This window comes from Hyla sarda, chromosome 5 (genome assembly GCF_029499605.1).
Source record: "Hyla sarda isolate aHylSar1 chromosome 5, aHylSar1.hap1, whole genome shotgun sequence".
Classification (NCBI taxonomy): Eukaryota; Metazoa; Chordata; class Amphibia; order Anura; family Hylidae; genus Hyla; species Hyla sarda.
Genome location: NC_079193.1, coordinates 98,900,437 through 99,041,096, shown reverse-complemented (window position 1 = coordinate 99,041,096; position 140,660 = coordinate 98,900,437). Strand labels below are relative to the sequence as shown.

General features: G+C 43.5%; 3 protein-coding genes across 3 annotated transcripts; 1 reads left to right on the top strand and 2 right to left on the bottom strand.

The window, feature by feature from the left end:
- Positions 1-46,960: 46,960 nt before the first annotated feature.
- On the bottom strand, positions 46,961-49,919 carry RPL15 (ribosomal protein L15). The gene is made up of 3 exons (XM_056522970.1): positions 49,907-49,919; positions 49,448-49,584; positions 46,961-47,316 (listed from the first exon to the last, which is right to left on the bottom strand). Exons 1-3 carry the CDS (start codon positions 49,917-49,919, stop codon positions 47,011-47,013), a joined length of 456 nt encoding a protein of 151 aa, XP_056378945.1. The 3' UTR covers positions 46,961-47,010.
- An 18,676-nt stretch (positions 49,920-68,595) lies between these two features.
- NKIRAS1 (NFKB inhibitor interacting Ras like 1) lies at positions 68,596-74,446 on the top strand. The gene is made up of 4 exons (XM_056518421.1): positions 68,596-68,689; positions 69,400-69,641; positions 71,813-72,026; positions 74,301-74,446. The coding sequence occupies exons 1-4, from the start codon at positions 68,596-68,598 to the stop codon at positions 74,363-74,365; spliced, it is 615 nt and encodes a 204-aa protein (XP_056374396.1). The 3' UTR covers positions 74,366-74,446.
- Positions 74,447-82,198: 7,752 nt separating this feature from the next.
- UBE2E1 (ubiquitin conjugating enzyme E2 E1) lies at positions 82,199-126,886 on the bottom strand. The gene is made up of 5 exons (XM_056519976.1): positions 126,496-126,886; positions 110,961-111,011; positions 94,683-94,815; positions 84,561-84,708; positions 82,199-83,203 (listed from the first exon to the last, which is right to left on the bottom strand). The coding sequence occupies exons 1-5, from the start codon at positions 126,675-126,677 to the stop codon at positions 83,106-83,108; spliced, it is 612 nt and encodes a 203-aa protein (XP_056375951.1). The 5' UTR covers positions 126,678-126,886; the 3' UTR covers positions 82,199-83,105.
- Positions 126,887-140,660: the final 13,774 nt, after the last annotated feature.

Below are 140,660 nucleotides of genomic sequence, written 5' to 3'. Positions count from 1 at the left end.
AGCACTTTACATCCACATATGGGGTATGTTCCTACTCAGAATAAATGGGGTTACAAATTTTGGAGGGCTTTTTTTATTTTCCCTTGTGAAAATGAAAAATTTAGGGTGACACCAGCATTTAAGTGAAAAATTTTTTTTTTTTCATTTTCCCATCCAACTTTAATGAAAATTTGTCAAACACCTGTGGGGTGTTCAGGCTCACTATACCCCTTGTTACGTTCCGTGAGGGGTGTCGTTTCCAAAATGGGGTCACATGTGGGTATTTATTGTTTTGTGTTTATGTCAGAACCACTGTAAAATCAGCCACCCCTGTGCAAATCACCAATTTAGGCCTCAAACGTACATGGTGCGCTCTAACTCCTGAGCCTTGTTGTGCATCCGCAGAGCATTTTACGTCCATATCTGGGGTATCTCCGTACTCAGGAGAAATTGTGTTACAAATTATGGGGGTCTTTTTTTCCTTTTACCTCCCGTGAAAATAAAAAGTAAAGGACAACACCAGCATGTTAGTGTAAAAAAATATATATTTTTTTAACACTAACAGGCTGGTGTAGACCCCAACTTTTCTTTTTCATAAGGGGTAAAAGGAAAAAAAGCCCCCAAAATTAGTAGTGCAATTTCTCCTGAGTATGGAGATACCCCATATGTGGCCCTAAACTGTTTCCTTGAAATACGACAGGGCTCTGAAGTGAGAGAGCGCCATGCGCATTTGAGGACTAAATTAGGGATTGCACAGGGGTGGACATAGGGGTATTCTACACCAGTGATTCCCAAACAGGGTGCCTCCAGCTGTTGCTAAACTCCCAGCATGCCTGGACAGTCAGTGGCTGTCCGGAAATGCTGGGAGTTGTTGTTTTGCAACAGCTGGAGGCTCTGTTTTGGAAACACTGCCGTACAATACGTTTTTTATTTTTTATTAGGGGGACAGTGTAAGGGGGTGTATATGTAGTGTTTTACTCTTTATTATGTGTAAGTGTAGTGTTTTTAGGGTACATTCACACTGGCGGGTTTACAGTGAATTTACCGCTAGGAGTTTGCGCTGCGATGAAAAATTTGCCACAGTCCAACTTGAAGCAGAAAACTTACTGTAAACCCGCCAGTGTGAATGTACCCTGTACGTTCACATGGGGGGGGCAAACCTCCAGCTGTTTCAAAACTACAACTCCCAGCATGTACTGACAGACCGTGCATGCTGGGAGTTGTACTTTTGCAACAGCTGGAGGCACACTGGTTGGAAAACCTTCAGTTAGGTTCTGTTATCTAACTCAGTATTTTCCAACCAGTGTGCCTCCAGCTGTTGCAAAACTTCAACTCCCAGCATGTACTGATCACCGAAAGGCATGCTGGGAGATCTAGTTATGCAACAGCTGGAGGAATCGCAACTACAACTCCCAGCATGCAGAGACAGCTGTTTGCTGTTTAGGCTTGCTGGGAGTTGCAGTTTTGCAACATCTGGAGAGCTATAGTTTAGAGACCACTGCACAGCGGTCTCCAAACTGTGGACCTCCAGATGTTGCAAAACTACAACTCCCAGCATGCCCAGACAGCAAACTGCTGTCTGGGCATGCTGGGAGTTATAGTTTTGCAAGATCTGGAGGTGCACAGTATAGAGATCACTTTGCAGTGGTCTCAAACTGTAGACCTCCAGCTGTTGCAAAACTGCAACTCCCAGCAAGCCTAAACAGCTCTCTGGGCATGCTGGGAGTTGTAGTTTTGCAACATCTGGAGGGTTACAGTTTAGAGACCACTATAGTGGTCTCTGACTGTAGCCCTCCAGATGTTGCTAAGTAACTCACTGGCTTCCGTTGGATCCAGGAAGCTGCGTCGCGGTCCTCTTCTTCCGCCGATCGTCGCCCGCTGCCGCTGCTGATCGTCACCCGCTGCCGTCGCCGATGGGTAAGTGGATCTTCGGCGCCGGTCCCTGTCGGTTTCCCCGTCCTGCCCCGCCTATTGTGGTAGGGCAGGACGGGGAAACAGAAAGTAAACCCCTCCGCCCCCGATCTGCTATTGGTGGTCGCGTCTAGACCACCAATAGCAGAGATAGGAGGGGTGGCAACCCTGCCACCTCACTCCTATCGCTACAGGGGGATCGTGGGTGTCTAGGACACCCGCGATCCCCCTTCTATTCCGGGTCACCATAGACCCGTATGACCCGGAATCGGCGCAAATCGCAAGTGTGAATTCACTTGCGATTTGCGCCGATCGCCGACATGGGGGGGTCTAATGACCCCCCTGGGCATTTGCGCGGGGTGCCTGCTGATAGATATCAGCAGTCACCCCGGCGCGATCCCCGCCCGGCGCGCGGCGGGGACCGAAATTCCCACGGGCGTACAGGTACGCCCTTGGTCCTGAAGTACCAGGGAGCAAAGGCGTACCTGTACGCCCTTGGTCCTTAAGGGGTTAAAATGGTCCAGTGGGTCCTCCTGAGATACTTGCTTCTGAATTTCCATTGCTGCATCCAGAGAATTGCGTGCTGGAGGCGGGGCCCTGCCGGCTGGCCACCTCTGCTTCCCTCTGTCAGGTCCTAATACCGCCCTTCCATTTAAATATTCATATTATTTAACTTCACATGTCACATATGCACAGCACCGGAAGATTTCACCCTGCTCTCACATCCTGATGACGTGAGACCTCTGGGTGTAGCGAGGGATCGGCATATGCGCAGTGACACTGCGCAAAGCGCTTGTGTTACACAGAGCTCTCAGGTCATCAGGACATGAAAGCTGGGTGAAATCTTCCGGCGCATGCGCTCTGCCAACAGAGCGCTGCGCTCACGTGACTCCACGTCACTAGGACGTGGAGTTGAAGAATATGAATATTCAACTTGCGGGAGCGGTATTAGGACCTGACATTGGGAGGCAGAGGTGGCCAGCCGGCGCCTCTGCCTCCCTCTGTCAAGTCCTAATACCGCCCCCGCAATGGCCCATATGCCATAGCAATAGAGTAGATCCTGCGGATAGGGGATACATTTTTAAGCATGATGCTTCTCCTTTAAAGGACATCTATACTGCATGCATTTTACAAGTTCCTGTGCCTGGGCTGCAAAAATAAACAAAATAAACTTTAACTCACCTTCCTACGTTCCCCCATTGCTCCGGTACCGGCCTCACGGTTCTCCGCTGCGGTACTCTCGCTGCTTCCTGGGGACGGTAACGTCACAGAGCCGTTAGCATATCATCGGCCGCAGCGATGTCCCACCTCGGCCGGTGATAGGCTGGGGGCTGACGGCTCTGTGACGTTACCGTCCCCAGGAAGCAGAAAGAGTACCGCAGCGGAGAACCGTGAGACCGGTGCCAGGAAAAACTGCCACAGCTTTTTCCTGCGTTTTTCTGGTGTTTTTCCTGGTGTGTGGAAACAGCCAAATTTGTCCCCTATGGCAGTTTTTTCACTGTCTTCAGGGTACCACTCTGTGGGTCGGATGCTGATTGCCCGGTCCACAGAGTGTAAGGAGATGAGGAGTGATGTATAGTGTGATGTCCCAGTATGGGATATGCATCTCACAGTCCTATCAGCTTGAGTTCCTGCATGTCCCCAGGGCTCACCTGCATTGTACCCCCATAAAGTAATTAGTTGTATATTATGTGTAAAGGACCTTTGATATGGTCACATGATAATGGTTGTCATATGTTAAAGTCACATGTTTTGTTACCCAGAGAGCACCAGGTGACCAGAAGACCCACAGCTAGCCTATGGGCTCCTTGCATAGACCCCCTGTATAAGGAAGGAAGGAGCTGATATCTGCCTCTTTTGCTCTTTCACCACACTTTCTGCTGAGGTCAAGTCCAGTCCAGACATCTCAGAGCCAGTGTCCAGCACATCTGGAGGCCTCAAGTCTAAATTACAACCACAAGTCAGTAAGTCAAGTCATTTCTGTCTGCTGTCACTATCTTCAGTCAAGTCTATTATAGTCAGCGTGGCTGTGCTAAAGTCTGTCAAAGTCACTGCAAGTCCCAGCAAGCTGCGAGGTTCCCTGTGTTACTGGTCTCCTCTCTGGGATCCTGGCCTAGCTGTAAAGACTGTACCATCTGTCTACCTCAGTAAAGCTACCGTTAACCCTAACCTGGCCTTGGACTCTTATTTGCCCTGCCTAACTAGGACTAGCGGTGCTACAGTTCGGGTGGTTTTCGGTAAAACCACGCCCTGGTGTCCCAAACATTTAGGGGTTAACACCATCTGCCCCTGGACTACAACATCTGCCACATACACCTCTCCTCGCACCCCTGTGGCCCACCACAATAGAATCACTGCTCACCTCCCCAGCCGTATAGTATACAGGGGTGAATAGTGTACCCGTGTATACTATACAGGAGCCAAGAATCCAGTCACTATACTGACCAAACTCCCTGCTCCTATAGCACCTTTGGGGTATACAGTATATACTGTATACAGAACACGAAATCCACTTACCTCTCTCGCTCCCTGTAACTCCGCCCCCTAGTGATGAAGTCATTAGGGGCGGAGCTACAGACGGTAGCCAGGCTGGCTAAGGGTGTGAGGCTCTGTTCACATTGTCCGTTTTGAATAATGTGAACAAATCCTTCTGGCAGTGTCCTCCCAGACAGGGAGACTCTAGCTGTTGCTAAACTACAACTCCCAGCATGCCAGTCAGCCAAAGGCTGTCTAGGCACGCTACGAGTTGTAGTTTTAATTTAGCCAAACAACAACACGGCAAACGTTAAGCGCCGTATGTAGGTCTCGGGGGTACCAATATATAACCAAAAACAAAGAGACCCACGATACTAATATTATTTCAAAAAGTATGACAATCTTTATTAGACAATGTAAAACAAACAATTAAAAATAATTAAAAGGCAGAGGATAACCTTGGGCAGGAGACAACAAGTGCCAGTGAATCTGGTATGGGTAATGTAGGTATTCAGTCGAGAGCATATACAATATAAAACTGACACGGCTGCAAACTCATAATATAGTACAATATAGATATAACATCTAACATACATCAGTATAAGGGTGGGTTCACACTACGTTTTCTCCCATACGGGAGCGCATACGGCAGGGGGGAGCTAAAACCTCGCGCTCCCGTATGCCTTCGTATGTGCTCCCGTATGTAATTCATTTCAATGAGCCGGCCAGAGTGAAACGTTCGGTCCGGTCGGCTCATTTTTGCACCGTATGCGCTTTTACGACCGGACCTCAAACCGTGGTTGACCACAGTTTGAGGTCCGGTTGTAAAAGCGCATACGGCGCAAAAATGAGCCGACCGGACCGAACGTTTCACTCCGGCCGGCTCATTGAAATGAATTACATACGGGAGCGCACACGAAGGCATACGGGAGCGTGAGGTTTTAGCTCTCCCCTGCCGTATGCGCTCCCGTATGGGAGAAAACGTAGTGTGAACCCACCCTAACATAGGGAGCAGCAATGCAGTATAACAGACAGAAATAGGGACCCAAAATAAGTAATGCCTAAAGAGACTACCTGTCATATACCCACAAACCAGGAACACCAAGCACCAACACCCCAACGCACGTTTCGCGTATGGGCTTCATCAGGGGGCGTGTCCTAATCCCCAAAAGAGGCAGGTATATAAGGGCTAACATGCCCAATCAGAACCCGAAGATCATGATGATGGACAGTCATCAAAGCCAATGAGACCCCACCGTTCTTCATCTTTAAAGAAGTTTACTACCTACAAATCCGTGGCACCGCTATGGGCTCGGCATGTGCGCCCGCTTATGCAAATTTATTCCTGGGCGCCTGGGAACGTACGATCTTCCTGACTGATCCATTGCCCTTCATCGACAAGGTACAGACCTGGGCAAGATATATCGATGATATCATCTTTATATGGAAAGGTAGTGATGTGGAACTTAAACAATTTATTGATCAGCTAAATCATAATGACCTGAATATAAAGTTGACTTATAAATCAGGCCGGGAGAAAATGGATTTTCCGGACGTGTCTTTTGGGGTTGATGAACATGGCTATATCCAATCTGATCTATTCAGGAAGCCTACTTCTACCAATTCACTACTCCATGCTCAATCGTTCCATCCACCAAGTTTACTCAAGGGTATCCCCATGGGACAGTTTTTACATTTGCGTTGTATATGCTCAACACCCTCACAATTTGAATTACAGGCCATTGATCTTTCTGAGAGATTTCGTGAGAGAGGATATAAAGAACAATGGATCAGAAGAGCCTATTTAAGTGCTAAGCATGCAAAAAGGGAAGATCTATTACGGCCCATGACGAGAAAATCCACCACAGACAATCAGGTGCGGCTTATTTCGGCATACCACACACAGGTTCCACAGTTTCGTGACATCTTGAGTAAATTTTGGGATATACTATTACTGGACCCCACCTTGAAACTCTATTTACCTCCCCAACCATCCATCACGTTTAGGAGATCTCCTAACCTCAGTGATATGCTAGTGAGGAGTTATCATAGAGTTCCCAAGAAACCATGTCCCTTTGGTTCAAAACCCCCCAAATGGGGATGTGCCCCATGTGGCAAATGTGTCACATGTCCCAATATTTGTACGGATCATGAATTTTTTTACTCGAATGGGACACGTTGTTTCTCTATCACCCATAAGATTAATTGTCAAACTACAGGTGTCATTTACCACGCCACTTGCCCATGTGGCTTGATTTATGTGGGTATGACCTCTCGCGAATTCCGTCGTAGGATCCGGGAACATATCCTTGGGATCGTGGCTGCAAAGGATGAAATGGACCCACATAAGCTTACTACTATTCCACGTCACTTCAAGCAATTCCATGCATGCGATCCAAGTGGACTTATGGTAAGAGGGATTGACATGGTATATGTGGGCTCCAGGGGAGGTAATTGGAAATTACGCTTGGCACAGTTAGAGACCCGCTGGATCTATCGTCTAAAAACATTGGCACCTTTGGGACTTAATGACCATGTTAGCTTTGTACCTTTTATTTAATTTCGATTCTCCTTAATCTATTTATTATATTATTACATGTATTAGACTCTAGATCGTGATCCTATCCCTCTTTTGAGGTATTGCGTTATGTTTTTATTTTGGTTTTAATTGGTTTTATATTTTCTGTTCTTTTCTTCTTCTCTCCGTTAGGTCATGATGATGTACTCGCTCTTCTAGTCATATACCCACAGGCCGACACCACCAAGCACTGCTATCTTTATATTTATTTTTGTTTAGTTTATTTTTGACTAATATTGGGTCATAATTTGATTGTCATTGGTTTTAGATATGAATTTATATATACATCGTAGGGGATGTTGTTCATAGGTATTATTCTTATTAGTATTATTATCATTAATATCTATCAATTTATTATTCATTATATTACTTATTATTATCTGATAGGGATATTATCCTTATTTATTTTGCATATTTGCACTTGGTATCTTTTTGCTGCACATGTCAGTTTTTATCTTAACCTTGGCTATTATTGCCCATATATGCACATCTCTTACACTTATGTTTTCTTATATAGTAGTGTTTCACCAAGATTGCTATATGGGGCTATTATCCCCATTAGTCTGGCTCACATTTGTCATATTTTTGCTTTTTGCACATGTCATTTCTATTATGTCCATATATATACGTATAAAAAAATATTTTTATGCACTTTTAATCATTATATATGTATAATTTTATATTTAGTTCATTTTGTTTTTATATATTTTATATTTCATTCACTTTTTCTGTGTTTGTATTAATTATACCATCTAACTTGAGTATCATCTCTTTTAATTAATTGTTCATATTAACACTTAATTTTTGTACATGTTCACTTTACTTATGCTTTATTTATTTTTGTGTCTATTATAGGTGTTCATTTTTGTTTTCATCATTCCCTGGTGGTAGGTGTTTTTATTTTTTCCTTTTTATTTTTTCTTGTTTTCACACTCTTTTCACGTGCGGTGGTTTCCCTTCAATTCCTTTTCCATTAATTTTTTAATTTAAATTTTTTATTTATGTGCAAAACCCCTTCCATTTCCTCTCCTATATGATGGTGTATACTGTTATTCTTTATAGTGATTTGGCCTTCAGAGTGTTCCCTCCCATCGTCGCCATCTATTGCATTGTTGTCTCCATCCACTGTTCCGGCGCCATCTTTGTGGAGTCCATTCCTATCGCGCGTGCGCCAATTTCCGACGCGTGCGCGATGGTGTGGGCTCCCTTACGCTGTGCGCGTGCGCCCTTCCGGACGCATGCGTACGGCCAACAGAACGGCCATTTTTGCGGAGCTATGCATATACACTGATGGGTGCCATATTTGTGTTGCCCGATCTTATGGGATGATGCTTTGTGCGTCATCTTGAGACGCCGGAAGTGCAAGTGCCGTCATTTTCTAGCACCGGACCTCCGGCTCACGATGAGGGAGGCTCTTTTTCCGGCTTACAGGTAGTCTAGCATGTTTTACTTGCCCTATCCGGTTTGATCTTTGTAGAACGGTGGGGTCTCATTGGCTTTGATGACTGTCCATCATCATGATCTGCGGGTTCTGATTGGGCATGTTAGCCCTTATATACCTGCCTCTTTTGGGGATTAGGACACGCCCCCTGACGAAGCCCATACGCGAAACGTGCGTTGAGGTGTTGGTGCTTGGTGTTCCTGGTTTGTGGGTATATGACAGGTAGTCTCTTTAGGTATTACTTATTTTGGGTCCCTATTTCTGTCTGTTATACTGCATTGCTGCTCCCTATGTTATACTGATGTATGTTAGATGTTATATCCATATTGTACTATATTATGAGTTTGCAGCCGTGTCAGTTTTATATTGTATATGCTCTCGACTGAATACCTACATTACCCATACCAGATTCACTGGCACTTGTTGTCTCCTGCCTAAGGTTATCCTCTGCCTTTTAATTATTTTTAATTGTTCATTTTATATTTTCTAATAAAGATTGTCATACTTTTTGAAATAATATTAGTATCGTGGGTCTCTTTGTTTTTGGCTATATAGAGTTGTAGTTTTGCAACAATTGGAGGCTCTCTGTTTGAGAAGACATTGCATTATGAGCGCTCTCCCCAGCGGAGAGCACCAAAAAATGTCCTAACCTATTTTTTTTCCCCCCCCATTTCAGATCAATGTATGCAGAGGATTATGGCGGATTCGGAGGAATACTGCGGATGAACTGGATTTTTTTCTTTTAATAAAATGGCTTTCGAGGGCTGTGGGTGAGTGTTTTTTTAAAATAAAATAATTTTTTTAAATTTTTTTTTAATTGAATTTTCAAGCTTAGTAGTGGAAGCCTTCTTATTGACAGAATCCATTACTAAGTGTTGTCCCCAAAAACAGCTAGCGCTAACCCCCAATTATTATCCCGTTACCCACCGCCACAGGGGTACCGGGAAGAGCCGGTACCAACAGGCCCAGAGCATTAAAAATGGTGCTCCTGGGCCTAGGTGGTAACAGGCTGGCATTATTAACCTGTTGGGGAGGAAGGGCGTATGCATACGCCCTTGCGTCCTGGTACTTAAGGACGAAGGGTGTATCCATACGCCCGTGGGAATTTCGGTCCCCGCCGGGGACCGGGGTGACTGCTGATATCTATCAGCAGGCACCCCGTGCAAATGCCCAGGGGGGCCATTAGACCACCCCATGTCGGCGATCGGCGCAAATCACTAGTGAATTTGCGCCGATTACGGGTCTATGGTGACAATTTTGGTATTTTTTTAATGTGTATGCCAACGACTATGCAGTTTAACTAACCTTGTATTTTAATAGTTCAGACATTTATGCACTCGGCGGTACCACATATGATTATGTTTATTTTTCATTACATAATTATAAAAAAAAACTTTTATTAGGGAAGGGGTTCATTCACTTTTTTTAGTTTTTTACACATTTTACTTTTTTTTTCTTTTTTTTTAAATCCCCATAGGGTTTATACCATGCAATCTTGTGATTGCATACACTATTCGATGCTGAGCTTTGGCTCAGCATTGATCATTGTTATCAGTGCTCCGCTGTTTCAGCCAGAGCTTCAGAGCACCGATTGAATGGCAAGGAGGTAGATAAGAGCCCTCCCGTATTCGACTCAGCTGATCGGGACATCAAGATTTCTCTGCAGATGTCCCTATCAGCTCATGAGCACGCTTGAAATCCCATTAATGGGTCCAGGGCGTACAGGTACTCCCTTGATCCTTAAGCACCAGTGACCAAGAGCGTACCTGTATGCCCTTAGTCCTAGATGGGATACAGCATCATCTCATCATCCTGTGTATATACAGCACCATGTCATCATCCTATCATATACAGCATCATCTCATCATCCTATCATAGACATCATCATTTCATTATCTGTGCATATACATCATTATCTCATCATCATGTCTATACTGTATATCTTCTCACAGAGTGGCATTTAAACAGTACTTTACATGAAGGCAAACCCCTCCCTCTTTCTGTTTTTTTTTAACATAGTTTCTGCATAGACTATAACCCTGTAAGTTAACCGCCCAGTAATAGCTATCTTCCAGCCATGTTGCCGTTATTTCCACTATTCTCCCCAAGCACTGCTGCTCTATTCCCTTTTCAAATGTTATTTTTTTTTTTTTTTAATAAAATTTGGTATAAAGACCAAATGATCAAATGATGCAAACTGTCAGTTTAGATTTACTGGCAATCCTAAATTCTGCTGCACCATTCCCATTTAAATGTAGCCCACCTACCATAGAGACTATAATTGACAGAAACCTTCGCCCAGTTTTTCTAGAACCCCCCCCCCTACCTACACTAATGGTATCCACTTTAAGAGCTGGGGCTGCGGCTTTAAGAGCAGCCATGCCAATGAAAAGCTGTTGGCTCTAGCAGTGTGCAATGAGCTACTCAGGCACATCTCCTTGAAGGAGTTGTTCCACATAGCAAAGTTGGTAAAATCAGGTATGCCACATACATTTATGTATAGGAGGACACATGTGCTGTTTTTAAGTAAAGCATATGTGAATTGTGTGTGTGTGTAAAGTGCTCTGAAATGGTTTTTGGGGGGTATGTTGCATTTAGGAAGCCCCCATGGTGCCAGAACAGCAAAAAATATATAAACACAAGGCATACTATTTTGGAAACTACACCCCTCAAGGAACGTAACAAGGGGTACAGTGAGCCCTAACACCCCACAGGTGTTCGACGACTTTTCGTTAAAGTGTGAGGTGTAAATGAAAAAAAAATTCCATTAAAATGCAGTTTTTTTCCCCAAATGTAAAATTTTTACAAGGGGTAGTAGGAGAAAATGCCCCCCAAAATATGTAACCCCATTTCTTCTGAGTATGAGCATACCCCTTGTGTGGACGTAAAGCACTCTGCAGGCGCACTACAATGCTCAGAAGAGAATGAGCCACATTTGGCTTTTGAAAAGCAAATTTTGATGAAATAGCTTTTGGGGGGCATGTTGCATTTAGGAAGCCCCTATGGTGCCAGAACAGCAAATAAATAAAAACAACATGGCATACTATTTTGGAAACTACACCCCTCAAGGCACGTAACAAGGGGTACAGTGAGCCTTAACCCCTTAAGGACCGGGGTTTTTTCCGTTTTTGCATTTTCGTTTTTTGCTCCTTGCCTTTAAAAAATCATAACTCTTTCAATTTTGCACCTAAAAATCCATATGATGGCTTATTTTTTGCACCACCAATTCTACTTTGTAATGACGTCAGTCATTGTGCCCAAAAATCTACTGTGAAACGGGAAAAAAATCATTGTGAGACAAAATTGAAAAAAAAAACGCCATTTTGTAACTTTTGGGGGCTTCCGTTTCTACGTAGTACATTTTTCGGTAAAAATGACACCTTACCTTTATTCTGTAGGTCCATATGATTAAAATGATACCCTACTTATACAGGTTTGAATTTGTCGCACTTCTGGAAAAAATCATAACTTCATGCAGAAAAATTTATACGTTTAAAATTGTCATCTTCTGACCCCTATAACTTTTTTATTTTTCCGTGTATGGGGCGGTATGAGGGCTCATTTTTTGCGCCGTGATCTGAAGTTTTTAACGGTACCATTTTTGCATTCATAGGACTTATTGATCGCTTTTTATTCATTTTTTCATGATATAAAAAGTGACCAAAAATGCACTATTTTGGACTTTGGAATTTTTTTGCGCGCACGCCATTGACCGTGCGGTTTAATTAAGGATATATTTTTATAATTCGGACATTTCCGCACGCGGCGATACCATTTATGTTTATTTTTATTTTTATTTACACTGTGTTTTTTCTTTTATGGGAAAAGGGGGGTGATTCAAACTTTTACTAGGGAAGGGGTTAAATGATGTTTATTCACTTTTTTTTTGCACTTTTTTTTTGCAGTGTTATAGGTCCCATAGGGACCTATAACACTGCACACACTGATCTTTTACATTGATCACTGGTTTCTCATAAGAAACCAGTGATCGATGATTCTGCCGCATGACTGCTCAGGCCTGGATCTCAGGCACTGAGCTGTCATTCGGCGATCGGACAGCGAGGAGGCAGGTAGGGGCCCTCCCGCTGTCCTGTCAGCTGTTCGGGATGCCGCAATTTCACCGCGGCTATCCCGAACAGCCCACTGAGCTAGCCGACATGCTTTCGGTTTCACTTTAGACGCGGCGTTCAACTTTGAACGCCGCGTCTAAAGGGTTAATAGCGCGCGGCACAGCGATCAATGCCGCGCGCTATTAGCCACGGGTCCCGGCCGTTGTTAGAGGCCGGGCCCGAACCGCTATGACGCGGGGCCACGCCGTGGCCCCGCGTTATAGATCGGGAGTGGACACATGACGTTCCAGTACTTCATGTGTCCTTAAGGGGTTAATACCGCACAGATGTTTGACAAATTTTCACTAAATTTGGACGTGAAAAGGAAAATGTAGATTTTTTTTCACTAAAATGCTGGTGTTACCCCAAAGTTTTCATTTTTATAAGGGGTAATAGGAGAAAAAGCCCCCACAAATTTGTAACACTATTTCTTCTGAGTATGGAAATACCCCATATATGAATGTGCTCTACGGGCACACTGCAATGCTCAAAAGAGAATGAGAGCCATGCAGAGAGAATTTGGTTGGAATAGAAGTCGGGAGCCATGTGCGTTTACTAAGCACCCATGGTGCCATAACAGTGGACCCCCCCCCCCACATGTGACCCCATTTTGGAAACTACATCTTTCACAGAATGTAATAAGGGGTGCAGTGAGCATTTACACTCCACTGGTGTTTGACAGATCTTTGGAACAGTGGGCTGTGCAAATTAAAATTTAAATTCCAGACACATTTTCTCTCCAAAAGCCCAATGGCGCTCCTTCTCTTCTGAGCATTGTAGTTTGCCCTTAGAACACTTTACATACACATTTGGGGTATTTCCTAACTCAGAAGAAATGGGGTTACAAATTCTGGGTGGCTTTTTTTTTTTTACTATTACCCCTTGTGAAAATAAAAACTTTAGGGTAACACTAGCATTTTAGTGAAAAAAATGTAATTTTTCATGTCCAACTTTAACGAAAATTTGTCAAACACCTGTGGGGGGTTAAGGCTCACTATACCCCTTGTGCTTGAGGACCATGCTTGGGAAACACTGCTTTAGGTTAAAACAAAATCCACACAGGACAGACAGTCATGGATCTGACTTGTATTGGTCGCCATTGACCTTAATTATGGAAATGTGCCTTCAAACCTGTCTGGCTTGCCTCTGCAATACATGGCGTATGGGGGCGTGTTCTGCAAGAAGAAGGCTGAGACTTTGCCACTCCATCAGCCCTATAATTGCCTGATTGAACTTCTATTCGGGACTTCTCCTCGCGGAATGGTTTATCCATTATCCTTGTCCGAAACTCAGGTGATGGCCAAGTACTTAAAGGAAAACCTTAAGAGCTTTTTTAGAAAGTCCAGCATCATGCGGGTGTGAGGTGCAGAACTGTATCCTATGCAGTTTTGCGTTAGTCCCGCCCCTCAGCTGTCCGGAAATTTCCGAACATACAGTGAGGGGAGGGGAAGGCAGAGCTGTGCAGGACACATCTCTGCACCTCCCACATTCCTGTACACAGCTCCCTCTTCGCCCCTCCCTCAGGAGGAGAGGAGGGATGTAGATTTTTACAGCCCTGCTCCTGGACGTAGATTTTGACAGCTGTGATAATCTAACGTCCAGGAGCGGGGCTGTGGGATTCCTTCTCCTCTTGGGAGAGATGCGCGGCCCTGCTCGCATAGCCCTTGGATGTAGATTTTCACAATGGCTCTGTTGTCCCAACCCTGTGATGACATCCCAGGATCACACAAGTCACACAACCACATGTAGATTTTCACAGCCCACTGGACGTAGATTTTCACAGTTGTCAAAATCTACATCCAGGAGCAAGGCTGTGCGAGGGGGGCTGTGAAAATCTAAGTCCCTCCTCTCCTCCTGAGAGAGGGGCGAGGAGGGAGCTGTGTACCCGGCTGAGGAAGGTGCTGAGCTGCATCCTGCACAGCTCTGCCTTCCCTTCCCCTCGCTGTATGTTTGGAAATCACTAGACAGAAATGCACGGGACAGATTCTGTACCTCATACCAGCTTCTTCTTTGTGGTGAAGAAATAGATCATCACGGGTTAAACAAAATCACAGTTAAAAATAAGTTTTCACTGCCTTTGATCTCCAAACTATTTGACCGTATCCAAGGTGCACAGATATTCACCAAGTTGCACTTCCGAAGAGCATACAACTTGATTCTTATCTGTGAAGGTGATGAGAAAAAGACAGCATTCAACACTCCCAATGGCCACTATGAATATCTGGTCATGCCATGCTCCTGCAGTGTTTCAAGAATTTGTGAACGACATCTTCCATTATTTGCTGTACAACTACATGGTGAGTCCACCCTACCTTTCCTGGGATCTCCTGCAGCGGTCTGCAAATGGATCCTGATCCTGAAGTGTCAGCAGATGTGAACTGGCCATGCCCACAGGGACTTCGTGCCATCCAAAGATTCCTGGGGTTTGCCAATTTCTGTTGTCAGTTTATTCCTAATTTCTCCTCCCTGACTGCTTCAATTTCTTCATTAACTAAGAAAGGAGTGGATGTGAGGCGGAGTCCAGTTTTCTGCAATTGAAAGATTGATTTTCTGATGCACCAGTCCTCCCTCGTCATGTTACATTAAGACAATTCTTCCTCAAGATAAATGCTTCTTCTATTGGAGCTGGAGCAGTCCTCCCACAGAAGAACTCCAAAAAGGTAATTTACCCCCTGTAGATTCTTTTCCAAGCTCTTCTCTTTTGCGGAAAAGTATTATACAATCAGCGATATGTAGGGGGTCAGCCCCTAGAATGACTAAACTCCAGTACACTGTACTTATAGTGAGAAAGTCCCACAGACTGTCTTGCATCTTTCATCCACAAGATGTCACAGTTGTTGTTGTTGCTTTAAGAGAAGAGATCTTTCTGGAGAGGAGGAGCAGCAGGAAGTTCCTGGGACTGTGTGGTGTTCGGCTCTCTATGGCTGTGCTGAGCTTAGGAAAGGGACTTTACAAAGTGGCCTTGAGAGGGGATATAGACTGTGTAATCCAGGGACAGAGCAACAGTATCCTGCCAGAGGAGACAGAGCTGAACTGTGATGCTACAGACTGCAGCTGAGAACCAGAGAAAGAGAGGAGAACATTCCAGAACAAGCAAGTTACAGAGCAAGAGACCAGACTACAGTGACCTCCAAGTGACAGAACAAGATAAGCAACCTGCAAAGAAACCCAGACCAGTGCATTATAGACTGCAACTACAGACATCAAGGGAGAGACCCAGAGACCTGACTGCATCCACCATCACAGAGACTGAGACAAAGCAGCTGTACCTACAGAACTGTGAGTGTGCACCGGTGCTGACCTGTGGTAGGGCATAGAGCAGGTTTCTGTAGACAGAGCGTTGCATGTTGCAAAGTGTGTGCGTTGGCGGGAGCGCCATTTTATGTATCACGTTAAAGTTAACTTTGCTGTAGGCCTATGTAATCTGTTATTTCTGTTAACATCATTCTCTGGTCATTATACTCTGTTGGTTAATAAAGCCAGTTTCTGCTTCAGCCTCATTGTCTGCTGTACCGTACTTGAATCCTGCACTGTGGTCCCTACTCCTCTGACCGCTTCAGATAGAGAGCTGCTTGCTTACAAAATGGCATTGGAAGAATATAGATACCTTCTAGAGGGGACACTGCATCTAGTGATAATACACAGGAATCTCGTCTATCTGTAGTCTGCACAGCGTCCAAACCCTCGTCAGGCTCGATGGGCGCTCTTCTTTGCCAGGTTCAACCTCCTCTTGTATTTTAGTCCAGTTAATAAAAACGTGAAGGCAGACACCCTCTCCTGTTTCTTTGACCCTGCGGACCAGAACGAAGAGCCTAAACGTTTTGTGGACCCCTCCCGTCTGGTTTCTGTGGCTCCATGCCATGAAAAGGATATTCCTCAAGGGAAAACGGATGTCCCTCCTGCTTATAGAAAAATAAAATCCACCTGGACACATTGCTGGAATGTGTAAGACTGTTGATTTACTGTCTTGCTATAACTGGTGGCCTACTCTGCCTAACGTTAATGTCTGCCGTTATTATCTGTGCTAGGAATAAACGGGGAGATTTATCAAAACCTGTCTAGAGGAAAAGTCATTTTTCACAGGCCTTTTCAGAAATGAAAGAAGCTATAACACCATTTCAGTTCTATTTCTCTGTATCCTGCTGTGCTACACAAATACCACCTGCAGCATCAGCTAGCTCATCCTGCCTGTATCCCTGGTGCCTGATACCAGGGAATTCTGGCCTGCTTGGCCAGCTGCCACCTAACTGGGACCACCCTTGCTGTAGCCACATGGTATCGCAGCAGAAGTCCAGCTTCCACATCCAGGGGCAGGATAAAACATTAAAACCAGGGAAGTCCTTAGATTCCGCTCCCAAGTTTGGCCCAAAGCCACAGCGGGTCCATACCCATTGGGGCGTTTTATAGCTTCTCTGCTCCCTGTAGTAATGATGAGTAGAATATCTTTACGATCATTTAGGTCAGTCTGTCATGATGTAGTTTCACATGGTAAAACCTTCTATAGCCCATTAACCTGACTTTAACGAGCTATAGAAGATTAGTGTATTTCATTAGTGGAGTAGAACTAATTTTCTACAGAACGCTACACTGTGGGCATTTGTTAACACCATGTAAGTAACTGGTCATTAAAAATCTTGCTCCTGTATGCAAGTTTACTCTTACTAGCCAATTCTGTATCACTTTTCTGACAATCTTGCATTGAGTAACAGTATGTAAAAGTATGAAAGAAGTGAAATAAAACTCTAGTCACACTAGGGGTGGGCATCTTGACTTAAAATAAACTTAAAATGTGCTCCTATGTCTAGACATTGTTGTAATACACTTGTTCTAAACCATTGTTTGTTTAAAGGGGTACTCCAGGAGGCAACTTTTTTTTTTACCGGCCCAGAATGTATAAAAAAAAATGTAAAAAAAAGACTTACCTCCCTTCACTGCCTCTGGTATCCCACTCCTGGCCACGCTGCGGTCTTTTTCCTGCTTCTTTTAGTTGACTTGTCACACTGCAGCTCAGCCAACGGTGATAAGCTGAGGAGTAGTGTGACTTATTGAGCCCCGGAACTAAGATGAAGACTGGGGTCAAGACTCATTACGTCACGCTGCAGCTCCACCTATCTTTGGCCGAAGTGGAACATTGTTGCGGCCAGCAATTAGCTAAGCCGTTGACCACAAGAAGCAGGAAGCGGAATAATGGAGGTATAAGAGGGGGTAAGTCCAGATTTTGAATGCAGGTGATTTAAAGATTTCTACAAGATAGAAGAAAATTGTGATATGGCTGTTGATTCACTGACCAGCAGCACACTTTTCTCCTTTTTGCATCTTCTATCTCGCAGAAAACTTATCTTTAGAGCACACATAGCAGGGAGAAGGAGGGCAATGACTACCAACAGTGTTTTCTACAAATATGGCAAAAACTTTGGAGCACTGGAGTTTAGGGATTTTTTCTCTCTCTTATTTGTCTTTTTTTTTTTTTTTGGCTCAGTGGCAGTTTTCAAGAATCACAGCATGCTGAATCTTTTTCAGGAAATCGGAATCTGAAAATGTATTTTTTTTTCTTAAGTGGACACATTCTTCTCTTACCTGTTCAGTCATATGTGATGGATTGGATTGAGTCATGCAGTGACATATCTTTCTGTTGCTTGTTATGTAACTACTGCACTTTTGGCTTCAGTGCAGCTTTCATTGTTTACCTGCTCTCCTCCTGAGGCAAATAAGGTCACAACCAACATAATTGTGTGGTATTAATCACCAGGAAACTATGACAGAGACATATACTTGGAATGTAAAATAAGGCCCTCAGACCTGACTGATTAGATATTACGCTAATCTGGAGCAGATAAGGGAGCTCATGTTTCTGCGTGTGAATAGTATATCTCTGGAAAATACACTGCTCAAAAAATAAATAAAGGGAACACTTAAACAACACAATGTAACTCCAAGTCAATCACACTTCTGTGAAATCCCACTGTCCACTCAGGAAGCAACACTGATTGACAATCAATTTCATATGCTGTGCAAATGGAACAGACAACAGGTGGAAATTATAGGCAATTAGCAAGACACTTCCAATAAGGGAGTGGTCCTACAGGTGGTGACCACAGGCCACTACTCAGTTCCTATGCTTCCTGGCTGATGTTTTGGTCACTTTTGAATGCTTGCAGTGCTTTCACTCTAGTGGTAGCATGAGACTGAGTCTACAACCCACACACGTGGCTCAGGTAGTGCAGCTCATCCAGGATGGCACATCAATGTGAGCTGTGGCAAGAAAGTTTGTGGTGTCTGTCAGTGTAGTGTTCAGAGCATAGAGGGGCTACCAGGAGACAGGCCAGTATATCAGGAGATGTGGAGGAGGCCGTAGGAGGGCAACAACCCAACAGCAGGACCGCTACCTCTGCCTTTGTGCAAGGAGGAGCAGGAGGAGCACTGCCAGAGCCCTGCAAAATTACCTCCAGCAGGCCACAAATGTGCATGTGTCCACTTAAACGGTCAGAAGCAGACTCCATGAGGGTGTTATGAGGGCCTGACATCCACAGGTGGGGTTGTGCTTACAGCCCAACACCGTGCAGGACGTTTGGCATTTGCCAGATAACACCAAGATTGGCAAAGTTGCCGCTGGTGCCCTGTGCTCTTCACAGATGAAAGCAGGTTCACACTGAGCACATGTGACAGACGTGACAGAGTCTGGAGATGCCGTGGGGAACGTACTGCTGCCTGCAACAATGGTAATGGTGTGGAGTGGCATTTCTTTGGGGGGGGGGGGGACACACAGCCCTCCATGTGCTTGCCAGAAGTAGCCTGACTGCCATTAGGTACCGAGGAATGCACTGATGAAATGGACTGGCCTGCCCATTCCTCAGACCTGAATCCGATTGAGCACATCTGGGACATCATGTCTTGCTCCATCCACCAATGCCATGTTGCACCACAGACTGTCCAGGATTTGGCGGATGCTTTAGTCCAGGTCTGGGAGGACATCCCTCAGGAGACCATCCGCCACCTCATCAGGAGCATGCCCAGGTGTTGTACGGAGGTCATACGGGCACATGGAGGCCACACACATTACTGAGCCTCATTTTGACTTGTTTTAAGGACATTACATCAACGTTGGTTCAGCCTGTAGTGTGGTTTTCCACTTTGATTTTGAGTGTGGGTTGATAAATTTGATTTCCATTGATAATTTTTGTGTGATTTTGTTGTCAGCACATTCAACTATCTAAAGACAAAAGTATTTCAGCAGTCAGCAGTGTAGATGCTGACTTTGGCTTGTCTGACTGAAGGAACACAGTTACATAACTAGGAATGTTTATCTTTAAATAAAGCACCAGGATGTGTGTTGCATCCGTTTTTTTCTATTCTTATATAAGTAGACAGAAGACACCAAATCTTTTTTTACTCATGCATGGTCTAAACTGTATTACTTAAATGCATTTAGTGTTTAAGATCAGATCATTTCAATGTGCTAATTCAATGAGGTATTCTGTTTTCAGAAAATAAAGGTTCCTTGTTTGTAGATTGAAAAGATGCATGCAGATCGGTTATCATGCCATCCTTGGGCCTAACAAAGTTTCCCATGTTTGCCACTTGCATTTGCATGGGCCGACTGGAATCAGACAATGAGAGCCGATCTGGTGATTGATGTTCGTGTGAGCCCTTTACCGGGCTTAATCAGGCAGCCCATTAACCCCTTAAGGACTGAGCCCTTTTTCGCAATTCTGACCACCGTCGCTTTACGAATTAATAACTTGAAAATGCTTTTACCGAATATTCTGATTCTGAGATTGTTTTTTCGTGACATATTCTACTTTATTTTGGTGGTAAATTTTTGTTGTTACTTGCATCTTTTTTTTGGTGAAAAATACCCAAATTTCATGAAAATTTGGGTATTGAGATAAGTACTGATTCTAAATGAGAGATGTTTACAAATATCTTAAATTCTCACTGTGAGAGGTATGTACCTTAAGGAAATAAAGGGGACATGAACAGAAAAAAAACAATGGTGATGAATAAAAAATACAAAGGGGCAATACATGACAAAAAATTATAGCATTTAAGCTACTAAGGGTAGATTCACATTTGCATACTTTTGCTGCAGATTTGTTGCAGATTTTACTGCCCATTGACTTCAAAGGGCAGCAAAATCTGTGAAGGCAAATCTGCAGCAGATCTGCAGCAGAAAATCCGCTCGTGTGAACAAGCCTTAAAACAGGTAGGCAGTGAAAGACCATTATAAAGCTATAGAGAAAAAAGTAAAATATGTAAAAAAAAAGGGAAAAAAAAAAACAGATAAAGGCAGAAAAAGTCAGAGACAGAAAGACTCATTGCCAAAGAGAGTAAAACTAACCTGAAAATGTCCTTTAACTGTATAAATAGTAAAAAGGTTAACCATGAAAGCTTTGTCTCTTCAGATAGTAATGAGGAAGAAATGATAGACGTGGATCAGAAAAAAGGGAATACATTAAACACATTCTTCTCCATTGTACTTACAGAGGAAAATTAAGTGCCAGGTAAAATACAACAGGATAAGGTTCCAGTACAGGTCACCTGTCTAACCGAGGACTGGCTCATAGCAAATGTGGTTCTTTACTGTAAGAGCAGTGAGACTATGAAACTCTCTGCCATAGGAAGTGGTCATGGTGAACTCAAGTTCAAAAAAGGGCCTGGATGCATTTCTGGAGAGTAATAATATGACAGGTTATAGATACTAGGTTTATAGGGACAGAATGTTGATCCAGGAATTTATTCTGACTGCCATATTGGAGTCGGGAAGGAATTTTTTTCTCTGTCATGGGGCAATTGGCATCAGCCTTTTAGGGCTTTTTTGCCTTTCTCTGGATCAACACAGTAGGGTAATAGGTTGAACTTGATTGACTCTTGTCTTTTTTCAACCGTATGAACTATGTAATGAAAATGGGAAAAGTAGGCCATCATGTACATCATAATGCCAGGAAGGGAATATGGAGCAGGCCCACCACATGAGCCTGTACCCTGCAGGGTGAATGTTGGCTGTGTATTACAGTTAACACATGCTGGCAGCATCTAAGATCAGATATAAGATTGATCATGACTGCTGTTTAACCCCATAGATGCCATAGGCAATTGGAAAATAAATTATAACTCCCAAAATTGCAGAATAGTCTACCAAAATAATAAACAGCTCTGTCAATTGAAAAAAACATGAACTCCTTTGCCAAAAAAGTGTTGCATTGGGGAGGGGTTAAAATTGGGGTAGAATTGGTATTGCAGTATTCTTAATGACACATATAATAATGTTAACATTTTACTTATATTGCATGTTAAGTGCTGTAAAGAAATGTAAACAATCAAGTAACATTTCTCATTTTTCTATTAACAATGAAAAATGAGAAATACTAATCCATGATGTGCAAACCAATCTATTGGCATTCAAAGTCACATTAAATCATAATATAATATCATATACATATTCTTATTTATTTATTTAAAATATCAGACAAAACACTACCAAATGGGCCACAAAACCCTTTTAACCCACTTCAGACAAGGGCCCTGGGGCTCACTTAGTAGTTTCTTGTGTAATATTTTAAAGAGGTACTCTGGTGAAAACCTTTTTTATTTTAAATCAACTGGTGGCAGACAGTTAAACATATTTGTAAATTACTTCTATTAAAACATCTTAATCCTTCCATTACTTATTAGCTGCTGAATGCTACAGAGGAAATTCCTTTCTTTTTGGAACACTGATGACATCACGAGCACAGTGCTCTCTGTTGACATCTCTGTCCATTTTAGCAACCATGCATAGCAGATGTATGTTAAGGGCAGCATGGTGGCTCAGTGGTTAACACTGCTACCTTGCAGTGCTGGGGACCTGGGTTCAAATCCCACTAAGGACAACAATAAATAAAGTGTTATTATTATAATAACGTCAGCAGAAAGAACTGTGCTCGTGATGTCATCATTCCAAAAAGAAAAGAATTTCCTCTGTAGTATTCAGCAGCTAATAAGTACAGGAAGGATTAAGATTTTTTAATAGAAGTAATTTACAAATATGTTTAACTTTCTGCCACCAGTTGATTTAAAAGAAAAAAGGTTTTCACTGGAGCACCCCTTTAAGTAAATAAGAATATGTATATGATATATCAGAGTCCCGATTCCATGTGACTTTGAGCGCCAATAGATTGGTTTTCAGATTGTGATTTTTTAATACAGGTGTAGGTGTCTTTTTGGCTAGCTCGGCTTTAGGTGTCCAGTAGTAAGCGAGCTTTGCCTACATATTTTTACTTTGTCACGTTCACCCCAAAATGGTTCCACTTTAGAATATAATTAATTTGGTAACCAAAAAAAAGTTTAACTTGGTAAGGTAAAAAATTGTCCTTTTCTATGAAAAATGCTTCTATTTTTGCAAAAGTAGTAAACTCTAACAATTTTTTTTTGTATATGTGGTATTGGCAGTAATGTACGAACACATAGAATAAAAGTAATTGCAAGGTATAAATAACATTTTAACCCTTAGAGGGCATGCAATGTACATGTGCTGCCTGCTCATTAGCGCACAACTACATACATGTACAACTCATTGTATAGTGCAGTGATTCCCAACCAGGGTTCCGCAACGCTCTGGCAATTTTTATATTTTTTTAAAATCTCCCGCCTGGCCTGCGCGCCTGTGAATCACGGCGGCGCAGGGGAGAAGGGAAGTCTGCGTGTCCCCCTGTGGCGCCGTGAGTGAGTCACAGGCGCGCAGGCGGATCAGCTTCTTGCCCTCCCGGACCAGCTTCTTGGACGAGCTTCCCAGCCCCTGCAGAAGGAAAAACAGCTAAGCTTAATTAAGGTACTGCACCCTCTCCCCTCTGTCACCCCTGTCCACCCACCTTTGTCACCCCTCTGTTACCCCCTTTCACCCTTGTCCACTTGCCTGTCATCCATGTCCACCTTGTCCACCCCTGTCACCCCTTTTGTTCACCACCCCACAGTCTACCCCCATCACTAATGTCCAACCCCCACTATTCACCCCTCTGTCCCTTTGTCACCCCTCTCCACCCCGCTGTTACCACCTTGTTAATCCTGTCCACCCCTCTTTCCCCCATCACTCATGTACACTCTTCTTCAACCATCTGTCATACATGTACACCCCTCTATCACCCCCTATGCCCCCTGTAACCCATGTACACTCCTCTACACCCCCCAACACTCCTCTGTTACCCATGTACACCCCTCTGTCATCCCCTATGCCCCCTGTCACCCATGTACACTCTTCTACAACCATCTGTCTACAACCATCTGTCCCCTCTGTCATCCCCTACTCCCCCCTGTCACCCATGTACAGTCTTCTACAACCATCTGTCTCCTCTATCACACCCTACACCCCTCTGTACACTCCTATACACCCTGTACACCCCTCTGTCACCCATGTACACCCCTTTGTTACCCATGTACACTCCTCTACAACCCTCTGTCACCCATGAACACCCCTTTCTTTTTCTTTTTCTTTTTTTTGTACACCTTTCTACACTTCTCTGTCACCCATGTACACTCCTCTACACACCTGTCACCCATGTACACCTTTCTACACCCCTCTGTCACCCATATGCACACCTCTGCACACCTGTCACCAATGTCCACCTTTCTACACCCCTCTGTTACCCTTTTACACCTATAGTGGGGATCAAAAGTTTGGGCACCCAGGTAAAAATTTGTACTAATGTGCATAAAGAAGCCAAGGAAAGATGGAAAAAGGCATCAAATTACAGATTAGACATTCTTATAATATGTCAACAAAGGTTAGATTTTATTTCCATCATTTACACTTTCAAAGTAACAGAAAAAAAATGGCATCTGCAAGAGTTTGGGCACCCTGCAGAGTTAATATCTTGTACTGTCCCCTTTGGCAAGTATCACAGCTTGTAAACGCTTTTTGTAGCCAGCCAAGAGTCTTTCAATTCTTGTTTGAGGTATCTTTGCCCATTCTTCCTTACAAAAGTCTTCCAGTTCTTTGAGATTTCTGGGTTGTCTGTCACGCACTGCTCTTTTACGGTCTGTCCATATATTTTCAATTATGTTGAGGTCAGGAGATTGTGAAGGCCATGGCAAAACCTTCAGTTTACGCCTCTTGATGTAATCCCCCGTGGATTTCGAGGTGTGTTTAGGATCATTATCCATTTGTAGAAGCCATCCTCTCTTTAACTTCAGCTTTTTCACAGATGGCATCAAGTTAGCATCCAAAATTTGCTGAAATTTTATTGAATCCATTTTTCCTTCTACTTGTGGGATGTTCCCTGTGCCACTGGCTGCAATACAACCCCAAATCATGATTGATCCACCGCCATGCTTAACAGTTGGACAGAGGTTCTTTTCATTAAATTATGTTCCCCTTTTTCTCTAAACGTACCTTTGCTCATTCCGGCCAAAAAGTTCAATTTTAACCTCATCGGTCCACAGAACTTGTTTCCAAAATGCATCAGGCTTGTCTATATGTTCATTTGCAAATTTTTGTGGTGAGGACGTAGAAGAGGTTTTCTTCTGATGACTCTTTCATGAAGACCATATTTGTACAAGTATCTCTTTAAAGTAGAATAGTGTACTACAACTCCAGTTTCTGCCAGATCTTTCTGGAGGGATTGTGCAGTCAAACGTGGGTTTTGAATTGCTTTTCTCACAATCCTGCGAGCTGTTCTGTCTGATATTTTTCTTGGTCTACCAGATCTTGCTTTAACTTCCACTGTTCCTGATGACTGCAATTTCTTAATTAGATTCCGAACAGAGGATATTGACATCTGAAAACGTTTTGCTATCTTCTTATAGCCTTCTCCAGCTTTGTGAGCTATTTTCAGTTTCAGATTTCTAGACAACTGAAGAACCCATGGTGCTGATTGTTGGGGCAAGGTCAGATGAGTCTGGGCATTTAAAACCTTTGAGATTGACATCACCTGGTCTTCCCAGATGATGATTGAGAACAATCCATGACACTGGCAGGTCTCAGCTTTGCAAAGGGGGCAGTGCATGCTATAAATTCTGCAGGGTGCCCAAACTTTTGCAGACACCATTTTTTTTCCTGTTATTTTTAAAGTGTAAATGATGGAAATAAAATCTAACTTTTGTTGACATATTATAAGAATGTCTAATCTGTAATTTGATGCCTTTTGGAGATTTTTCCATCTTTCCTTGGCTTCTTTATGCACATGAATACAAATTTTTACCTGGGGTGCCCAAACTTTTGATCCCCACTGTATATGCCCCTGTATTCCTCTTCACTTGTAAAAGGGGAATCTGGAGGCTGATGCTAGAAAAGTGCGGAGTCTAATAGGTTAGTATTGCAGGTTTAACCGTGAAGAATTGTGGCTGGAAGAAATCATCATCATGGCGCGGACAAGATGGAGAAGAGAAGGGAACAATGCTGATTTTAGAAGACATCATTTGTGAGTTGCTGTATAAAGCAGCACTGTAATCTACATAGCCAACAGATAAAAAGATATATTGTGCATTGATGCTGTGTTTTTTTTTTTGCTCGTCAAGTTCGGTAGGGGTTCCACGTGAAAAAGTTTGGGAAACACTGGTATAGTGATTAGCATATCAATGCTCAATGCTTGCATATAATAGCCCCCTATGGAGAAAATAAAATAATAAAAATATAAAAAAAAATATTTAGAACTAAACAAGAAACTAAAATTGCTGATTTTTGGTCACCTCACTTCCTAGAAAATTTGAATAAAAAGTGAGCAAAAGGTCACAAAAAAGAATAGTAACGATAAAAAACTACAGATGACAGTGCAAAAACTTTCCTCATAAAGCCCCATATACGTAAAAATACAAGATGTCTAAGGCCACAATACCCCTTTAAATACCCATTTATTATACTATAGATGCCATGAACAGCATTGGTCATGGCATTTGAAGGGTTAATGGTGGGCATCAGCATGTTTACAGATGTCCGCCATTAGCTGTGGCTTCTGCGCTCATTTCATAGTCCGGTAGAGACTATGGGGGAGATTTATCATTGCTTTTAGAGCATTTTTTTTTGTCTGTTCAGGCGCAGTTCAGGCGCAAGCAGCATATTTTGAGACTTTTATGCACCTTTTGATATAGACAGTTTTACTCTTTTGCCTACCCGTAGGACTTTTTCTTTTTGACCATGCAGTGGTCACGTATTTATCATTTGCGACTTTTGTCAAAAGTCGCTATTTTGTGCACAAAGGTACTTTTTTAGGTGCAAAGCTACACCACCTACCAGTAGGCGTGAGAATCACTTCTACCTTCCGCAATTCAACCTTTAACCTCTTGTGGATGACAGCGTCCCACTCCCCTTCTATCATTAACTTATAGGTTACCAACAGGTAACCCAAAAATCCCCTTTTCTTCCCATATACCAGAAATAATTGTAGCTAAAAGTGCAATCTTTAATGAATTTGAATCTGCACATTAAATTTGTTAAAAATATCCAAGTACCATATTGTCCTATCTATAGAATAAGGTGTCCTGACCAACCGGTCTATGAATTATGCTCAATTTGTACCAGAAGCAGGATGTCTGCAGAAACACCTGTGCTGGATATGTAGGACAATGGCACCCGATGTTAAAAATTATTTCACACGGCTCCCCTCGACATGTTTCACTACCGAAGTAGCTTTATCAAAAGGCAAATGGGCTATCTGCCTCCAGGACCCATCTCTAATGCCAGACATCACCAATCATGGTGATCCCGGCTTTAACCCCTTATACACTGTAATCAAATTTGATTTAAAATGCAAGTAAAAATGTACCGGCACCTCTGGGAAATTAAGTAAAAACACCTAACCTGCCAAATTCAGGACCTGGGAAAGTGTCTACTTCCCTCCCTCACAAGCATCTAGAAAAAGTGTATGTGGTAGAGCTTTTCCCACCACAGCAGAGCTGCGCAAATTCTTCATCCTGCTGCACCTTCTTAATAAATAAGATACACGCTAGTCAAACCCACCACCCAAATAAACGTAGGAAAATAGCTCTACCATAGACATTCTTTGATAAATCTGGGCCTAAATGTCCGTGTGCGCCAAGTACCAGGCAACCAGGGCATCCAGAAACATCCTGCATCCTTGAGAAAGGCAGCCAAAACACAGTTTATTTTTATGTACATGGGTTCACTGGGACATTTTATAGAAAAGTTATGAAATAAAAGTTGGATTTTGTTATATTTTCAATTCCACTGAGTGCCAGATATCTTTCCCTGCAGGGATCATTTCCATTTGGGTTTTCTGGCCAGCAACTGTGCGCTTCATGTATCAAACCTACTTACTTTTTCTGTTAATATTTATTACTTATTTCTTTTCATCCTATAGTACAATAGCACATCCTCTCATCTCAAGAAACAGGGACAGCTCTCTTCTCTAGTGTCAAGAATGGCGTTTAGATCCTATTAAAATGTGCAATTATTTAAAGCATTCATTCTTTGTCATTTAAAGGGATTCTATTTATGTAATAGTTTTACATAATTCTCTAGGCTGCCTGGTGATGATAGCTTCAATTGCAGAGCAGGAAAATCATTGTTCCCTCCTGCAGTGACATCAATAATTCAAGCAACGTATGGTGTTTTGACATTATTTCTTGTATGGCCTGTGTTCTATACAATGTGACAGTAATTGTTCAACATTTAACAACATTGTGCGACTTCAGAGACCACAAACACGTGTGTGAGTTTGTAAAGGACAGAACTGACTGCCTCAACCAACAAGAATGGACTGACTTATTTATAGGAGAATGGAAACGTTTTATTCAATACCCACCACACCATAAAAGAAAATCACATTTATTTCACACATTAATTGTCACGTGTGGCAATACTAGAATTTTTTTCCCGTAGTTTAGATTTTTCTATTTTAAAACAGGCATGTTTTAGATTTTTATAGTATGTTTTATATTTGTAAAACCATTAACTTTTTTGTTACATTTTTAGTTCCCCTAAAAAGAGGACTTGAACAATACACTGCGATACTAAAGTAGTGCACTGTCATGTTTATAATGTTCTCTTACGGGACACCCTTCCCATTTTAATTATGTAATAGGAGTATTATACACCAAGGGAAAAGAGAAGTGTGAAACAGAAATGCAATGTAAAACAAAATGTAACAATTTTTCATTCTAATAAACTGTATCAGGACAACCTGTTTAGAATCTGAAAAATAAAAAAAATGTCACTCATATTCCCATGTCTGTGTGTTTTTATATTTTAAAAATGGTAGATATGTTAGTGTAGGTAATGCTGAAGGCAGATTTAATGTTATTCCATTTAAGGTTATTCATTCATATTTTATTCAACTGTGCTTACCGTATATACTCGAGTATAAGCCGACCCGAATATAAGCCAAGGCCCCTAATTTCACCCCAAAAAAACAGGAAAAGTTATTGACTCGACTATAAGCCTAGGGTGGGAAATGCATCATCCCCATGTAATCATCCAGACCCCCATCATTAACACCCCCGTCATCATCACCCTGTCATCATCCAGATCCACATCATCATCACCCTGTCATCACCCCCCCCCCCCCGTTCATCATCACCGCCTGTCAATCATCAGTGGTCTTCAACCTGCGGACCTCCAGATGTTGCAAAACTACAACTCCCAGCATGCCCGGACAGCCATCGGCTGTCCGGGCATGCTGAGAGTTGTAGTTTTGAAACATCTGGAGGTTGGCAGGTTGAAGACCACTGCCGGGCCTTCGTCATCATCCAGACCCCCCCCCCTTTAGTTTTCTACTCACCTCCCCTCATTGGGAAGGAAGGGTGAGCTGGTCCGGGCCATCTATGCTGCAGGGACCGTTCGGTGGGGAGGGTTAGTCGTTCCGGGCTATCCATCATCAGCAGGAGGCCCTCTTCTCCGCTCCGGGCTGGCCGGGGCTGGGCCCGGAGCGGAGAAGAGGGCCTCCCGGTGAAGATGGACAGCCCGGAACGACTAACCCTCCCCACCGGACGGTCCCTGCAGCATAGATGGCCCGAACCAGCTCACCCTTCCTTCTCACCGAGGGGAGGTGAGTAGAAAACTAAAGGGGGGGTCTGGATGTTGACTAAGGTCCGGCAGTGGTCTTCAACCTGCCAACCTCCAGATGTTTCAAAACTACAACTCCCGGCAACATCTGGAAGTCCGCAGGTTGAAGACCACTGAGAAGGGATTGACAGGCGGAGAGTTCACTCGAGTATAAGTCGAGGGGGGCATTTTCAGCACGAAAGATGGTGCAGAAAAACTCGGTTTATAGCCGAGTAGATACAGTATTTTATTTTATTTTTTGTGTACAGCAGTTGCCCATGAGACTAATGGACCTCCAAAAACAACTATAACCCAAAAGTGGGCATATAGTTTACAGACTGCCCCTTTCTATGTGTAAACAGTTTACAGGCATATAGCTTATCAAGTGCTCCCTCCTATGTATTTAAGGATAGTGGGTTGGTCTATGCTCAGTATGTGGGTACGAATAATGTGAGGTCTTTTTTTGGCGGTTAATTCATATTTTGGGGGCATTTGTGTGTTTGCATATAACAGGAGTACAATGGATGGCTGGGAGGCCTTTGGAATGACCCCAGCTGCTATGACTACTAAATAACACACCCCAAACTGCTTAATTGGAGAGTTGATTGGAGTCTGGAAAGGAGCCATGCCAGGCATCTAACTGCATAGATATCACAGTTGCTATTGACTACCTAGGGCTGAAATTGATGAGATTGGAGTTCTCTCTCATTTTAGCCTCTGATAACAGGTACAGTGGGGCAAAAAAGTTTTTTCTCAGCCACCAATTGTGCAAGTTCTTGCACTTAAAAGGATGAGAGAGGCCTGTAATTTTCATCATAGGTATACCTCAACTATGAGAGACAGAATGAGAAAAGAAATCCATAAAATCTCATTGTCTGATTTTTTTTTATTTTTTATTTATTTGCAAATTATGGTGGAAAATAAGTATTTGGTCACCTACAAACAAGCATGATTTCTGGCTCTCACAGACCTGTAACTTCTCCTTTAAGAGTCTCCTCTGTCCTCCACTCATTACCTGTATTAATAGCACCTGTTTGAACTTTTATACTGTTATCAGTATAAAAGTCACCTTTGCACAACCTCAAACAGTAACACTCCAAACTCCACTATGGCCAAGACCAAAGGGCTGTTAAAGGACACTAGAAACAAAATTGTAGACTTGCACCAGGCTGGGAAGACTGAATCTGCAATAGGCAAGCAGCTTGGTGTGAAGAAATCAACTGTGGGAACAATTATTAGAAAATTGAAGACATACAAGACCACTGATAATCTCCCTCGATCTGGGGCTCCATGCAAGATCTCACCCCGTGGTGTCAAAATGATCACGAGAACGGTGATCAAAAATCACAGAACCACACGGGGGGGACCTAGTAAATGACCTGCAGAGAGCTGGGACCAAAGTAACAAAGGCTACAATCAGTAACACACTACACCGCCAGGGGCTCAAATCATGCAGTGCCAGACGTGTCCTCCTGCTTACGCCAGTACATGTCCGGGGGGAAAACATCATGCTTTGGGGCTGTTTTTCTGCTAAGGGACAAGGACTGATGCGTGTAAACAGAAGAATGAATGGGGCTATCTATTGTGAGATTTTGAGTGAAAACCTCCTTCCATCAGCAAAAGCATTGTAGATTAAATGTGGCTGGGTCTTTCAGCATGACAATGATCCCAAACACACCGCCCAGGCAATGAAGGAGTGGCTTCATAAGAAGCATTTCAAGGTCCTGGTGTGGCCCAGCCAGTCTCCAGATCTCAACTCCCTAGAAAACATTTGGAGGGAGTTGAAAGTCTGTGTTGCCCAGCAACAGCCCCAAAACATCACTGCTCTAGAGGAGATGTGCATGGAGGAATGGTCCAAAATACCAGAAACAGTGTGTGAAAACCTTGTGAAGACTTATAGAAAACTTTGACCTCTGTCACTGCCAACAAAGGGTATATAACAAAGTATTGAGATGAACTTTTGTTAATGACCAAATGCTTATTTTCCACCATAATTTGCGTATAAATTCTTTAAAAATCAGACATTGTGATTTTATGGATTATTTTTTCTCATTATGTCTCTCATAATTGAGGTATACCTATGATGAAAATTACAGGCCTCTTACGTCTTTTTAAGTGGGAGAACTTGCTCAATTGGTGGCTGACTAAAGACTTTTTTGCCCCAAAGTACCAGCTGTAGATAGCACCCAGCATCTGCCCTGCAGCCATGTATGAACAAAATCAGTTCCTCTGCCTGTTCTGTACACTTGCACCTGACATGTATGTAAGATGTCGGGAAGGAGTCAGTCATTTATATTAAAATAATTTTGTAGTATGGAACTTCCCTTTTCTCATCCACTTTCCACAGTCAATAGACATTTCAGGCTGTACAGCCTCTTAACTTACCAGACATGACTCAATGCTTTTAGATTAGTATCATAATCATTTGTTGGGAAATAACAGAAGTTTAAAGCTCCGTCACTCTACCAGCACTATTTATATTCATGAGTTATGACATTCAGGGATAGAGGTGGCATCAGGTAGGCATATTTTTCACAGCGACCCAAAAATGGACAGAGGCAAAAGTCTATGCAATAAACAAAGAGAAAAGGCAGAGAGCTACATGGGATAATCCCTTCAATACAGAATTCAGGTGATGGTACAAGAAATGTGCTCATCTATAGAAGTTACAACTACTAATATCAATTGTATCCCAAAGTAGTCTAGGGGTTCCCGGAAGGGAAGCAATCTAACTTGATGGAAATATGTCTTGTATTAACCGTACTATTTAACTCTTGACACAAAGGCAAAGCTGTAAAGGGACATGTGCAAAATAAATAAATAAATGAATTAATTATTAAATTAATTAAAACCTTGTATACCAGCTCACATACAGGAAACCCTGGAAAACTGAGTTAAAACAATAATCAGGGCATTTATTTATCCAATCCCCTTCATCAGATTTCAGGACTTGCATCTATGCAGGCAAATGCATTGACTATCAAAAAAAAATATATATTTCATAATAGACTAAATCTGTCGTAGATCTGACCATAGTATTGGAATCTGCAGATGACTGTTGAGACAACAGCCTTCTGGTATATACCGGCAAATGTAAACAAAAGGTTAACACTTTTGGTATACATTGTGCTAACATGATGTGAACCCCCAAGAACATGATGTGAAAATCACCTGATTTAGTCAAGGTCCCCACTGCTGAAGGTCTAGGCATAACAGTTGATATTTTAACCCCTTAAGGACTCAGGTTTTTTTCATTTTTGCACTTTCGTTTTTTTCCTCCTTCTAAAAATCGTAATGCTTTCCGTTTTCCACCAACAGACCTATATGAGGGCTTGTTTTTTTTTGCGCTACCAATTTTACTTTGTAATGTCATCAAAAAAACATTATTTGAAGGAGAAATTGAAAAAAAAAAAAGCCATTATGTAATTTTGGGGGCTTCCGTTTCTAAGCTGTTCACTTTTCAGTAAAAATGACACCTTCTCTTTATTCTGTAGGTCCATACAATTAAAATGATATCCAATTTTGTCTTATAATATCAATTTTGTTTTACTTCTGTTAAAAAATTATGGCTTTTTGCACGAAAATTTGTATGTTTAACCCCTTAAGGACCAAGCCCATTTTCACCTTAAGGACCAGAGCATTTTTTGCACATCTGACCACTGTCACTTTTAAGCATTAATAACTCTGGGACGCTTTTACTTTTCATTCTGATTCCGAAACTGTTTTTTCGTTACATATTCTACTTTATGTTGATTCACATATACAATATGTAAGCACAACCCCAACCTGTGAACATTGGGCATTCATAACACCCTCATGGAGTCTGTTTCTGACCGTTTTAGTGGACACATGCACATTTGTGGACTGCTTGAGGTCATTTTGCAGGGCTCTGGCAGTGCTCCTCCTTCTCCTTCTTGCACAAAGGCAGAGGTAGCGGTCCTGCTGCTGGGTTGTTGCCCTCCTACAGCTTCTCCTGATATACTGGCCTGTCTCCTAGTAGCACCTCCATGCCCCTGACACTACACTGACAGACACAGCAAACCTTCTTGCCACAGCTCGCATTGATGTGCCATCCTAGATGAGCTGCAATACCTGAGCCACTTGTGTGGGTTGTAGACTCAGTCTCATGCTACCACTAGAGTGAAAGCACCGCCAGCATTCAAAAGTGACCAAAACATCAGCCACGAAGCATAGGAACTGAGAAGTGGTCTGTGGTCACCACCTGCAGAACCACTCCTTTATTGGGGTTGTCTTGCTAATGACCTACAATTTCCATCTGTTGTCTGTTCCATTTGCACAACAGCATGTGAAATTGATTGTCAATCAGTGTTGCTTCCTGAGTGGACAGTGGGATTTCACAGAAGTGTGATTGACTTGGAGTTACATTGTGTTGTTTAAGTGTTCCCTTTATTTTTGAGCAGTGTAGAAACTGATGTTGGAACAGTGGTGGTCACCACCCCATGCCATCTTACGTTAGGGACCCACTTGAATCAGGAGGCCACAAAGTGACATGTGGGCTAGTGCAGTTTGATCAGAATGTATATTAACCATCTTATGTGTGTGTGAGTCCCAGCTACAAGGTAGCAATGAGCAATCCGCCAAGGACAAATAATACTCTGGCGCCCTCCTGTGGCACTTATCTGGCAATGCATGTATCGAGGTGGAATAACAGCACACAGTACACAAATAGTAGAAAAAGATTTTAGAAGCTATATAGGGACTTTCAATGCAAGTAGAGCACAGGTAGAGCCAAAGCTCTGCCTGCAGTCATATGACAGGGGGCTCAATGGGTGGTCTACACGCCACAGCAGAGTTCAGCCCCCAACACTTTTCTTTTATGAATTTGACGTCAGCTACATGCATTTATCTTGGACATGGGACATGTGCCTACACTGCTTACCCACTGGTGAGGAAGCTCAGGAAGGTGCTGGAGATGAAGGGCCCATGAGGAAGACAGCTGTCTGAAGATGCAGGTAGAAAGAGGGGATTTACATTGCAGGTTGGTGGAACTGGCGTGGCGCCCCCGAGCCAGCAAGAAAGCATTGAAAAGAGCTCAAGAGAAGGCAGAACATATTAGTAGACCACCAAGTAGCCAGCTGCCATGTAAACTTATTGGCACCCTGCAGTCACATTGGTTTCAGGGTGGGGGGACCTTGTCTTAAAAAAAGTGGAATAAAAACAATGAAAAGGTAGGATGTGTCGCAAAACTGGTACCAATGAAACGTACAGTTCGTTTATTGAAAAAATAAAAAAGTTATGGCTGTCAGAATATGGCAACATAAAAAGTGAATTGTTTTAATTACCTAAATTTACGTCATGGGCAGGATCAGGTTTACACAATCCAAAGTACATTTAAGTCATGCATTGCACGGCACCTCGTGGTGACACTTTTACAATCTGTAGCAGCTGATCACAAAAACATGGAGGGGGACCACTCTGAGCGGTGCCACCTCAGCAATTGCTGTTATTGGTCAGTAAGTGCTGACTGACCAATTGCAGCATTTGTGAAGTTGCCCGGCTCCAACTTTTGCAGCATGCTGCTTGCTGATCAGCAGTTTTAACTTTAGATTAGCCAGTCACTGAAGGGTGTGAAAAAAGTCATTTCCCAGCCTATACCCTGTCAGACAGAAATCCTAATAGCGCACCCTTATATCACCCTTCCTGTAGGATCACTAACCCCTGTGGCCCACCCCTGTCATCAACCACCCAGTGTGTCGAGTCCATCTCATAGAGTTGGAGAGAGCGGGTGTGCTTATAGCCAGTTTTTACTGTAGATCAGCCATAGTCTGTGTAATATTTCTGTGATTACCCACCCTGAGTATGTCAAGTCTACCTCAGAGTCAGAGTGAACAGGTTTGCTTATCAGCAGTTTTTGCTATAGATCGGCAATGGTCTTGTTAAATTTCCCAGCCTGTGGATAACCCACCCCTATGGTCACCATATAAATATAAAGAATAAACAATTTGAAGCCCCTCATATGATAAAATAAGTCCCATAAGTCCACTTAAGAGGATGATGACCCCACCTTCCTCCTGTCATCCTCTAGCAAATCTAAAGAGCCCCCAAGAAGGCATCACAGGACCCTTCTGACCCAATATGGGCAAACCAAACCCTGAGGAGTATATACCACAAGACAGGGATACAATTTGCCACAGCAGGGCTCAGCGAACAGGACTTTATTTTATTTTTTTATTGAAGAGCTGCCGAGTACGATGCTCTTTATACATATAGATGTGAATTAATAACTAAATTTTTATGACTATTTCTGTTACAAGTTGGAATTTTTTTTAACAGTTTCTATGATTTTGAGTTCTTCACAAAAAACGCTGAATATATCAACCAAAGTTTACCACTAATACTACATACAATATGTTATTGGTCTGACCAAACAGTTTGTTTTCTGTCTCTATATCTCCATGCCTTATCAGTCTCTTGTCTGTGATTTGTACTTCCTATGTGCACTCCACATGCTGGGGGTATAACTGGGTGACTTGAAAGTTAAAGGGGTACTCAGCTGCTCAACGTTTGGAACAAACTGTTCCGAACACTGGAGCCGGCGCCTCGTGATGTCACGCCCCCTCACATAAACTTGGATTAAGGGGCGGGGTGTGATGTCAGGATGGGGCGTGGCTATGACATCACGAGGCGGTTTGTTCCAAACGCTGTGCAGCAGAGTACCCCTTTAAGTGCTGCTTGTACCATTTAAGGCACATTTGAGGCTAATATTTTGGTCATGTAACTGTGGCCTCTCTTTTGATGATTGTATTCTATAGTGTTATTTTTGCAGGACTATACCACACTGTGAGACATGGTGCAATTTTTATATGGTTGTACTGGCCTAGCTTGGGGGAAGGGGTGGCGTGGGAGGTGTGATTTGTTGGGAGGGGGTGGGGGGAGTGGGATGTTTGTGTTTTTCTTTTTATATGTTAAAAAAAATTTTAATAAAAATTTTATTAAAAAAAAGAAAAGCACAATGTCACAAAAAACAACTCAGAATTATTCGGATCAGAAAAAGCATTCCAAAGTTAAGGCCCCATTAAGATGCAACAGATTTGAAAACTGGGGTTTGGTCAAAGTAGACTGTTTCCTTAAGGGGTTAAACACTCCCCCCCCCCCCCCTTCCTTTAATAAAGGGATATAATCTTATATAAATTCTTAAGACTCAGTGGTAAAATCATAATTGCCACTTTTTTGAGCTTTGATATTACCCATAAGGTACGATGTGCATTTGGAATATTGGTAGCAGGAAAAATCTAAAAATAATAATGTCAAATGATTTGAATGGTTGCGGGTGCAGATATATCCTAAATCATCCATCACCCATCATTCCAAAAAAGGGATTGTGGAACTGAAAAAACTTGATGTAAATACAAGGCCCCAATCACTACATTTCAACGGTTGTACAAAACTTTCAGCCTCACTTCCAGACCAAACAAATAACCTTTTCTGATATAAAGTGTGGACAGAGGGACTTTGCAATGTATTGGGACTCAAAAAGCCCTATGTACAAATTACCACAGTCTCTGGACTGTCTATACAAGACATCAAACCTATACAAATAATCTAAGGGGTAAAAACATAGATTTTTCTGAATTCAACTGAAACCAAAATTGATTATAATATGATGATTTCAGATAAACATGTTTTATTTCACACTGCGCAAAATCTGCAGCAGTGGGAAATACGCGGCGTATTCTCAGATGATCATATACACAACTAGCCAGCAGCAGTTTTTTCAGTGAAGATTGGAGGCAGAGATTTTGCACAGCATGAAATATGCTGCGTAAGCGGTACAGTCCGTACCCTAATAGGGATAATATCAGGCCAGTATAAGTTTCCAAATACATTCATTTAAATCCAAAACCAGAATGTGTGTGCGAAAAGATAATCTAATTTTCCCTAAATCTGAATGGACAGATTAAAAAATTAATTTTATTTTATTATTTTATTGCCACCTCATTTTTACTTCTGCCTCCTTTTTCTTTTTGATCCTACGGAAGCCGGTGAGTTGCCTAGCAACATCTGGAGGGCTACTATACAATGGTCTCTAAACTGTAGCCCTCCAGATGTTGCAAAACTACAACTCCCAGCATGCCCAGACAGCTGTTTGGGCCTGCTGGGATTTGTAGTTTTGCAGCAGCTGTAGGTCTACAGTTTAGAGACCACTGCACAGTGATCTCTAAACTGTGGCCCTCTAGATCTTGCAAAACTAAACTCCCAGCATGCCCACACAGCAGTTTGCTGTCTGGGCATGCTGGGATTTGTAGTTTTGCAACATGTGGAGGGCCACAGTTTGGAGATCATTGTGCAGTGGTCTCTAAACTGTAGCCCTCTAAATGTTGCAAAACTGCAAATCCCAGCATGCCCAAACAACAAACAGCTGTCTTGGTATGCTGGGAGTTGTAGTTGCGTACCTCCAGCTGTTAGCATAACTACATCTCCTAGCATGCCCTTCGGCGATCAGTACAAGCTGGGAGTTGTAGTTTTGCAACAGCTGAAGGCTCACTGGTTGGAAAATACCGAGTTAGGTAACAGAACCTAACTGAAGGTTTCCCAACCAGTGTGCCTCCAGCTGTTGCAAAAGTACAACTCCCAGCATGCACGGTTTGTCAGTACATGCTGGGAGTTGTAGTTTTGAAACAGCTGGAGGTTTGCCCCCCCCCCCCATGTGAATGTACAAGGTACATTCACACCGGCAAGTTTACAGTAAGTTTCCTGCTTGAAATTTGAGCTGCAGCAAATTTTTCGCCACAGCGCAAACTCCTAGCGGGAAACTCACCGTAACACGCCAGTGGGAATGTACCCTAAAAACACTACACTACGCTAACATTCCATAGATCTGTCAAACGCCAGTGGGGTGTAAATACTCACTGCACCCTTTATTAAATTCTGTGAGGGGTGTAGTTTCCAAAATGGGGTCACATGTGGGGGGGGGGTCCACTGTTCTGGCACCACGGGAGGCTTTGTAAATGCACATGGCCCCTGACTTCCATTCCAAACAAAATCACTCTCCAAAAGCTCAATGGCGCTCCTCCTCTTCTGAGCATTGTAGTGCACCAGCAGAGCACTTGATGTTTTTTTTTTGCTTTTCTGGCAGCATAGGGGCTTCCTACATGCGACATGCCCCCCCCCCCCCCCCAAAAAAAAGAAAATAAAATAAAACATTTCAGCAAAATTCGCTTTCCAAAAGCCAAATGTGACTCCTTCTCTTCTGAGCATTGTAGTGCCAGCAGAGCACTTGACGTCCACACATGGGGTATTTCCATACTCAGAAGAGATAGGGTTACAAATTTTTTTTTGGGGGGGGCATTTTCTCCTATTACCCCTTGTAAAAATTTAAAATTTGGAGGAAAACTTGCATTTTAGTGAAAAAAAAAAATCATTTATACATCCAAATTTTACGAAAAGTCGTCAAACACTTGTGTGGTATTAAGGCTCACTGTACCCCTTCTTTGCTGTTCTTAAATGTGACATGCCCCCCAAAAAACATTTAAGAAAAACTCACTCTATAAAAACCCACTGTCGCTCCTTCCCTTCTGAGCCCTGTAGTGCACCCGCCGAACACTTGACATACACATATGAGGTATTTCCTTACTCGAGAGAAATTGGGTTACAAATTTAAGGAATATTTCTCTCCTTTTACCCCTTGTAAAAATTCTAAAATTGAGTCTACAAGAACATGCCAGTGTAAAAAATAAATATTTTGAATTTTCTCCTTCACTTTGCTGCTATTCCTGTGAAACACCTAAAGGGTTAACACACTTACTGAATGTCATTTTGAATACTTTGATGGGTGCAGTTTTTATAATGGGGTCATGTGTGGGGAATTTCTAATATGAAGGCCCTTCAAATCCACTTCAAAACTGAACTGGTCCCTGAAAAATTCTGATTTAGAAAGTTTTGTGAAAAATTGGAAAATTGCAGCTGAACTTTGAAGCCCTCTGAGGTCTTCCAAAAGTAAAAACATGTCAACTTTATGATGCAAACATAAAGTAGACATATTGTATTTGTGAATGAATATATAACTTATTTGGAATGTGAATTTTCCTTATAAGCAGAGAGCTTCAAAGTTAAAAAAAAAATTCAAAATGTTCTATTTTTTCATCAAATTTTGGAATGTTTCACCAGGAAATGATGCAAGTATCGATTACATTTTACCACTAACATAAAGTAGAATATGTCACGAAAAAACAATCTCAGAATCAGAATGAAAGGTAAAAGCATCCCAGAGTTATTAATGCTTAAAGTGACAGTAGTCAGATGTGCAAAAAATGGCCGGGTCCTACACTGAAAATTGGCTGGGTCCTTAAGGGGTTAAAAAAAAATCCTGACACCTATAGCATGTAAATTTTTCCGTATACTGGGCTGTATGAGGGCTTATTTTTTGGGAGCTGTAATATTCTGTTTGTATCGGTACCATTTTGGTATTGATCGGACTTTTTGAACACTTTACTTAATTTTTTCTGGGATATGATGTTATAAACAAACTCAATTCTGTGATTTGGTATTTTTTTACGATAATGCCATTTACCATATGGGATATAAAATTTTATTTTGTAATAGTTCAGACAATTACGCACATGCCAATACCAAAGATTTTTATTTTTATTATGTTTACATATTTTTATATGGAAAAGGGGTGATATGAACTTTTAATATGGAAGGGGTTAATGGGTGTTTTTCAACTTATATTAAACTCTATTTTAAATACACTTTTTTTTAGGAGGAAAAATTTTGATTCCTCATACAGATAAATGCAGCTCTATTGAACTCCATTGATCTGTGTTCATTTTGTTGAGCTTGCTCAAAGCAGCCTAAATCAAATGTAGATCTAAGGGGGCAGCCATTAATGAAGAGGAAAGCCCTCTGGCTACCTCCACTGTTGATCGCGCCCCTGCAATCCAACCCGTTAGACCACCAGGGATGGTTAAAAGATCCCTTTAGACACCGCTGTCAACTTTGAAAGCGGTGATCTAAAGGGTTAATAGCCGGCCGCGGCAATCGCCGCATGCCGGGCTACTAGCGGCAGCCCCCGGCTACTATAATCAGCCAGGGGGTGCTGAGTATGGAGCGGACTGGAGTTACGAGCCCACTCCATACACCCTGAGCGCCAGTGTGAGGTGCATCCGCTCCTGCACCTCACACCAATAGATTAGATTGATAGATATAGAGAGTAAAATAAAAATAAAAAGTGTGTGTGTGTGTGTGTGGGGGGGGGGGGGGGGGGGTCCAGCCCTGCTTGCCCGATACAGGGCTAAATCTGTGAAATATTCACCTGCCCGGTGCTCGGAACTACATGTCACGGGCGATAGTTAATCAGGGATGTGGAAATCCTATGGCTGGTGGCATAAATGTGGTGACTTTCTTGGTACACCCAGGGTGCTCTGGTTCCTATGGATGGTTTGGACAGCGTGGCTTATACAAACATTGGGGCCGATCATGTTCATTCCTTTGACAGTTGCCAGACCTAAATCCAGGGGTCTCAAACTTGCTGCCCTCCAGATGTTGCAAAACTTCAACTCCCAGCATGCCTAAACATACCCAGACAGCCATTTGCTGCAGCTAACGGCTGTCAGGAATGCTTTCGGGAAGTTTTGCAACATCTGGGGGGCTACCAGTTTGAGACCCCTGCCAATAATAATCCAATAATGCATCCTAAAACTGCCATGTGCATTTGTATTGACAACAGGCAATAAAAGAAGACTGTTAAATTGAGAAAAGAAATGTAACAATGTAAAAATACTTAGGCTGTATCACTGCTTTAGTAACAGCCTGTATAATAAACTTTGCAGAAGAGGCTGTACTACGACTGGCATTTCATATGCCAGTCCTAAATGGGTACTCAAGTAAAACTTCTCTTCACAGGATAGGAGTCTGATCATGGGATCCTACTGAGGTCTTCAAGCGGAAATTATCGCACCTGCTTGACACAGCAAGGGAAGCAGGAACCATATCCAAGAGAGAACATGATTTTATGCAGGTGAGAGAACCTTGTGTTGCTACCTTTTACATGCTTCCTAAGGTACATAAGAGACTAGTGGACCCACCTGGACGCCCAATAATTTCGGGCATAGGCAGTCTGTGTGAAAAGGCATGTGAGTTTGTTGATTACCATCTACAGCCTATGGTCAGGAACTTACCATCTTACATTCGGGACTCCAGCCATTTAATTGAGGCTATTCAGGGTATATCTTTACCGGATGAAGCTTATCTTGTCACCTGTGATGTGGAGTCCCTTTACTCTAATATTGCCCATGACCATGGGATTAGAGCGGTCTCACACTTTTTGGAGGAAAGGGGAGATGGAGAGAGAGCAGTAGACTTAGATTTATTTGTTTTGCAACTTCTGGATTTTGTTCTTCGCCACAATTATTTTGTTTTTGACAGTCATTTTTATTTACAGGTGTCTGGTACCGCGATGGGTGCTCGCTGTGCCCCCTCTTTCGCCAACCTATTTTTGGGTTGGTGGGAGGGGGCGTGTGTGTACCCGTCGCGGTACTTTGATCGGGTTTTGCATTGGTTCAGATTCATAGATGATATTTTATTTGTTTGGCAGGGTTCGAGGGAGGAGTGTCTTGAGTTTATCTCCTCCCTCAACCACAATGATCTGAATATTTCTCTAACTTTCTCCATCTCCCCCAACACAGTTGAATTTTTGGACCTCCGGATCACGAAAAAGGATGACTACCTGATGACGAAACTATACAGAAAGGAAACAGCTACGAACAGTTTGCTTCACTATGCATCTTTCCATCCAGAACATACACGACGAGGGATTCCAGTGGGGCAGTTTTTGAGGGTGAAGCGCAATTGCACGGAAAACCCAGATTTCAAGATGGAAGCCTCAGAGTTGACTTCTAGATTCCGTGAACGAGGCTACCCGAAAAAGGTGATTTCCAAGGCATATCAGAGGGCCAATAGCTCTGACCGCCAGATGTTACTTAAAACCAACAGAAAAGACAAGAAAAGAAAGGATGATTCCCTGAGGTTTGTGACGACGTTCAATAACCAATGGTCAGGTTTGAGGAAAATTCTGCAGGACAACTGGAGCATACTACAGTCGGACAATAGGATTCGTGGGATTATTCCCAAGTCACCTCTGGTGGTAGCGAAGAGAGCTCCTAACCTAAAAGATATACTCACAAAGAGTCATTTCCAGAGACCGACAAGAAGCCTGGGGAGAGGAAGAAAACTGAAGGGTTCCTTCCCATGTGGAAGCTGTAGTGTGTGTCAACACATGACACCCACGGAGAAGTTCGTCAATCGGACTAACGGACAAGACTTTCCCCTGAGAGATTACATCAACTGCAAGACCACCCAGGTAATATATGCATTGATCTGCCCATGGGGAAAGACCTATGTGGGTCAGACTGGCCAGCAGCTGCGGAAGAGGGTGCAAAAACACCTCTCGACCATAGCCCTGGCCAGACGTGACGCAACACTGTACAAACCCCTTACTTCTGTTGCAGGGCATTTTTTGAAGTATCATGCAGGAAAATCTATTGGGCTACGAGTGGTTGGCCTTGAAAAAGTAGCTACTAACATTAGGGGTGGTTCAGTGACAAGGAAGCTTCTACAGGCGGAGTCAAAGTGGATCTATGACTTGGGGACAGAGACACCACGAGGTCTTAATGAAGAACTCCTGTTTACAGGCTTCTTGGGGTAAGTGTTCTTTCCAATTCATTCTAATCCTATCCTAATCTTTTCCACTCCAATCCAATCTAATCTACTTTTATTTAATCTATGTTGGTACCTTTCCTCCTTGAGTCTTATTTTGGGATTCCTTGACTCTATCTGGGGACACATATATGGGATGGATCTGGTGATGGGCCTGTAATTATAAGCAAATATATTGACTTTAGTGGTGGGTCTATGGTGATGGTGGCACTGCGAGGCACGAGTGGATGAGGGTGGTTGTAACCATAGAGGTTAGTGTGGTTTTGGGGGGGGGGGTGTGGGGGGATAGTATACTCAATATTCAGCACATAGGGATTATTGTATTGGGTTGCACATATCTACACACTACCTACACGGGTACACAGTTTTATTCACATAATACACTGTATTGGGGGAAGAGGGTGGGCGCTGGGATGCACTATTAGTGTGTCTGGGCGCACACCTACAGCTTCCAATCTTCATAATAGATTTAGTTGGCACACCACGACATTATTAGGAACTGAGGGATGGGTAGTTAGTTATCATTTATTCACGCTGGGTGGTTTTGGGATGGGGGACACGCACAACTATCCCACCTTACTATTGAGATTAGTATACAGTATATGTAGATTATGGTGCACACCAGATTCTGATCTCACACTTACGAACTGATTTATGCGCCCCAGGAATTACAATACTAGATCCCCAGAGATTAGGACTAAGGAGGATATTCGGAACTGCTGGTACATATTTTCCAAATTCTAACAATATATATTACATTGATATTCTAGATTACCTGTTCATATAACATCCATATATTGAGGCAGATAAAGATTGGAGAGTGTGAAATAACTGGAGTGATGAGGACATCTAAATGCTATCAGAGGACATTCGACCCTATGAGAATACGATCCTGGCCACGGAGGAGACTTGGACTCCCTAGGATATGTTATGTGTAGAAGATATGGGGAATGTGTTCATATTGATGGGTAACACTAAGAAACGCTATGTCTGGGAACAACTCAGAATGTGCTCATATTGATGGGTGAAACGGGAGATAATGGACAATAGGCTTTTGGAAATGTTTTTTGCCCTCCAAAGCAAGAATCACCAGAAATATGTTGGGGTGGGGCGAGCTGGTGGGGGTTATATTTGGCTGCACTATGTATACTGTACATACATATGACACTAGTCTTTGATTAATTGGTTATAAATAACTAGTCTGTTCAACAAAATATAGTTACATGATAATATACTGAGTTTGAAGGAGATACCTGTGGTCTAATAGGTAGAGGATGAAGAATAACTGTGTGGTACTGTGTGAATTATGTGTACATGTGGTATGATATGATGAAATAATGTGGGTCTATGTATGTTGTGGTTCTTATCGAGATATGTTGGGGTGCGTTCCCCTTTGCCTAATCATGTACTCTATTACATTATGTGGGAGAAAATTGGTATCTCATCGGGGTTATACAGCAATACTGGGCCCCATTTTATGGGCTCCTTAGTGCGTACTTGTCACTATGGTTACGCCTGTATTGAGTATGGTAAACACTTGAAATAACAAACAAATGGTTCCTATTGATGATACATAATAATAATGGTATAAGAATTACCTATGATTATAATATAAACTGCTTTAGCTGATATCTATTATTATTTATTATTTTTTATTATATATATATATTTTTTATATTTTAACACTATATTATTATTACCTTTATAGCCTTTGTAACACTATGTGTGATTTATGTGATTTTGTATTTACGTTAATTTATAATTTATACTCACTGGGAGTTATAATCACTTGGATGTATTATCATGAATTCATATAGGGAATGGTGTACGAATTTATTTGGGGATATGAATTATATATATATTGCTATTTAACCATTTTTTCAGTAGTATAATTTTATTATCATTATTTATTGATCTTAAATTGTCTATAAAATTTTCTATATATATGTATTTTTTGTTTATAATATTGGTTTATTGAAACACATAGTACTGGGGAACCACTATTTGAAAGACTATAGATGAATTAATTTGTGACCATAGTAAAGCGCACAGCTACAAATGTTATACATAGGGGATTGTCAGGACGTAGCCCAAGAATGAATGAATGACTAAGTGTAATCTGGAGCGCACTGCGCAAGCGCAAGTAATGAATTTTGTAGTATGGAGTGCGCATGTGTGGATGACGTTTTAGAGTTGTGGGTGTGATCCGGAAGTTTGGATTATGAAGTGGTTGATATGTGGAGCTATGGGCACGACCCGGAAGTTCAAGCGAGCGACAGCGCCCGGGTAGGAGACCCGGAAGTAGAGTTCGGACATGAAACCACAGAGACTCACAGGTATCTCCTTCTGGTCAAACAGACCTTTGTAATTAAATTGATTATGGAGTGTATATAAGACAGATGTAGGGAAATAGAAGCACAACACCCCTGAGGAAGTTGCCGACAGGCAACGGAACGCGTGGGGTCTTTAGGGGGGCACTTGCCTGGTAACACCTCCATTTACCGTCCTGTGTCACTTCACCACTACTTGCTACATGAGAATACAGGTTGTATATGGGCTGTTGTGATGAATTTAGTGTCATGCGGTAGTTTATTTGTATGACATAGGGACGATATTGATGTACTGTATTAGGCATGTGCCCTGGGTGGGGATCCCTTTGTTGAGGGAGCTCACCCCGTTTTTTGTGCTTTGGCTGCTTAGGCCTGTTTTAAATGTTTTTAAAACAATCTTGTCTGTCTCTTTGATTCATGTATTAATAAAAGTACTCTTTTGATATCTATGGGTGTGCGCTGTTTTGCGTGTTTCTTTTTCTTTTTTGGATATTGATCATGGGATCCGACAGAGACCAGTCTCAGCTGGCGATTGGCTGTGCTGCCCAATCATTGTTGTTCAGTGCCAGCATGTCAAAAGATTGGGGGGCTTAAGCCCCGTTAAGTAGATCACTGTGGGTCAGTCCTGCTGGTCATACACCGTGCAATCAGACACTAATGATATTGGATAAGTATTACTTAAGTGGGTAAACCCCTTTAAGTAAACACAGTGTAAACACAGTGACCAGTGTAGGACAAAAAGTTGCTAAATTTTTGTACTAATTGAAAAACTTCAGACTATTTGCAACTCTGTGCTAGGTACAAACTGAAATCCCCCAAGTGTTATTTGTTCAGTACATTGCCAGATCCATTAAAAAATGTATGGCACGAGGGGATAAAAGGGGGGGGGGAGGGGGGGATCAATGGCACAAGGGGATTAAGATGGAGGGGTATAATCACCACTCCCCCTCTCCATCTTAATGCCCTTGTGCCATCATTCCTCCCTCCCTCTGATCCCCTTTTGCCACTATCAGATAATGGCAGAATGCGATCAGAGGGGGGGGGGGGGGGATAATGGCACAGACAGATTAAGATGAGGGGGGGGGGGGGAATAATCTTTACCCTCCCATACACTTAGTTTTTACTTTTTTTTAAACATTACCTGGCCTGTTTGGGTAAACAGTGCGTCCTATTCCTGGAGTCCTGTTTGGCGGGGCCACACTGATGGGTGACATACTCCTGCACTGTGCGGCACCTCAACGCAATGTCAGGGGACATCACACATCTGCCTGGCAACCACACAGCTCCCGTAAATTAGCCATGGCACTTTACAGAGAGCTGACGTGGCCATTCCCCGCCCTGCGATGACAAATACTTGCCAATGCATGGCCAGTATTTGTCAGCACATCGGCGTACCCCCGCACAACCGGTGGCGTTCCCCTAGGGGTACGCGTACCACCAGTTGAGAACCCCTGCATTAAATTATTCAGAGAAATTATAACTAGAACCACATTTTTGTCCAAACAACTTTATGTTTGCCAAATTTACAAGTACTATCCCAATTAGCGGTAACGGTGGAGCTGAAGAGTGTTGCGTCTTCTCCAGGCAGCACGACGAGAGCCACCAATGGTGAGATGGAACTTGTGGCCCTTTCCAAGACCACGGCTCTTCTTGCCAGCAGATGTCAGGCCATGCATCTCTCTGTGCTTGTGCACAGCCTTTGTGATCCATTGGGCGTCTGTATTGCGTCTGATTGCCTTGTGGAAGGTGTAAATGAGAATGGCCTCGAAGAACTTATAGGTGGAGTCCTCACCAACCCAATAGGAGTTAAGAACTCTAAGGCCTCCACAGTGACGGCCAGCACGCTCCTAAAAAAGAAATAGGGATAAATTAGATTCATACTGTAACTTGTGCCTCCATTATAAATGCAGGAGAGCCGTTTTTGGCCTTTCAACCATCTCCAGTGGCCACAACAAGGCTAAAGGGTCCTTGATCTCTAGATGGGTGTGGGTCCCCCAAAAAAAATAAAAAAAACAGTATCTATCAGACATTTATGGCATAGCCTATGAACATACCACAAATTGTCAACATTGAAATACCTCTTAGAGGGTCTACATGTACAAGATCCTGTGCAGATTTGAAGCTGAGTTCAGTCATAAAGTTTACATTTTAAAGGGAACTAAGCAACAGATTTTACAATATATAATGCTTGACAACTTTATAACTTCATATCCTAACTATCCCTGGGGGCAGGAATGTCCCCCAGGGATGGTGAAGATAAAGATTCTACCATATAACACGTTGCCAAGCATTATATATGGTAAAATCTGCAGCTTCAAATCCTGCACCCCAAATATGTTGCAGGATATTGTTTGTGTGAATAGACCCTTAAGATGTTGTGGGAGAGAAGGATTAGCATATGCTTGATTTTCAGGGCATCAGTCAGATTTTTCCTTCTATAACTGATGGCAACAAGTTATAGGGCTAACAAGCCATCTTCTGATTGCTTCCTATGCATCAATGAAAGTTTTTAAAATGTTCTGTACAGTAATGAGGTCCAAATATTCATCTTGTGGTGTGTGGCATCCTGCAGTATTCAGTGCTCAGAGCTGTGTTCACTCCTACTTGTGTGATTGACAGCCCAGACACTGCAGACGTCACCAGTATGCTACCTCTTTACTGAAATCTCGTAGGCCCAGAAGCGGCGATATTCCTGAGCATGAATCGACTTCTGGCCTAGCGTGAGATTTCAGTGATTAAACCCGAGGCGACATGACTACATCAGGATGCTGCATGCCAAGATGGCTACTTGGGCATCATTACCATACTTTGCAGGATATTTTAAAGCTAACAAGCTTTATTCAGGGAACTGCATCAGTCATTTCAGTTTTACATGCAATCCTGTACCCATTACTAGGTTTGTAGAGACCAGTAGCACTCCATCAGAAAGGGGGATAAAGAGAATAATGAACTAGCCACAACGTTCACTGTGCTGCATGAAACAGTACTTTAGGTATTACTCTGTTTTTACCCAACACCCACGTGCGAGCTTTCCTTTTTTGGTCTTTGCGTGCGTGGGGCCCATTCAGGACACCCCTGATCTGCCAGTTACTTTTTGCTGCCGTACCCATTTAACAATGTTATCAAGTATAGCAAACAGTCCTCAGGTCCCACAGTTGTACATGTTCAAAGGACAAGATTACCTTGATGTCCCAAGTTATGGTTCTTACATTCAGCAAGAACATTACACAGAATTATAGGGCACAAGGGGGGGGGGGGGTCATAAAACATACACATATCCAAGTTCTTCGGCAGTGTCTTAGCCACAAGTGATACGAAAGAATAGAGATGGCTCTTCTTAGTCTCTCCTTTTTTCGGTCATATTCACATCTTGACAGGGGGGAAACATGCAGGGGGAATGCAGATGAACGGAGGCTACAGCTACCGTTTTACACTAATTGCGCTTCATCAGGCCTCTCCTAGGAGAGGCTTGATGAAGCGCAATTAGTGTAAAACGTTAGCTGTAGCCTCCGTTCATCTATATCCCCCTGCATGTCTCCTTCCTGTCAGGATGTGAATATGACCGAAAAAAGGAGAGACTAAGAAGATCTGGTGAGTTGCCGTCTCTATTCTTTTGTACCACTGGGTATGATAAGACACGCTGTTAAGACAGAGCACCACTATACTTCAAATACATCTGGCATAGCATATTTTATCTACACTAATCTGCTAGTTGCGGTGCCGAACAGTACCTATCTGAATTTGGTTTGGTCTAAGCCACAAGTGCTCAAAATGTCCAGGATACCTGGTACCAGCCACACAATAGAAGACCATCTCAGATATAAGCCATATATTCTGCCAACAAAACTGCTAAACCACAACCACATCAGGACCTGGAAGACTGGCACCATATTGTTCTTCATGTCAGGAAATCATTTGCTCTGCGCAAGTAATGTCATTACATCAGATATATAAAAATTATAATGTTTGTTTCCGTACCTCAGCAACAGATTGCAGGCTGCGAGCAAACGTGATCTGGTTCACACCATGGTGCACAGGCTTGCCATAGGTTGCACCTTTGGGAACTGGTCGCTTGCGGCCACCACGGTGAACTCTGATACGGTAGATAACATACCCTATGAATGTGAAAAGAAGAATTTTAGTGTACAGAACATAAGACACACTATTCAGCAGCACACAACTGAGGACACTTCTAACCCTGGCCTTCTCTATCAACATAACATGATTGTAATGATCATTCCCTGGGGAAATGGAGCCCACATACTAAACCAGGTGTTAAAATACACACATTACTATAAATATTTCTATTTTTTTATTCTTTTTTATTATTATCTTTATTATTATGAGTCACAGGTCTTCCGCATTATGCTTGCCATCAAAAACGGAAACTTGAAAAACTTTAGCACAAGTCAATGACATCAAGCAGAGCTCCATTACTGATGGACACCATGATGGCCCATAAGAAAGTGTAGGGAACAGAACTAGAAGTCAAACACAGTACACATGGGGGGGGGGGAGATTTATCAAAACCTCTGCAGATGAAAAGTTGACCAGTTGCACATAGCAACCAACACTTTAATTTTTCACAGGCCAATTTAAAAAGAAGCAATCTGATTGATATGGGAAACTTCTCCTCTGCACAGGTTTTTTAAATCTCCCCCATAATGTGTAATGTGTAAGATGGAAAAGGAGTATGGCCTTAAGTGCTGTAGGTCAGTGTTTCCCAACCAGTGTGCCTCCAGTTGGTGCAAAACAAAACTCCCAGCATACAGGGAGTTGTAGTTTTGCAACAGCTTAAGGCACAGATGTTGGGAAACTCTGTTGGGGATAGTTATGGTTTATTAAGAAGATCGTGAGGCACCATGAGGCACAACCAGAGTTTATGATCGCAGCAGGGCCAGGTCATCATTGGTGCTCATGGAGCACTTGCTCCGAGCCCCATGCCCGCAGGTGGCCCCGTCACATTCGGGACATCCCTGTGGGCTGCTCAGTAGCAGATCGGGGGGGCCGCAGCTGCTTGATAAAGATCAGTACGTAGCCCGGCCACGGTCACTTTAAAACAGTGACCAGTTGTGGCTCCTGCGGGCCCGGACACTTCTCCTGCTTTTTCTATTTTTCATATTTCCTTACCTGTCCGCGCTCGGCAGGCTCAGGTAATGCGTCTGGTCTTGTGGGCTGTGACGAGTGACGTCTCCTGCGGCTCCTCTGCATGGCGTCAGGGACATCACTCATCATTTCCTGCAGCCCAGCCGCGGCCGCTACTGGGCACAATTTTCTTCATTACACCCCAGTGCTGCAGGAAATGGTGTGTGGGTATGGTAGTATTATTTGTAGAGGGCATGATGTTTGACAGTATTATATTTAGGAAGCACAGTCTCTTGAAGGGTTATAATGATTGTTGACTTTATACAGAGGATGAGGATCGGCTGGCAAAGTGAGGAACCAATGATGTCCAGGCGTCAAACTTTACAGAGGAAGATGGAGCTGGAAGAAGACATGGCGCCTGGACCAGATGAAGAAAAAAAGGAAAGACAACAGAGAAGACGTCTCCTGTGAGTCTTTTTATGTTTGTGTATTCTCCTGACTGTCACATTAGATCTCTCGTCACTGCTAAGTTTTGCAGTAATAATGGATGAATCTGTACCCCAATATGAGGCTCCAGCTGTTACAAAACTACAACTTCTATAATGGCTGAAGCTCTCCAGACATAATGGGTGTTGTAGCTTTGCAACAGCTGGAAAGAGTGACTTGAACTGAAGTGATTTTAGACCATGCAGCCCATTTTATTTTAACGGGGGCCTGACTCCTGTTCTACTCAGTGGAAGGGAAGGGGGACTGTCGAGGGGGGGGGGGGGGGCATCATAGTGAAGTTCTCCGTCTATCAGGCAGCCTTAATCTGGACCTGGATGGCAGGTTTATGCTAGGACTGCATGGTAATGGGTCATGCAGCCAAAGAACACTGTCACTCTCCCTGAAGTGCATTGCAGCTCTTGGGAGTACAATAGGATACACTGCAAAACACAAGATGCCATGGACTCGACCCTATTCACTTAGCAAATAAGGCCGCCCATCACAGCAATTCTTGCCCATGTGACAATTATTACCAAAGTTAGCAGAGAGATCAAGCCTTAAAGGCATATTCCCATGGGGAAAAAAGAAAAAAAATTATCAACTGTTGCCAGAAAGTTAAACAGATTTGTAAATTACTTCTATTAAAAAATCTCAATCCTTCCAATACATTTTATGGGCTGTATACTACAGAGGAAATGCTTTTCTTTTTGGATTTCTCTTATGTCATGACCACAGTGCTCTCTCTGCTGACCTCTGCTATCCATTTTAAGAACTGTCCAGAGCAGCACTGTCCTCCTCCAGACCCCTCAGCCCTTCTCCTCCAGACCTATTTGCCCTTCTACTCCAGACCCCTCAGTCTTCCTCCTCCAGATTCCTCTGTCCGCCTCCTCCTCTAGACCCCACTGTCCAACTCCAGACTCCTCTGTCCACCTCCTCCTCCAGACTCCTCTGTCCGCCTCCTCCTCTAGATTCTCTGTCCACCTCCTCCTCTAGACCCCTCTTTCCGCCTCCTCCTCTGTACCCCTCTGTCTGTCTCTTTATCCGCCTCCTCCTCCAGAACCCTCTATCCACCTCCTTTTCCAGATTCCTCTGTCCGCCTCCAACTCCATACCCCTATGTCCACCTCCTCCTCCAGACTCCTCTGCTTTCTCCTCCACACTCCTCTGTCCGCCTCCTCCTCCAGATTCCTCTGTCCCCTTCTTCCTCCAAACTCCTCTCTCCGCCTCCTCCTCCAGACCCCTCTGTCTGCCTCCTCCTCTAGACCCCACTGTTCAACTCCAGACTCCTCTGTCCACCTCCTCCAGACTCCTCTGTCTGCCTTCTACAGATTCCTCTGTCCGCTTCTTCCTCCAGACTCCTCTCTCCGCCTCCTCCTCCAGATTCCTCTGTCTGTCTCCTCCTCTAGACCCCTCTGTCTGTCTCCTCCTCTAGACCCCTCTGCCCAACTTCTCCTCCAGACTCCTCTGTCTGTCTCCTCCTCCAGACCCCTCTATCTGTCTCCTTCTCCAGACCCCTCTGTCCGCTTCCTCCAGACCCCTATGTCTGCCTCCTTCTCCAGACCCCTCATCTATCATACACATCTGTTATATACATACATGCATACATCTATAATACATATATCCACACATCTATCATACATACATGCACACATCTATCATAGATACACACATCACACTTACTTTCATCATACATACATACATCTAGCATAAATCTATCTATCATACACATATCTCCTTTGTATACCTTTACCTCGAGGTGGACAGTCTGGCAGCATTTGGTGTGCCCACGCGCGGCATGTAACTCCCCACAAGCCACCGCTGCATTTAAGCAGCTGCGGCAATTATAACATATTTTTTAAAGTGCAGCCTGAGACCAGGGGCTACAGCAAACGTTTATGCGCCGTGATCTGTAGTTTTAATCAGTACCATTTTTGTTGTGTTGGGACTTTTTGCTCACTATTTATACATTTTTTTCTTTTATATGAAGTCATTAAAAATAAGGAATTCTGGATTTAAGAATAAAATACACAGAAGGAAGCATTTCAGCACCTTTCTCTAGAATCGTAAAGTACCAAGGACAACCCACTGAACCGCCCACCCAATGTCCCTGCCCCTCTGTTTATCTAGTTCAGGGGTCTCAAACTGGTGGCCCTCCAGATGTTGCAAAACTTCAAATCCCATCATTCCCGACAGCCATAAGCCACAGCAAATGACTGTCTGGGCATGTCCAGGCATGCTGGGAGTTGAAGTTTTGCAACATATAGAGGGCCGCCAGTTTCAGACGCCTGATCTAGATAGATAGAAACTGACATGTTTAACTGATAGGAAATTCAACAAAAACGGTTAAACATGTGTAAAGAAGTGACCAAAAAAAGCACTTCAAAGGGTCGAAAAACACACTACGTTTTGATCCACGTTAATCGTATCCGTCGGCATCCCAACGAAAACAGGATGCTGACGTATACTGTTAACGGGCGCAGGGGACCCTGTTCAATTCTATGGCCGAAATGAGTCACCTTGTCACTCCTTTCGGGACATGTGCGCTATTTTCATAGTCATGAAAATAAAGAAAACTCTGAATGAGAACGTGTGTCCAAACTTTTGGTCTGTACGGTACATAGAAGGGGCATGTCAGAACACTCCCTTTCTGCGGACTTCTTGGGCCCTGTACAGGAGATCGTGGGAAGTCCCAGCAGTAGGGCATAAGTTATTTTCCACTACAGTATTCCTTTAAAGCAAATCTAACACCTTGTTCACCTGCACTAAACTCAATAAACTGGGTTATCGTGTGGGTGATCCTGATTGGAAAGAGATATAACCTACCCAGATTAGTGCTAATCTCCCCTGCGCAATTGAGGTGGGAGTCTGTATACAGAGCTTACCTGCCTCTGTCCTCTCCCATACGCCCGCCCACCTCAATTATTCATAGACCTTTCACTTATTATCAAATCACCGAGTGCAAGTAAAAAGTGCAAGTGTCCACACAAAAAAACGTGCATGAGGATGTGGTCTATCGCAAGCCCTTCTACGAAAGGAGAGACGCCCCCCAACAAACCAAACCCTTCGCCTCTGGGCCAAAAGGCACCTGCAAGGTTCCAGGTACAATGTCCCCTTTTGCCAAAGCTACTCAGGGACCGAAAGTGTTCCCGGCGGACAACTAGGCGTTAACCAGGTTGTCACCAAGGAACCAGTAAAACCGGTTTGGCATCCTGCCGAAACAGGGTGGCCATGGGGTATAGCAGGGAGGTGAGGAATCTCATGGCCACACACACCTCCCCTAGACCGACAGGAGGGACACCCAGAAGGGCTACCGCACCCTACCAAATCCTTGTGGACAAACAGAACACAAAAAGTGGACACAGTGACAAAAAGAATAAATAAATAAGTGGATGTGCGCAGTGTGTAATACTGCCCGTACATCCGACCGCATCTATAAAAATTCCCTGATCCTACAGGTCAGGATACTAAGGGTGAGTGCCCAGAAGAGTGAGAGAAAAAGTGCGCGCTACGTGCTTTCCTTCAAGTGGGGTTGCAAATCCCAAGTGAATTCCGACACACTGGGGTCACCACTCCCAGGGCACTTGTGCACCTCGGCCTTCACTCTACCCGGACCTTAAGGCCAGATCCAGCAGGAACAGGTCTCATCACTTATGTGAGTGCAAAGTGAGCAGGCATATGGAAGGAGGCAGGGAAGCTCTGTGTACCAGCGGCATAGCCACAATCCCTGGAGACCATGTGACTTATGACATATTTTCTGTGGCCGCATGGAATGCTGGGAAAGGTCAGAGACAACAGTAAAAAATAACAGTATATAATACAGTATTATATCTTGCATCCTGAAAGAAAAAAAAAGTCCTAGAATACTCCTTTGGGCTAGGACTCCACTGAGATTTTTGCCCTGCGATTTTTGTGGCATAAAAATGCCAGAAAAAAACGCCAGGAAAACTGCCACAGTTTTTCCCTGCGTTTTGGCTTTTTTTCTGGCGTTTTTACCTTTGTGTGAAATTTGCCTTTTTTGGCCCCTTTTGCGTTTTTTTTACAAAATAGTTGGTTACCCAAAAAAAATAAAAGGATGCAGTAGGGATGTAAAAATGTATTTAACTAAATGTTTATTTTTTGTAACAAAGTTTTAATCAATTTTTTTGTAAAGTGTGTGTGTGTTTAACTTTTTTTCTCTTTTTTTTTTCAAATTTTTTTATGTAGTACTACTACTCCCAGCATGGAACACACTGTTCTATGCTGGGAGTAGTAGTACCTGTACTATAGACATATCGCCCCGGGTGTCTGTCTGACACCCTATGCGATCGTCCATTATATAGCAGAGAAGCGGAGCGGCTCTATACAGCGCTCCCACCTCTGCTCTGTACTCTGAGTGATGTTCTATTCATATTTTCCGCCCAGAGCTGTGATTGGCCGGATGGTTGCAGCCAATCACAGCTCTGAGGAAAATATCAATGAATGAGCGGCCGGCCCGGAGTATAGTGCAGAGCAGGGTATACAGTGGCTGTATACGATGTATACAGTCGGTCCATCTCTGCTATAGACAGGACGGTCACAGCGGGTGTCAGTAGTGACCCCTGGTGTGATGTGTCCTTTAGCAGGCACTACTAGTCCCAACATGGAGCACACGCTGCTCCATGCTGGGAGCTGTAGTACCTGCATTAATAGACAGATAGCAGCGAGTGTAATTTCTGACACTCGCTGCGATCTGTCTATTAATGCAGGTACTACAACTCCCAGCATGGGGCAGAGTGTACTCCATGTTGGGAGTAGTAGTACTTGTAGTTAAGGAAAGATCACTGCGGGTATCACTCCTGACACCCGCTGTGATCCTCCGGTATAATGTATGGATGCGGCCGGCGCTCTCCTATGGTCCCCTGCACGCCCTATATATACACATTCTGATTTCTCACAGAGAGCTGTGATTGGCTGGAACCATCTGACCAATCACAACTCTCTGCGGGAAATATGAATATGTGTATATATACGTCAGTGCAGGGGACCAGAGAAATGCGGCCACCGCATCTATACATTATACAGGAGGATCTCAACGGGCGATCTGTCAATTAGTACAGGTAACTACTACTCCCATCATGGAACAGTGTGTTCCATGCTGGGAGTAGTAGTACTACCTAAAAAAATGTTAAAACATTAAAAAAAAGGGAAAAACACACACACTACATTTTTATTATTGTCAGCTACATTTTTTGTGCTTTACCCGCTCACATAAATTGATCCCTGTTTAAAAATTAATAAACATTTCGTAATAAAAAGATACATTTCGTTAGATACAATTTTTTCCATCACTACTGTATCTTTTTCATAATTTTTTTTATGGTACCCTACGAAATTTTAATAAAAAAGGTATCTCCATAATTTTTTGGATCGGATCGCTAAAGTCCAAAAAAGAATAAAAACCGCCTGCAAAAACGCAAAACCTAAATCCAACATGGCGTTTTTCTTGGTGTTTTTGCTCTCCCATAGACTTTTATTTGAGGAAAACACCACGATTCCAGGGCAAAAAAACGTCAAACTAGGTTTTGGCAGGCGTTTTGAAAATCCAGTCTCTGAGCCCGAAATTGCTGAAAAACGCCAAAAGGATTTAAAAAAATGCCAAACTGAAAAACACCAAGTGAACCTGGCATTTTGCAGTTTACCATTGACTTGCAGCTAACATTTCGACGCGGCGTTTTTTCACAGAATATACGCTGTGCGGGAAAATTGGCGTTTTTGACTGCGTTTTTGCAAAAAAAACCTCAGTGGAGTTCCAGCCTTAGGGTGCGTTCACATGTGCATATTTTTGCTGCAGATTTGCTTCAGCAGATTTTTCTGCCCATTGAAGTCAATGGGCAGCAAAATCTGCAGTAGCAAATCTGCAACAGATCTGCAGCAAAAATATGCACATGTGAACGCACCCTCAAGGCTAAGTTTCCACTTGTTTTTTTCTGACAGTTTTTGGATATCTGCCACTGCAGTTTTTGAGCCAAAGCCAGAAGTGTATTCAAAAGGAATGGGACATATAAAGGAAGGACTTATACTTCTCCTCCCTTATGGATCCACTTCTGACTTTGGCTCAAAAACTGCCAGAAAAAAGTGGAAACTTAGCCTAAAAGCACTTTGGACTTGCGCCTTTATATGGCCACAATGTGGCGGATTTTGTGATCTGAAACTGCAGAAACATAAAATACCATGTATACATCCTATTTTATGTCCCCTCCCCCCTATAAATCAACAATAGCAGGAGCTTTAAATATAAGAAGGAAGCCATGTGTGAACCTGGCTGCTGTGTAACCTTACTACATATCATTACAATAAAGGGTTAATAGGGAGGGAGTATTAAGCAGAGCAGATAGGAATTAGTATGGGATGGTGTAGTTGGAGCAAAGCTTTTTCACACTAGAGAAGGTATGAAATGTCAGTTTATTGGATGTTATCAGCCAGATATTCTGTGGTAGTGCCCTATGTTGTACAGTGTTGACATTCATCACGCTATGCTGTATGGCTTTCTTCTTGTTTTTATCGTTCAAACTAGAAAACCTCACTGAATTCAGTATGGAAATGTGGCTATTGCAGTTTGCCATAAAATCAGTCTTAGGGCTTGTTCACACCAGCGTATTTCATTTCAAACTCGCAGCAGATCTCCCACTGTGAGTCTAAAAAGGGGCGGTGTCTCCATATGCTACCCGCGGAATCTCCGCTGTAGAAAATCTGCCGCAGACCCTATTGATTTCAATGGGATTCTGTTTTGAATATATGACGGAATTTCCACGGCAGATGTGTTTTATCTTCCGGTGTCTGCAGAAAGAATAGTTATGTCTATTGTTTCTGCGAATTTCACTCGGAAATACATTGCTGTCTATGAGACAGCACATTTCCAAGCGGTCCTAGTGCCCGCCAGAGCGTTCAAATGTGTGGAATATCTGCCCTTGTTCTCTGGGTGGACATTCCGCAAATGTATCTACCATGTGAACATACTTTTCGGCTCTGTTTCCACACAGTTTTTTCTTCCACCTCTTGTCACAAAGAAATGCATGTTTTTCCAGTAGTTTAGTTCAATGAAAAACTGCTGGTAATGCACACACTGGCCCTCATTTACTAACAGGATCCCGACACTTGTCGGGTTCTGCGCTAGAATTCTGTCTGCGCCAGAATTTGCGCCAGAATCCGCGCACAACCCGACAAAATCAAAATCACTCAGAGTGAAAAAAAAAAAAAGGGGTGTTTTTCCCGACAAAAGGGGCGTGTTCCCGACAAAAAGAGAAAAAACACTCCAGGTGTGTGAAGAAAACTCACAGGAAAAACTGAGTTTTGCTTCACAGAAAACCGACAGAGCTGTCGGGAAAATCCTCAAAACGGAGTGAATCCTGCTACCCGCAGCATGGAACAGGGTCTGTTCCATGTTGGGGGTAGTAGTAAAGGGGCTGAGGGATTGATCGCACCAGGTCTCACCTCTGAGACCCGATCAGATGTTATTAAGCAGGGGAGCTGGCAGCATGTTCCGATCCCCTGCAATGTACAGTAAACTTTCATTTTTAAATTCCCCACCAGAAGCCCTGAATGGCCGGGACCGAGGAGCCAATCAGGGCTCCTGGCAGGGTTTTAATATAGAAGTGCTGTGGTGGGCAAAGAAGTATAGAATCGCTGGGGGGGGTATATATCTGGCCCCTCCAGCATTTCTATATATCTTAGTGCCCGCTGTGCTTGAATAAATGTACTGCCCCCCCCCCAGCGCTATTTTATATCTATACTGACCCCTGCTGCGCATATTTATATATACACTGCCCCCCCCCTCAAGCTGCGCATATTAATTCTCCCTCCCCTGCCCGCTCTCGCTGCTAAGAGTTTGTCATTCATAGCGAGCAGCAGCTGCATATAATGCTGTGGGGGTCAGACATATGGATATATGTCTGACCCTCACATCCTATGTATACAAATGCCGGCTCACCGCTATGAATGACAAGTAAAGCAATGCTGGGAGGCTCGCTGCTAGAGATGAGTGAACTTACAGAAAATTCGATTTGTCACGAACTTCTTGGCGCGTTAATTGATGACTTATGCTGCATAAATGAGTTCAGCTTTCAGGTGCCCCCGTGGGCTGGAAAAGGTGGATACAGTCCTAGGAGACTCTTTCCTAGGACTGTATCCACCTTTTCCAGCCCACCGGAGCACCTGAAGGCTGAACTAATTTATGCAGGATAAGTCATCAACTGCCGAGCCTAGAAGTTTGTGACGAATCAAATTTGCTGTAAGTTCGCTCATCTCTACTCGCTGCTGCTCCTAATAGCTTACTTGTCATTCATAGCGGTGAGCCGGCATTTGTATATATAGGATGTGAGGGTCAGACATATATCCATATGTCTGACCCCCACAGCATGATATGCAGCTGCTGCCCGCTGTGAATGACAAACTCTTAGCAGCATGAGCGGGCAGCAGCCTTCCGCTCCGCCGCTAATAGAGTTTTCATTCATTGGTAGCCAGGGGAGGGAGAAAATATGAATATTATATGCAGCGGGGGTCAGTATAGATATATAATAGCGCTGGGGGGGGGGCAGTACATTTATTCAAGCACAGCGGGCACTAAGTTTGATATAGTGCAGCAGGGGGAAAGATATATAGAAACTCTGGAGGAGCCAGATATATACCCCCCCCCCCCCCCCCAGCGATTCTATACATCTTTGCCCACCACAGCGCTTCTATATTAAAACCCTGCCAGGAGCCCTGATTGGCTCCTCGGTGGGGAATTTAAAAAATGAAAGTTTACAGTACAGTGAAGGGGATCGGAACATGCCGCCCGCTCCCCTGCTTAATAACTTTTGATCGGATCGGGTCTCAGAAGTGAGACCCGGTGCGATCAATCCCTCAGCCCCTCTACTACAACCCCCAACATGGAACAGACCCTGTTCCATCATGGGGGTAGTAGTACAAGCACTAATGTAGTCAGAATTAGCAGAGACTTTTTTTCTGTCGCACAGAATACATTTTGTGCAACAGAAAAAAACCTGCGACAGAAAGAAAGGAAAATTGGGCGACAGATTAGTAAATAGCATCAGAAAAAAAGGAGTAAAGGACTTGCAAAAACACAAACCGACACTCCACTGTTAGTAAATGAGGGCCACTGGCCCTCATTTACTATTGCAAACCCGACATGTTTTGTCGGGTTGTGCGCCCGATTCTGTCGCATTGCGCCACAAATTCTGTCTGCGCCAGAATCTGCGCCACAAATTCTGTCTGCGCCAGAATTTGCACCAGAATTGAAAAAACCCCAACTAACTCTCCATTTTGCTAAGAAAACTCGAAAAAGGGACGTGGCTGCCGGGGAAAGGGGTGTGGTCTCAAAAAAGGGGCATGTTCCCGACATTTTCACAAAAACCCAACATATTTACTAAGGTTTCCACAGAAAATGTGGTGGATTTGAGCTGAGGAAAACCAGACAGATCAGAACATGTGTAAAAAAGGAAATTGTAGGGAAATTGGAAAATGTAGGCAAACCTTAGTAAATACAGCGGAAAATAAATTGTAGGGAATTAAAACCCACAAAGAAACCTACACAACACTCTTAGTAAATAAGGGCCAATGTATTATTTAACTGCTATTATCCAAGATGGGACTGAAAGAGGTAGGTTAATCAGGCCTTATTTTCTTTCTTTTTCTTTCTTTTTCAGAAGACAGTTTCAAAAGAAGACCCTAAGCTGACAGTGTTTTAAAAATGGCAAAAATGAACAGTGCGAGAAGGAGCCCTGAGGGGTCATTTGTAATGTGTGTTTTTTTTTTCAAATAGTGGTTAAAACCTGGGCTATGAATTTTTTTTAAATGTGTGAGAGAAAAACTAGAGAGATTTTGCCCATAACAACCAATCACAGCTCAGCTTTCACATCTTAGCGAGCTCTGGTAAAGTGAAAGCTGAGCTGTGATTGGTTGTTAAATGCAAAATCTCTCTAGTTTCTCTCTCACACATTTCGAAAAATCATAGCCCAGGTGTTAATGGGGTTGTCTGGTAAAAAAACAACTTGTTCCCCCCCCTAAACAGGACCAGGCAAGTGCTCCATTCATTCTCTATAGGAGAGCAAAAGAGAACAGAGTGCTGTACCCGAGCATCTCTGGTGCTCCCTAGTGATGAGCAGCCTTGCCCATATTCAAATTTGTGATATTTCGTGAATATATAGACGAATATTCATCCTATATTCGCAAATTTCGCGTATTCATTATATTGCGAATATTCTCCACGTATTCGAGGAAGAAAACAGTGAGGGGGTGTGCAACTTTACTATTGGTTGCTAAGGATGTTGTTGATAACCTCTGACAAGTGTATTTGCATCATTCCAATCGGTGGCCCACAAGTGAAAAGAAGGAATATGTGAATATTTGCATATGCGAATATGCACACATGCGCATATGGAGAAAAAAAGCGAATATTCACAATTTAGAATATATAGCGAATATATTCGCAATATTCGCGAATTTGCGATAACAATTTGAAATGCGAATATTCGCGCCCAACACTAGTGCTCCCATAGAAATGAATGGAGCATGTGCCCTCTGCAGCACGCACTCCTTCTAGAGAGCCAGGTCCCATTCAGAAGATCGCAGAGGGTCCCAGCGGTCAGACATACCCCCCTGTGTAATCTGGCACTTATCTCTGATGCTGTGGATAGTGGTTTTTCACTGGACCACCCTTTCAAAATGTGAATTTGCTTTTGTTTTTGCGCAAAGTGTAACAAGAAAATTATGAAATGTGTAGAAATGACTTCATAAAATGAATTTAACATTACATATATGCCCCCTTGTGGTAAAACTTTGCAGAAGCAAATATTTTTGCAATTATGATGATAAATGTGTCTATGCACACAGCTATATTAGGAATCCTAATGGCACAGATCCTGAATGTAGTGCTGTTAAATCCTGTGGGTCTGTATCAATCTTTCTCTGATCTAGCATAGATTTACTCTAGGTTTACCCCATGCAGTATGGCAGGTGTTTTTTCCTGGGGTCACTTTCACACTAGTGTATTTTTCATAAGTAAAAAATAAATAAAAAATAAAAATAAATAAAAAAAAGTTATCATAGTGGTTCCCAGAGTCAATAATACACTGCCCCTTGGAAAAATAAAAATTAAAATAAATAATACCAGCCCTTTTTCAAACTCGCAGCAGGAAATCTGCTGCGAGTTTAAAATGAAATACGCCCCTGTGAATTTACCCTAAAACATTAAAGGGGTACTCCGGTGAAAACCTTTTTTCTTTTAAATCAACTGGTGGCAGAAAGTTAAACATATTTGTAAATTACTTCTATTAAAACATTTTTAATCCTTCCAGTACTTATTAGCTGCTGAATGCTACAGAGGAAACTCCTTTCTTTTTGGAACACTGATGACATCACGAGCACAGTGCTCTCTGCTGACATCTCTGTCCATTTTAGCAACCATTCAACCATGTATGCTAAGGTCAGCATGGTGGCTCAGTGGTTAGCACTGCTGCCTTGCACTGCTGGGTAGTTGGGTTCAAATCCTACTAAGGACAGAATAAAGCGTTATTATTATTATTATTATTATTATAATAACGTCAGCAGAGAGAACTGTGCTCGTGATGTCATCAAAGAGCTGCTGAATACTACAGAGGAAATTCTTTTTTTGCTAATAAGTACGGGAATGATTAAGATTTTTTAATAGAAGTAATTTACAAATATGTTTAACTTTCTGCCACCAGTTGATTTAAAAGAAAAAAGTACCCCTTTAACCCCAAGTGCACAAAGAAAAGTGGTGTATTAAGAACACAACGTGATGAGTGGTGACTGATTTCTGAGTGTCACTCAATATATATATATATATATGTGTATATATATATATAATATAATTTTTTTTTTTGGGGGGGTACTATAAGATGTTCATTAACGCTAAATTCACTTCAATCTATCATCTACTAGCTCAGTAGATATTGTAGGAATGGCTTATTTGTGTAAAAGGACTTCCTTCTACTTACTCTCAAATGCCACTGAACTCATCACAATGCTATCTAAAATCTATTACAGCTATCCAGTGGCGTACCAAGGGGGGGGCCCGGGTGCCACTCTCAAGGGGGGTGCCAGGGGCGGACTGACCCGCCGCTGCTGAGGTCCGGGACACTCCCAGATCCCCAGCAGACAGCGGTGCCTTCTCCTGTATGTGCGATACACGCACATACAGGAGAAGGCGTCCCCTCTGTGTGAGCCGCATCTGAAGCTACACAGAGGAGACGTGACCTCCGCCCCTACGCAGCACGCAGTACAGGCGCCGGTGACGTCACTCATCCGGCGCCTGTACTGTGGAGGGGAGAAGACGCGTGCCCCTGCTGAGGAGATCGCTGCCTGGGACATCAGGTGAGCATCCTTTTTATTTATTTTTTAACCTTGCCTGGGAGGGGGGGGGGTGCTCTGTATATACCTATGGGGAAGGGGGGGAGAGGAGGGGGTGCTCTGTATATACCTATGGGGAAGGGGGGGAGAGGAGGGGTGCTCTGTATATACCTATGGGGAAGGGGGGGAGAGGAGGGGTGCTCTGTATATACCTATGGGGAAGGGGGGGAGAGGAGGGGGTGCTCTGTATATACCTATGGGGAAGGGGGGGGAGAGGAGGGGGTGCTCTGTATATACCTATGGGGAAGGGGGGGGAGAGGAGGGGGTGCTCTGTATATACCTATGGGGAAGGGGGGGGGGAGGAGGGGGTGCTCTGTATATACCTATGGGGAAGGGGGGGGAGAGGAGGGGGTGCTCTGTATATACCTATGGGGAAGGGGGGGAGAGGAGGGGGTGCTCTGTATATACCTATGGGGAAGGGGGGGGGAGAGGAGGGGGTGCTCTGTATATACCTATGGGGAAGGGGGGGGGGAGAGGAGGGGGTGCTCTGTATATACCTACGGGGAATGGGGGGGGGGGGAGAGGAGGGGGTGCTCTGTATATACCTACGGGGAATGGGGGGGGGGAGAGGAGGGGGTGCTCTGTATATACCTACGGGGAATGGGGGGGGGGGAGAGGAGGGGGTGCTCTGTATATACCTACGGGGAATGGGGGGGGGGAGAGGAGGGGGTGCTCTGTATATACCTACGGGGAGAGGAGGGGGTGCTCTGTATATACCTACGGGGAATGGGGGGGGGAGAGGAGGGGGTGCTCTGTATATACCTACGGGGAATGGGGGGGGGGGAGAGGAGGGGGTGCTCTGTATACACCTACGGGGAATGGGGGGGGGAGAGGAGGGGGTGCTCTGTATATACCTACGGGGAAGGGGGGGGGAGAGGAGGGGGTGCTCTGTATATACCTACGGGGAAGGGGGGGTGGAGAGGAGGGGGTGCTCTGTATATACCTACGGGGAAGGGGGGGTGGAGAGGAGGGGGTGCTCTGTATATACCTACGGGGAAGGGGGGGTGGAGAGGAGGGGGTGCTCTGTATATACCTACGGGGAAGGGGGGGGGGGAGAGGAGGGGGTGCTCTGTATATACCTACGGGGAAGGGGGGGGGAGAGGAGGGGGTGCTCTGTATATACCTACGGGGAAGGGGGGGGAGAGGAGGGGGTGCTCTGTATATACCTACGGGGAAGGGGGGGGGAGAGGAGGGGGTGCTCTGTATATACCTACGGGGAAGGGGGGGGGGAGAGGAGGGGGTGCTCTGTATATACCTACGGGGAAGGGGGGGGGAGAGGAGGGGGTGCTCTGTATATACCTACGGGGAAGGGGGGGGGAGAGGAGGGGGTGCTCTGTATATACCTACGGGGAAGGGGGGGGAGAGGAGGGGGTGCTCTGTATATACCTATGGGGAAGGGGGGGGAGAGGAGGGGGTGCTCTGCATATACCTATGGGGAAGGGGGGGGTGCTCTGCATATACCTATGGGGAAGGGGGGGGTGCTCTGCATATACCTATGGGGAAGGGAGGGAGAGGGCATTACCTGGCTACCTACCTACCTGCCCTTTTACTGTGCAGGACACCAAGGAGGGCATTATTACAGTTTGTGGGCCTATAGATGAGCAGATTGTGTATAGGAGGGGAGGGCACTAAAAAATGCAGAGTCTGACATGCTTTTCCTGCAGATGTTAAGAGATCCACATGGCGGTCTTATCCGGACGGAGAAGAAAAGAGGACGCCGCTGATCAGAAAAGACGTAATTGTGAGTCCCAAAATGTAACTGTAATCGCTTATATGGTGTATACATCCTGTGTACAGCTGATATCTACCGCCATATGGTCCTGTATATAATCACTTATATTGTATACAGATTCTTTATAGTATACTGGTCTGTATATAGTGGTTTTATTCAGTACAGTATGGCGGTATTATTCAGTTATTGTGTGGTCGTATATATTTGCTTTCTGTATACCAGTATTATTGGTCATTGAAATTTACCTACTTTAAAGTGTTTCTTACATACCGTATTTATCGGCATATAACACGCACTTTTAAAACTTAAACTAATTCAAAAAGTCTGCCTGCGTGTTATACGCCAATAAATCTTCTGATCACTGATTTAAAGCGGCCGCAGCAGCGTCTGCTTGTTAAGTGTTAACAGCACGGCCGCGGCCACTTTAAATCAGTGGCCAGCGGCATCTCCTCCCCGCTCTGTCACTTGTTTTCTCCCGCACTATCCACAGGTACTGGTGTGGTGGATAGTGCGGGAGATGCTGATTAAAATGAGCCCTACCTTGTCCGGATCTGCTCTACCTTTTAATCAGCGTCTCCCGCACTATCCACCACACCAGTACCTGTGTATAATGCGGGAGAACCTCCCCCTCCCTCATCATTCCCCCTTTTCCTGCTTTTTATAGTTTTGTTTATTTTCCTTACCTGGCTGCGCTTCGGCAGGTCAGGTCAGGCGGAGGGTCTTGCGGGGACAGTGAAGCAGATGAGTGGCGTCCTCTCCCGGCTTCTCTGTGTGGCATCACTGATGTCACTTTTCATTTCCTGTAGTTACCGCCGAAAAGTGACATCCCTGATGCCGCACAGAGAAGCCGGGAGAGGACGTAACTCATCTGCTTCACTGACCCCGCAAGAAAGCCGAAGCGCAGACAAGTAAGGAAAGGGGAAGAGTGGTCTTCAACCTGCGGACCTCCAGATCTTGCAAAACTACAACTCCCAGAATGCCCGGACAGCAGTTGGCTGTCCGGGCATGCTGGGAGTTGTAGTTTTGCAACATCTGGAGGTCCACAGGTTGAAGACCACTGGCTGCCATAGGAGGAACATGATGGGGGGGATTATGAGACAGGGAAATGATGGGGGGGGGGGATGATGACAGGGGGAAATGATGGGGGGGATGATGGGCAAATGATGAGGGGGGAATGATGAGGGACATGATGAGAAAGGGTGGGGGATGACGAGGGGGAATGATGGGGTACATGATGAGACAGGTTAAGGGGATGATGAGGGGGGAATGATGAGGGACATGATGAGACAGGGTGGGGGGATGATGAGGGGGAATGATGAGGGACATGACGAGACGGGGTGGGGGGATGATGAGACAGGGTAGGAGGATGATGAGGGGGGAATGATGGGGGACATGATGAGAGGGGTGGGGGATGATGAGACAGGGTGGGGGATGATGAGGGGGGAATGATGGGGGAACATGATGAGACAGGGGGAAATGATGGTGGGGGGAGGCACTAAATGCTTAATGTCTGTATGGCTAGTGGTGGTCTATGACAGGGGGAAATGATGAGACATGGGGGGGATGATGAGACATGGGGGGGTGGCGATGAGAGGGGTTAAATGTGGCACAGGGACTGATAAAAGGGAAGGAATGATGTGGCACTGGAGGGAACGGGACCAAACAGGTGCAGAAGAAAACAAAGTTGAGGGGATGATGTGGCATTTAGTCCAAGTCATTTATTTTACATTTAATTTTTTTTACTTAAATTTCCGTGTTAAAATGGGGGTGCGTGTTATACGCCAGTGCGTGTTATACGCCGATAAATACGGTATATAAATTTAAATTTATTGTGTGTGGGATTTTGGTGGAATAGGAGCATGGCAGAAGATTGACGAGCTGCAGAGCCTAGCAGGGGCCCCTGCCTTTTTTTTGGTCTGGGGGCCCCGAGTGTTGTCAGTCCACCCCTGGGGGGAGGGGAGGGAGGGGGTATAATTAAGGGGGGGGTGCGTGTGTGTGTGTGTGGGAGGGGGGGTGCCAAACAAAGGGTCCGCCCCGGGTGCCAAATGCTCTAGGTACGCCCCTGCAGCTATCCCAGACGTTTCGCCAGATACAACAGGCTTTGTCAAGGGCAGAAGTACTAATGCTGTGATGGACACATCCCCCAGTTTTTAAATGCTCTGTGAGCATGTTTGTGGGTACCATCAGTGTATGGTCTACTTAGTTATGTTCCATATGGAGTGTGCCATGTCAGAAATAAGGTCTGTCAGTATCCCACCAAAAACAGGATGGCAACATACACTGTTAACGGGAGCAGCAGACTGGAGCCACTAAATGACTCTGTTCAGCCATTGAAATCTATTCATTCAGGACCTATGCGCTATTTTAAGCAGACTGGTGCGCTTTTGAGTCCACTAAAAATAGCACATACATCCCTAACTCAGTAACTAGGTGATTCTGTTCAACCATTGAAATTAATTTAGTCCACTGTTAACATTACACACTGGCATCCTGTTTTGGCAGGATGCCGACAGATACAAATAACGGGTGCATTAATGCAGTATGAACCTAGCCTCAGAAGTATTTCTTTTCTTCTGATTGGGAATTATGGTTCATTCACACTATGGAATCTTCTGTCTGGAGTGGGTGCTGGCAAAACAAGCTGGCACTTTGACCACTCAGATATGTGCCATATCAAATTAAGGCAATGCATTTCAGAGCAAATTCAGCAGAATGAATAACCATGTTAATTCTTTCAACGGAGTCTAGGTTCTGGAATTTCAATGGTGGAATCCCATAGAGAACAATGTGGTATGTGGTGGAAAAGGGACCTTATTTATTTATTTTTTATAAATTAGTGCCAGAAAGTTAAACAGATTTGTAAATTACTTCTATTAAAAAAAATCTTTATCCTTCCAGTACTTATCAGCTACTGTATACTCCACAGGAAGTTCTTTTCTTTTTGAATTTCCTTTCTGTCTGACCACAGTGCTCTCTGCTGACACCTCTGTCCATTTTAGGAACTGTCCGGTGCAGGATAGGTTTTCTATGGGGATTTGCTCCTACTCATGATAGTTCCTTAAATGGACAGAGGTGTCAGCAGAGAGCACTGTGGTCAGACAGAAAGTAAATTAAAAAAGAAAAGAACTTCCTCTGGAACATACAGCAGCTGATAAGTACTGGAAGGATAAAGATTTTTTATATAGAAGTAATTTACAAATCTGTTTATCCTTCTGGCACCAGTTGATTTTAAATTACATTTTTTAATTTTTCCAGTGGAGTACCCCTTTAAGTGTGTCAGAGTAGATCCACAATACAAGTCTATAAAGATTCTGTGTGATCCTACCCAGGCCTTGATGAGTGCATAAGACCTTACACTAAACAGTCAATGGGATTTTCATATAATGCATATGTTGTTTTGTATTGCTGCTGTTTACATACAGAATTGCCTGTGGATAATGGGGAAAGGGAGTCGAGTAGTTGTTTGTGGACTGTCAGCAGTGGGAAAAACCGCTATACTGGAACAGGTGTTGTACGGAAGCCACATAATTGGTAAGTGTGTGTGTGTGTGTGTGTGTGTGTGTATATATGTGTGTATATATATATATATATATATATATATTATATTGTATCCTGTCTATATTAGAAGCCATGACTGATTATTGTCTATCTACCCTTCTTATAACAGACTGTAATTAGAATAGAGCTTTAACTGAATAGAGGTGCTGGGTGCAAAAAGGGAAAAAAAAAACTGATAAATATGTATGAGATGGAGGCCTTAAAGTAGAGTATAGAGAATACAATTAAACACCGGAAATGTTGTAAGCTGCAATACATATTTGGTTAAAAGAATCTTTTAGCATTTGGCACTTTCCACATTAATGTGGCTCTTTTTCACGGCTGACAATTCCTATTAATAAGCTCTATGGAGGAGGAATAGTCTGGCGCTGCTTATCTCTAGGGAAAACCTCCAATCGAACTAGGCGGATCCAATTCCCATCAAAGGCTAGATTTCCTAAGGTGTTTGCCAGCTCCATGCAGCTTAGATCATCTGCAGATCTGATGAGGACAGCAGGGCATTCCAGGAGCAATCTCCTGCATGTGATGAGACTTACTTGACGCTGCAATGTAAGTGTCGCCCTACTCTCTACTATAGGTGAAATAACTGGAATGGAAACATCTGGTCTTCTCTTTCGCTGAAGGCACTGAAAAATTGATGATTTAGTTTTTTCAAGGGAGAAATTATTTTTGGCTTGTTGCAGGTCAGGAAAACATTGAAACCTTGGAAGATATATATATTGCTTCAGTGGAAACAGAGCGTGGAGTGAGGGAGCAGCTGCGCCTCTATGATACACAGGGACTTCAGGAAGGCACAGAGCTGCCGAAGCATTACTTCTCCATTGCTGATGGCTTTATTCTTGTCTACAGTGTGGACAGCCTGGAATCCTTCAGAAAGGTTGAACAACTTAAAAGAGATATAGAACGTTTCCGGGATAAAAAGGAGGTAAAATAGCGTATTGCATAGGCTGTGTTTACATGGGACGATACATTGTCTAATGTCAAAGAGGCTTACAAAAGAAAATAGTTAACCTCTTGGGAAGCACCTTTTATTTCCTGAAAGGAAAGGTATATTCCTACCCAAATTCCTCTACTGATGTTGCCAATAAATTCCCGAAGGTCTTAACTATTAAAGCCAGGATACCGTTATTTAATTAAATCTATCAAAACCTGTGTAGAAGAAAATTGACCAGCAGCCCATAGCAACCAATTAAATCACTTATTTTTAATGAAAGAGAGCTAATTGGTTGCTATGGGCACTGATAATTTTTTTCCCTCTGCACAGGTTTTAATAAATCTGTACTATAATCCCCACTTACATTTTAAGGATCTTTAAAAGAGAACTCCAGGATGTACCAACGTATCCCCTATCCTAAGGATAGGGGATAAGTGTAAAAGCGCGGGGGGGTCCAAGCACTAGGGCTCCCCGCGATCACCCACATTGAAGCTGCAGCCGACACGCCTCCTCCATGCAGTTCTATGGCAGAGCCAGAAATTGCTGAAAGCAGCGCTCCGGTTCTCCCATAGAGCTGCATGAAGGGAGAGTGTCAGCCGCCGCTTCGTGTCGTGGTTGACACGCCCCATTCATGCTGAGAACTGGGGCACCGTGCGGGAGATCGCGGGGGACGGGGTACTCCAGCGCGGTCGGACCCCCCATGATCTGACACTTATCCGCTATCCTAAGGATAGGGGGTAAGTTGTTACATCCCGGAATTCTCCTTTAGGGTACGTTCACACGCGCTGATTTATTTTTTTATTTTTTTGCGGGTGTTCAGCTGCGTATTTGAAAGTGGGAGGGCTCTTCTCGGCTGTCCGCAGCAGATTTTCCGCGGCAGAATGTACACTGCGGAAAATCCGCCGCAAGCCCCATTGAAGTCAGTAGGGACTGTGGCGGATTTTCCGCAGCGTAAATTCCGCCGCAGAAAATCTGCTGCGGACAGCCGAGAAGAGCCCGCCCACTTTCAAATACGCAGCAGAAAACCCGCTAAAAAATCTGCGCGTGTGAACATACCCTTAGGATTTTCTGCTGCAGATTTGAATGTAAACTAAATGACTGAGCACAGCTTCTAATCAGCAGTTACAAATCCTGTGCAGGATACTGTATGTGTGAACGTACCCTTAAAGGGTACCTTTCATCAAAAAAACTTTTGATACATTATAGATTAATGTATGCAGAGTAACTTTCCAATAGCATGTTATAAAAAAAAAATATGCTTCTTTCTATTTAATTTCCCACTTTGAAAAAATGACCACTAGGGATCTCCCTTCCAGTCCTTTTTTTTTTTTTATAGATTTCAGACTCATGCAGGAGTCCTAAATTTCAGATTGCAGCTGGGACATAGACAAGCACAGCACTGCTCCCTGCCAGGAGTTTGTCTGTGTCCCGGCTGCAGTCTAAGATTTAGGACTCCAGCATACGTCTGAAATCTATAAAAAAAAAAAAAAAAAAAAAAAAAAAAAAAGGACTGGTAGGGAGACCCCTAATGGTCATTTTTTTCAATGTGGAAAAATGAAATAGAAAGAAGCATATTTTTTTTAACATGCTATTGTAAAGTTATTCTGCATACATTAATCTATAATATATCAAAAGTTTTTTTGATGAGAGGTACCCTTTTAAGAAGTCAAACCTCACTCACATTGAGGCTACCTCCAAAAGGTGGCACCACAAAGTAAGGTTATGTTTACACTGGAGAATCTCTGCACGGAAAAGTTCTGTGCAGACACTCCCCTGACTGGACCCTCTGGGGAATTCTGTGGAATTTCTGCCGTGTGCACAGCACAGCACAGCAGAGTCCCATTGATATCAATGGGACTCTGCTGCTGTGGAATCTCCATCATGTGAACATACCCTATAACTCTCTTCCTCAGGGGAGAGAGCTACTTTACATAAATCAGACACTGTTATGCTGCCCTAGACTTTTTTTTTTGGAAGAATTAAAAGCGCAGGCTACATAATAATGGGCTCTAAAAGTAGTGCTAGAAAGTCTACTTATTTTGTGCATATGGCAAGTTTATAATAAGTAAACTAGAGTACAATAAAGCTATAGACATTCCACTATTTATAGAAGAAATGGTTCTGCGCTAGACTATGGTAACTTCTTTTTTCTGTTTTCTAAGATGGTCACTGTTGTTTTGGGCAATAAAGCAGACCTGGAAGAATACAGACAAGTGGATACAGAAATGGCTTTACACTGGGCAAAAGGGGAAAAAGTGAAACTCTGGGAAGTCTCAGTTACAGACAGAAAGACCTTATTTGAGCCCTTCACTACGGTGGCCAACAAACTCAACCAGCTGCAGAGCAAATCCCCCTTCCCTTTACCTGGGAGAAAAAGTAAGGGCACCCCTTCATCTGACAACTAACAACTGGGGTTTAGATAGTATTTCTTATGGATGGTTTTAAATTCCTTGGTGTTTTTTTTTTTTTTTTTCATATATTCGCTCGATTTTTTAATCTACTGTGCACTTTTGAACAATGATCACATTAAATATTGTACTTGACTTACACCTGTGCCCTTCATTCCTCGTGATTCTATGGAGGTCTCCAGTTTTAGTTTAGCCTTTGTAGAAGATGCCACAGCAGGGGCCAGCTACAGAAAAATGAAATCCCAGTAATTTGGCCAGTGTAAGGCTCTAGTCACACTAGTGTTAGGGCCATCAAGGTGGCCAGGATTTTCCGATGCAGCTCACAAGGACTTGTTGGTATCTACAGGTTGGACAGAGCTGTCATGGCGTCTTTATAACTGTGCTCCATGACACTAGTGTCCATTGCGTTCCAATTGGACAATCCATGGTACTGGTTGCACATACTAAGAAGCTTATAAAGGACTATGGTGAATAGACCTGAATATAATGACAGAATGAATCCAGAACAGGTCATAGTTCATAACTTGTTTCCAGCACAGAAGGAAAAGACTGCAAGGATAATTATTTGTGATTAAGAGTTTTCCGGGTAAACTTTTACTGCTGGCCTATCCTCAGAGTAGGTCCTAAATATCAGATTGGTGGTGCAGACACCTAGAATCCCTGCCAAATAGCTGTTTGATATGTGTCACCACCATACACAGCGAAACAAAGCAGAGAAGATGGCTCTATACATTGTATAGTGGTCATACTGGGTACTACAGTTCAGATGTGAATAAAGTCAGAAAGAAATAGAGCCAGCTCACCATTGTGATATGTTGTTGTTTGACGAGCACTTTGTCATTGGTATCCAGGAGCAAGGAGAAGGTCGGGCCATTATCCTCTATAAAGCAATGGAAGAGAAAAGGGTTCCAGCTACCCGGAAAATCATAAAGTAATCATGAAAAAATCAAAAGTCCAAAATCTAATTAGTCCATATTAAAATCCAAACAAAAACACCAACGCCGACGCGTTTCAAACTAACTAGTCCTTAGTCATGGATCTCCATGACTAAGGACTAGTTGGTCCGAAACACGTCAGCGTTGAGTTTTTATCTGCACTGGGTGCTTTTGTTTGGATTTTAATATGGACTAATTAAATTTGACATTACATTTTTTCATGATTACTTTATGATTTTCCGGGGAGCTGGAACCCTCTTCTCTTCCACTACAGTTCAGATGCCATTCAATAGGAACACAGCTGCAGTACCTCAGCACAACCGCTACAATGTATAGAGCTGTCTGCTCCTCCATGTCAGCTTCACAACTCAGTTAATTGGCAGGGACACTCATATCCTCAGGAGAAGTCATACATTTTGTGTGAAAAGTCCTACTTATAGTATCATGCTCTCAACATTTTATTTTACTACAAAAAAAGACAAAAAGGAGTGCTCCATGGTGCAATAAATAACATAAGTGGGAACGCTAATAATGATAGAGCGCTTACCAATGTAAGTTGTGCAAATGCCAGCACAACTTGGATGATGGCATGAAGCAGATCCCTCTGCTGCCACTCCACAATAAAAGCAATTAAAAAACAAACGACCTCCAGACCAGTGGATAGTAGGGCGCTGCGGGACCAGGCAGCAGTTGAAGCAATCAGCTTTATTCCCAACATGCAACGCGTTACGTGCTAGTGCGCTTCATCCACTGGTCTGGAGGTCATTGGGTTTAACATTTTATTTTGGCCTTTCTACTAGAGATGAGCAAACTTAGCGAAATTCGATTCGTCACAAACTTCTCAGCTCGGCAGTTGATGACTTTTCCTGCGTAAATTAGTTCAGCCTTCAGGTGCGCTGGAAAAGGTGGATACAGTCCTAGGAAAGAGTCTCCTAGGACTGTATCCACCTTTTCCAGCCCACCTGAAAGCTGAACTAATTTATGCAGGAAAGGCATCAACTGCCGAGCCGAGAAGTTCGTGACGAATCAAATTTACTGTAAGTTCACTCATCTCTACTTTCTACCCCTACAAATTAGGTTTCCATAGGCTTTCCTATGACTAGTGCCATTCTCTCTGATAGCATGTGAATCAGTTATGGGTAGACCCTCTGGACGAATAGTAACCAAGTTATGGCAAGATTACAAATACCAATATTGTGTACAGCATTTATCACAAATAAACATGATTTACAAACAGTAGCACATAAAAAATATAAAGCTTGAATATGATGGCTGCATATTGATAGCTCCTTTTTGTTTCTCCGCAGGATGGCTATCCTGTTGGAAGTGGTTCTGTCCTTCCTGCTGGTATCAACGTGATATCTGCCTCTGAACTCCTGGCATTATATCTTCCGGCTGTATCATCAAACTGCTATTTTTCTTGGATATTTTAAATCTCATTTACACCATAAACCTGTCGGAATAAACTGTTAATCATTATTAGTTTTGCTCGTTTACATAGGATTGTACCTTCTGAGACACAGTATGTCGGCAAAACAACATCCATGCAAGAGGGGCACAGGCCATAATGTAATCCGCTAGGGTCTGTGTTCAGGTTGTTTTATTCTGACTCAAAAGTTTGCCTGGAAAGACAAATGTACAGTGGTCCCTCAAGTTACAATATTAATCGGTTCTGGGACGACCATTGTATGTTGAGACCAGAACTCTATGGAAATCTGGTAATTGGTTCTAAAGGCACCAAAATGTCATCCAAAAATAGGAAAAAGTGAGGATTAAAGATAAATAAAGTAGATAACTAATACAGATAAAGTAAGTCCTTACATATAAAAGTAAGAAAGAGCTGCTGGAAGCTGTAAATTACTGTCTATTTCAGCGTTTCCCAACCAGGGTTCCTCCAGCTGTTGCAAAAGGCTGTCCGGGCATGCTGGGAGTTGTAGTTTTGCAACAGCTGGAGGCACCCTAGTTGGGAAACACTGACCTATGTAGAGGACAGGAGCTTCTACAGGGTCCTGTATAATACACACTGTTCATGGAGTCGCCCTCACCTGTATGGACATTTATCAACGGGTTTAGTCAGGTTTTCTTTACTATAATTGTCGCAAAATTGTCGCAACTGCGACTACTCGATTTTTCGTGCGACATTTTGACTGGAAAGCGAGAAAAGCAAGTTTTCCTAAAATTTACTATGTAGTAATAATTTTAAAATGGACTACGGGTAGTCAGGTATTTATTAACTGCGACAGTCGCAACTGCGCAAAAAAAAGTCGCAACAGCGTTAAAAATTGACTAAATTTACTCCAGCTCAAACATGGAGCAGAAAAACCTACTACCAAAGTAAAAAAGGAAAAATTGCTTATGTGAAAGAAAATTATCAACAGGCTGAAACCAGTTGATAAATAAGTCACACATAAGCAAAAAAAAAGTAAGGGAAAAATTACTAAAAAAAAGAATACATAAGCAAACATTGATAAATGTCCCTCCTGGTGTCCAAAGGAGCAGGTAACCCTGGTACAGGTAGAGAGTACAGAACATGTAATACCTCCCTGTACTGTAGGGGGCACTACCAGACACCAGTCAGTGTATACGCTTTAGTAATACAGGGGTTTTACCAGTGAATGGCTGGAACATCTGACCAATCAGAATGGACATTGACGGGTTAGAGTGCATTCACACCCCGTTTTGTACATACGGGTGCTGGATCCGGCGGGGGGAGGGGCAAACCGGGTGCTCCCGTACCCCGGCCGGATCAGCCCGTGACTCCATTTACATTAATGATCTGACAGGAGTCAAACGGTGGCTCCGGTCGGCTCAGTTTTGGAGCGGACCTAAAACCGTAGTATACTACGGTTTTAGGTCCGGTCAGGAAACCGCAAACGGGTCAAAACTGAGCCGACCGGAGTCACCGTTTTACTCCGGTCAGATCATTAAAGTAAATGGAGTCACGGGCTGATCCGGCCGGGGTACGGGAGCGCCCGGTTTGCCCCTCCCCCCCGCCGGATCCGGCACCCGTATGTACAAAACGTGGTGTGAATGCACCCTTATGCAGATCTGGAATGTCCATAGCATTGTATGTTAAGTCTGGTTTCAACTTTACATTGATCTTTTCTGGACCATTGTATGTTGAAACTATTGTATGAGGCCCATTGTAAGTAGAGGGATCACTGTAATGTGAACCCTGCCAACTTATGGCTAGACTCCATTTGAGTGCCACTTTAGACTCCTGGACAGCTTGTGTGTGTAGCAGCTAGTGTAAACCTATGTACAAGAGCAGTCAGCCAATGGCTCTCCTATGCCGTCTATAGACACTACAGAGCAGACTAGTGACCTGTACTTAAAAGAAACTATGAAGGAAATTAGGACACTGACTGTACACTGAAGAAATACATGTTTAGGCCATGTACATATAGTAACGGTGACTGTTTTTAAGCAGTAAAATGTTGTTTTAAGAAAAAATTGTTAAACTTCATAGTAAAATGACTAAATGCACACAATTTTACGGCTGAAAATGGAGATATTTTTTAGAGAGAGCGCTTTTTGTGGAGAGTTTATTCTGTCCTTCGAGCCCCATAAACATTAGATTCTCATATGTAAACTATAACATGTAGAAAGTTTAAGTAACAGACATAGAATGAGCTAGAAGGTGTCGGGAGAAAAGAGCACAGATAAGTGGACAGGTAAGTGATCATCAGCGGACCACACGGGGCACCGTAAACGGCTATTCAGTGGCAGCTGAAGCAGTCTGTGCTGCCGGATAGCAGTTTATGCGATGGCCCCGACATACAAAAGCATCGTATGTTGATGCTGCCTTCAACATGCGATGGCCTCTGAGAAGTTTTATAAGCAGAAGTTTAGAAAGCAGGAGTTGTAAGCAGGACCCACTGTAACTAAGTATTACACTCCCTTGATAAAAGTAGTTTTTCTTAATAGTTAATAACAGCTGTTTGTCACCAAGGATATGGACAGCAGGATTGGAGGTTTTCTTCAGTGCACATTGTGCCACATGTATACATCTCTGGAGCAGCAGCTTCAGGGTGAATACCGCTGTGACAAATGTGAGCATGTTGCCCACCTGGAAGCTCGTATTAGAGATCTAGAGGAGCAAAATGCAACATTGAGGGCGATTGACAATCTTACAGAGCAAGCAGTTAGTGGGGTAGAAATGGAGGTTGGAGAAACTAGCCAGGAGGCCCAAGTAGGGAGCTGGGTTAATGTAGTTAGAGGGACTGGAAAGGGGGCAAGGAAAAGGAAGGTCACTTCTGCTTCTGATCTCCCAAGTAAAATTGCCAAGTTGGGCGATGATGCGAGGGCCTCAGTATCAGAGATGGCAACCCTAGTGGATACTGGTCTCCCTAACAGCCGGGGGAACAGCTCAACTAGTAGTGTGGGGGATGGTTACGCAGGTAGGCCAAGACAGTTAGTTGTGGTAGGGGACTCTATAATCAGGAAGACGGATAGAATAATTTGTTGCCAAGACCACCTCAACCGAATGGTTTGCTGTCTCCCTGGTGCCAGGGTTCGGCATGTGGTGGAAAGGGTGGACAAATTACTAGGGGGGGGCTGGGGATGACCCAGCTGTCGTGGTCCATGTGGGAACCAACGACAGAATACATGGTAGGTGGAGGTCCTTGAAGAATAATTACAAGGAACTAGGTGCCAAGCTGAAGGGAAGGACCTCTAAGGTTGTGTTCTCTGGAATACTTCCTGTGCCATGCGCATCGCAGGAAAGACAGCGTGAGCTTAGGGAGTTAAATGCATGGCTTAAGTCGTGGTGTGAGGGGGAAGGGTTTGGGTTTTTAGAGCACTGGGCTGACTTTTCATTGGGGTACAAACTCTATTCTACGGATAATTTGCACCTGAATGGAAGGGGGTCTGCTGTGCTGGGGGAGAGAATCCTGGAAGGGGTGGCTGAGTATTTAAACTAGGTGAGTGGGGGGAGGATAATAAAGCAAAGAAAGCAGACAGTGGGATGGATAGGTTAGAGAGGGGTCAGGACATAATGGCGGGTGGAGAGGAGTCCTGTGGGGGGAGGTTAAGAACAGTGGATAAGGAGATTCATGCGTTACAAACCAGCTGTAAAAATAAATGTAGCCCGAAAAATTGTAATCCCAATAATTCAAAAAATTCCATTAGCCCCAATAACTCAATAACTACAATAAGCCCCATTAACTCAAAAAATACCGTTAGCCCCAATAACTTAAATAACAACGTTAGACGCAATAACGCAAAAAATCCCATTAGCCCCAATAACTTAAATAATAACGTTAGACCCAATAACTCAAAAAATCCCATTAGCCCCAATAACTTAAATAGTACAATTAGCCCTTATAACTCAAAAAATGACATTAACCCCAATAACTCTGAAAATCCCATTAGTGAGACTATATGTGTAAAACTTAATGGAAATGTAAAGTGTATGTTCACAAATGCCAGAAGCCTAGCAAATAAAATGGGGGAGCATTGATATAGTTGGGGTCACTGAGACATGGCTGGACTCCTCGCATGACTGGGCTGTTAATCTGCAGGGGTTTACATTGTTTCGCAAGGATAGAATGAACAGAAAAGGTGGTGGAGTCTGTCTGTATGTAAGAAGTGGTATGAAAGTCAATGTGAACGATGCCATAGTGTGTGATGATTCTGAGGAGGTGGAATCTCTGTGGGTAGAATTACAAAAGGAGGGAAATACAGAAAAAATAGTATTTGGTGTAATCTACAGACCCCCTAATATCACTGAAGAGATAGAAGGTCGGCTGTATAAACAAATAGAGAGAGGGCCACCCGGGCAGGTACAGTGGTAATAATGGGAGATTTTAACTATCCAGATATAGATTGGGGCCGGGGGTTGGCTAAAACTACAAAGGGGAGAAAATTCCTAAATTTATTGCAGGATAATTTTCTGGGCCAGTTTGTGGAGGACCCAACAAGAAGTGATGCCTTGTTGGATCTGATCATTTCCAACAATGCAGAGCTGGTTGGTAATGTAACTGTGCGGGAAAACCTTGGTAATAGCGACCACAATATAGTTACTTTTGACAAAATGTAGAAAACAAAGACAGACGGGGAAAGCAAAAACATATAACTTTAAAAAGGCAAACTTCCCTGGGCTGAGGGCTGCTCTACAGGACATAGACTGGGGGAGGTGTTCTCAAATACTGATACAGAAGGTAAATGGGACATCTTTAAATCAACTCTAAATAACTATACAGCTAAATATATACCAAAGGGGAACAAATATAAACGATTAAAACTAAATCCTACATGGCTGACAAATTAGGTTAAAAGAGCAATAAACAACAAAAAAATAGCCTTCAAAAAATACAAATCTGATGGGTCAGCTATAACATTTAAACAGTACAAGGAGCTTAATAAAATCTGTAAAAATGTAATAAAAACAGCAAAAATTCAAAATGAGAGACAGGTGGCCGAAGAAAGCAAAACTAATCCTAAATATTTTTTTAGATATATAAATACAAAAAAACCAAGGACAGAGCATGTAGGACCCCTTAATAATGATAATGGGGAGGTTGTCACGGGCGATCAAGAGAAGGCGGAGCTACTGAATGGGTTCTTTAGTTCTGTATATACTATGGAAGAAGGAGCTGACATTGGTCAGGTCAGTGCTGGTAACACATCATATAATGTATTGAACTGGCTTAATGTAGAGATGGTACAAGGTAAGTTAAGTAAAGTAAATGTAAGCAAATCTCCAGGGCCGGATGGACTACACCCAAGAGTTCTTAGAGAGGTAAGTTCAGTAATATCTGTACCCTTGTTCATGATATTTAGAGATTCTCTGGTGTCTGGTATTGTGCCAAGGGACTGGCGCAAGGCTAATGTGGTACCAATCTTCAAGAAGGGCTCTAGGTCTTCGCCAGGCAATTATAGACCGGTAAGTCTAACGTGCATTGTGGGTAAATTGTTTGAAGGACTTATAAGGGATTACATACAGGAATACATAGGGGATAATAGTATTATAAGTGATAGCCAGCATGGGTTTACTAAGGATAGAAGTTGTCAAACCAATCTAATTTGCTTTTATGAAGAGGTGAGTAGAAGCCTTGACAGAGGAATGGCTGTGGATATAGTGTTTCTGGATTTTGCCAAAGCGTTTGATACTGTCCCTCACAGACATCTGACAGGTAAGTTAAGGTCCTTGGGCTTGGAAACTTTAGTTTGTAACTGGATTGAACACTGGCTCATGGATCGTACCCAGAGAGCGGTGGTAAATGATTCGTACTCTGATTGGTCCCCGGTTATTAGTGGTGTACCCCAAGGTTCAGTACTGGGCCCGCTGCTGTTTAATTTATTTATCAATGATATAGAGGATGGTATTAACAGCTCTGTTTCTATCTTTGCAGATGACACCAAGCTTTGTAGCACGGTACAGTCTATAGAGGATGTGCATAAGTTACAAGATGACTTGGATAGACTAAGTGTCTGGGCATCCACTTGGCAAATGAGGTTCAATGTGGATAAATGTAAAGTTATGCATCTGGGTACTAATAACCTGCATGCGTCGTATGTCTTAGGGGGGATTAAACTGGCAGAGTCACTGGTAGAGAAGGATCTGGGTGTACTTGTAGATCACAGACTACAAAATAGCATGCAATATCAGGCTGCTGCTTCCAAAGCCGGCAGGATATTGTCATGTATAAAAAGAGGCATGGACTCGAGGGGCAGGGACATAATACTCCCCCTTTATAAAGCATTGGTACGGCCTCACCTGGAATATGCTATTCAGTTTTGGTCGCCTGTTCATAAAAGGGACACTGCGGAGTTGGAAAGGGTGCAGAGACGCGCGACTAAACTAATATGGGGCATGGAACATCTTAGCTATGAGGAGCGATTAAAGGAGTTACAATTGTTTAGTCTTGAGAAGAGACGTTTAAGGGGGGATATGATAAACGTATATAAGTATATAAATGGCCCATACAAAAAATATGGAGAAAAACTGTTCCAGGTTAAACCCCCTCAAAGGACGAGGGGGCACTCCCTCCGTCTGGAGAAGAAAAGGTTTAGTCTAAAGGGGCGGCACGCCTTCTTTACCGTGAGGACTGTGAATTTATGGAACGGTCTACCTCAGGAACTGGTCACAGCAGGAACAATTAACAGCTTTAAAGCAGGGTTAGATACATTCCTGGAACAAAATAACATTAATGCTTATGCAGAATTATAAAACTACATCCCTTTCCCTTATCCCCTTACATCCTTCCCTTCAATCCCCTGGTTGGACTTGATGGACGTATGTCTTTTTTCAACCATACTAACTATGTAACTATGTTGAAATTAGCGTATGTCGGGGCCATCGTAGGTGTACATTAAAATATGTTGGATATTCCATATGATTATCAGTAGTTTTCTGATTAAAAAGACAATTCATCCAACCTATGGTGCTCAGTGTTAGACCTCATGCACACTACTTGTATTACAGCACCATACAATCTTAAAATTGTAGAGAGCTGTAACACTGGATCCATAGACTTTTACGCAGCCTTTTTCATAGTTTGTCAGCCTCATATGAATCAGACATAAAAAAAAAAAAAAAGGGCTTTGTTCCATAGGATATTAAAGAACTATATTCTATAAGCACCCTGAGGTATTTATAAACACTTGTATAGAGGAAGAATGGTGCAGTTGCACATAGCAACCAGACTGTATACATTTTTCAGAGGACATTTCATTGGTTCATGAGCAACTACATTATTCATCCTCTACACAGGTTTTGGGTCTATGGAAGATCTTTTTTGCCATGCGCAAAAGGTATAATAGCCAATCTTTGATAATATGCCAGATAGACCAAGAAGATGGCAAAAAAAAGCATAAAACCTTATGTATTTCTTTGTAAGGGTATATTCACACAGTAGGAAAATGTGCGGAATGTCTGTTCGGAGTACATGGGCAGACATTCTGCACTTTTGAAAGTCTGGCAGGCACTAGGACCGCACGGAAATGAGTTGTCTCAGACTGCAATTGATTTCCAAGCGAAATCCGTAGAAAGAACATGTCTGTTCTCTCTGCTGATGGCGAAATCAGGGATTTCCACAGTAGAAACATCTGCCACGGAAATTCCACCGTGTGCGCAGTGCAGCAGAAGCCCATTGAATTCTACACGGACATAATGCCGTGTGAACATACCCTTACTCCTACGAGAGAGTAATCCTGGAGTAACCCGCCCTGTCAGATAATAAATAAATACACACACACACACTTCTGTTTACTTTTTCCACTTTTATTAGCACAGTAACAAATGCAGACTTCTTTAGCCTACAACATATAACCAATCCACAGAGTAATTCTTATTCACTTTTACGTTTAAACAGCTTAAGGTATTTCACTACAGATTCTGTTAAAGTCTCTCAGCTGAATTTACTGATATACAAAAAAGAAAATGATATAAAGTGTAAAATGTTTTCAGAATACAGATATAACCAGTTCCTCAGATTCCAGCCAGTCGCAGGCCTTCGTGGTGGAGACTTGGTTATGTTGTACATTCACACACACCACCGCTCATCTTTCATACACAAATTACTCATTCAGTCCCTCAACAAAACTTAACACAGACCTTTACTGTATAAGGCCGAGTTCACATCTGCGTCGGAGGCCCGTACGGAGTCAGACAGTCCGTTGCACAAAAGGATACCAGTCACTTTAATGGGGTTTGTTTGGTTTCCATTTATTTAGCAGGATCTGACAAGAAAATACAGCTTGAGGCATTTTTCTATTTGCTCGGATCCTGCTAATAAAAAGGATTCTGTGACCTGAATGGAGCTCCAGCACAGATGTGACGTCGGCCTATGCAGTGTAACTGTACAAAATTAAATTGCTTCGATCGCTTACATGTCATGGAACAAAAATGGGGGGGAAACAACTTTCCGTTCTTTGTAATCATCATAAAAGCTAACATTACAGGTTCATGTCTGTCTTGTGTGTGTTTGACTTGCTCCAGTCAATTACTGCAGAAAGATACCTTAAGTTACAATAACAAAATTCTCTGGAAATAAAAGACTGAATAAAATCTGTTATAGAAATAACCTATTCTTTGCAGATTCCCACCCTCCATTGCCCAGTTAACAAGCAGCTCTCGCCATCACAGACTAAGCGGTGCGTCACAGGATCTATGTAGCGTATCTCTTGGTCCACTGTCTGGCCATCCTGTCATGCTCTGCTCTGTTGGTCATGTACTGAGTGGCGATACTTCCAACAAGAGGATCAGCTGTAAGAAAGAAGAAAAGGGTTTGAGCGCTCTGTCCCACATCTGTAATACAAAGAGATTAGTCTGTGCAGTCTGATTTTCCATAGGTTTTAGGCAGCCCCTCAGGGATGACAAAAATCCCATTCTTCATCTGCACAGCACTGTATAATGTCTACAATAGTGACCTGCATCTGCTGTGATGATCACATGATCCCTGAAATGTCAGATGTTATAAGAGCTTCTGCATCTTCATCGTTACTGTCAGCATTGTGCCGATTCTACTGCCATATTATTAGGGCTGTTAGGGGCGGAGCCGTGACATCACAATACTCCGGCCATGTGATCGTGATCCATCAGACCCAGAGCGATGTTCGTTCCCGGAGGCTGAGGATAGCAGGGTGTTGCATGAAAGACTGCGGGGGTCCCCAGCGGCAGGACCCCTGCGATCAGGCATCTTGGATAGGGGATATGTCGTCTTCGGGCCAGAGTACCCCTTTAAATTACTTTATTTAAAAATCTTGATCCTTCCAGTACTTATCAGCTGCTGTATACTCCAATGGAAGTCATTTTCTTTTTTAATTTCTTTTCAGTCTGACCACTGTGCTCTCTGCTGATACCTTTGTCCGTATAAAGAACTGTCCGGAGCAGGAGAGGTTTGCTTTGGGGATTTACTTGTACTCTGGACAGTTCCTGACATGGACAGAGGTGCCAGCAGAGAGCACTGTGGTCAGACTGAAAAGAATTCAACAAAAGAAATGCAACTTCCTGTAGAGCATACAGTAGCTGATAAGTATTGGAAGGATTAAGATTTTTAAATAGAAATAATTTACATATCTGTTTAACTTTCTGGCACCAGTTGATTTAGAATTTTTTTTTCCCCACCGAACTACCTGAACATGTAAACAGCCTAATACTGAACCAGACAAATAAAGACAACAAAAGGTTGATCTTAAACTTTGTGAATATTTAAAGAAATGGAATACAAAAATCTTGCCTATAGAATAACATTTTAAACCATTGTTTAATTTTTTTGGTCTGTACTTTCTGCCATTAAAAGAAACTGCTATTTTTCATAAAAAAAATGTCTGGAGCTAAATAAATCAAGTTTTTTTTAGTTTTTATTTGTAGTTTTAATTGCTGGAAATACTGTTTTTAGGGGTTGAAAGCTCAAAAGAAATTCAATGTCAGTTTCACAGCCATAAAAAAAAATGAAAAAGTGAATTTGCTACAGAGTTCTTTAGATCTTAGTGTAAAAAGTATTTTTGGGTTGTTTTTTCACCTGTAAAATTACCATGTTACAGGTAGAGAAACTTCCCAAAATACAATGTGAACTTGGCCTTAATATTGTGTAGCAGATAAATTAAGAAGAATTGCTCACCAGGGTTACAGTCTGTGAGCAGGGAGCAGATGGAGAGGAGAACTTTAGAAATGGTCAGTGCCGGGCTCCAGTTGTCTTTCAAGATATCAAGGCAGATGACACCTTGGCTGTTAATGTTGCAGTGGTAGATTCTTGTCCGAAATGTCACCTAATAAAATAAAAATTATTTATGGAAAACAAAGTTAAATTACAAAGATACATTAAGCAAAAGCACACAAAGCTCTGAGAATTTCTTTTGGTCTTTTAGTGACCTCTTGTGGCAAGTCATAACAATTGCAGGTATAACCATTGCAATTTGCAAAAGGGAATCCATTTCATTACACAATACTATTTATGTTATACACAGAGCAAGGGGGAAAAATAAGGATAAAACATACAAACATGACACATTTTCTGATTTGTTGTAATCCATTTATCTGTCTGAGACCAAACCATACAAATAAAACTGAGGTTTTATTCAATAATAGTTGAATGCAGTTTTAGGCCTTGTTCACACAGTGGAAATTCTGAGCGGAATCTGCTGGAAAAATTCAGCCGGAAGCTCTCCTGCAGCAGAGTCCTATGGATTTCAAATGGATTTTGCTGAACTGTGCACACAGCGGAATTTCCCAAAATCCCAATTTCATTGCCCACAGGAACAATTTACAAGTTCATTGTTTTTCCATATTCTATCAAGATGACGGAACATGCAAATGTGCAGAACGTCCGCCGGTATTTTCAGTGCTGACATTCTGCATATTTACCCTAGAGTTTACACTGCAGAATTTCTGACGGAGATCGAGCTGGCGGCGCTAGGACCGAGCAGACTGCATTGCTGCCCCCATAGAGTGCAATGCATTTCTGGGTGGATTTTTTTGGGAGATCTGCTCAAAAATGCATTGCCATCTATGGGGCCGGCAAGGCAGTCCGTGCGATCCTAGTGCTGCTGGCTCCATCTCTGGCAGAAATTCTGCCCAGAGATTCCGCAGTGTGAACTCAGCCTTACACTCACATTCTATTTAGTCACATGGGACAGCTTTACCAGGTGCATTCCTTTATCAATTTATTTATTATTAACTTGTTTTTTCCTCCATATCGCTATTGAAGCCAAATGCACTTTTATGAAATGCTCTGTTATGAATTTACTCCTGGCTTTGGCTATAAAGTATGATGTGAAAAACTGCTAAATTTTTCTAAAAATCGCTGTATGTGGGAAGTTCACCTTAAGAGTACATTCACACGGACGGATTATCTGCAGAATTACCGCAGTGTATTTGCTGTGAAAAATCCGCTGCAGATTTTGCCATCATTGACTTCAAGGGGTCAGCAGAAAATCTTCAATAGTCACATTTGCAGATTTTCCTTCAGAAGCATTGAAGTCAATGGTAGCAAAATCGGCTGCGTATTTTCTGCAGCAAATACACTGCGGAAATTCTGCAGGTAATCCGCCAGTGTGAACGAGCCCTAAATCTGAAACTTTCATCATTAGGATATACCCTACTTTGTCTAATGGGTGCAGGTCCCTAAGATGGGACAATAAAATGTTTGCTGAGGAAGTCTGTGCTGGGATCGGTTCTTTCAGAACATCAAATAAATCTCAAAACTATAAACTCTCAGTTTACATTTACTTGGTTAACCAACCCAGTGGTGGACATGAGGAATTCACACGCCATATGTACGAACCATATCCTATAGCCTAGGGTACAAACAATGAATGAGGCCAAGTCAGGGTTCACATTCAGGGTAGGGTCACATCCAACCTATTTCGCTGCTGCATATATTCCTACCCATTGGAGACAACGAGTAGCAAACACAGCTGCAGAAAATATGCCACATGTGACCAAAGGGTACATTCACACATGGGTATTTCTGCTGCAGATTTTGCTGCCCTTTGACTTCAATGGGCAGAAAAATCTGACTCAAATCTGCAGCAGAAAATATGCACGTGTGAACACACCCTTAAAAAGGAGTATTGCTGTTTCAACAAATAAAAAGGTCATTGGGGGACATGTATCATTATTTGTGTATGGTAGAAGCAGTTTACCCCTTTTCCCGAATTCTAAATTATGTACAGAAGCGCTAAATTTATCAATCAAGTGCAATGAGCTTCATAAATTGCGGGTAAATATAGTCATCTCCTAAATCCACTCTTTGGAAAATAGAATCAATGATTTAGAGCATCTTGCTACGTTAAGTCCAAGATGGCTTATATTTGCGCAAAAAAAACAGCTCTTGCGGCAAAATTTTTGGTGTAAAAAAAAAAGTACGCAGGTAATAAATCCATGTGTACTATAGATGTCACTCCAAGGTACCCTGATTCAGCCACATCTGGAGGACATGCTCTACCAAAACGTGCGCAAAAAAATTGCGCAAAAAAAGGGCTTGCGCAAAATTTTGCGCAAAAAAATACACACAAAACAGGGGTAAAATCTTTGATACATGTCCCCCATTGTGTCTATAAAAAGTAACAATCCTCGACTATATTTTCTGTATCAATCCTTTGGATAGGGGACGAGATATCCAAGGACTGAGCACCTCTTTAATAGAGACAAGATTTAATACCACTCACAACCTGAGGACAGACACAAGAAGAAATTTGCTATTTTTTTTATTCCTGGACAACCCCATTTAACCCCTTAAAGGACAACTGTAGTGCTCTAATATCATTAAATAAGAAGTTATGCAACTTACTAATTGTGCTCCATTACCTTTTCTGCACAGTTTAGCTGCTTTGCTGTCACAGGAAGTTGCTGCCTGAGGCTCTAATGTGAGTAGCGTCTACCTGTTATTCCCTATGGGGCTGTCAGCTAGGTCGACGCTACGTCACAAACTCCCAGGATCCTTCACTCCCCCTGCAGCTTCTCCAAACTCATACATATTCATTAGGCTATGTGCTCTGCTCCAATTGGCTGAGCACACAGTAGGGGAGTTTCAGGGCTGTGAGCTGAGCTGTTTGGATGTGAGCAGAAACAGAGCCTGTGTCTGCAATCAGCTTCAGCATGGCCGGCTCCCCCCTCCTCCCCCCTCGGTCTCCGTGGTGACATCTGCCCAGGTGCTGCAGTCAGTGAAAGCAGTAACCCTTTATGTGCCTGCCTCTCACAACCATGTTAGCTATTGTACTGTGTGTCCCTTTTCTCACTGGCCTCTTGGAATAAAGTTTACAGCAGTGTGCTGCTGAGAGAAAGCATAGCATTCCTGTGGGTCACTGCTGCTGAGAGGTCCATAAGTCCACATTGTCCCCCTGTCCTCAGTCCCTAAATGTTGCACCATAATCTATACCAGCGTTTCCTAACCAGAGCACCTCCAGCTGTTGCAAAACTACAACTCCCAGCATGCCCTGATAGCCGTTGGCTGTCCAGACATGCTGGAAATTGTAGTTTTGCAACAGCTGGAGGCACCCCTGCAACTCCACACTGTACATTATAGCTATGTAAGCTGTTTTCCAGGCAGCCGCAGCCGGCTCTCCTATTGGACAGGGGAGAACATGTGGCGAGGATGGGAGGGGATAACCACAAGGGAAGGAGCTGTGGGAGTCACTTTATTATAATTTATTATAATTTCCTTGGGGGGGGGGGGGAGAGGAGGGGGTGGGAGAGCAGCAGCTCATAGGAAGCAGGCGCAGGGGGTCATGGGAAATGTAGTCTTTATGACATGGCTGCTTACTGCTTTGGGTGGCAATTACCAGCAAACGGCTGGACCGTTTTGGACAAATGAGGTATCTTTGGAAATGTCTTTTAATGAGCTATCAGATGAGGTAAACTTTTTTTTTTAAGTACCAGCGCTGCAGATGTCCTTTAAGGACCAAGCCCATTTTCACCTTAAGGACCAGGCCAATTTTATTTTAGAGTTTTTGTTTTTTCCTCCTCGCCTTCTAAAATCCATAACTCTTATATTTCCATCTACAGACCCATATAAGGACTTGTTTTTTATGTGACTAATTGTACTTTGTAATGGAACCTCTAATTTTACCATAAAATGTACGGCGAACCCCCAAAAAAATATTTTTTTAGGCAGGAAATTTTAATGAAAACCACAATTTTGCACATTTTGGAGGGTTTTGTTTTCACACTATACAATTTACGGTAAAAATGACAAGTTTTCTTTATTCTGTGGGTCAATATGATTAAAATGATACCCATGTCTAAATACTTTTATATTTTTGTACCGCTTAAAAAAAAAATAATCTAAAACTTTTTGTACAAAATCAGTAATCTAAAATCGCCCTATTTTGGCCACCTATAACTTTTTCATTTTTCCGTATATAGGGCGGTTTTAGGGCTCATTTTTTGCGCCGTCATCTGTACATTTTATCAATACCACATATATAAAACTTTTAGACAATTTTTTATTATTTTTTTTTTGGAATAAAATGTGACAAAAAAGCTGCATTTTTAAACTTTTAATTTTTAATGTTTACCCCGTTCATCGTACGGGATTATTAACATTCTAGTTTGATAGTTCGGACATTTACGCACGCGGTGATACCAAATATGTTTATAAAAAATAAATACAGTGACCCCCCGACTTATGATGGCTCCGACATATGATCATTTCAACATATGATGGCCTCTCAGAGCCCATCGTATGTTGAAGGCAGCATCGACATATGATGCTGCTGTGTGTCGGGGCCATCGTACAAACAGCTATCTGACAGCGCTGACAACTTCAGCAACTGACAGTTGTTTAATGTGCCCCGTTCTGCCTCCTGTTACTCACATGCTGTCCTGCTAACTCACGCAGGCTTCCACTGTGAGCTCCGTGTAAGCCCCGCCCCCCAGTGCAGCCATAGCCAATAGCCTGCAGCATTTTGCTGCAGGCATCCAATGAGCTGCTGGCTGCCCTCCCCTTCCTTTCCTATAGAGCTGTAGTCGGCAGGATCATAATGGAGGACATTCTGTCCCCCCTGAAGGTATTTAAGAACTATACAGTACTGAATGCGATGTCACACATCACATACAATACATATACACACTATACACCCCATACATCAATGTTTCCCTATCAGTGTGCCTCCAGCTGTTGCAAAACTATAACTCCCAGCATGCCCAGACAGTCAGTGGCTGTACATGCATGCTGGGAGTTGTAGTTGTGCAACAGCTGGAGGCACCCTGGTTTGTCAAACACTCCCCATACACTCCACATACAATGGTCATCCCAGAACCAATTAGCAGTTTCCCATAAAGATATGTATTCAACATACAATGGTTCCGAGGCCCCAGAACTAATTACCATTTTTACATAGACATATGTACTCAACATATGATGGTTTCAACATATGATGGTTCTCCTGGAACCAATTAATATCATATGTTGAGGGACCACTGTATTACGCTTTTTGGGGGGTAAAATGGGAAAACTGAATTTTTTTTATGGGGGGAGGGGATTTTTCACTTTTTATATATTTTTTTTTTTGACATTTTTCTATTTATTTTTACATTTTTTGTTTTTTCCACTTTTTATGTCCCCATAGGGGACTATTCATAGCAATCATTTGATTGCTAATACTGTTTAGTGCTATGCATAGGACATAGCACTGATCAGTATTATCGGCTATCTTCTGCTCTGGTCTGATCAATCTCAGACCAGAGCAGGAGACGCAGGAAGACGGACGGAAACAGGTGAGGGGACCTCTGTCCGCCATTACAGATGATCGGATCTGTACTGATCACGGCATCTAAGGGGTTAATGGCGGACATCCGTGATCGTCGGCCATTACCGGCGGGTCCCCGGCTGCTGATAGCAGCTGGAACCTGCCGTGAATGACGCGAGCACCGCTCCATTGGAGCGGTGCTCGCGGTTATACACAGGACGTAAATGTACGTCCTGGTGCGCGAAGTACCGACAAACCAGGACGTACATTTAAGTCTGTGGTCGTTAAGGGGTTAAAGGAGGGTTGACTGACTACTGTTGAAAGAGGGGAAAAAAATCATGCTAGACGTTGGAGAGGAGCTGTCTGGCAGTGTTCAGGAGCATTTACATCATCCATCAACCCTTGAAAACGCAGCTTTTTATGAATGTTCATGCAGAATATTTGAGCAGTTTTAGATTTTGTGGCATTGAAAAAAAAATGATCAACCACTATGAGGAGGTGACTGGCGGTGAGAACAGATCAGATATTCATTTAATTTTGTATATATTTATATGTTGTATTTTCTAGGATGTAATGTCATGCATGTGGGGGGGGAATTAAATAATGACTAAGGGCTATATGGCCAGAAACATGTCAATCACACAACTCTCCAATATCCAAGCTTTGTATTAGGACATTAGATGTGATTGAATTTTCAAAATGAGTCTATAGCTCTATGTAGCAAATACATACATTCAATACTACATTGAAAGCATCCCTGGCCCCCCTCCTCTCAGCTATGACTGATCAAACAAGAGATGCTTGAACTATGAGTGGGGAACGTTCTCAATACAGAGCGCACTTAGGGCATATAACATGCAGAGCTCACCTTCTGAGCCTGTGTTTCCCAACCAGGGTGCCTCCAGCTGTTGCAAAACTACAACTCCCAGCATGCCCGGACAGCCTTCGGCTGTCCGGGCATGCTGGGAGTTGTAGTTTTGCAACAGCTGGAGGCACCCTGGTTGGGAAACACTGCTCTGGGCACTTGCAGCAACAATTATTTGGTCATGTAAGCCACATGAATGGCCGCAGATGCCTTCAGTAGCCCGAGCAAGTGACTTAGTTTGGGCCATATAGGCAATTTTATGGAGACTGGACAACACAGCAAACCACTACTGCTCTCCTCCACTGTATATAAGGGTACGTTAACACGCGCGGATTTCAGCCGATTTTACGCTGCAGATCCGATGGTGAAGGCCCGTTCTATGCTGGCTTTACATGTGCAATATGCCGCCACCAGCAGGCACACTGTGTTGTGTGAGTAGCAGTATGCTCACACATCGCGGGAGCTCTCTGCCTAGCTCAGAGCAGGGAGAGCGGCCGCGATGTGCGAGTACGCCGCACACATCGCTGCAATGGCACATGTAAAGCCAGCATAGAGCGGGGCTTCACCAGCGGATCCGCAGCTAAATACGCTGCGAAAATCCACGCGTGTGAACGTACCCCAAGTCGCATCGTGTTCTTAGCGGGATACCTGTGATGGAAGCACTGAATGCAGTATAAACCTAGCCTTCTTAAGGGTGGGTTCACATCACGTTTTTCAAGTACATTTCCTGTATACGTTTTCATTAATGAAAAAGTATGGAACCGTATTGAAAACCGTATACATAGACAAATAATTGAAAACCGTATGCACCCGGTTTGCCTGCAATACGGTTTTCTCCCGTAATCAAAACCGTGTATGAACACAGTTTTGTTTCCAGTTTAAAGACAGTACTGCAACCGAATACGTTATTATTATTATTTTTTTTTTTAACATGGACGTCAATGGGAAACGCACATGTATACGGTTCCATACTTTGTACATGTGCATTTGCATTCTAAAGTCCCCACCCAACACCCCCTCCCATTAAAAATGGACAACATTTTCTAAAACTTAGTTTTTTTTTATAAAAAAATGGACGGAACTGTATGCACTTTTAAAAACAGTAAACAATTTAAAAACGCATATGGTTTACTTTTTCTCCATACTGTTCCATCCATTTTTTTGCCATACGGTTTTCTTTAGAAAAACGGATTGAAAAAACAGTATGGCAAAAATGTGATGTGAACCCAGCCTAAGGGCTGGTTCACATCACGTTTTCTCCCATACGGGAGCGCATACGGCAGGGGGGAGCTAAAACCTTGCGCTCCCGTATGCCTTTGTATGCGCTCCCGTATGTAATTCATTTCAATGAGCCGGCTGGCAAAATTTTGCGCCGTATGCGCTTTTACAACCGGATCTAAAACCATGGTTGACCACAGTTTTAGGTCAGGGGGAAAAGCGCATATGGGGCAAAAATGAGCCGACGTTTCACTCCGGTCGGCTCATTGAAATGAATTACAAACGGGAGCGCATACGAAAACATACAGGAGCACAAGGTTTTAGCTCCCCCCTACCGTATGCGCTCCCGTATGGGAGAAAACGTAATGTGAACCCAGCCTAACACAGGCAGGGTTTTTTTTTTCTTCCCCTTTCTTTATATATAAATTCATCTTTTGTATACCAGTAGGAAAAATATGCTAATATACTCCCCGGTTCCAAAATATATATTCTAGTTAACCTGCAAAAAGTTTTTTTTAATTTTTTTTATTAAGGGAACATAAAAAGCAATATATAGAAGAAGAAAAAACTGTGGCAATAGGAATATGCCGTGCCAGAAATAAGCACTAGTTTATAGCTTGCAGTGGAAATCTAATAATTCTGTGAATGTGCTCTCAAATGCTTGAATAGTCAGTATATTTATACAAGGAGATAGTTTGCTGTTGTGGGGAAGATTTTCTCCAGCGCACAATTGTTTCATATTACAGTGTATTATGTGGATAATGAACCTGCACTTAGATGCAATTTGCTACTATTCAGGCAATTTAACAAGAGACAACCATTCCACATCTCCTCTCGTGTATAACAGGAATCCCAGAATAAGCCAATATTACCCAATCAGTATTACAATGCATGGTGAATACGGCTTTAACCCCTCATGATACACAGTTGGATATTCATGTCCTATGAGCACACACCTTGTAATGCTGGAAGTTGCTCTCTATTGTGTGCTGTCTTTACACATTGCTGACAGCCTAAGCCAACTAACATGACCTGAATCACAAAAGTGTCCCAGGGGGCTGCTTTATTTCCCCCTCTGAAGACATTTACATCTATTTGTGAATCACTTTAGCTGCTGGGCTTGTCCACACGGAAAAATAAAGAGGCCGAAAATTCTGCCTCAAAATCTGTGCAGTTTTACATCCATGCAGGAACTCAGAAAAGCAACAGGTCGCATTTATTTAGTGCTTAAATATTAGTTTCTGAAAAACCTGCAGATTTTTTGGTTTGGTGCGAAATTTCCCAATAAAGTTGAAAAATATTTTTTGTAATACAAAACCACACTGATTTGGATGTGGAAATCAGCAATAGGCAGAAGACCAGGGTCGGGCCTAATACATCACACTGAGCTCAGCTTATCATCGGCCAAGGTGATTAATAGACCACAAGGAAGACCCCAGTGGAGATCGGGATTCTGCTGCTCTGTTCAAACTGTGAAATTGCCACGGAGAAATTCTGCCAGTGGAAAGTATGTCCGCCTAAAGAATGAACACGTTGATTCTTTGGGTGGAATTCAGCCGGACTGCATTGCCATCTATGAGGCAGAACACATCTGCTGAATCTCCACAGAGTGAACAAGCCCTAAAACTAACAGGAATATTACTGAAATATTACTAATCCTTTTAAAGGGGTACCCCGGTGAAATGCTTTTTTTTTTTTTTTAAATCAAAAAAGAAAGTTAAACAGATTTGTAAATTACTTCTATAAAAAAAAATCTTAATCCTTCTGGAACTTATTAGATGCTGAATACTACAGAAGAAATGATTTTCTTTTTGAAATACAGAGCTCTCTGCTGACATCATGACCACAGTGCTCTCTGCTGACACCTCTGTCCATTTTAAGAACTGTCCAGAGTAGAAGAAAATCCCCATAGCAAACATATGCTGTTCTGGACAGTTGCTAAAATGGACAGAGATGTCAGAAGAGAGCACTGTGGTCATGATGTCAGCAGAGAGCTCTGTGTTCATAAAAAGAAAATAATTTCCCGGGAGCTGTGCAGTTCCTATGGGGATATTCTCTCCATCATTCACAGCTCCCGGGACGTGACATCATCATTGAGCAGTTAGACAGAAAACTTCAGAAGCTAATAACTATTGGAAGGATTAAGATTTTTTAATAGAAGTAATTTACAAATCTGTTTAACTATCCGGAGCCAGTTGATATATATATAAAAAAAAGGTTTTGCCTGGAATATCCCTTTAACTTTCTGGCACCAGTTGATTTAAAAAAAAAAAAAAGTTTTCCACCAGAGTACACCTTTAAGTGAATCTCCCAGAGAAATCTCAACAAAGTGAGCCCATAAATAAATCCAAATAACAAATATCTAATGTCTATGGGCAACATAAGGCAACTGAAAATCAAATGCCACTGTAGCACTATAAGTATAGCAGACACAATATGCCTGGGGGGGGGGGGGGGGGGATCCACATACCTTTGGAGGTTTAAAAGGGTATTCAGGAGTGAATGTGATGTCAAGGAAAAATACACCCCCTTCATAGACCGAGCCAGGAGGACCCAGGATAGTTGATCTCCATTCGTAGATATTGTCTCCTTTTGGACCAGCGCTACATAGGAAACAAGATAAACATATAATTATAATCTATACACATTAAAGACATTTTGTTGTAGATTCAGTTAAATTAAACCCAAATGTTATAGCTTCCATCCAGGTAAAGTCTACAGTATATTAACAGGACATTTGTTCTTCTCTTAGAGCTCTTCTCCTCTACACACAATTCTGTGAAGTGCTGAGCTTGTGTCTTCCTGCCATTCCCTCTTTGTTTAGGAGTTATCAGCTGCTGAATTGGAGTTATTTTCTTTCTGACAACTGTGCTCTCTGCTGACACCTCTGCTTGTCTCAGAAACTGTCCGAAGCATTAGAGGTTTGCTATGGAGATTTGCTGCTATGCTGCTACTCTGGACAGTTCCTGAGACAAGCAGAGGTGTCAGCAGAGAGCACTGTGGTCAGACAGAAAAGAACTTAACTTCAGCAGCTGATAACTACTGGAAGGATTAAGATTTTTTAATAGAAGTAATTTACAAATCTGTTTAACTTTCTGGAGCCAGTTGATATAAAAAAAATGAAAATACCCGGAGTACCCCTTTAAGGCCGATTTCACATGGCAGAATTTCTGCACTGAATTCTGCTTGAGTTTACAGCCAATTCCTGCAGCAGAAATTATGATGTGTGAATGGGAGGGCAGAATCCCAACGACCTGTATTGGCTATAAACTCCTGCAGAATTCAGTGCCGAAATTCTGCCGTGTGTATGCGGCCTAAGGAGACATGAATTCAAAGAATTAAACACAAATATTCCATAAAGAAGATTTATAACTTTATGAAGCAAGCGCTGGCCTATTCCTCAACTTTGTATGCAGTCTGTAGTAACCTACAGTGTAGCTAGATAGTAAAGCTTCACATCACATGTGCCGTATTTTGTACATTTGACTTCAATGGGTAGGAAAATACACAGCAGCAAATACGGCATGTTTGACGCTACCCTAATAACGCATTTATTTCTGAAACATGTATCTGAATTACACCGGTGGGGGGAGCAGCAAGGTAACAAGTCAGACAAGTCTGTACACAAAAGCCTGAAGCTGGAGTTTTAGTATAGTGTAAAAGTGACAAATATAAAACTATTTCTACAAATACTTCACGTAAAAAATCCAACAGGAAACCAAGGGCCCAAATAAACAGTTATTTATGAGCACAAGCGAAGAAAACATTCAATGCTCAATAGATGTGGGTGTAACTGCACATGGCTTCGGCAGGTAGTACCTTTACTCCTACAGTATAACACTCCCTGAACCAGTTTCTCTAGTAGAGAGATCTATCCAAGGCCTAGTTATAAAGGTGTGAAATCTAGGACACTATTAGCACTAGCACATGGCTTGTATAGTACAATATGTAATACAGCTACTTTACAACTAAATGGCAGCACAAAATACACAACTGGAAGCCTAGTACTAGTGACTACTACTGTCAAGAGACCCCAAGATGGTGGTGACATCAGAAGAATATGCCTATGCCAAAACACATGCAGGAAGAGGGATTTCTTCTGCCTCCGGAATCTAACTCCTTGCTACACCCCAATTTATAGGTAAAAATCACCTCTCATCTCATAAAGGCTACCCACAAATCTACAAATACACACGGGATCTCAATTATGTCCTAAGTGTGTAGGGCGACACCATAAAAGGCTGAAAAACTCCCATGAGATAGAAGCCAAATAATCAGAATAAATCTCTGGATCAATGACCATTCTCCAGAATCTTAAAAGGGGTACGCTCGCCGCTCAGTGTTTGGAACAAACTGTTCCAAACGCTGGAGCTGGGAGCTCGTGACGTCATAGCTCCACCCCTTCATGACGTCACGCTCGCCCCCTCAATGCAAGTCTATGGGAGGGGGCGTGACGGCTGTCACGCCCCCTCCCATAGACTTGCATTGAGGGGGCGAGGTGTGACATGAGGGGGAGGGGCTATGGAGTCACGAGCTCCCGGCGCCGACTCCAGCGTTCGGAACAGTTTGTTCCAAACGCTGAGCAGCGGAGTACCCCTTTAATTATATCCCGGACCCTTTTGAACTTTGTGCCATGACGACTTTCTGACAGTTCTATCGTCTCACTACTTACAGTAAAGAACGGCCTTCAATGATGATGAAGAAACCTTCTTTCCTCTAGACCAGGAGTGGGGAACCTCCAGCGCATGGCCAAGACAGTGCGGATAGAAGTTTACAAGCTGTGGGCTAAGGAAGCAAGAATGTACAGCCTGTTCTCAATATGCCCAAACTGATGGTGCCAGCACATCTGTACCTTGGAAGGTGATAGATGCACTTTAAAAAAGGGAAGGGTCACACTCCACGCTTCCACAGCATATTTCGGGCTGCAAGAAATCTGTCAGGCAGCGGGAAATACACTGCATATGCGCTATGAGCAGACACACAGGGCTTTCCCTGCCACAGCCCTGTGTATGCAGTAAGGTTTGGAAGCGGACTGAGCGCACTGACATAACTGACAGGGGAGTAGATATGAAGAGCAAAATTCGACCCATACGCCAGAAACTGCTCCAATTTCCAAGGTAAAATAAATGTAGTCAAAGCAATATGGCGGTTAAAGTGCCAGCAGACACTATATTTATTTGAGTAAGAACCAATGATGCGTTTCGGAGGTGGAACCCTCCTTCCTCAGATTGGAAATCTAAGGAAGGAGGGTTCCACCTCCGAAACACGTCATTGGTTCTTACTCAAATAAATATAATGCCTGCTGGCACTTTAACCGCCATATTGCTTTGGCTACATCTATTTTACTTGGAAATTGGAACAGCGCCTGACGTATGGGTCGAATTTTGCTCTTCATATTTACTTCACTGAACAGGAGTGGGTTCCCCATTCCTGTGACCCAATAGGCTTCGCAGTTCATTCCGACCAAGCTTCTGACTGTACCCCTATCTAGGGGCGATAAGCGCAATTTATCCACTACAAGGTGAGAGGCCAACCATAAGGCTGGTGTCCTGCCCTAACCCTCATTCCACCTCTTTCTCTTTTATCATAGATAACTGACACGGGGGCTGCCTCCAAACCTTATTGCACACACAGGGCTGTGGCAGGAAAAGCCCTGTGTGTCTGTACATAGCGCATACTTAGTGTATTTCCTGCTGCCTAGCAGATTTCTCGCAGCGTGAAATATTTCGGACGCGCTGTGTGTGACTCTACCCTAAATGTGTGACCAAATATAGCGGTTCATTTTAAAGTTGATAATTTTTTACAGCCTGTGAGTGATCGCATAACTATCCAAATGGCCTGCAGTTAAGAAGAGGTTCCCCACCTCTGCTCTAGACACACGTGATGCCCCCGTGTGATAGATAAAGGCTTGGGTCTAGGCAGATCGCAGCAGAGATCTCATTTTTAACTCTTGATATATTGGGAGCTTTACTGCATATTGTATTCAGTTTGCTATGTATAACACTATCTCCTGCAAGGGACCCCTGAGGCCAGTGACTGGCTACCGCAGTCCATGCACAATGAATGGTGAGATCACCATACACTTCTGTTCAGAGGGATTATCTTAATTCTGCTCTTTCCTGCTACCCAAAAAGGGACCGAAAACCCCTTTAATATATTTCACAAATGTGTTTGATTATTTTCTAGCCCATGGCTGGCATAAAGTTTATCAAGCAGTCAGGTGACTTATTGCTAAATACAGTATTATGATGTAAGAAGGACTACTTTTTTTTGTGTGTGCATGGATATAGGTTAATGCCAGCATTTTGCCAGCTAGCACTTGGTTGCCAAACAGTAGGACGTCTGATGGTCTCTGGCCAGCCCTACTTATTAGAAACTATGCCAATGAAAATTTACAGGGGCTATTTATACATTTGGAGGAAAGCATTAGGAGATTCCTTTCCTCATATAAAACAATACGGGCATGTGCCGTCTGCCATGACTAAAAATGCCTCTTATAATTCATCAGTCACGGTTATGTTACATCAACAAATTATAGAACTTCCTTCATTCCCAGATGCCTTTGCAAAAGTTCTGAAGACTAAAACCATTGTTTACTCTACTTTACCAAATCTATGCCTAGTGTAAAACCCTCTCCTGTTCCAAGACCACAACATGGGTATGGCATTTGATTTGCCAGTTCATGCCCTAATTGAATACTATTCTGCACAGTACTGGGGGGAGATCAGTGTAGAGTAATATGTTTAGAACACTGTTTCCCAACAAGGGTGCCTCCAGCTGTTGCAAAACCAACTCCCAGCATCCCCACTGAGATGGAATATCAAGGCGCAATTCAGTAGCTTTCAGTTATTGAGTTGGGCCACCCACAGGACTACTTCGTCCAGAATAAGAAGATGCTGACATGAATACATTCTGGAACTTTTGTTCTACATAACTACAGTGGTCCCTCAAGTTACAATATTAATCGGTTCCAGGACGACCATTGTATGTTGAAACCATTGTATGTTGAGACCATAACTTTATGGAAAGCTGGAAATATGTTCTGAAGCCACCAAAATGTCATCCAAAAATAGGAAAAGGTGAGGATTAAAGAAAAATAAGTAGATAACTAATATAGATAAAGCAAATCCTTACATATAAAAGTAATAAAGATCTGCTGGGATCTGTAAATCACTGTCTATGTCAGTGTTTCCCAACCAGGGTGCCTCCAGCTGTTGCAAAACTACAACTCCCAGCATGCCAGGACAGCCAACGGCTGTCCGGGCATGCTGGGAGTTGTAGTTTTGCAACAGCTGGAGGCACCCGGGTTGGGAAACAATGGTTTAATGGAGGACAGGAGCTTCTTCAGGGTCCTATACAGTACACACAGTGTCCCAAATGGAGCCGCCCTTACTTGGTGTCCAAAGGAGCAGCTAACCCTGGCACAGGTAAGGAGTAGTACAGAACTTTTAGTTCCTTCCTGTACTGTAGGGGGCGCTACCTGACAGCCATTTAGTGCTTGTACTTCAGTAATAGAGGTGATTTACCAGTAAAATGCCCATTCTGATTGGTCAGTTCCTCCAGTTGTGGAATGTCCGTAGCATTGTATGTTGAGTCTGGTTTCAAGTTACGACGGTCCAGATAAGACCATTGTATGTTGAAACTATTGTATGTTGAGGCCATTGTATGTATGTATGTATGTATATATATATATATATACATACACACACATATATACACACACATATACATATATATATACACACACACACACACACACATATACAAATATATATACACACACACACATATATATATATTTTTTTTATTATATATATCTGCTCAGCTCCTCCTGCTCTATAGCATGTTGCCTGCAGATTGGAATACGTTTATACAGTGCCAGGTTCCCTTTCCTTGGTAACCATTGTCCAACAATCTTTTTAATCCTAAATGGAGGGCAGAACACAGATTTAAACAAAAGGCTTACCAAGATTTTATAAGCACAATGTCAGGATATGGTGGACCTATTCACCTTACACATAAGCAGATCGACTACAACAGCCCAGAATACAGAAACAAGCTGTGACATTTGGAAATAAAACCTGGCAGTATTGATGTAATCCATCACACGGCACCACTCCTGCTGCATGATCTGCTCTATATGGATTTGATCTTTCCAATGGCAGCAGAACAAGTACAGCCGGAATGACAAGTGTCCTCTACCTACTGGAAACCCAAAGTGACTTTACTATAAAATCACAAAATGCTAAGCCGATCTATCCTGGGAAGCGAAGGGTGAAATACTTACCTAGGAGTAAGTGCACACTGTGGACAACAAGCAGGACTGGAGATCCCACAGGCCATCAATATGTGCTGCCATAATCACATGGAAAATGGGAGGACATTAGGCCGGCTGATGGAGAGCGGCTACAATGACCTCCTTCTCAAATCACGGAGATGGCTTGGTAATTATTTTTAGAACAGCGCAGAAGCGAGAGAACATGGCGACTGCTCTTTCGAGTGCCCCCTTAGGTTTCATTACAAATCACATTTCAAGGATATACATGGCTGTTAATTTGCTGTTGATCTTCACACAATTGCCTTTTGTACCTTCAGTCTGGCACTCAATGTGGCAATAACAATGACAGTAAATCCAGTAATGACACTACAGCGGGAGTCCCTGGAGCAAAGGCCGGTAACATGAGGCATTAACACACCATGTGTGTGGATACAGGCAAATAACGCAGGAATTCGACACCTATCCTCCGGGAACAAGCTGAGCCACATACAAGAGCACAAGGCCGAGCAGGGGAAAGCTACAGCTATCGGACTAGTTTTTATTTTATTTTAAGGCAATGTATTAAAAAATAGGAAAACTCTGAATAGAAAAAGAAAAAAAAACATTTCACATGAAACTATGAAAGATGTAAGAGAGAGACACTGCAAACTACTGTGTATGACACCAGTGCGATTTCACACACAGCTTTTATTTTTTATTTTTTAGGAAAAATCTTCCTGTCTTTGTTGCATTTTTTTCTTCTTTTTTTACCTTCCCCAATAATGTTGCAGCCAAATGGTAGCTGGAAGCCAATAGTGAAATATAAGACTACACATAATGGGCCATATTCACTAAAACTGTTTAATGCTTAAAAAGGGGAACTCCGGTGGAAATTTTTTATTTTAATTTTTTTAAATCAACTGATGCCAGAAAGTTAAACAGATTTGTAAATCACTTCTATTAAAAAAATCTTTATCCTTCCAGTACTTATTAGCAGCTGTATACAACAGAGGATATTCTTCTCCTTTTGGATTTCATTTCTGTCATAACCACAGTGCTCCCTGCTGACACCTCTGTCCATGTCAGGAACTGTCCAGAGCTGGAGAAAATCCCCATAGCAAACATATGCTGCTCTGGACAGTTCCTAAAATGGACTGAGGTGTCAGCAGAGAGCACTGTGGCCGTGACAGAAAATAAATCCCAAAAGAAAATAAATTCCCTCTGCCGCTAATAAGTACTGGAAGGATAAAGATTTTTGAATAGAAGTCATTTGCAAATCTGTTTAACTTTCTGGCACCAGTTGATTAAAAAAAAAAAGAAAGAAAAAAAGTTTCCCACCGGAGTGCCCCTTTAAAGTAGAAAGCCGAGAACCATTTAGTGGACCTAAACATGTGGAATGTAACAACTTGTTTCATACGCCACAAAATCGAGACTGATTTTCTTTTGGCAAAGAGAAATGGTATCTGTAGCATTGTGCATTACTCTACACGGACCTGCCGATAATCTATATTGTAACAATAACTGTTTTTGATTTAACAGCCAATAATTTTAATACATAACCCTTCCAGATCTAGTACCAGTTTTATTGGGATTTGCTTGTAAATTGAGGTCATATCCATAAAATGATGGCCATACGCGTTCAATAACTGTTAGCTAAATGTTCAGTTGACAGTTCTCTCTCCCCACTGAATGTTCATGTCTCTATGGGGAGGGGTAAGCCGAAGCCAGAAGTCTATGGTGCTAGCCTATGCCTTTACATTCAATTGAATATGCTGCCATATGCAAGTGCACTAAACACAGTAGCAAACTGCTGTTCGGCAATTAGGAGCAGTAAAAGAACACAGCAGAGACAGTGTCAACTGTATGTATGTATATGTATATATGTATATATATATATATATATATATATATGTATGTATATGTATGTATGTATGTATATAGAATGGGCTAACACTATATATATATATATATATATATATATATATATATATATATATATATATACACAGAAGAACTTTTCATGCCGGCTAACAGTTATTTTACCCACAATTACTCCTATCCTAGTCATAAAGAAAAAAAAAAAAAAAAAACAGTCCATAGATCAGTGTTTCCCAACCAGGGTGCCTCCAGGTGTTGCTAAACTACAACTCCCAGCATGGCAGGACAGCCAAAGGCTGTCCGGGCATGCTGGGAGTTGTAGTTTAGCAACACCTGGAGGCACCCTGGTTGGGAAACACTGCCATAGATAAACAATCATAATACAATAGACTGTAACAATAGGGTTATCTCCTGAACTCACTGGGATTGAAAAACTAAAACTGAATCGGTAGAGTCCCATTGACTTAATTTAAAAAATAAATATAATTTTATCACCCTATCACCTTTTTTTTCTATTCTGAATTGCCAGAATGTGGATGGGTAGCTGCTAGAGATGAGCGAACTTACAGTAAATTTGATTCGTCACGAACTTCTCGGCTCGGCAGTTAATTACTTATCCTGCATATATTAGTTTAGCTTTCAGGTGCTCCGGTGGGCTGGAAAAGGTGGATACAGTCCAAGGAAAGAGTCTTCTTGGACTGTATCCACCTCTTCCAGCCCACGGGAGCACCTGAAAGCTGAACTAATTTATGCAGGATAAGTCAAACTGCCGAGCCGAGAAGTTCGTGACGAATCAAATTTACTGTAAGTTCGCTCATCTCTAGTAGCTGCATGTTGGTACTCCAGACTTTGTAATCCAGCACAGTGCAGTCTCGCTTCCCCAAACTACACACCCAGGGGAAGATTTATCAAAACCTGCGTAAAGACAAAGTTGACCAGTTGCCAATATCTGATTTTTTTTTTTTTAGCTTTCAAAGACCTTTTCGAAAATGAAAGAGACTCCCTCTGATTGGTTGCTATGGGCAACTGGTCAACTTTTTCTATGCTCAGGTTTTGATAAATCTCCCCGATTGTGCATAACTCCGCACCTATGTAATTTCTTCTCTGCTTGTCAGGCTGGGTTCACACCACGTTATTGCAATACAGTTCCCGTTTTTGATGAAAAAACTAATTCCTCAAAACTGGACTAAATTGTATCAAAACGTGTGTACAAATTTTAACCCGCATACGGTTTGAAATAAAATGATGTCAGGTTGCATCCGTTTTTAAGAAAAAAAAAAATAAAGTATACGTTTTAAACTTTTCACTCCATTATGAATAAAGTTTCACTTATTTGATTGAAATTCCAAGAAAAAAAAAATAAACTTTCGGTGTCAAAAAGCGCAAGGTGCAAACCGGATGGAACCATACGCACATACGGTTCTGTACGGTTCCCATTGACTCCAATGTTTAAAAAAACTTATACGGTTTTCATACGTTTTTTCACCTGGACCAAAAACCGTGGTAGGCTACGGTTTTGGGTACAGAAAAAAAAAACGGACAAAACCGTACAAGATGCAAAACGGACACAACCGGATGCATCGTTTGGCATACAGCTTTCAATACAGTTCCGTACGGTTTTCACATTGAAACGTATACGGGAACTGTTTTGCAAAAACGTGGTGTGAACTCAGCCTCTTCTTTGACAAGATCATCACCAGATCATGTAGTGCCAGTAGTACTAATGAGGAGATCCACCCAAAAAAAACTTAAAGGGGTACTCCGGTGAAAAGCTTTTTTCTTTTAAATCAACTGGTGGCAGAAAGTTAAACATATTTATAATTTACTTCTATTAAAAAATCTTAATCCTTCCAGTACATATTAGCTGCTGAATGCTACAGAGGAAATTCCTTTCTTTTTGGAACACTGATGACATCACGAGCACAGTGCTCTCTGCTGACATCTGTCGATTTTAGCAACCGTGCATAGCAGATGTACGCTAATGGCAGCATGGCAGCTCAGTGGTGAGCACTGCTGCCTTGCAGTGCTGGGGACTTGGGTTCAAATCCCACTAAGGACAACAATAAATAAACATTATTATTATTATTTTTATTATAACGTCAGCAGAGAGAACTGTGCTCGTGATGTCATCAGAGAGCATTCCAAAAAGAAAAGAATTTCCTCTGTAGTATTCAGCAGCTAATAAGTACAGGAAGGTAGGAATCGACCGATATCGTTTTTTTAGGGCAGATACCGATAATCGGTGGAGGTTAGGGTCGATAGCCGATAACTTATACCAATATTCCGGTATAAGTTATCGGCTATTTATCCCCCCACGACACCGCTATAGATCATTGATTTAAAGCGGGCGCTATAAATCAATGCACTGCAGTGGCTTTTGCGGTGCCATAGGCCGCCACCACCACCCGCGTCTCTCCCCCTACCTGTCAGGGTGGTCCGGGCGATCCATACTTCCTGTAGTGTCCGGCAGCATTCCGGGTGGAGGGTGAACCGGTCCGGGCTGTCCTTCTCCGGGGGTCATCTTCTCCACTCCAGGCAGGCTCCGGCCTAGTAACGCAGCATAGACGCCGCTGCGCAGTGATGCCCGTGCGCAGCGACGCACCTGACGTCACGGCGTAGCGGCGTCTATGCAGCGTACTAGGCCGGAGCCTGCCCGGAGTGGGAAGAGCACCCCCGGAGAAGGAGGACAGCCTGGATCGGTTCACTTTCCACCCGGAATGTCACCGGACACTACAGGAAGGATGGTTGGCCCGGACCACCCCCATTACGGGTAAGTTAAAAAATTTTTATTGACTCGGAGGGTGGGGGAGGGGCCCGACCGGTACAACACTCCGGTGGGGGGTGCGACACGGTCGCAGTGCGGTGGATTATCTGCAAGGTAATTGCCGATACCGATAATGCCCAAAATCGTGATTATCGGCCGATAATATCGGCCATACCGATAATCGGTCGATCCCTACAGGAAGGATTAAGATTTTTTTAATAGAAGTAATTTACAAATATGTTTAACTTTCTGCCACCAGTTGATTTAAAAGAAAAAAGGTTTTCACCGGAGTACCCCTATACTAGAAGGGGCAAAAATTTCTTTTACCATTGTTAAATGGCTATTAAAGGGGTACGCTGTTGCTCAGCGTTTGAAAAAAACTGTTCCGAATGCTGAAACTGGGTGCTCGTGACGTCATAGCCCCACCCCCTCAATGCAAGTCTATGGGAGGGGGCGTGTCACGCCCCCTCCCATAGACTTGCATTGAGGGGGCGGGGTGTGACGTCATGAGGGGCTATGACATCACAAGCACCCGGCACTGGCTCCAGTGTTCGTAACAGTTTGAGCAGCGGAGTACCCCTTTAAGTTCAGAGCAGGAGAGGCTTGCTCTGGGGGATTGCTCCTAATCTGGTCCAGACTGGAGATCTACATGACTTCCTCCAGGGCATAAATCAGCTGATAAATACTGGAATCATTGATTTTTTTTTTTTAAATAGATGAAAGTTACAAGTCCGTTTGATTTTCCGTAGAACAAAAAGAAAGTCCAGTGCAGCAATGAAGCATAAAAACGTGTGTTGTTCATGGAATAAAACCATAACAGTATGGTGGCGCAGGAAATGGCACGTTTTAGGTGTAGCACCCCCTTAGTCGACTTGTCCAACTAAGGGTGTGCTATACCCGAAATGCATCACTTGTGGTTTTATCATCCTCTTGTGTGTTGTTCATGGAATAAATCCACAAATGTGTATGCTACATTGCTGCACCGGACTTTTTCTGCCTTGGGGTGTAATCCTAAACTATCCGTGCCGCAGCCGGCCCTAAATAGGCGAGCTGGACTTGCTTGTTTAAAGGGGTTTAATTTTCTGGAATTAGTTTATTTGAAAAAACATTTCCCCATTCTAGACTACCCCTTATTGTGCCTATCCTCAACTTAAATGAGGTTTCCTGGGAAAAAAAACAACAACAATAAACATTGATGACATTTGCTCTAGAACATTCTACCAATAAACCAGTTGGGGGTCAAACCGCATTGGAATCAGGAATGGATATTCCGCTCTGTGCACACGGCAGAATTTAAGTGCCGGATGTTTCAGGCACAGGAATTCCATCTTCCGTGTCCGCACAAACAGTGAACCCTTTCATTCTCTGTGCAGAGCCCAACAGAATGCATAGCCATCTATGAGATGGTGCTTTCCTGTGCATATGATGCCAGCGCCCGCAGTGTCCGGAAAGTCTGCATGGAGAATCTCTGTGCAGACATTCTGCCATGTGAACATAGCCTAAGGGTACGTTCACATGGGACAGATTATCCACATGCTTCACATTGTTTCTATGTGGAAACTGACCTGCAGTAGGGATTATCCACACATGTAACATTTCTGCCATGTATGGTTTGTGGATTTGTTGCATATTTTTCCTTACAATTTTATTGGGAGGCTAAAATCCACAAGTTATGTATTGTAACAGGTTTTAGTTTAGGATTACCTGATACACAGACAAACCATCTACAATTCATTATTTGTAGACCTTAAAACCATTGAAGGGGTACTCCAGTGGAAAACACATTTCACAATCAACTGGTGCCACAAAGTTAAACAGATTTGTAAATTACTTCTATTTAAAAATCTTAATCCTTCCAGTACTTATCAGCTGCTGTATGCTCCACAGGAAGTTGTATTTCTTTTTGGAATTCTTTTCAGTCTGACCACAGTGTTCTTTGCTGAAACCTCTGTCCATATGAGCAACTCTCCAGAGCAGGAGAGGTTTGCTATGGGGATTCACTTCTACTCCTGACATGGACAGAGGTGTCAGCAGAGAACACTGTGGTAAGACTGAAAAGAAATCCCAAAAAATACAACTTCCTTTGTAGTATACAGCAGCTGATAAGTAGTGGAAGGACTAAGATTCTTAAATAGAAGTAATTTACAAATCTGTTTAACTTTCTGGCACCAGTTGATTTAGACATTTTCCCCCCCCCCCCCCACCAGAGTACTCCTTTAAGTCCCGTCCACCACCACCACCACCACCCATCCCCCCCCCCGCTGCATGATCTGCAGGAATGTCAACAATGATAAGTGTGCAGAATTGGGTGCAGATTTCTGTAGAGACTGTTTATGGACTTGTTGCTTAAGTTTTCTACAACAAAACCATTGTGTGTGAGCTTACCTGAGGAGTTTTCACACAGCTATGGGAGCCAAAGTCAGCTGACTTATTGAAGTCAATGGTAGCAATGTCTGCTGCAGATTTTCTGCAGAAAATCAGCAGGAAATCCACCCCTGTTAACGGACCCATAGGGTTTGTTCACACTGGCAGATTTAAACTTGCTGTGTGTTTCCCGCTGCGAGTTTAAATAGGGGTGGGCTCTTCACAGCAGATTTTTCAGCAGCAGAATTTCCACTGCGGACAGCCCGCCACTATTAAAACTCACAGCGGGGGAACACGCCACAAGTTCGCCACCAAATCCACCCATGTGAGCGAGTCCTGGAGGTAGGGTCACACATGGATATTTTGCTGTAGATTTCCTGCTGCCAATTTATCAGCAGAAGAATAGCTGCAGCAAAATACACATGAAACTATATATAGCTAACTTTAAAGGGACTATGGGGGAGATTCATTAAAAACCGTGCTGAGAAAAAAGTTGACCAGTTGCCTATAGCAACCAAATTGCTTTTATATTTCAGAGGCCTTTTTCAAAAATGAAAGAAGCTATTTGATTGGTGGCTATGGGCAACTAGTCGGACTTTATCTCTGCATAAGTTTTGATAAATCTCCCCCTATAAGATGTGATTGACCTTTGTAATATATTGTTGGTTTCAATCTTGTCCCAAAAACGGATGTCAAAAAGGTCTTGTTCACAGCTAATGAATATTCATTTAGCGCAGGTACATTTGCTTTATGGTAAACTCCTTTAATACACTCTGCTATTCACAGATGAGAATGCCTTACTGTGCGCCATTGGTAGTTCTCTGAACAGTCACGCTGTATATATAAGATCTAGCGATACAGCCGTTCACTCCACCTACAGGTTCGTACTCTCTGGGCCAAAAGAATAAAACAAAGTCGGCAGACTGGTTGTTTCGGAGCACATGTAATTGACAAGGTGCAGCCAGCCAAGATCCAAAGCAGTGATCAGGACCTGCCAAACCTGAATATGCTCCAGGAGGCAGAAAGTATCTAGACAATACAGTGTGGAACTCCAGAGTACTGCAATGGATCACGTATAGTCCCAAAGACTTACATACATTCTGCTTGGGCTCCGGAAATGCTGCTAGTTCCCTTTGTTTTCTATGGGATCACAATGTGTCTATCAATACTCTAGTACAGTGTTTCCCAACCAGGGTGCCTCCAGCTGTTGCAGATCTACAACTCCCAGCATGCCCGGACAGCCGTCGGCTGTCCGGGCATGCTGGGAGTTGTAGTTTTGCAACAGCTGGAGGCACCCTGGTTGGGAAACACTGCCATAGTAAATCACCTATCACCTCTCACCTCTATATCTGAACCAATGAGCTCTTTACCTTTTCTATATCCATTTACAACAACATTTAGAAATGCCTAAAGGAACCTCCAAGACCTTGCTGCACAGACTGTCAGGTGAACAGGCCAGGTGAAAGAGGCAGCACTGATCTCAGAGGTTAGGTATTAGGTTATGGTAGCCACAGGCATGGAGATCATTTTATGGGTATCAGGGATGTGGAATTCCTATCGCCCGACGCCCGGGACTAGCAGTTTTGGGCGCCGGGCAGGTGAATTTGTCCGGCCCTTAGCCCGGCTTCGGGCAAGCAGGGCCGGACCTGACAAGTGCGGTGGCGATCTGCAGTCTGTATGGAGCGGGCTGCCGACTCCTGCCCGCTCCATACTCTGCCGCCTCCGACAATAAAAAACTGTATCCTCGGAAGCAGAGCTGTGTATGTCTTCTCTCTCCTGCTCTGAAGACGTGCGGGGGGAGATGAGGGGGCGTGGCTTCTTGCTCCCCGTGCAGACCTGCGTCCTCTGCCTTCACTCCCCCCCAGCTGTAGCTTCGGAGAGCTGAGGGGAGGAGGCACGTCTGCACGGGGAGATGCATGCGGCGCTCTGCAGTATGTATGGAGCGGGCTCCAGACTCCTGCCCGCTCCATACTCTGCAGCCCCCGGCTGTTCTTAGTAGCCGGGGGCCGCTAATAGCCAGCAATGCGGCGATCGCCACGGCTGGCTATTAACCCTTTAGATCGCCGCTCTCAAAGCTGACAGCGGCGTCTAAAGGGAGATGTGAATGCTCCCTGGTGGGCTAGTGGGGTGGATCGCCCCCCGCAGCACGATCGTGAGGGGGGCGATCCACTATAGAGGTAGCCGGAGGACTTACCTCTGCTTCCTCCTGTCCCGGCTCGGTCATTGATAGATCTTGGCTGGACTAGGCTCTATCAATGGATCACAGAGCACACAGATTAATAGAGTTCAATAGAATCTATTCATCTGTCTGAGGAATCTAATGATTCCTCCTATTAGTCTAATAAAGTGTAAAAAAAAATTAAAAAGTTTTAATAAAAGTTTGAAAGACACATTAACCTAGTGGTCTTCAAACTGTGCCCCTCCAGATGTTACAAAACTACAATTCCCAGCATGCCAGGAATCCGGGCATGCTGGGAGTTTTAGTTTTGCAACATCTGGAGGGCCACAGTTTGAAGACCGCTGCATTAACCCCTTCCATGTTAAAAGTTCAAATCACCCCCTTTTCCTATATAAAAACATGCAAACATAATAAAATATGGTTTCGCTTTGGTATCGCTTCGTGCGTAATTGTACAACCTATTAAAATATAACATTATGTATCTCGTACGGTAAATGTAAAAAAATATCAAACCACAGATTTGCAATTTTTATAATATCCCATAAAAAAAAAAGTTAAAAAGCGATTAAAAAGTCAGATCAATGCCAAAATGGTACCGATACAAAAAACTGATTATGGCGCAAAACATGAGCCCTCATACAGCCTGGTATGTGGAAAAAAAATAAAGCTACATGGGTTAAAAAATGGCAATTAAAAAAATTAGAAAACGTTCAGAATTAGTAAAACATGACGTAAACGATACAAATCTGGTATTGCTGTAATCAGGCGCCTAAACTATAAAACTAACATGTTATCTGACCACAAGGTAAATGGTGCAGAAAAGAAAATCACCAAATCTGCAAAATTATCTTTTACTATTTCAATTTCACTTCCCCAAATATATACCGTATATATTTTTTGGTTCAGAGAATATGTTATTGAAAAATTAAAAGGTGTCATTATAGTAGGTATTTGTGGCTATTATAGGGCGAGGAGGAAAAAAATGAGTGCGTAAAAGCGAAAATTGGCCGGACAAGTGGATCGTCATGAGGGACAAGTAGATTTTGCTCCATTTTAGTCCCGTGGACAAGTAGTTTTTTATAAAATTTCCACACCCCTGGGTATGACCTCAATTTACAAGCAAATCCCAATAAAACTGGTACTAAGATCTGGAATTGTAATGTATTAAAATTATTTGTCCACACATAGTAGAAAGAAGTGTGACAATTCATCAACTTCTCCTGTCTTACCAGAAGCAGCTCTGCAAGTCAGTAATGTCACCAGGACAATTGGGAGGGGGAGGGGGTCATTTTCAGTGACTACTAACCTGCAGTTGGGAGGAGGGTCCAGAGTGATATCTGCCAGCTCCTTTTGAATCCTGCATACAACAAAAAAACAAAAATTAGAATTGATTAGAATTGATTCATTGAAACCAACCACCTGCAGCAAGAACCTGAGATGTCAAACAGTATAACCATGTGCACATAGGGATCTATTCTATACAAACGGCAGGCCGATGGAAAGAGAATCACCATGTAGGCTGAAGCCTAAGATTATGTTCATATGGTTGAAAATGTGCAAAATATCTGCCGAGAAAATGCACGCAGACATTATGCTCATTTGTTTCATTCACCGTCTTAAGGCTAGGATTCCACTTGGATTTTTTCCCCCAAAAACGTCCCAATAAGAATAAAAAATAAAATAAATAAAAAACGGCAGGAAGAAAAAAAACGGAAGAAAAAAAACTCCAGTGCAATTTCCTGCGTCAGATGTTTTTTTCTGGCGTTTTTGCATTTGAGTGAAAATTGCATTTTTGATCCCTTTGGATTTTTTCTTCAAACTTTGTTGGGTACAAAAAAAAAAATATAAAAAAGAATGCAGTAGGGATGGGGAAAAAAAATGTTAACAAAATTTTTCTTTTTTTTTTTATAACATTTTTATAATTTTTTTTATAAAGTGTGCATTTCATTTTTTTCTCTCTATTTTTTAGGTAGTACTACTACTCCCAGCAAGGAACATACTGTTCAATGATGGGAGTAGTAGTTCCTGTACTAATAAGACAGATCGCCACGGGTGTCACTGCGATCGTCCATAATATAGCAGAGATGCGTATCTCTGCTCTGTACTCCGGCCGTGAATAGAAATTACATATTTTCCGCCCAGAGTGGGGATTGGCCGGATGGTTGCAGCCAATTCCCGCTCTCAGCGGGAAATATGAATGAGTGATGTTCTATTCATATCACTGGCCGGCCGGAATTTAGTGCAGAGATGCGAGCGCAAGAGAAAGCCGCTCCACATCTCTGCACTAGATAGGACGATTGCATTGTGCGTCAGGAGTGACACCCGCTGTAATGAGTCCTTAACTGCAGGTACTACTACTCCCAACATTGAGCACACTCTGCTCCATGCTGGGAGCTGTAGTACCTGCATTAATAGACAGAGTGCAGCGAGTGTAACTTCTAACACCTGTTGCGATCTGTCTATTAATGCAGGTACTACAGCTCCCAGCATGGAGCAGAGTGTGTTCCATGTTTGGAGTAGTAGTACCTGCAGTTAAGGAAAGATCACAGCGAATGTCACTCCTGTATAATGTATAGATGCGGCGGCCGCTCTTCTATGGTCCCCTGCACTGACGTATATATACACATATTCTTATTTCCCACAGAGAGTTGTGATTGTCTGGAACCATCTAGCCAATCCCTACTCTCTGTGGGAAATATGAATAGGTGTATATATAAGTCAGTGCAGGGGACCAGAGTAGAGCGGCCGGCCGCATCTATAAATGATACAGAAGGATCGCAACGGACACAGGGCGATCTGTCAATTAGAACAGGTGCTACTAGTACTACCTAAAAAAAAATGTAAAAAATAAAATAAAAAAAGAAAGAAAGGGAAAACTACACACTACATTTTTATTATTGTCGGCTACATTTTGGTTCCCTGCCCACCCACATAAATTGATCCCTGTTTTAAAAATTTATAAAAATGTTGTTATAAAAAAGAAAAATTGTTAGATACAATTTTTCCATCATTACTGTATCTATTTTTTTTTTTATGGTACTCAACTAAATTTTATTTAAAAAAAAAGGCATCTCCATCACTTTCAAAAAAAGAATAAAAACCGGCTGCAAAAACGCCAAAGTTAAAATCCACATGGCATTTTTCTTGGCTTTTTTTTTACTCCCATGGGAGAAAAACACCACAATTTCAGGGGGGGGGGGGGGGGGGGGGACGCCATAGGCTCCACATGCTGCAACTTTGCAAAACCGCCAAGGAGCTGAAAAACGCCAAGAAGAGTGAAAAAAACGCCAAAAGGATAAAAAAAAAAAAAGATAATTTCTTTCAAAGACGGCTCCCTGTCTGTCTCCAGGCTGGGTGTGGTTCTGCAGCTTAGTTCCATTGAAGTGAATGGAGCCAAGTTGTATTGTAATACCACACCCAAGGTGGAGACAGACAGGGAGCGGTTTTTGAAAGAAATTATGCTTGTTTTTTTATTCCTGGATAACCCCTTTAATAAATGGTAATGCATTTCCAAGCGGAATCCGCAGAAACATTGAACCGGTGTAATGTTTCTGCGGATGCTGGAATTGGGATCTCCCCCATGTGCAGAGTGCAGCAGAATCTCATAGAAATGAATGGAACTCTGCTGCAGCGGAATGCCCCTCGGAAATTCCCAAGTGTGAACAAGGCAGTGTTTTCCAAACCGTGGTGTCTTCAGCTGTTGCAAAATGACAATTTCCAGCATGCTCGGACAACCGAAGAGTTGTAGTTTTGCAACAACAGGAGACACACTGTTTAGAAAACACTGGCCTATTGAATGTGTCGCCCTAGAAATAGTCCACATGGATTAGATACATATCTAGATACCACTATTATTTATTTTACCATACAGTTATAGAGATCCCCATAAACATATCAGTAGCCAAGTACTGAGCTGACCCCATCATTCCCGAGACAAGACATACAGACTTGCCATTCCAGCCCCCAGGGCTCCATTCCTGCCATCGTTCCTTCCTCTAGATGAGGTCTACATCCACAATCCAGAAGAAGCTGTAGCCAGAGATTTTGTTTTGGTAACACTAACTTATTGTAAAAGGGCCCATTATGGAATATAGGAGTCATTGCAAGCACATTTCCGCTACAATTCTGGGCCATTTGCCAGATAATGGTTTTAGTCTGGCAGCTTTGTATGACCAACTTCAAAAAGGATTCAGGAGCCGCTCGATTGAGTCAAATTAACCACAAGCTTTGGGAAAATTTGGTAAATACTGTATATACTATTATAGGGGTTTACGGTGGTTTCCTGGCTCAGTCCAAAGGTCACTTTTCACATAGCCACACATGGCGAATATTACTTGGCAGCTGTAATAATCCCCATTGTTGTTTATTGACTTTATTATTCTGTTACTATTGACAAACTACGTTTCATTACACTGACTCATAAGCATATGTGATAGCCTGGGGGAGTAGGGTATATGGGATGTAGCTGTGCGGTGATTAAAGGGTGTCTGGTTAACCCTTGCTATTCGTGACGCCAGGGTGAGGGCTCCTCTGTAATGCTTGTCCTACCGCCACCCTTCCCAAGAGCGATAGGGAGGTATAGAATAATTGAATGTCCACAACCGGAGAGTTTGCTGAAAACAGTTGGAACTTTTACAGAAGATTTTATGCAACTTCACAACAGGAACAGTCTCTACAAATGCAAATTAGCTGGGAGATTGACAAAGGTTGGGACCTTAAGCAATTTAGAATCCTTTAGATTGATACGCGCTGTTCCACTGGGGGATTTAGTTGAGGTCCAGTAGTCACGCTAGCTTTAGCAGGGATTAGGTTAGAACTCACTGTTAAGTTCAGCTGAGGCCGATAGGTTTTCAGGCCTTAAGTGTCTTTGAAAGTTGCGCAGATCCGTCCTGCTAGTCCGGCATCCACAAGAGCAGCAACCCAAGAGAGCGATCATTGGCTACAGCTCCCCTATATGGGCAGGGGCTGGACTAGTGCTAATTGGTCCAATACTGAAGTCAATCACCTTCACATGGGATTATGGGTAACATGTGACCCAAGGACCTCCAAAGGTCCTCTAACATACCATAGAGGATTCAAACTAGTCACATGACCAAAGGTCCTGCGACGCTAGCAAGGTAAGTATACTATTATATAATATACATTATTATTATTAATCTACATATACACCAAACATAAATTCCACAGAATTAGAGTAGAGGAGAGGCGACTAGGGGCTGTCCCACCTTGGGGACCCTACCTGAGCGTAGTTACTCTGACTTTGGGGACCACCATACAAGGTACGGTATGCAATACGGTACCGGGACACCACACATACGGTGAAAAAACAGCATTAAACAGTGTTTCCCAACCAGGGTGCCTCCAGCTGTTGCAAAACTACAACACCCAGCATGCCCGGACAGCCGAAGGCTGTCCGGGCATGCTGGGAGTTGTAGTTTTGCAACAGCTGGAGGCACCCTGGTTGGGAAACACTGCATAAAAAGTAGATGTATGGCTTCGGTAAGACATTCCCTGGACTGGTCCAGTGCTGACATTCACATTAGATAAGCGCGGAGGAAGTGTGTAATAGTGGAACTCCACACTTTCATTCACAGCAAATGTCAGGGACAACATGGAAAGTGTCTGGTTACCTATGTGTACATTGTTGCATCAATGACATCCCGTATACTCACGTAACTGCAGCAGCCAATCACTGACCTCTGCGTAGCATGCGGCGATCAGCTGTGAGGACTCACATGGTTAAATAGGATATCATTGATGCAACAAAGTACACAAAGATTGGGGCAGACGCAGGGAACATTACTCGCATTGCTACATTGACATACACGGGAATGAGGGATATTAGCAGCTTTTATGGGCTTTGCATTTATGTTGGCCTCAAAGTCAATAAGCTCCTGTGACATCTGTTTAAGTAAATGTTTGTATTTCCCATAAAACAACAATTCTGGGGAATCGTTTCTGTAGAATGCCTTTCCTCGGTTATTTGTCTGAGAAATTTGAGAATAAACAAACTAATGTGTTACGAGGTGGAGATGAATTACACACTGGCATTTTCCGAATAAAGGAGTTGTCCAAGATTAGAAAAAAAAAAAAAATTCTAGCAAAAACAGCACCACTCTTGTACACAGGTTGTGTCTGGTATTGCAGTTCGGCTCCATTAAAGTGAATTGAGCTAAGGGACTGAGCTGCCGTATTACACATGACCCGTGGACTGCTATTTTTGCAAAAAAAGAAGCTGTGTTTTTGTGATTCTGGACAACCCCTTTAAGGCTATATTCACCTGGTTATTTCCATGCGGAATGTCTGCCCGGAAAATACGGACGCTCCGCAGATTTGAAAGTTCCGGCAGGCGCTAGGACTGCTCGGAAATGCATTACCAGGCGGAATTCGCAGAAAGAATAGACGTGACTATTCTTTCTGTGGACGCCAGAATAGGGATTTCCGCAGCAGAAACATCTGCCGCGGAAATTCCAAAATGTGACCGATACAGCAGAATCCCACTGAAATCAATGGGACTCTGCTGCAGTGGAATTTCCAAGCGGAATATTCCCGTGGACTTCTGTTAAGAAATAAATCCATGTGAACATAGCCTAATGCTGACAGTATCAGACAGCTGAGGAACACATATGACAAAGGGCCCTATTACATGGGAAGATTAATCAGCCGAACATTCAGACAATCATCCGATGGCCAAAGATCATCCGACAAATGCGCAAAGGATTCTCAGCAGATGGGGTCACTATGACCCACTAAGAAATTGCCCGTTGGCGGTACATCTTTCCGTGTAACACAGGGACATGCAGCCAATGGCGAAATGCTGCGCGAATGATCTGGAGAACCAAACGACGAGATCAGCACTCATTTACGGCGCGGCTCTGACTGTCTTTTCCGGCCCTAACACTTAGTTGTCAATTTATGAATATATTTCCAGGAGGAATAACAGGAACAGCATTAGCACCATACAACTCCATTTAAAAAAAAAGAGAGAAAATACAAAAATCTGCGGAATGGTTAGTATTTACTAAACCACCAGTGTCATTTAAGGTGACAGCTCATTTTTCGAAGGCGTTTGGATGATAACCATTCTTTACCATCACACCTAGGAAATGTCATTCTGTAAACGTACGTGTAAAAAATTCCTACCAGGCTTTTTGGCCGGGTCTAGATTTTGTAGATGGATTTGGGATTACTTCCAAAAGGATCTTCAACAATTCGTAACAAACATCAAACAGCTGGGAAGTCTAACAAACAAAACAGCTTTATATATTCATACAATAATTATATATATATTTTTTACTTCAAGCTCCTGTGTCAGAGGTATGAGCTGAAAACCTCCATATGCCTGGAAACACTGTTACTGTAATAGTCCAACAACACAAATTTTATTTCTGCAAAGGGGGCGGGGAAACTCTTATTTCAGTGCATGGTCTTGTTCACAGGGCGCAGTTTTGGTGCACCAGTGTAGTTTTTTTTTATTTTTATTTATTTCCACTAGAGCTGGGCGGTATGATCAAATGTGTATCACGGTATTTTTGTAACTTATGGCGGTTCCACGGTATATGATGGTATTCCCCCCCGCCCCCTCTAAATCATGTGACCCGCCAGCGCTGTTATGCTCCCCCCCAAATCATGTGACCCGCCAGCGCTGTTCTACTCTCCCCCACCAAATCATGTGACCCGCCAGAGCTGTTCTGCTCCCCCCCCATTAATTATCAGCCCAGTGGGGTACTACTCACATGTGTCACCCGCAAGCACTGCCCTCCTCCTCTTTGTTGGGGGCCGCTGGAACTCTATACTGTACGCCAGTGGTCTCCAACTTGCAGACCTCCAGGTGTTGCAAAAGTAAACTCCCAGCATGTCCGGACAGCCAACGGCTGTCCGGGCATGCTAGGAGTTGTAGTTTTGCAACAGCTGGAGGTCCGCAGGTTTGAGACCACTGCTGTACGCTGTATCCCTATGCCCGGGAAGCAAAAGATAAAGAAAATAAACTTTAACTTACCTACGTCGGCCTACGCTGTTCCTTGGGACCGGCCAGAGCGATGTCCCGCACCGGCCAGTGATAGGTTAAACGCACTGTCATGAAATAAGCCGGCCAGAGCTCCTTACATGACAGTGGGCTCAGCCTATCACTGGCCGGGGCGGGACATCGCTCCGGCCGGTGATAGGCTGACGGCTGTCCGACGTTCCAGTCCCAAGGAACAGCGTAGGCCGACGTAGGTAAGTTAAAGTTTATTTTCTTTATCTTTTGCAGCCCGGGCATAGGGATACAGTGCACAGCACTGGTCTCAAACCTGCGGACCTCCAGCTGTTGCAAAACTACAACTCCCGGCATGCCTGGACAGCCGTTGGCTGTCCGGGCATGCCGGGAGTTGTAGTTTTGTAACATCTGGAGGTCCGCAAGTTGGAGACCACTGGCGTACAGTATAGGAGTTCCAGCGCCGTTGGCCCCCAACAAAGAGGAGGAGGGCAGTGCTTGCGGGTGACATATGTGATTAGTACCCTGCTGGGCTGATAATTAATTGGGGGGGGGAGCAGAACAGCTCTGGCGGGTAACATAGGATTAGTTCCCCGATGTGGGGACAGTGCTGCGCTGTGCTGATAATTTATTCCCAAGGGGGAGGGGCCCAACCGGTATTGCGGTATGGGAAAAATTCATATCGTGCAGCCAAAAAACGTTGGTATTCGGTATGAACCGCTATACCGCCCAGCCCTAATTTCCCCTAATTTTAGATAGACGTGTAGTATATGGTGAATAACTAAGTAAGAGAGTATTTACACACAGGATCCTCTGCGGATGTGAAGTAAAATGCACAATTGCGGATTGCCCCCTATTTTGGTTTGAATGGTCAGCATGTCATACTAGTCATATGGACAAAACCTTCCAACAACAGCTGATCACTAGGGATGTCAGGAGTGAGACCCATGGCGACCAACAGATCAGCTGATAATAGAGAAAGGAACATCACGAGACAATCCCTCTAATTCAGCGTTTCAAAACCAATGCACCACCAGCTGTGGCAAAACTACAAATCCCAGCATGCCCAGAAGCCTTTAGCTGTCTCTTCATGCTGAAAGGGGAAACGCTGCTCTAATTTATTAAAGAAACCCTTCTCAATAGATGCATGTCATATACTGGTTATATGCAGTAACAGAAATCATCCCTCCTTACCAGTATTTCCCAAGTAGGGTGCCTCCAGCTGTTGCAAAACCAACTCCCATGTTGAGAATAGTAGTTTTGCAACACCCTGCTTGGGAAACACTGCTCAATACATGGACATCCTGGTGAGCCTGATGTGGAGTGGCGGTATATACGACAGCCAATCAGAGGAGGCAGAACAAAAGCTTTAACCAATGAGAAGGCAGAAGGCGTGGCTAAGACTACATCAAATCTATAAGAGAGATAGAAGGCACTCCATTGGGTAAGTAACACCGGAGACAGGGTAGGAATCTGGGAATGATAAAAGCCGCTAACCCGGGGTGATTGTGTAGCAACAAACACAACAATGGTAATCGCTTAGTATAAAAAGGTCCGTCTGCAGCCCTCCAGCTAAGTAGTATTGGACCAGATTCCAAGTGTAGCAGGATCTAGCAGGCGCTGACCAGACCATGGCAACAGCGAGATCAGATAAATTCAAGTTTATTATCCAGAATGCAGCGTGTTTCACTGCACAAGAGCAGCTTCATGGGGCAGTATTACATGCAAACCTGCCTGATGAAGCTGCGCTTGCACAGCGAAACGCGTTACATTTTGGATAATAAACTTGAATTTATCTGATCCCGCTGTTTCCATGGTCTGGCTACACTTGGAAGCTGGTACAATACTACTCAGACTACATTGGACTCTCTTGCAGGCATTGTAGCTAAAATGTAGTCACAGATCACAGCTCTGCCCTAAGATCAAAGGAAATAGATTGCTGGCAGCCACCACCTATATGTAATCACTTACAGATACCTGAGGTTGTGACTGGACAGTCGCTTTAATATAAAACAGGGTCGCCTCATTTCTTAAGTGAACTATGCCCAAAAAGTGGGGTAATGCAAGTAAGATAAAGGTGCAAATGACAGACACCTCCTTATCGTTTTAACCTTTTGCTGTGCAATGTACAGCGGAAAGAAAAAAAATGCCTAAAAAAAGGACGTGAGTAAAGAGTTTGAGCAAAATTTACAATTGACTTATGCCATTTACTTGTCATGAATGTGCCCCCCAAATCATGTGACCCGCCAGCGCTGTTCTACTCTCCCCCACCAAATCATGTTACCCGCCAGAGCTGTTCTGCTCCCCCCCCATTAATCATCAGCCCAGTGGGGTACTACTCACATATGTCACCCGCAAGCACTGCCCTCCTCCTCTTTGTTGGGGGCCAACGGCGCTGGAACTCCTATACTGTACGCCAGTGGTCTCCAACTTGCAGACCTCCAGGTGTTGCAAAACTACAACTCCCAGCATGCCCGGACAGCCAACGGCTGTCCGGGCATGCTGGGAGTTGTAGTTTTGCAACAGCTGGAGGTCCGCAGGTTTGAGACCACTGCTGTGCACTGTATCCCTATGCCCGGGAAGCAAAAGATAAAGAAAATAAACTTTAACTTACCTACGTCGGCCTACGCTGTTCCTTGGGACTGGAACGTTGGACAGCCGTCAGCCTATCACCGGCCAGAGCGATGTCCCACCCCGGCCAGTGATAGGTTAAACGCACTGTCATGTAAGAAGCCGGCCAGAGCTCCTTATATGACAGTGGGCAAAATTTACAATTGACTTATGCCATTTACTTGTCATGAATGTGCCCAAACATAGGAAATAGCACAGGGTGAACTCTGCTATTATTAACCGTGGGGCCTCTTAGACCTCTCTCTGGACTTCTCATGTTTAAAGGGGTTATCCAGGAAAAAACTTTTTTTTTATATATATATATATATATATATATATATATATATATATATTAACTGGCTCCAGAAAGTTAAACAGATTTGTAAATTACTTCTATTAAAAAATCTTAATCCTTTCAGTACTTATGAGCTGCTGAAGTTAAGGTTGTTCTTTTCTGTCTAAGTGCTCACTGATGACACGTGTCTCAGGAAACGCCCAGTTTAGAAGAGGTTTGCTATGGGGTTTGCTTCTAAACTGGGTGTTTCCCGAGACGTGTGTCATCAGAGAGCACTTAGACAGAAAAGTTTTAACTGGAATACCCCTTTAAGCAGAGTATTACCTCCTAAATTGATTCTATATCTTTAGGCTAGGAGATAATCTGATTGGTTGGGGTCCCACAGCTGGGACCTACATTGACCCACAAAATGATTGTGCTTTGTTAACGCTCCATTCAATCTCTATGGGACTTCTCATTATATATATATATTCGAGCAATAGGCAATGGGTATTTCCATCTGGGACAGATTTCTGCTCCACAGTCTTCATCTCTAATTTGTAGCTCTACCAGAGCTGAAGGGTGCAGCTCCCTCTCCATACACTTGTATTGCTTGTCTTGCAGACAAAGGACAAAGTTGAGCTGATCTTTAGAGAGGAATAGTCTCACAGGAGGGGGTGGGGAGGTAAGAAGCTTGATAACAGGAGAAATAAGATACATTAAATCATTTCTTATATTTGTTTGTTCTATTGACCTATGCAAAGGTTGTACAAATAACAGTGCCTATTTAAAGTGCAAGGCTTGTGAAGCTGCACACACATTGCACCAGGGCTTCACAAGTCTATTCTAGACAAGCCTTTGCTGTAAAAACTGTCTGCTGTATACTTACAATAAAAAGCTTTGTAATCCAGTCCTGCAGTTGTCTGAACAGTCGGAGAGGAGAGCTTCATCAGCCTCTCATAGTTTGAGAGAGGTGCTGCAGCCCAGGAGAAGAGCGGACCCCAGGCCTTGCCTCTCTGACTGTTCGGAAATCTTCAGGACTGGATTACAAAGCAGTTTATTGTAAGTATAGCAGCCAGTTGTTACAGCAAAGGTATGCCTAGAATAGGCTTGTGAAGCCCCAGTGCACTGTGTGTAGCTTCATAAGCCTATTCTATGCAATGGTGACACTTTAAGGGGCACTCCACTGGCCAGCATCCGTAAGTAAATGTTCCAAAAGCTGTTTTTGCGCTGCGGGGGTCTCCCCCACCCGTCGTGCCATCACGGCCACGCCCCTTTAATGCAAGTCTATGGGAGGGGGCGTGACAGACATCACGCCCCCTCCCATAGACTTGCATTGAGAGGCGTGGCCGTGATGTCACGAGGGGTGTGGCCGACCCCCACAGCGTGAAAAAAGCTTTCAGAACATTTACTTATGAATGCTGGCCAGTGGAGTACCCCTTTAAAAAGGAAAATCCACAGGTTACCTAATAAATGTATGATCGATTCGGGTCCCCATTAATAAATCGGATGCACTTTTAGAACACTTAGCCACGTCCTGTTTTGTATTCAATCTTAAACCCTGGTGCAAATAAGGCCTAAGGCTGCGTTCACACGGCTGTCTAGACCCGTCCGGTTCTTCTCCCGTCTAACAAAAAAAACAAAACTGACAATAACAGATGCTATCCGTTTGGATCCGTTATTGTTCAGGTAATTTTTTTTTGTTCTGAGCATGCTCAGAAGTAAAAACGGATAAAAAAAAAAAAATTTGAAAAAAACGGATGCAAATGGATGACCGTAAAGGCTCATCCGTTTTCCATAGAATTCAATGTTAAATTTACTGTATCTGTTTATTCTTCCGTTCTTTTGATAGGAAAAAAAAATACTGCATACACCGTCTTTTCTCCCCTAAAAAAAACGGAAATGAGCGCAGACGGGTGCAAACAGATGTGAAAGGATTGTAAAAAAAATCCCATTGACATCAATGGGATCATTTTACAACAGTTTGTATTCCGTTTACAAGCAGCAACAACGGAACCTAAACTGGGGGAGGGGGGGGAATAGGGGACAGACGGCCGTGTGAACACACCCTTAAATGCATAATAAATACAGTTAAACTACGTGTCCCAGTTTCAGGCAGAAATGTAACAAATTGTGCTCAGTAGTTGTCACATTGTATTCCCCAAGGCTGCAGGCACTTGTGGGGTTGTTTACACGGAGTGTGTAAAGTACTATGTATCACGGTGACGTAGCAGCACCTGACCTACAGCTCCGCTCCCTGAGATCTGCTCCCAGTGACTGTATAGCGGCACACCGCACAGCACAAATTCAGTCCAGTAGAATCTGTAGTCACAGAAAAGCCTATTAGGTAATAACATTTCCATGAAAACATCATTGTTGTTGGTTTACAGCCCATTAATCCATCATTATTCTGCTTTACCATAGACGAGCATGTAAAGTCTCCTCTTATAGGGGTCAGGCTAGAAGACTGAGGTCAACAGCCACTGAGCAGTAGTAGTCAGGGGAGGAGAAGCGTCAATTATTTTAATGAAAAGATTCTTCACTGTCGACCAGATTCTTTGCCTTCTGTGTCATAAAATATTTATGTGCATGGAGCCGAGAAGGAGAAATAACTGCGGACACATGAGGCCACTCATGCCACCCCCACCTCCTGGTGGCCTGCCAGCGCCCCCTCATCCAGGAGCCAGTGTGCTTCTACTGGTGGCCCAACAATAAGAACTTTGATAGGCATTAACTCCAAAAGGTTAGGGGTCAGGAACGTACTTCAAAGTGACAGTCAGGCTCTTAAGACTTTATCACCTTCTTCTATGGTGTTAATGGATCTGATCTACCTATGGGCCATACCACTAAAGACTTCAAAATGTGAAGACATTGTATTTTTAGGTCTTCTATAGGTTTAGTGTGCAGAGACCCTGGCTGTATATTCATTATACTAGATCAGTGGTCCCCAGCTCTCTTTCTTAACCTGGGGTACAAGTACCCACCATGGGGTACTTAGAAGTTCTCCAGGGGGTACTCGAAAATAATCAGTAACGGCAGCCACAGCCACTGGTCTGGACCACTTTGAAAGAAATGGTAGGCTGACGTCAATGCACCCAGGAGCGGAGCAGGAGGACAGCAAAAGGGGAAGCGCGGGCACTGGGCTGCTGTGGGCAGTAACTACCATCACCAGCTTTGTAGCTCCACTGCCCCTTCAGACCGGGGACTTACTACTCTGAGCCAAAACAATAGGTCCCCAGACCAGAGGAGCAGTGGAGCAACAAAGCAGGACAGTATAGTGGCCTACAACTATATATGGGGGGCAGTTTGGGGGCTTACAACTATATTTGGGGCCCTAACAACTTTATGGGGATGCAAAGTGGGTACTATTACTGTGTGTGACAATAAACATGGGGAGTTTGTAAATAGGTGGGTATTGTACTGCAGAAAGGAGGCTAAAATGTTTGTTTGGCTGGTTCTGTGGAGAAGTCTTGTATGGGAGAAATCTTAAAGTGGTACTCTGCCCCTGGCATCTTATCCCCTATCCAAAGGATAGGGGATAAGATGTTAGATCGCCATGCTCCCGCTGCTGGGGACCCCGGGGATCGCAGCTGCGGCACCCCGCCATCATTACTGCACAGAGCGAGTTTGCTCTGTGCGTAATGACGGGCGATACAGGGGACGGAGCAGCGTGACGTCATGGCTCCGCCCCTCATGACATCACAGCCCGTCCCCTTAATGCAAGTCTATGGCAGGAGGCGTGACGACCGCCACGCCCCCTCCCATAGACTTGTATTGACGGGGCGGGCCGTGACATCACGAGGGGCGGAGCCGTGACGTAACGATGCTCCGGCCCCTGTATTGCCCGTCATTACGTGCAGAACAATCTCGCTTTGCGCAGTAATGACAGGGGGGTGCTGCAGCAGCGATCCCCGGGGTCCCCAGCAGCGGGACCCCGGCGATCTGACATCTTATCCCCTATCCAAGATGTCTAGGGGCGGAGTACCCCTTTAATGGCAGTCTAGGCCAGATAGTGAAGAAAAGAAAAGCAAACAACTCCGGTTCGAGAAGACGTCACCTGTAAATCGGGGGAATGGGGAGAGGAACAGGGGGCCTGTTATAGAGGAAAGTAAAGCATATGAATTATACTATAATCATTACAAAATGTCTCTAATATGGGGGTACAATTTTTTGGGAATGGGCCGTCAAGGGGTACTCAGGCAATAAAAGGTTGAGAACCACTGCTCTACAGGACCTGGCCATGCACCTGGGATCTCCACTAGTCCTCAAACCGTGGTCTCCAACCAGTGGCTCATCATACCAGTCCTAGGTTCTAACCATTTATATTGGTAACTGGCATTATTCTGGGTATATCCCAACCACTAAACCGTGCCAACTCGGAGAGTGTAATATTAGTGTCAAATGATACTTATTCAAAAAGACCACCTTATCCGGACCGGATGGGTTGACATAGTTTTCTCTTTCTCTGAGAGGACCACCATAATGAAAGAGCACTTTTCTATGGAATGTTGGGTGGTCTTGTCAAAGAGGTTTCACTGTCAACAAAAGGTAGGAGAATTTGGGATTCTTTTTTGTGTTTCCATAACTACTTATGTTTTTTTTTTTATGTAAAGGGATAAAAGTTTGGGGCCTTCTGTACTATATTACAGTGTGAAGCTCATTCACTGCATATACCAGTGTTTTCTGACCAGTGTGCCTCCAGCTGTTGCAAAACTACAACACCCAACATGCCTGGACAGCCAACGGCTGTCCAGGCATGTTGGGTGTTGTAGTTTTGCAACAGCTGGAGGCACAGTGACATGCTGCAGATTTAAGTTCTGACCATGGAGAGGTCTTCATCCGAACAGTATTTATACCGGAAAGTGTCCCCCAGTCTAGAGGGGTCTACAGCCACGTTATGGTTATAGAATGTTCTGGGGACATACCTCTTCGATTATTATCTCTCATATATATATATATATATATATATATATATATATATATATATATATATACACACACACACACACAGGATTCCCGACAGACCCTCAGAGAAGCCTTCAGGGATCGCTCCCATCTTCACAATCCTGAAGCCCCCCTTTCACATAGTGTATGGTGGCAGAGGTGGTCCTGCCAGGCTCACCAGACATACAGACTGCCCTGGATGTACCACGTCATGCCGATATTCTCAGCTATAGGACCACCAGGTCTATGGAGATGACCCTTTTCTGTCATGGCACTTCCAGTTTTATGACCAATGAGGGGTGATACAAATAACCAAACACATTTCCCTGGTAAATCTGCAGATGCCAGAACCCCCTATTAACCAGGTAGACAGGGAGAACTATGAGGGTGGCACATTACATGCTAGATGGAGCCTGATGCCCACTGGTGCCCAGCCATGGCCCCACAGACACAATGTTCTAGGACAGTTTTCACCTCTGACTAAAGAGAAGAACCATTGTGACCAAGCACAGCACCCTGAGGGGGCACACACTGGAGCTAGACACACTGGAGGGGGCACAACATGGCCGCCGCAGCCCTTGTCCTCCCTTCCCGGTGACTACCTCGCCTCCTACCCGCACCCATCGTGTCTCGCAGGTTTCTGGGGTTCTCTGTGTGGTATTCCCCTCTAAGGCAGGGTCTGGAGTCACACAGCACCCCCAAAAAGCTAACATGCAAATGAGGCGTCGTGGGTGGCACCCTGGAATGCAAATGAGGAACGGAGTCCTTGCCGGATGGGGGGGGGGAAGAGAAAGGGTTAATGAGGAACAAAATATGGAGGGGGGGGGGGGAGAATAGAGCTAGACTTAAAGGGGCAGCACTTCTGTCCTATTGTTGTTCCCCATTGTCCCGATAAGACCCCGGATCCCGGCAATGCCCCGCGCTGCCTTTGTCTGCAGGAAGCCACACACAGGCGGGGGCAGCGCGGCCTGGCACCAGCAGTCCTCCCGGTAGATGCCGTCATGGAGGCTGGCAGCACACAAAGCACGCCGGCCTTACCTCTTGGCGCTGGTGGACAGGAGTTTGGAGTTCTTGCTCATGCTGACTTTGCTCTCCTTCTTCTTGGGGTTGGCGCTGCTGTGGTGCTGCTGCTGCTGGCTGCCCGGCTCCCGGTCTATCTGCTGGCTGGAGGCGGTGGACGAAGAGGAGCTGGTGCTGGCCCTGGAATCGTCATCCGACATAGCGAGATCACACACACACACACAAGCCTGCAGCAAGCCACAGAGAGAGAGGGAGGAGGAGGAGGGTGACCAGATGTAATATCCTTCCCCCACCCCAAACACAACAATGTGCTGCCCCCTCCCCGCTAATCACAACGGCCAGCAGCCCCCGGCCCCGGTGCCCACATGTAACAGCAGCAGCTCCTCGGTGCACACAATGCAGCACAGCGCCAGCCTGCCAGCCTCTGCCTGTAACCGGGAGGGGGAGGGGAGGAAGGGGGATTTAAATGGAATGGAAAGGTGAACCAGGAGGAGACATACAAGGGGGGCACAGGGTCCATATGCGATTATATCACATAGTTTATGTCCACATCCGATCATATCTGATGTCCTCATCCGATCATATCACATAAATGATGTGCACATCTCATCATATCACATAGCTAATATCCCCATCCGATCATATCACATAACTGATGTCCACATCCGATCATATCACATAACTGATGTCCACATCCGATCATATCACATAACTGATGTCCTCATCTCATCATATCACATAACTGATGTCCTCATCTGATCATATCACATAACTGATGTCCTCATCTCATCATATCACATAACTGATGTCCACATCCGATCATATCACATAACTGATGTCCTCATCTCATCATATCACATAACTGATGTCCACATCTCATCATATCACATAACTGATGTCCACATCTCATCATATCACATAACTGATGTCCTCATCCGATCATATCACATAACTGATGTCCACATCCGATCATATCACATAACTGACGTCCTCATCAGATCATATCACATCCGATCATATCACATAACTGATGTCCACATCCGATCATATCACATAACTGATGTCCACATCCGATCATATCACATAACTGACGTCCTCATCCGATCATATCACATAACTGATGTCCTCATCCGATCATATCACATAACTGATGTCCACATCCGATCATATCACATAACTGATGTCCACATCCGATCATATCACATAACTGATGTCCTCATCTCATCATATCACATAACTGATGTCCACATCTCATCATATCACATAACTGATGTCCTCATCTGATCATATCACATAACTGATGTCCTCATCTCATCATATCACATAACTGATGTCCACATCTGATCATATCACATAACTGATGTCCTCATCTGATCATATCACATAACTGATGTCCTCATCTCATCATATCACATAACTGATGTCCACATCCGATCATATCACATCGCTAATATCCTCATCCGATCATATCACATAACTGATGTCCTCATCTGATCATATCACATAGCTAATATCCTCATCCGATCATATCACATAACTGATGTCCTCATCCAATCATATCACATCCAATCCTATCACATAACTGATGTCCTCATCAGATCATATCACATCCGATCCTATCACATAACTGATGTCCTCATCAGATCATATCACATCCGATCATATCACATAACTGATGTCCACATCCGATCATATCACATAACTGATGTCCTCATCCGATCATATCACATAACTGATGTCCTCAACCGATCATATCACATAACTGATGTCCTCATCCGATCATATCACATAACTGATGTCCTCATCCAATCATATCACATCCGATCATATCACATAGCTAATGTCCTCATCCGATCATATCACATAGCTGATGTCCACATCCGTTCATATCACATAACTGATGTCCTCATCTCATCATATCACAAAACTGATGTTCTCATCCGATCATATCACATAACTGATGTCCTCATCCAATCATATCACATCCGATCCTATCACATACCTGATGTCCTCATCTCATCATATCACATAAATGATGTCCACACCCGATTATATCACATAACTGATGTCCTTATCCGATCATAGCTCATGTCCTCATCTGATCAAATCACATAGTTGATGTCCACATCCGATTATATCACAAAACTGATATCCTCATCCAATCATATCACACAGCTAATGTCCACATCTGATCATATAGCATAACTGATGTCCTCATCCGATTATATCACATAACTGATGTCCACATCTGATCATATCACATCCGATCATGTCCACATCTGATCATATAGCATAACTGATGTCCTCATCCGATCATATCACATCCGTTCATATCACATAACTGATGTCCACATCCGATCATATCACATAACTGATGTCCACATCCGATCATATCACATAACTGATGTCCACATCCGATCATATCACATAACTGATGTCCACATCCGATCATATCACATAACTGATGTCCACATCCGATCATATCACATAACTGATCTCCACATCTGATCATATCACATAACTGATGTCCTCATCTCATCATATCACATAACTGATGTCCTCATCCGATCATATCACATAACTGATGTCCACATCCGATCATATCACATAACTGATGTCCACATCCGATCATATCACATAACTGATGTCCACATCTGATCATATCACATAACTGATGTCCACATCTGATCATATCACATAACTGATGTCCACATCCGATCATATCACATAACTGATGTCCACATCCGATCATATCACATAACTGATGTCCACATCTGATCATATCACATAACTGATGTCCTCATCCGATCATATCACATAACTGATGTCCTCATCTCATCATATCACATAGCTAATATCCTCATCCGATCATTTCACATAAATGATGTCCTCATCCGATCATATCACATAACTGATGTCCACATCTCATCATATCACATAACTGATGTCCTCATCTGATCATATCACATAGCTAATATCCTCATCCGATCATATCACATAACTGATGTCCACATCTCATCATATCACATAACTGATGTCCACATCTCATCATATCACATAACTGATGTCCTCATCTGATCATATCACATAGCTAATATCCTCATCCGATCATACCACATAACTGATGTCCACATATCACATAAATGATGTCCACATCCGATCATATCACATAACTGATGTCCTCATCCAATCATATCACATCCAATCCTATCACATAACTGATGTCCTCATCAGATCATATCACATCCGATCCTATCACATAACTGATGTCCTCATCAGATCATATCACATCCGATCATATCACATAACTGATGTCCACATCCGATCATATCACATAACTGATGTCCTCATCCGATCATATCACATAACTGATGTCCTCATCCGATCATATCACATAACTGATGTCCTCATCCGATCATATCACATAACTGATGTCCACATCCGATCATATCACATAGCTAATGTCCTCATCCGATCATATCACATAGCTGATGTCCACATCCGTTCATATCACATAACTGATGTCCTCATCTCATCATATCACATAACTGATATCCTCATCCGATCATATCACATAACTGATGTCCTCATCCAATCATATCACATCCGATCCTATCACATACCTGATGTCCTCATCTCATCATATCACATAAATGATGTCCACACCCGATTATATCACATAACTGATGTCCTTATCCGATCATAGCTCATGTCCTCATCTGATCAAATCACATAGTTGATGTCCACATCCGATTATATCACAAAACTGATATCCTCATCCAATCATATCACACAGCTAATGTCCACATCTGATCATATAGCATAACTGATGTCCTCATCCGATTATATCACATAACTGATGTCCACATCTGATCATATCACATCCGATCATGTCCACATCTGATCATATAGCATAACTCATGTCCTCATCCGATCATATCACATCCGTTCATATCACATAACTGATGTCCACATCCGATCATATCACATAACTGATGTCCACATCCGATCGTATCACATAACTGATGTCCACATCCAATCGTATCACATAACTGATGTCCACATCCGATCGTATCACATAACTGATGTCCACATCCGATCATATCACATAACTGATGTCCACATCCGATCATATCACATAACTGATGTCCACATCTGATCATATCACATAACTGATGTCCACATCTGATCATATCACATAACTGATGTCCACATCCGATCATATCACATAACTGATGTCCACATCCGATCATATCACATAACTGATGTCCACATCTGATCATATCACATAACTGATGTCCTCATCCGATCATATCACATAACTGATGTCCTCATCTCATCATATCACATAGCTAATATCCTCATCCGATCATTTCACATAAATGATGTCCTCATCCGATCATATCACATAACTGATGTCCACATCTCATCATATCACATAACTGATGTCCTCATCTGATCATATCACATAGCTAATATCCTCATCCGATCATATCACGTAACTGATGTCCACATCTCATCATATCACATAACTGATGTCCACATCTCATCATATCACATAACTGATGTCCTCATCTGATCATATCACATAGCTAATATCCTCATCCGATCATACCACATAACTGATGTCCACATATCACATAAATGATGTCCACATCCGATCATATCACATAACTGATGTCCTCATCCAATCATATCACATCCAATCCTATCACATAACTGATGTCCTCATCAGATCATATCACATCCGATCCTATCACATAACTGATGTCCTCATCAGATCATATCACATCCGATCATATCACATAACTGATGTCCACATCCGATCATATCACATAACTGATGTCCTCATCCGATCATATCACATAACTGATGTCCTCATCCGATCATATCACATAACTGATGTCCTCATCCGATCATATCACATAACTGATGTCCACATCCGATCATATCACATAGCTAATGTCCTCATCCGATCATATCACATAGCTGATGTCCACATCCGTTCATATCACATAACTGATGTCCTCATCTCATCATATCACATAACTGATATCCTCATCCGATCATATCACATAACTGATGTCCTCATCCAATCATATCACATCCGATCCTATCACATACCTGATGTCCTCATCTCATCATATCACATAAATGATGTCCACACCCGATTATATCACATAACTGATGTCCTTATCCGATCATAGCTCATGTCCTCATCTGATCAAATCACATAGTTGATGTCCACATCCGATTATATCACAAAACTGATATCCTCATCCAATCATATCACACAGCTAATGTCCACATCTGATCATATAGCATAACTGATGTCCTCATCCGATTATATCACATAACTGATGTCCACATCTGATCATATCACATCCGATCATGTCCACATCTGATCATATAGCATAACTCATGTCCTCATCCGATCATATCACATCCGTTCATATCACATAACTGATGTCCACATCCGATCATATCACATAACTGATGTCCACATCCGATCATATCACATAACTGATGTCCACATCCGATCATATCACATAACTGATGTCCACATCCGATCATATCACATAACTGATCTCCACATCCGATCATATCACATAACTGATGTCCACATCTGATCATATCACATAACTGATGTCCTCATCCGATCATATCACATAACTGATGTCCTCATCTGATCATATCACATAACTGATGTCCACATCCGATCATATCACATAACTGATGTCCACATCTGATCATATCACATAACTGATGTCCACATCCGATCATATCACATAACTGATGTTCACATCTGATCATATCACATAACTGATGTCCACATCTGATCATATCACATAACTGATGTCCACATCCGATCATATCACATAACTGATGTCCACATCCGATCATATCACATAACTGATGTCCACATCTGATCATATCACATAACTGATGTCCTCATCCGATCATATCACATAACTGATGTCCTCATCCGATCATATCACATAACTGATGTCCACATCTGATCATATCACATAACTGATGTCCTCATCTGATCATATCACATAAATGATGGCCACATCCGATTATATCACATAACTGATGTCCACATCTGATCATATCACATAGCTAATGTCCACATCCGATCATATCACATAACTGATGTCCACATCCGATCATATCACATAACTGATGTCCACATCTGATCATATCACATAACTGATGTCCACATCTGATCATATCACATAACTGATGTCCACATCTGATCATATCACATAACTGATGTCCACATCTGATCATATCACATAACTGATGTCCACATCTGATCATATCACATAACTGATGTCCTCATCCGATTATATCACATAACTGATGTCTTCATCTGGTCATATCACATCCGATCATATCACATAACTGATGTCTTCATCTGGTCATATCACACAGCTAATGTCCACATCTGATCCTGTCACATAGCTTATGTCCCCTCTAATTTAAAGGGGTATTCCAGGCAAAAACTTTTATTTATTTATCAACTGGCTTCGGAAAGTTAAACAGATTTGTAAATTAATTCTATAAAAAAAATGTTGATCCTTTCAATAGTTATTATCTTCTGAAGTTTTCTGTCTAACTGCTCAATGATGATGTCACGTCACGGGAGCTGTGCATGATGGGAGAATATCCCCATAGGAACTGCACAGTTCCCGGGACGTGAGTCATCAGAGAGCAGTTAGATAGAAAACAACAACTCAACTTCAGAAGCTAATAACTATTGCAAGGATTAAGATTTTTTAATCATTGTAATTTACAAATCTGTTTACATTTCCGGAGCCAGTTGATATATATAAAAAAGTTTTGGCCTGGAATACCCCTTTAAAGCTATGTCCTTTTGTGGTAGTTTTTTTTCTTTTTTTTAAATATCATCTCCTCCTTTAACGTGTTGATTCCCTTTATGTAGTTAAAAGTTTCTATCATATCCCCTCTGTCTTGTCCTTTTTCCAAGCTACACATGTTAAGGTCCTTTTGTAATGTCCATGTACAGGATATACTCCTGAACAGTACTTAGGCCCTGTCAGGTTGAGTCCCTCATTGTCCTAGGGGTTCTCCTGCAGCGTCTCCCCATAGTAGTAAGTCTAATGTTATGTATAGTGTTGTAAATATAGTGCATAATGTTATGTATAGGTATATAAAGTATAAAGGACCTTTAAGGACCTTTGGAGGTATCACCTGTTATGTTCACATGATGTGTTACCCAGAGAGCACCAGTTGACCACCTGACCTGCAGCTTAACCTATGGGCTTCTTGCTCAGTCCCCCTTTATAAGAGGGGGAGCCATTACAATCTCTCTCTCTCTCTCTTATACCATCACTCCTGCTGAGGAACAGCAAAGCACAGACCTCACAGATCCTGTGTCCAGTACATCTGGAGGCCATAAAGCCTGTACACCAGCCACATTGTCAGTAAGTCACCTCATCTATGTCTGCTGTCTCTACCAAAGTCAAGGCACTAGTCTAGTCAATAATAGTCAGAGTGGCTGTATTGAAGTCTGACCCAAAAGTACTGTAAGTGCCAGCAAGCTGCAAGGCCCTTACTGTGTTAATGGTCAACTCTCTGGGATTCTGGCCTAGCTGTAAAGACTTTAACAACTGGCTAGCCTCAGTAAAGCTACCGTTAACCCTTACCTGGTCTATACCATCTGCCCCATCCACCTACACCCTTCACACCCTGTGGTCACACCACAGCTTTGGCGTCACCACACTTTAATCTTTCTTGGTAAGTTTTATCCTGAAATCCATGTACTAGTTTGTAGGCTTTTCTTTGAACTCTCTCCAAAATATCTATATCCTTCTGGACATATGGTGGGAAATGTATCAAAACATTTGCAGAGGTAAAGTTGACCAGATGTCCATAGCAACAAATCAGATTGCTTCTTTTTAAAAGGGCCTCTCAAAAATAAAAATATAAAGCTTGATTGGTTGCTATGGGCAACTTTTTCTCTATACAGGTTTTGATACATCTCCCCCACAGCCTCCAGTTCTGCGCACAATACTTTACACAAGTAAGGCCTCTAAAGTGCTCTGTAGTGCGGCACGCGCACTTCCCGCTTTCTTCTGCTAATTCCTCTCTTTATACACCCAGGAATTCTGCATTTTCTTCTGCTCTATTACATTGTCTACCTACCTTCAAGTTCCCCGAAATAATGATCCCCTAAATCCCTTTTGTCAGATACTGAGGTTAGGACTGTATGACTTATTATATATTCTGCCCTTGGGTTTTTACACCCAAGGTGCATTATCTTGCACTTATCCATATTAACCCCTTTAGGACTCAGGGTTTTTCCATTTTTGCACTTTAAGTTTTTTCCTCCTTACCTTTTAAAATCATAATTCTTTAAATTTTGCATCTAAAATTCCATATTATGACTTATGTTTTGCGCCACCAATTCTACTTTGCAATGACATTAGTCATTTTACCAAAACATCCACAGCGAAACACCATTTTGTAAATTTGGGGCCTTCTGTTTCTACGTAGTGCATTTTTCTGCAAAAATGACACCTTTTCTTTATTCTGTAGGTCCATACGATTAAAATGATACCCTACTTATATAGGTTTGATTTTGTCGTACTTCTGGAAAAAATCATAACTACATGCACGAAAATGAATACATGTACGTTTAAAATTGTCATCTTTTGACCCCTATAACTTAATTATTTTTCAGCATACGGGGCAGTGTGAGGGCTCAAGTTTTTAGCTGTATCCTTTTCGTATTGATCAGACTTTTTGATCACTTTTTATTAATTTTTTCATGATATAAAAAGTGACCAAAAATACGCTATTTTGGAATTTTGAATTTTTTTGCGTGTACGCCATTGACTCAGATATTTCCGCATCCGGCAATACCACATATGTTTATTTACATTTTTATTTTAAATGGGAAAAGGGGTGTGATGCTTACTTTTATTAGGGAAGGGGTTAAATGATCTTTATTAACTGTTTTTTTCACACTTTTTATTTTTATTTTTGCAATGTTATAGCCCCCTCTAGGGGCTATAACATTGCACACACTGATCTTCTACACAGATCACTGCCATGTTATCGGCGGTTGATTGCTCAAGCCTGGATTTCAGGCTTGGAGCAATCAATTGCCGATCGGATGCACAGGAGGCAGGTAACGGCAGGTAGGTAGCTCATGTTTTAGCTGATCGGGACATCGCGATTTCACAGTGATGGTCCCGATCAGCCTGACTGAGATGCAGGAAGTGTATTTTTGTTACTTTAGACGCAGTGATCAACTTTAAACGCTGTGTCTAAAGGGTTAATAGTGCACGACACAATGATTGGTGCCGCACCCTATTAGCCCAGGGTCCCTGCTTTCATTAGCCGCTGGGACTGGTCTGCTATGACGGGGGGTCATGGCGTGACCCTCGCCTTATAGACCGGGACCGGGTGCAGGACGTCAGGTACGCCCTGCAACCTTAAGAGGTTAAAATTTTAGTTGCCAGAGTTCTGACCATTCCTCTAGTTTGTCTGAATCCTTTTCCATTCGGCGGATCCCTCCAGGAACATCAACCCTGTTACATATCTTTGTGCCATCAGCAAAAAGACACACTTTACCATCGAGACCTTCTGCAATATCACTAATAAAGATATGATCACTACATCTGATTATATTACATAGCTTATATCACTGGAGCCCCCCGACATCCCCCGATGACAGTTCTCTGGACTTCAAGAAAGAACAGGACAGTCATTCTCTCCTGTACCTAAAATGGCTGATCACAGTGGAAAATAGATCACATCTAACTATTCCTTGAAAACTTTAGATAGAGGTGTACATAGAACCCGTTAGAAAGTCCAGGGCTTGTTTTCTCCACTACCCACCTTATGGGTGGCATCAACCTTTAATGGTTGCCCCTCCATTGTTTGATAATGTTTATATTTGGCAGAAGAGGTTCACATAACTTATAGATAACTGTTACGCCGAGCGCTCCGGGTCCCTGCTCCTCCCCGGAGCGCTCGCGGCGTTCTCCTCTCTGCAGCGCCCCGGTCAGACCCGCTGACCGGGAGCACTGCACTGACATTCACGACGGGAATGCGATTCGCATAGCGGGACGCGCCCGTTCGCGAATCGCATCCCAAGCCACTTACCCGTCCCGGTCCCCGGCTGTCACGTTCTGGCGCGCGCGGCTCCGCTCTCTAGGGCGCACGCACGCCAGCTCTCTAAGATTTAAAGGGCCAGTGTACCAATGATTGGTGCCTGGCCCAATCAGTCCAATTAGCCTCCACCTGCTCCCTGGCTATATTACCTCACTTCCCCTTCCCTTCCTGGCCGGATCTTGTTGCCTTGTGCCAGAGAAAGCGTTTAGTGTTGTCCAAAGCCTGTGTTCCAGATCTTCTGCTGTTGCCCCTGACTACGACCCTTGCTGCCTGCCCTGACCTTCTGCTACGTCCGACCTTGCTCTTGCCTTGTCCTTTTGTACCGCGCATGTCTCAGCAGTCAGAGAGGTTGAGCCGTTACCGGTGGATACGACCTGGTTGCTACCGCCGCAGCAAGACCATCCCGCTTTGCGGCGGGCTCTGGTGAATACCAGTAGCAACATAGAACCGGTCCACCGGTACGGTCCACGCCAATCCCTCTCTGACACAGAGGATCCACCTCCAGCTTGCCGAATCATAACAGTAGATCCGGCCATGGATCCCGCTGAGGTGCCGCTGCCAAGTCTCGCTGACCTACCCACGGTGGTCGCCCAGCAATCTCAGCAAATTGCCCAACAAGGACAGCAGCTGTCGCAGTTGACCGCCATGTTACAGCAACTTCCGCCACTGCTACAGCAGCAACCATCTCCTCCGCCAGCTCCTGCACCTCCTCCGCAGCGAGTGGCCGTTCCTAGCCTCCGCTTGTCCCTGCCGGACAAATTTGATGGGGACTCTAGACTCTGCCGTGGTTTCCTGTCTTAATGTTCCCTACATATGGAGATGTTGTCGGACCAATTTCCTACAGAACGGTCTAAGGTGGCGTTCGTAGTTAGTCTTCTGTCTGGAAAGGCCTTGTCTTGGGCCACACCGCTCTGGGACCGCAATGATCCTGCCACAGCCACAGTCCAGTCCTTCTTCGCTGAAGTCCGTAGTGTCTTCGAGGAACCAGCCAGAGCTTCTTCTGCCGAAACTGCCTTGCTGAACCTGGTCCAGGGAAATTCTTCTGTAGGCGAATACGCCATCCAATTTCGTACCCTCGCCTCTGAATTATCTTGGAACAACGAGGCCCTCTGCGCGACCTTTAAAAAAGGCCTATCCAGGAACATCAAAGATGTACTGGCCTCACGAGAAATTCCAGCTAACCTGTCAGAACTTATCCTTTTGGCCACCCGCATCGACAAGCGTTTTTCTGAAAGACACCAGGAGCTCCGCCAGGAAAAGGACCTTGATCTCTGGGCACCTCTCTCCCAGTATCCTTTGCAATCTACCCCTGTGCCTCCCGCCGAGGAGGTTATGCAAGTGGATCGGTCTCGCCTGACCCATGAAGAGAGGATTTGCCGCAGAGATAAAAATTTATGTCTGTATTGCGCTAGTACCGAACATTTCTTGGTGGATTGCCCTATTCGTCCTCCACGTCTGGGAAACGCACGCACGCACCCTGTTCAAATGGGAGTGGCGTCCCTTGGTGTCAATTCTGCTTCTCCACGTCTCACTGTGCCCGTGCGGATTTCTCCTTCTGCCAGCTCCTCCTTCTCAGCCGTGGCCTTCTTGGACTCTGGTTCTGCTGGAAATTTTATTCTGGCCTCTTTTGTCAATAGGTTCAGCATCCCAGTGACCCATCTCGTCAAGCCGCTCTACATTTCTTCCGTCAACGGAGCAAAATTGGACTGCACTGTGCGTTACCGCACAGAACCCCTGCTTATGAGCATTGGACTGCATCACGAGAAAATTGAATTTTTTGTTCTGCCCAACTGCACCTCTGAAGTCCTCCTTTGTCTGCCATGGCTCCAACGTCATTCTCCCACCCTTGACTGGACCACCGGGGAGATCAAGAATTGGGGTCCTGCTTGCCACAAAAAATGCCTCACGTCTGCTCCCAGTCTCGTCAGTCAAACCTCAGTGTCTCCTCCTCATAGCCCCCGTCCTGGTAACACTCTGCCCCGTGCCAAGCTTCACCCTCTGCCCCCCCTCCCCATTCCCACTCCTTCTGAACTGCCTGCCGTTGATGTGTATACCCAGGACTTCTCTTTTTTCCAGAAGGAAACTCAAGAGTCGCCCCCTATGTTCTCGTCTCATTTGAAGGGACAAGGAGACAAAAAGAGGGGGAGACCTAGGGGGGGGGGGGTACTGTTATGCCGAGCGCTCCGGGTCCCTGCTTCTCCCCGGAGCGCTCGCGGCGTTCTCCTCTCTGCAGCGCCCCGGTCAGACCCGCTGACCGGGAGCGCTGCACTGACATTCACGACGGGAATGCGATTCGCATAGCGGGACGCGTCCGCTTGCGAATCGCATCCCAAGCCACTTACCCATCCCGGTCCCCGGCTGTCACGTTCTGGCGCGCGCGGCTCCGCTCTCTAGGGCGCACGCGCGCCAGCTCTCTAAGATTTAAAGGGCCAGTGCACCAATGATTGGTGCCTGGCCCAATCAGTCCAATTAGCCTTCACCTGCTCCCTGTCTATATATACCTCACTTCCCCTTCCCTTCCTGGCAGGATCTTGTTGCCTTGTGCCAGAGAAAGCGTTTAGTGTTGTCCAAAGCCTGTGTTCCAGATCTTCTGCTGTTGCCCCTGACTACGACCCTTGCTGCCTGCCCTGACCTTCTGCTACGTCCGACCTTGCTCTTGCCTTGTCCTTTTGTACCGCGCCTGTCTCAGCAGTCAGAGAGGTTGAGCCGTTACTGGTGGATACGACCTGGTTGCTACCGCCGCAGCAAGACCATCCCGCTTTGCGGCGGGCTCTGGTGAATACCAGTAGCAACTTAGAACCGGTCCTCCGGTACGGTCCACGCCAATCGCTCTCTGACACAGAGGATCCACCTCCAGCTTGCCGAATCATAACAATAACAGTCTAGACTGAGATCCATCTTCTCATGGACTGCATATCCATATGAGTTTTCTCTATGGCAGTGATTTCCAGCATGTGGTTTTCCACCTGTTGCGTGGTCATGTCTGTTGCCACCCAACTTTCCCAGTAACAGATAAATTAGATCAGTGTTTCCCAACACTACAACTCCCATCATACTCTAATGCCTTTGTTTGGACATTCTGGAAGTCGTAGATTCGCAAAAACAGGTTGGAGATCAATGCTCTATGGCATGCCCCTTGTTACGCCGAGCGCTCCGGGTCCCCGCTCCTCCCCGGAGCGCTCGCTTCACTCTCCCCGCGGCAACGCTCCGGTCACGTCCTCTGACCCGGGGCGCTGCGATTCCGCCGCCAGCCGGGATGTGATTCGCGATGCGGGTAGCGCCCGCTCGCGATGCGCACCCCGGCTCCCCTACCTGACTCGCTCTCCGTCTGTTCTGTCCCGGCGCGCGCGGCCCCGCTCCCTAGGGCGCGCGCGCGCCGGGTCTCTGCGATTTAAAGGGCCACTGCGCCGCTGATTGGCGCAGTGGTTCCAATCAGTGTGTTCACCTGTGCACTTCCCTATATCACCTCACTTCCCCTGCACTCCCTTGCCGGATCTTGTTGCCTTAGTGCCAGTGAAAGCGTTCCTTGTGTGTTCCTTGCCTGTGTTTCCAGACCTTCTGCCGTTGCCCCTGACTACGATCCTTGCTGCCTGCCCCGACCTTCTGCTACGTCCGACCTTGCTTTTGCCTACTCCCTTGTACCGCGCCTATCTTCAGCAGCCAGAGAGGTGAGCCGTTGCTAGTGGATACGACCTGGTCACTACCGCCGCAGCAAGACCATCCCGCTTTGCGGCGGGCTCTGGTGAAAACCAGTAGTGGCTTAGAACCGGTCCACTAGCACGGTCCACGCCAATCCCTCTCTGGCACAGAGGATCCACTACCTGCCAGCCGGCATCGTGACAGTAGATCCGGCCATGGATCCCGCTGAAGTTCCTCTGCCAGTTGTCGCTGACCTCACCACGGTGGTCGTCCAGCAGTCACAACAGATAGCGCAACAAGGCCAACAGCTGTCTCAACTGACCATTATGCTACAACAGTTACTACCACAGCTTCAGCAGTCATCTCCTCCGCCAGCTCCTGCACCTCCTCCGCAG

What these genes read in the sequence shown, in the direction of transcription:
- RPL15 (XM_056522970.1), bottom strand. An exon ending in GCCTGCAATCTGTTGCTGAG is followed by an intron (nt 47,317 to 49,447) that starts GTACGGAAACAA and finishes TTTCTTTTTTAG; the next exon opens with GAGCGTGCTGGCCGTCACTG.
- NKIRAS1 (XM_056518421.1), top strand. Translation starts at nt 68,596, where the DNA reads ATGGGGAAAGGGAGTCGAGTAGTTGTTTGTGGACTGTCAGCAGTGGGA. An exon ending in GTACGGAAGCCACATAATTG is followed by an intron (nt 68,690 to 69,399) that starts GTAAGTGTGTGT and finishes GGCTTGTTGCAG; the next exon opens with GTCAGGAAAACATTGAAACC. An exon ending in GTTTCCGGGATAAAAAGGAG is followed by an intron (nt 69,642 to 71,812) that starts GTAAAATAGCGT and finishes CTGTTTTCTAAG; the next exon opens with ATGGTCACTGTTGTTTTGGG.
- UBE2E1 (XM_056519976.1), bottom strand. Translation starts at nt 126,677, where the DNA reads ATGTCGGATGACGATTCCAGGGCCAGCACCAGCTCCTCTTCGTCCACC. An exon ending in ACCCTTTTAAACCTCCAAAG is followed by an intron (nt 84,709 to 94,682) that starts GTATGTGGATCC and finishes TTATTTTATTAG; the next exon opens with GTGACATTTCGGACAAGAAT. An exon ending in GCTCACAGACTGTAACCCTG is followed by an intron (nt 83,204 to 84,560) that starts GTGAGCAATTCT and finishes TCTTTCTTACAG; the next exon opens with CTGATCCTCTTGTTGGAAGT.